Genomic DNA, 144,179 nt, shown 5'->3' with positions numbered 1-144,179 from the left:
CCTAGACACTGTCTTCTAGGACTGTTTTGCACATTTTTGAGGGATAGTGACTGTTTGCCATAAAATTGAGCAATGAAGTCCCTGATCCTACAGTCATTTCTAGTTGGAACTGTGTATTGTGCAATCCTAGTAGTCATCAATGAGAAGTCAGCCTGTATTGTGCAATCTTTGCCTATCATTCCCCAGGTATTTGTTAAGTCATTCCCCGAATTTTCTTTGGTTTCGCTGACAGATTTCTTGCCATGCATGTTTCTTTGTCTCCAGATCTTTCAGGTGTTCATCTACCTCTTAGTAGTACAGGATCAATGGCATCCAAGAGAGCAGGATCAAAGGACACTGACGAAAGTGCAACTGGAGTAGCAGTTGAGCAGGTGTTTGCATGTCTACCGATCTATGAAGATACCAAGTTGTTTCTAGACAAGGACATCAAGTTGAAATGGCAAGAGGTCAATGAAGCATTTGCAAGCACTTTTGTGGAAGACCTCGAAGACCATTAGGTGTATGTGAATATTCACAAGTTCAACTTGTACCAGATTGCATGCAGATACCCCGCGTTCCCATCCATGGACATGATACACTGGATCGTCTCACACACTGATCTCGAGATGATGACTTTGAGCAGTGTTAGTGGGATGAAGATTGCCACCTTCTGGGCACAGGATTATGATGAGATGTATTAGATGTCAAAGCTCGTGACTATCATGGAAACTCCTTTTTAGCTTACCTAGCAACAGTGCCAACTCCAGAGACATTCTGAAGAACTGGGTAAAGGAGCCTACTAGATTTAGGATGACACCCAACCAAATCTATAAAACGAAGATATTGCGGAAGGCGTATCAATACTTGGTCATATTTGCATGTCAACTATGTCGCCAGGAAAGCACGAAAACCTTCCCATAGAGTTGGGTGATCGCGCTGGACCAACTAGCCAAAGAGGGTAAACCATGTAACTGGTCCGGCATGTTGGCTCATCAGCTGAAGGAATAGGTAATGAAGGCTCGACAGTCACCAGGAGGTATGCAAGCAGAGATCTACATGTCTGCCTACATCTTAGATGCAATCTGTTCCTGACAAGAGTTCCTGGGCTTAGAATAGGTATGGTCACCGACGGAGACTGCTGTAAACACATATTGCAGGTTGTTGTCCAAATGTAGCTTTAGAGGAGTAATCACACAACTGTCTGATCATTTTTTCATCCCAGTCTACAAGATGATATTCAAATAGGATCCACCCTACATGTCAAAGGAAGCAATGGAAGCACTAATAGACATTGCTGATTGGTATGCCTCACCATCTGACACCTTCATCTGAATGTTCAACGCGAAGAAGCCTCCACATGTTCTACCAAATTTTTCCTTGGACATACTCGTCATGCGGGAAGTAGCATATCACATCTCAACAAACTTGACAACTAGACTACACTAGAAGAAGAAGGAACCTTGGCCCACTCTTCTGTTGCGGATTGGGTTATATGAGATCCGAAGTATCAAGAAAGTGGATGTTGAAGCAGAATTGATGAAGAAGTGTCCATTCGATCTCTGAATCTACAATCCGTATGACCCACATTGTATTGTGAAAGACCACTACACGAGAGTACAATTCAACTGGATCCATGGGGAATTTCATTGGGCCAAGGAGGACCCATGGAGATATTACTACAGCTTCTCCAGACTTAATGAATAGGTGAGCTTCGCTATGGAGTGATTAGTGGAGCAACGTGAAGCAGCGTCCCGAAGAGCACCAACACCAACAACACTAGCAGTAGAGGCAAGCATACCAGTGTGCAACAAGGACAAGAGGAAGATTGTTGATCGCATGAAGGAGGAGCAAAGTTGCAAGTTCTGAGCATATCAACTTGTGGAGAAAGCAGCTATGGATATAGAGTCGAGGAGGAAACAATGCGACAAGTGAATCACACAAAGGCAAAGGGATAAGAGAATAATGGAAGAAGTAGAGAAAGAGTTGCATGAGTTGAAGGAGCAACTATAGAAGGAACAAGAGTTGCGCAAGCAGGAGAGGGAAGCACAACAACAATAGGTATAGTAGGGGGCACAACATGTGCAAATATATGAAACAACACCCGTATAGGTAGTGGATTCATTAGAACATCTAGCATCAGGAAAACAGGGTGAACCATCATAGGAGCAAGAATTCACTCATGAGATAGAACAAGCACTTCAATAGTTGGATAAAGATATGGAGCAATGGGAATCAGAACAAGACATCGACCTTATACCTCACCACCAAAAGGTTAAATTACATGCTTCACTGCATCCAGATGATGAGCAAGTACAAAGTGACTGAGGAGGCACTGAAATCCTTGGATATCTGCCGGAAGAAGAGATGCACAACATCTCATTCGACGAGTCTCAACATAGAGTTGTGCAGTATCGTAGAGTGTTGACTCTGGATGATCATACATATCCTGCGCAAGTTGACGGACAAGTTATCGTGTTTGATGTGTGAAAACATCCAGTAGCCTTAGCCGGTGCAACTAGAGTGTATGCTGAAGCCACTAGCTCAAGTGTTTGCTTTCTGATAGCTGAGAATGAGCGAATGGCTAAGGAACTACAGACGGCCAAGCAAGGAGGAGAGTTGGTGACAACATCTGCTCGAGTTGAATTGAAGAAGGCAATGCTAGATGAAGTATTGTCTCTTGACACAATTATGCGAGCATTGTAGTCCAAGTTTGGCACCGTGCATAAGGAAATCGTCCATCTCAACTTATCGTAGCAGTGATGTGCTAGAAGAGCACGTATCTTGATGAACTTGCTTGATTCTATTGATTACTTGCAAGCATGGATGATGAGATACAAGGGAGCCCCACTTCACTTGCCTAAGATGATGAAGGCTAGTGTAGTTGAGCTGAAGGAATGTATCAGGAGTCAGATCTAGAACTATGAAGAGCTCTTGCAGCTCATCACTAGTATACAGGCTTCCCATGCATGTGTGTTCAAGAGCATGGATGTTGTGGTGCACACACATGTGATCCCATCTATTGGGACTCTCACCCAAGTAAAGACTTCCCCATCAGTGCAGACATCATGCAAAAGTATGTTTCTGGTCCAGCTGCATTGAAGAAAATGATGCACATGCTTGTAGACAATCTGGACAGAGGAGCCTGAGCAATGTACCTAGATGTTATGGAGGCAAGAGTCAGGTTCCAGAAAGATGTCACCTTGGAGCACACAAACACCATCAAGGACTACCAATCTTGGCATCAGCATGTTACTGTTGATCAGTGCGAGAATGTTGAGGAGTTGGAATTCCATGGTTGTCTAAGTTAGAGTGATGTCTAGCATGACTTTCTCAAGCCATTTCTCTCACATGGGTACATGTGCATTGTAATATAATGTCTTGTCAAGTGTAAATCAAGTTGTGGTAGTTGGATGTAATAGTCATAGAGTAGATGAAGAGTCATGAGGGTAGTTGAACTGTCACAAAGGGGAATGTCAAGGGTCACCCCACCCTTTGCTATAAATAGTCCCTCATAACTCATTGTATAGGTGTTGGCTTGTTGGGGCATAACCTAGGTTCATAAGTGTTTTAGCCAAAAAAATCCTGCGCTACAGGCCCTTTCAGCGATAGTCCGTGGAGTGCGGACTGAAGTCTCACCGGAGGTAGTAAGGGAGGTAGCTAGAACCAGGTTTCTGTACCCTTGGGATGTCTTGATGTGGTCTGGAGCGGTCGTGATCCGATTTGTGCACTCACGCCACTCTGCTCGACTGTTCGTCCTTCACGTAGATCTGCGGTGGGTGCTTCCTAGATTCCTACTATTATAGGTGTTTATTATAGCTTAGTTCTGGTTCTCAAGGTCTTTAAGCAACATTTAACAGTAATAACTAGTGTGTGCAATCAACATCAGAAACCATAATAGATGCATAAACCCAAATATAAACAGAGCCGCAATATTTCAGAACCAACTTAACTTTATTAATGTCTTCAATTTCAGCGCAATCCTTCGCGCACACAGCTGCGGAGCCTCTATCCCCTACTACGACCCAAGACTCAGACTTCCAGACCCAGAGCGATTATTACAATAAAAAACCCATAATAAGTTAGATCTCCTTTTTCCAAATCTACCTTCTACCTTTAAGGCCTTGCTTTATTTATACATTCCCATGGTTCGCGGATCATGTGCAGGCCAACTCACTTTCTATTATTTTACATTATTTTCGGGCGGACAACCATTTGAGTTGAACTGTTACATTTCGTTCTCCACACACTTCACGTAACTTTTACAATATCATTACCCTAAATTATGGGCTTTAAGCCCCAAAACTGTTACGCAGGGCCTCCGCTACCCAACAGGTCCCCAACACAATCATCGTGACTTGTCCCGAGTCACTCATCAATGCGGCGATACGCGCTGCCAAGGATTCGCGGTCCACGATCCCTGTGAGTACGCACTACGTTATGCTGCTCCCTCCTTATCTCCTGCAACTCTTCTTCAATATCCTGCTACATTTCCTCTATTAATTTGCGCAACCGATTATGGTCATTCTGATCTGCTCGGTTAACACAGAGCACCCCCTCAAAGGATTTTCGCTCAAGCTGGGGTGCTGCATGCAGGAACTCTTCATGTCAAAGCAGCGAGTCTCCAATTTTTGATCTACTATACACAATGTCTGCTACAGCTTGTGTTGCATTTTTTCAAGAAAGTTGTTGTTGTCCACGAGATCCAAATCTTCAAGGTGTATCAGAGACGAATAGTTAACTATAATTCCATCATTTGTCTTAATATTCACGGGTTTTCCCTTATCTTTCATGGATCGCCAGCCAGCCCATGGCTTAGGCAGCGACATCCGGACCAGTTCTGCGTCGTGTCTAAGAATTTCTAGTACATCCCCAACCGTCAGTGCTGAACTCGACGTAGTGTCTGGTGGGCTCCAGTATTGCAGCAATAATGCTGCAACTCATGGGACTTCCTTCTTTACTCTTATCAACTCGGTAGTTTGTAACAAACTTGGAAGCGACGGTGCTATATGCACAAGTACTAGCTCTTGCCGCAGCTGTCACTTGGTCAGCTGGCACAAGTCTACTATGAGCTTAAGACAACTTCTATGAGCTCTGAGAAGCTTTCTAACTGATGGATGGAAGCTAACTCAAAGGAGGCTAATCTACTTGCAGAAAGAAACTGAAAAGCTAAAAGGAAATGCAAACCCTAGCAAACCCTAATTTTACCAGCTAATCCTACTGGTGCGCGAAAGAGGACGAAAGCTACTAAAAGAGATGCCATTGACTTCTAATAAGGTGAAATTCATGTTTCTAAGCTACTTCTACAGTAAAATCTGAAAAAAACATCTTTTTGTATTTTTGAGTAAAATGTCAGAATTGTCATGCATGTGCTTTAACTAGTTTTTGACTGTGCAGAGGTGGATTGGCGAGAGGAAATGCTTGTAGGAGGTTGGAAAGGTTAGAAGAGGGCCTAAGGGGTCCCTAGCACCCTTCCAGAGAGTTTCACAGAGTTTGGCTATCAAGAAACTGCTTTCGTGAGCTTCTACTAGAAGTCTGTAGGGGTTCTACAGGATGTTCTATATTTTCTACAAGATGTTCAGAAATGGGATTTTGGAGGGTGGATGGAGAGAAAAAGATGGAGAAGTGAGTATGGGGTTAGGATAAGGGTGTGAGGAGGTCCAGGACTTGATGGATGGAGTTGAGGAGTGATGAGGATGGTTGGATTTGTCAAGGAGAAGTAGAGCAATGTTGCACAAAATTATGGACATTAGGTCAAAGTGAAGGAACGTAGCAAATGTGAGCCAAGAATCAGAGTTGGGGGATGGAGAAGATGGGATTGATGGAGTACAGGTAGATGGAGAGGTAGTACAGGCGCTCTGCAAGTGATTTCTCAAACTGAGCAAACAATGACTTGGAAAACCAATGGCCTAGCTACTTTACTCTAATCTGACCTAAGTAACAGCAAAGGAAATGAACAAAAGTTTATTTGCAATGAAATCTCATGAAATAGCTATACAACTAAGCAATCATGATCTTGAACGCGTAACCACAACAGGTATCAACTTCTGCAGATGAGAACCTACACTAATAATTGCGTGATGAAGCACTGACAGTGTTTTTGGTAGCTGCAAGGACACCTTGGTCTCAGGTCATGATCCCACTGAGGGAGAGGTGAGATCAGAGGTGCTTTATGGCCTTTTTCTGAAGATCTTCCCTGTGATTAACATATCAACTCAATCTGAACATAAAAAGCCTTTCTAATAATCAACAATGACCTAGGTAACCAGCAAGATTTTAATCTACTTAACAAAAATTATTTTGCAAAGACATGAAAACAAATAAATAACAGTACACAAAGGAAGCCTTGGCACTTGGATTGGGCCCAACCCTAAGAGCTGTAGGCTCCTAAGAAAAACTCAGAATTGATGCCAAATAAAGTTGCTTTTCATTACTAAAAAATAACCATGTCACAAGAAGGTTATACAACAATAGCTACGAAAATGACAGCACTATAGTGCTAAACCCAACAATTCAAAAAGTAACCTACGAAGGTTGAAAGCCTTCCTATTTATGCACTACGAGGGTCCTCAGTAGCCCTCCTTAACTCAAGGGGCTCGGCTGTTCAAACTTCCAGTAAACATTCACTTTTCACAAAGCTGCTCGGCTGCCTTTAGGATTCATTTTGGTGGCCTGCTGAGCTTCGAGTTGAGGGGGGAAATTTCAAGGAAGGGCCATTTAATGCAAGAGACACCCTTCCTACGAATCCTCACCCTTGTTCCTTCATGCTTGGCTATCATCTAGCTCATAATTTCTTGGCCTTGTTCCAAAATTTGTCCAAAAAACCTGAAATAACCACGTATTAGCCTTCTTGGTAAAGTGACCACCCTCATTCGTTCAAATAACATAAACATACTAAAAAAACATGCTTAAACTATGAAAAATGGTGGATTGATGAAGAACAGTAGGCAAAATGAGCCCAATAAGTTACCCATTTTTGGGGCTTATCATCAACCCCTGCTAAATGGGTTGGTCATCCTCTGAGCAGCTAATCTAGCTCATCATCCTTGATAGCTTTGACTGCCTCTCTCACATCCCAGGCCTCCATGGTGATGTCTTCTTCCCGGTCGTGAAATCCTGCTTTTCTTTCCACTTCCTCCCACTGTCTGTTTTCCTCCTCTTCCTTAACTCCTTCTAGTAATCCCAAAAGCAAGGGAGGACTGAATTTCTGGCCAATCGAATTGGCTTGCAGATTTTTCATTGACTGTTTGTAGAGGGGTACCCTTGCCAAGGCCTCCCTCATCCTATTTAGAGAGTGGTATTCTCTTATCTTCAAGCTGTGGGGCAGTGTGTTCCACCGTCTTCTGCAGCCATGAAGGCAGTTATCCCCCAACAGTGTCTCCATGTCCTCAAAATGGGCAATAGCTTGAGCATGTTGCTCAATGTTATCTGGTAAATCCTGAGGGCTATTGGCCAAGTGATGGTGGGCGCTAATCACTGCTGAGGGATCCTCCGACTCTGCTCTGATCATTAGTGGCTCACTGAGTTCCCTGCTCATAACATTTCAGACCTCTACTACTCTTTTTTCCTCATGATTCATCCAAGAGGCCATGGCCATAAGTTGGACGTCTCCTACCACAGTTTTGGAATCCCATGAATTCATATTTGGAAGGGCTAAGTTGTGAAAATAAAACTATGATAATTTAGCCTTGTCCTCTGATGAGCTACTGTCACATAAAGCCACAAATTGATGATAATTTTGAAATGGAGTGATGCCCCTTTGGGCCAAGGTGTTAATCTGAAACTGCAACCACTGATCCTTAAGGTATAGGGCGTATGATTTGGTAGGTTTCCTACACTATAGAGCTTCCATCGCCCAGCTGGCCATGCAGGCCAGTTGGGCCTCCTTTTCTTGCACCTGCTGTTTCAGAGACTGTATCTCCTGGGCTGCTTGCAAGTCCTTCTCCTGTAGCTATCTAGTTAGTGTCTCAATTTCAGCTTGCAACCCATCTCTTCTCTGCTATTCATCAGGGGTTTCTTTGTCTGTTGTGGGCTCCTCCTGCTGCTGTTGTTCTCCTAAGATGTGGGACTTGTCTTCCTTATGTTGTCCCTATAGCTGTAGCTGCTGTTTAAGCAGCTTGTTTTCTTCTTATAGCTTGGCCCGCTGGCTGCTTTCCACATGCCATACCATAGCCAATTCCTTTCTCGCCTCTTTGAGTTGTTCCTCCAGGGGACCTATATCTGCCACACCCTTGGACTTAGTGATTGTTGGGACTCACAATTGACCTATTTTTGACCTTATCTTTTGCCGTATAATTACCCTTTTGTAGTCATAAGTTGAAAGCTTTTATTATATAATGACATATTAACCCCAAGGTATGAAGTAACCTTCCGCATGTCTATGTTTAATTGTTTATTTCATATTCGTGAATATCTTTATACTTATCCTTGGAAACGCTGACTAAATTGTCAAATAATTGTCTTAAGCTTGCAGGAGTTATAATGTATAGTTGCTGTAACACCAAAAACAGCAACTACGCAGTTGCTGCAACACCAGAAACAACAACTACGCAGTTGCTGCAACACCAGAAGCAGCAACTCCGTAGTTGCTACAGTCAGCAACAACAATTACCTAAAGCAAGCTATTTTGTAACAGCCACGGACAACAGATGGCAGCTATCTAGAGAATCTTGACGTGGCATAATCAAGCGGAAGTCTAAAGAAAGAAGAACACAGTCAGCATGAACAGCATGGGGAAATGGCGAAGGAATATGAAGATCCCGAGAAGACAGTCAAAGTCAGTTACCCGCCGTGTAACGGCTAAAGCTCAAGAAAAGAATGTACTATCATACTGTTGTAACAGCACTCTGAATTGTTTATTTTTGACAAGATGGGTTAACTGAATAGGCTGTAATACTCTATTGCAATAGATGTCTCCTCTATAAAGAGGAGACATCTACATGAAAAGGGAGTTAGTCGGTGTCTATGGTCAGTCTGTAATCGAGATTCTGAGAACATCAGCAAGTCGAAACTCTATTGTATTTAATATTTTTGGTAGATGAATATAAAACTGTTTTGAGCACTTAATCCCGTCTTCGTTTTCCTGGGGAATCTTGTGAGAGGGACTGGGCCCACCTTCCTCACAAGATTCACCCATTTACTTTCCTGTCAAGTGTGTAAGTGTGCAGTAATTTTTTTCTGGTACTCTGTTTGGATTTGATAGCATTACCTCTGGTATTCTTTGCTTTGCTAGTACTCTGTTTCATTGATCTTTTGAGTTTGTTTCTCACCGGTGAATGAGAGTGCAGTGTGCATTAGTAATTCTGATTACAGGGGAAGGTGCTGAACGTCCCCATCTGGAGGATAGGGTCCTGATCCTCTGCCAACAGAGCATCCATTATTTTGCTTCCCAAACTCGTAGTTTTAATTAATTGTTTTCATCTTAACAAGTACTGTAATGACATAGCGTAAGAATTACGTATACTACAGCTTTCGATGCTTTTAGACTTTAAGTACATGCAGTACGCAGTGCCTTTGAAATAAAAAGACTTTCCCTGGTCGACAATTAATGTGGTACTTAAATGTTTAATTCATAAACAATTCAACTAGCCAACATTTTGGTGCCGTTGCCGGGGAAGGCAACTAAAGAATTCTAAAAGCATTAATGGTTTCTTTGTGAAAATAACAGGTGTATGAGAGGACGCAAGAAACCTAATTTTACAGGCGGCAAAGGAGGAAGGAAGACTTACATCGACGAAATCATCTCTAAGGCCGAAGCATCACAGAGGACGAGTTCCCGGAGACCCCAGATCCAATACTCCTCACAAACAGACCAGCAGACGGAGGAAGTGATAGGACCTGAGAGGAAGCTGGAAGCACCAGAGTACACCGAGGAACCGGAAGAGGAACCTGAAGAAACAGAAGACACAGAAGACAAAGCGAGTGATTCAGGGAAAATACCGATGGAGGATAACAGAACAGAAGGGAGAGGGGAAAACTCGCTCTCTACCCTAGAATTCCCTATTGGGGAACTTCCGAGAGGAACAACCCCCATGAAAAATATTCCACTCTCGGCATTACCCAATTTCCATGGGTTGTCCTCCAAAGATCCGGACGAATTCCTCTTCGAATTCGACATACTGTGTAGAAGCTATGATTACATAAGTCCTAATCAGAAGCTGAAATTGTTTCCAGCAACACTAAAAGGGAACGCATTGAGGTGGTTTATGAGCTTGGGAGCTCAGGCAATCACCACCTGGGACCAAATGAAAGAGGGATTTCTGGCTAAGTATCAAGACTACTGTCGGACAAGAGAAAGAAAGGAAGAATTGTTTAAAATGGTCCAGAAAGAGGACGAGAATTTGGAAGACTTCGTGGAAAGATTACAGTATAATCTGCAGCGGTCTGATCATCCTAATATGAGCAAAGATGTTTTGAAGACCATACTGCTGAAAGGGGTAAGAGATGATTGCCTGGACATGCTTAACATGCTTGGAAAAGGGGACATTTCTAAAGAACCCTTTGATGAAATTATTAAGCTCTGTATGCAGTGTTCAAGGGGAGCGGCAGGCAGATCGAAAGGCAGAGATAATGTGTATTCAAGGGTTCAGAAGTCAGCCAGTGGAGGAGCAACAAGAGCTGAGATAGGTAACTTATTAGAAGAATTTAAAACTGAAATGCTAAGTTCTTTTGCTTCACAGATTGATGCTCTGCAGGTCAAGAAGAAACAGGCAGAAGTAGAAGCTTCCCTGGCAATTTTCTGTTCAAAATGCAGAGAGAAACATCCACTTAGAGAATGCCCACTGGATAGGATGCCTATATGCACAATCTGCGAGAAGGATCATGAAACACAGCAATGCCCCTCTCTGCCTAGAATTAAAGCAGCACTGCAAACAACTGAAGAAGAAGCTGAAGCGGTGTACCTAATGACTCAGAGGAGGCAATGGCCGCAAAGACAAGGTACGAGCTCTAATACAACATTCAATCGTTGGAATAATAGTTCTCCTTTTTACCCACCCATGAATCAAATGCAATACCCACCCATCAACACAATGAACTTTCCACTTATGCAGCAACCAAATATCCCTTTTCCTGACCCTACTATGTGGAATCCTTGGGCCCCCCAGCAACCATACTTTAATCAATGGAACCCAAACTGGGCAGCCCAACAGATACCTTTTCCTCAACAACAACAATCTCTTTCCTTACCATCTAATAATCCTCCGAATAATCAGGCAATGAGACCGCAGCTGCCTATACAACCTAACCCTAATCCGAATAATAATAAGGCCTTGCAAGTTATTGACATTCAGAGTCAGTCTATTCCTCCCCTGCAATGCAATGATATCCATCTTCGCTCAGGGAGAATAGTTGAACCTATTATAGATGATATCACGGACTCTGAAAAAGAAGAGACTAGAAAACAGAAACCAGCTAACCATAGTACTGAAACTGTAGAAACAACACCTAACAATAATGACCAAACGGTAGACCCACCATTCCCTGAAAGACTAACTCTCACTAAAGTACCTGAACAACCTACCTTCAATCTTTTAGGAGAGTTACAGAACTTGTATGTCAAAATCCCATTATTGCAAGCACTAAGGGATGTTCCTATATACGCCAGAACTATTAGATACATCTGTGTAAAGAAACCTGGAAGGAAGGCTAAAGACCCCCTCACAGTTCATGTGATGGGGGAATTAACTGCCTTAATGACTGAAAAAGATTATCCTGTCAAGTATGGTGACCCTGGTCACCCTACAGTAACAGTCCAGGTCGGAAAAACCTTTATCTCTAAAGTCTTAGTAGACTTAGGAGCTGAAATAAACATCATGACTCTCGAAACAGCTCAATTTCTCCAGCTGAAAAACTTTATCAGGGAAACTCCTACTATCTTAGAATTAGCTGACCGTTCTACGATCAAACCTGAAGGGGTCATTGAAGACCTTATAATCTCTGTAGAATCCTGGAACTACCCGGTTGACTTTGTGGTCTTACAAACCAAAACAAAGTTGGGGGGTCATCCGTTGATTCTAGGGAGACCTTGGTTGGCTACAACAGATGCTTTCCTCAGCTGTAGATTTGGATCAATGACCATCTCCAATGGACAAGAAACTAAACAGCTGACCCTCTATCCCCATGCCACTCCCATGATTAACAATGATAATTCTATATGGGTAGACTATGAGGATGAGGAAACCCAACCAATATTAACTATTGGACAAGCTTTGACCTTTAAAGATTCCACCGAAGATGAGCTAATTAGCAGTTTTATTTCTGAACCCTCTTCGGTTAACCCAGAAACATCTAATCACTTCGCTGCAATTCTAGAACCGGAATCCCAGCAGAATATGAATGATGAAAACTTATGCCAAACAACACTAGGTAACTCTTCCAAGAGCACAACAGTTGAAATTGAGCCTGGTAAAACGCTGAATATAAATCCTGATTTGACTGAGGATGAAAAACAGAAAGTAATAAAGTTACTCCAAGCAAACAAAGAGGCATTCGCATGGGACTACATAGACATGAAAGGAATCTCCCCTGAATTATGTACTCATCGTATATACATTAAGGAGGGATCCCGACCAGTCTGTCAACCCCAACGAAGAATGAACCCTAACCTCAGAGAAATTGTGAAGGAGGAACTCCAAAAACTTCTAAATGCAGGATTCATATACCCAATATCTGACAACGAGTGGGTTTCTCCACTCGTAATTGTACCAAAGAAGAATGGGAAATGGCGAGTATGTGTAGACTATAGATCATTAAATAAAGCAACACAAAAAGATCATTTCCCTTTACCTTTTATTGATCAAGTATTGGATAATTTAGCAGGTAAGAAATTCTTCTCGTTCTTGGATGGGTTTAGTGGATACAACCAAATCAGGATTGCACCCCAGGATCAGGACAAAACCACATTTACCAGCCCATGGGGAACCTTTGCCTATAGAGTACTGCCATTTGGGTTGTGTAATGCTCCAGCGACATTTCAGAGAGCGGTGATAGGAATCTTTTCTGATATGTTAAACGATTCATTAGAAATATTCATGGACGACTTTACTCCTTATGGAGTGACCTTTGAAGATGCCCTCCAAAACCTTGAAAAAGTACTCAAGAGGTGTATTGAAGCACACCTCTCTTTGAGCACTGAAAAGTGCCACATGATGATGAACCAGGGCATTGTATTAGGTCATTTCATTTCATTTTTAGGAATCCAAGTCGACCCAGCTAAGATTCAAGTGATTCAGAACCTTCCTATCCCCAAAACACAAATAGAGGTGAGAAGTTTTTTAGGACATGCCGGTTATTACAGAAGATTTATTAAAGATTTTTCTAAAATAGCCTCTCCTTTGTTTGTGTTATTAATGAAAAATGCTGAATTCAAGTGGACTGATGACTGTGAGACTGCATTCAATAAAATTAAGCATCAGTTGTCCACAACTCCTATTTTGAGAGGACCCGATTGAGCATTACCCTTTCACATTTCCTCTGACGCCTCAGACACGACAATTGGAGCTGTCCTGGGTCAGGAAGAAAACAATCTCCCCTATGCTATCTATTTCATTAGCAAAAACATGACACCAGCTGAGTTAAATTATACAGTAACTGAGAAAGAATTTTTAGCAGTTATTTATGCTATTAATAAATTTCGGCATTATATTACTGGCTATACTACCTTTGTGCATACAGACCACTCGGCCATCAAGTATTTAATGAATAAATCAATTACTAATGCTCGAGTCACCAGGTGGTTATTACTATTACATGAATTTGATATCACAATCGTAGATAGTCCAGGAAAAGAAAATGTAGTTGCTGATTTTCTTTCTCGTTTAAAAACCAATGAAAATGTTCCAGTAGATGATTCTTTTCCTGATGAGTATCTATTTGCAGTATCTGCTCACTCACCTTGGTATGCAGACATTGCCAATTATTTAGTTGCAGGAAAATTACCATCACACCTATCACACAGAGAAAGAAGAAAGATCATCCAGCAAAGTGCTAGGTACAGCTGGATAAGCGGGTGTCTGTTCCATACAGGGATAGATCAAGAAATCAGGAGATGCATTGGGGAAGATGAGATTTATGACATATTGAAAGCTTGTCACGATGGTCCTTGTGGAGGACATTTTGCAGATAAAAGAACAACTCACAAGGTACTTAGAATGGGATATTACTGGCCATCACTTTTTAAAGATGCAAAAAAATATGTGAAGGCTTGTGACAGCTGCCAAAGAATGGGCCAGCCCAACCATAGGGATGAAATGCCAGTCAACCCTCAGGTAACTCTCGAACCCTTTGAGAAATTGGCATTATATTTTGTAGGTCCCATTAATCCTCCATCCAATCAAAGAGTTTACATTTTAGTATGCACAGACTACATGACTAAATGGGTAGAGGCCAAAGCACTCATCAAAGCTAATGAAGAAGCAATGTTAACATTCCTATTTGAAGAAATCTTTGTTAGATTTGGACTACCCAGAGAATTAGTCACTGATGGAGGACCTCCTTTTAATTCTCACGGTTTCAAAGATACGCTTCAGAAATATCATATCAAGCATAAGATGACCACACCTTACCACCCCCAAGCAAATGGGCAGGTGGAAAGCATAAACAAGGTCATAGAAGCTATCTTAATAAAAACAATAAAGGAGAATAGAAGGGACTGGTTTCAGCGGTTGCCCGAGGCTCTTTAGGCCTACAAAACCACCTGGAGAAACACAACAGGATTTTCACCCTATGAATTGGTTTTTGGAAAGAATGCTATTTTTCCTGTAGAATTTGAAATTAAAACCTTAAGAACTGCCTTAGTTGTTAACCTTGATTTAACTGATGCACAGACAGCCAGGTTGCAGCAGTTGCAGGAACTGGACGAGAAAAGACTGGATGCCGTTCACCAAACAACTATGATACAGCAACAAAGGAGCAGATGGCATGACAGAACCATTAAGCAAAAGCAGTTCCAGAAAGGTAACTGGGCTCTTCTTTACGACTCACGTTTCGAGAACTTTCAAGGGAAGTTGAGAACAAGATGGCTGGGACCGTATGAAGTGGATACTGTTTTCCCAAATGGAACAGTTAGACTATTAACAATCGATGGAAGCAGAACACCACTGTTAGTGAATGGCTACCGACTTCGGTTGTATCAGCGGCCGGTTTCCAAAGAGGACTTTAAAGCCACTTGCATGGCAATAAAACAGTATTCTTTTCCAGGGGAACTTGCCGTCCCTCAGAACACTTGAATTTCTATTATTTATGTAATTATTAGGATTAGATATTTTTTTTAGGAACTAATAATTCCTGCCAAGGATTGCAATATTATATTTCCAGATTTTGCAGATGTAGCATGGAAAGTAGCTGAGAGCAAAGGCTTCAAAAGGAATTACTGGGCGGACTCCGAATTCCTGTTGCTGCAACACCATTTCCTGTTGCTGCAACACCATTTCCTGTTGCTGCAACACCATTTCCTGTTGCTGCAACACCATTTCCTGTTGCTGCAACACCAATTCCTGTTGCTGCAACACCATTTCCTGTTGCTGCAACACCGTTTTCTTGTTGCTGCAACACCATTTTCTGTTGCTGCAACACCACTCCCCGTTGCTACAACACCACTTCCCGTTGTCCCAACATTATTCCTGTTGCTGTAACACTAGTTCCATTATTCCAGCACATTCCCCGTCTTACAAACGTTTCCCCCTAATCCCGGTTGCCCAACGGTAATTCTCTGTGGCTGCAACACCAATCTCGGTGCCACGACAGTGCTTCCTGATCCGAAACATCCTTTCCACACGAAACATATCACCTTTCGTGATGATTACAGTACCTCACCGTCACTTCCCGTTGTTATCATATTCCCGTGCTTTCAGATCCGCGGTAATGATTATAATTTGACAGCAGACGAGAAAAGACTTTTTGACGCAGCGATCCAAAAAGGTAAAGGACGAAGGTACGCACGTTTATGAATAAGCATTAAATAATAGATAAGAGGAAAAAGGGTGATAGGTCCATCAAAGGATTGCATTTCCCAATCATATCATTCACACGTAGGAAGGGGGGGGTTACCAAAGCAATTTCCATAATGGTTAACCACGCCAACCACTGCCACCCTTAATTCTCCCGGTTGTATGTAAAAATTACATCATGTTACCATTTGTGATGTATACTCTGAGTTGAAATCGGTAGCTCGGCCCCGAATTCTGAAGATTTACCGAGACAACAGCCATGGGAGGAACCCTTATCACTCATGAACCAGGAACGACAGCAGTTCTGGAGCTCTTTCCAGAAATTTACCAAATTTTCCTGCAAGCTGGATGGATAGAATATTTCAGGAGACTTCCGGACTTTAATGAGCAGCAAGTCCTGGAATTCACATGCAATTTGACAGAAGGATTCTCTGTCGTCCAAGGAATTCAAGTTCCGGTTATGGAAGAATTCATAGCCGAAGTCACCGGACTCCCAACCACTGGTACAAGATGGTTCAGCAGGAAGCACTTGATTCTGAACGCGCAGCAAGACTTTCTCCGTCCGGGCGAGGAAGTAGAAACCAAGGGCAGAGGTGTAGCATTGCGGTCGTTACCTCAACCATGGCCAAGAGTCGCCGAATTCGTCAAGCAGTATCTAACATGCGAAGGTCGTTACCAGGTAATCTACCAGCACGACTTCGTTCTGTTAAATCACTTAAGAAATGGTCAATTATTGAACATGCCATATTATTTGCTGGGTTGTCTTAAAAATATGGCACGATATGCTATGAAAGCGAAGAATCCAGCCCTCTCCCTAAAACACCATCGCCTAGTCCAACTGTTGATTAACAGAGCTCTTACTCTGAACATCCCTCCACCCCCCATTAATCCCCATCCGGAGGAAAGAAGTCCATAGCCTGTGCAGGGTAGTCCTCATCAAGAAGAGGAAACTCCTCGTCAAGCTGAGGACACACCTCAGCAAGACCAGGAGCCTCCTCAACAAACAGACGACACCCCTGAGCAAACCCCTTCGGAAAACCCTCAGCAGACAGAGCATATCCCCGAACAACCCCATCAAATACCTCTGCATGTTACAGAAAATGAACAAGAAGCAGTGGAATTAACTGTGTCGCCCAAAAGAACCAATTCTCCCGCCCCCATACTCAGTATCTCTACTGATGATTCTGACGATAATATCCCAATTACGCAGCTTAAACGAAAAATGCAGCAGGCAAGGAAATCCCCAGTAAAAAGAAGAAGAACGGGGGTTTCAACCAAAGCACCCACCACCCCGACTACTGTTCCGGCCACAAGAGCCAGCAGGAAGAGAAAAACACCTCAATTCCCTGCCTTTTTACCCAAACGAAAATCAGCAGTAGTTGGATCCCCTGATTCCTCCAGCCCACCATCCATTATTTTAAAACCCCGCACTCCAGCCACTTCTCGAAACCCTTCTCCCTCACCCACAGAGGCTGAGATGCAGAGCCTTCATAGCTTCGTGGCATCATATCTTAAGACAGCTGATACACAAGAACCAGCTGCCGACACCCAGAATGATAGTGAGCAAGTGGCTGCAACACAAGAACCAGCCACTACCCCAGGTGACACACAAGAACCACCTGTGGGAAATATTGACCAAATTGACGTAGCAGAACCTCTACCTCCACTGGAACCTACTGTCTCACAGGATCAGCCTACTATATGTTATAGACAATTTTGTGCCTTACAGCAACAAGCATGAATTGTCAATAATCCAAGGGATCCAAAGTTCCCTAAACATGATGTTCCTACTCCTAGAGGAACAAGGTCAGCAAACCAACAGCTCTCAGATCAGTTCTCCACCTAAAAACACTCAAAAACAAGCAATCCTGAAATCAAAGCAGGTGCTCCACTAGGTTTCTGCGCTAAAACTCAGTTGCTCCATGGTGTACCTGCGTTGCAAAGCAAGTGGGACAAAGGCCACCTACGCTGAGCGAGAAGGGACAAGTGGCACAGTGAGTCATTGCTTTGGAATCTTCCAAAAATGACACTTGGATAAGGTATTTCGCCTTGTGATGAGTCAGAGGCTCTGTTTCTCCAAGTGGAAGCAAAGTTCTCCAAGTGGACTCAAGAACTCAAGATCAACTAAAGATTAACTGAAGAGAGAGAGGACACAAGGCAACTACACATCAGTTGCAAGCTGACTCATCCTTTCTCAATTCATCTATATATTGAGCTCTCTCCTATGAGCTCAAGGGGCTGGAATTTTGTGCAAAGTAATGATATGCTGTTGGTTTCACTATTGAGTTATTGGGTGATTGTTTGAGAGAGGTGAAGAAGAGCAATTCTTTCTGCTGGGAGGTGTTGCTGGGTTGGAGCCTTCAATGGTTGTAATACTCTCAGAACCTTTATTTCTTCATTAATAAAAGCTATTGAGGTTCTTCTATGTGCTCTTGTTTCAATAATATATTGTGATGATTGCATGTTTGGTTTACACTAATCCATGAACCAGTTATGATTGCATGCCTCTTGTAGTTTCCTTCTTTGTTATTTTGCAGGATCTCATTGTAGCTGGGCGAGCAGAAGAACAAAGAGCTAGGAGCAAGCGACCAAAGAGAAGAGTTTGGATTCGACATTAAGCGCAAGGCAACAGTTAGTGCATTTCTCCATTCTCTTTTGCTTTCATAAAGAAGTAAACCTTAAGTAGTTTGTTTTACAGTTGTTGCTAAGGAACTGTCACCCTTAGAGTGGGATAGGGTCATCCGAGTCGGATACTTTTCCCTACAACAAACTGGCGACTCCACTAGGGATCGTATCCGTTTGATTGTGTTTGTAGTATTTTGCTATTCATTTCCTGAACAAAAGAGTACCAAATCGAAAAGCTTTTGACTATATCAAAAGCGAAGTAGAGGGCAGCTACTCTTGCTCATTTTCTGAGCAAATTCATGATTTGAAGAGCTGGTCTACAAGGATCCTTGTAAGCTCTTAGTGATAGCTTTGCACCTTCTTAATCATCCCTTTGAGTGTGCTTGACTGATTGCTTCTGATTTGAGCAAAAACCGTGCATTTTTGAGAAAATTATGACCCGGAAACTGTGAAAACGCAATTCTCGTTTTCCAAAGCAGGTAGTACATAGGCTACCTGCGCTGAGAGCCAGTTTGGCTGTGCAGAGCCTGCGTTGGCCCAAATTTGCCTAGTGCATTTGGGGTTTCCTCCTTTCTCTTTCCTGTTTTCACTTAGTTTTGCTGCTAGGTGTCAGTCTTGTGCCTGTTTTGAAACCAATATTACTTGCCATCATTCTGCCTCTGTTATATAACGAAATTGTACTTGTTCTTTGTATTTCTTACTCATTTACAATTTCCCATAACGAAAAGTAAACTAGTCATGCTTTTGGCCTCTTAGATCTGAACCTGTGTTAGGCATTTTGCTGGTCTAAAGAGTTAGCTTGTTTGCTGTCCATAGCTGATTAGTCATTTTACTTTCGTTAGTATGGTTTGATTTCATGTATTTCCAGTGATTAAGCAAGTGAATCTTAAGGTGTCTTTTGATTTTGGACAAACTTGTTTACTTTCGCTTTAAATCGAAATCAAAGTTATATAACCACTTTCTTTTTGTAATTCATCCACATTAAGAAAGGGAAAAGAAAATACATGCATTGTGCATTTTGGATTTGAAAAAGTTTGCATGATGATTTAGGAGAAAGTGCATTAGTTTGTGCTGTATGAACTGTGTGAAAAGAATTTGCCTTCCTTCTCTCTCAGTAGTTAAGATTTTCATCAGTCAAAAAGATTTGAAAAGCTTGCTTCTCATCTTAGGCTGCATTTAGGAATTTGTCGTATACATCTCGTGGTGAACCTTGAAAGGCAAACTTTAAAAAGATCAACTTAAAATATACTGAATGAACCTAACAACGCATTTGAAACATAACGCAAACATCTAGAGGTCTAGGTAGAGACGTGTTCCGGCGTCGTTAAACATAGTGACTGTCGATCTCTACGAAGGTGGGTGATTCCTCCTGAGAGTCGGTGGCACTAATACGGACTTGTGCTCCCACGTACCGTCGCGTATATATTGGGAGACCCCTATAGGCAATTATCCTTTATCCATAGGAAGCCGTGTCGGCCGCCCTACTGATCGCGATGCAGTGAACACAGCATTCACGAAGATCGACCACCCGTACCGTAAAACGTATTCTGTGGTTTCGCGAAAGGTTTGGCACACCCTCTGCCTAGATCTCCAGAGTAGTTTCTTTTGGCCCTTTTCAAACTCTATAACTAAAAAGGTCCAACCGAGCATTTGTCACTTCGGGCTCGTTAATACATCGAAGGAGACTAGAGTCATCTTTAGCTTTTTCTCGACTCTTAAAACATGAAAAAGCAAAGTTATGTTTAAAAGCGTCTAATAAAATTCATTCAAATTGGAAACACAAATTTTCCCCCTTTATATTTTAGTTGATCGAGTAATCCGCAATCGTGGAAGAAAGTCAATTGAATATCCGTCGTTCTCGGAGGCTTGCGAGTCAACCGTCTTTGTCTTCGGAATCGAAAACAATCCGAACAAAGCGAGCTCGTCGAACCAGTTCAAAATCTCCTTTAAAAGTTAGAACAAGTGTTCCAACAACATCTGAGATTCTGGTCACTCCAAACATTTCCGGAAACCCTGCCTCCATAGAAGAAGTTCAATCGCCACGGAGGGACAGTAATACTGATCCTAGTCTGGGGGCAAATACTTGTATGACTGAACCAGTTCCATCTGTAACCGGTCCAGAGAGTTTTGTTCCTCAAACATCCGTCACGGTCGATACAACCCCTTCTTCGGTACCGGAAATCTTTTACGGACCTGACGGTCTTCCTCTTCCACCTGGTCTAATTGTGATAGAGGAAATTATAGAGGAACCACAAGTATCCACTCCAATTCAGTTTGGAGTAGGGGTCACTCTATTTCCTACTACAACAAAAGTTTGTCCATCACCAGTGGAAGTTCCTGTAGAATCACTAGGCGATCAATTGGATAGACTAAAAATGTCTGAACAACCGTCAACATCTAGGACTGTGTCAAATGACACGGCGACGACAGAATTACCCGCTGCAAATCCAACAATGTTCGCCGGCATACCATCTGTCCCAACTAGCTTTCAATCGCTAGAAGGAGTCCACCAAGAGACTATCTCGACAGTATGGTCTGTTCCTGTTTGTTCCGGGGTAATGTCTGGTAACTCTCATGGTGAGACTCATCAAATTGACCCTTTTGGGAATCTAATTAGGCCATCCAGTCCTCCAGGACAATCAATTGCCTTGAGTTCTGGGTTGCTACCGTATGGGGGGCAGTATGCCCTTTCATTACCCCCTCCGGGAGGGTACCCATACGGGAGTTCTCAACCTTATTCAAGTTATGGCGGAATTGCAACGAGTAGTTGGGTACCTATGCTATCCCAGCCACCGAGAGTTGTATATTCTATGCAACAGTGTGTACCTGTGACAAACATCCCAGCTACACCGGCTATTGTGACCGTGTCGCAAGTTCAAACAATGCCTGTTGTATGTCAACCTCAGATTTCTCAGGTTCTCATGCAATAGCCCCTTGACCCTGCGACCCAACCACAATCACCTACTGGTGGGGCAACATAAGTACAGTTGGGTACAACTACCCCACATCTTGGTCCAATGGTTAGTGTAGCGCAACAACCCATGGTGTCGCAACCGTGGATAATGCAATACCAACAGCCGCAATTCCAACAAGTGTACCAAGGTTCTGAACAACAAATATTTGCGAATACTGGACAACCATATATTCAAAATGGTCAAAATCAACCACTTTATAGTGGTCAAGTCCATCAACCGTATTCATCATACCAACATCAACTCCATTATGCTGGTATGCAGAGACCGACTATTCAGGCGATTCCATCGTATCCTGGTTACGCTTCGCCTAACTTGAACCAGCAGTTACCATTCGTGGCGACTTTAGAGTTGCCTGATTTACATCGGTTAACCAATGATCCAATTGCTTACGCCCCTTGGTGGCCAGTGATTCCACACAAACTCCCATCTGACATCCCTAAATTCAATGGAAAGCCAGGTGAAGACCCGTCGAATCATGTGATGACATTTCATCTATGGTGTTCGTCGAACACTTTAAATGACGATTCGATAAGGCTTCGCCTCTTTCAGAGGACATTGACAGGTCCAGTGGCAAAATGGTATATAGAATTGCCTAGAGCTTTGTTCGACAATTTTGGCTCCCTTGCCACGACATTCTTGACCCACTTTCAATTACCGATAAGGTATGAAACGGGAACAGAGATATTGACTAACTTCAAACAGACGACCGCAACTCATATATCAGATCATATACATGAGTGGCAACGTCGACGAAGAATGGTTAAGACGTACGTTCCTGATCAGATTTTAGCTGAGTGGTTTATAAAGTCATTACTTCCGGCCATAACGGAAGATGTAGCAAAGGGAGGAGTCGTAACAGAAGAGCAGGTTATCGCTCGTGCACAATACTTGGATTTAGTATACACTAAGTCTGGCACGCTCTATGACAAAATACCAGACGCCCCTAGACCAGAGTTTTCAATCCCTCCTCCTCCTAAATCAAACAGTGACTCTCATGCCGGTGATGGCGTGATTGGCACGGCAAACATGAATCCGAAAAAGACGCAACAAAAGAAGGCCCGTAAGGATTCGAATCAAAATGCGCATGAAGAAGTTCTTGCTTCGGAAGTAAATGCCGTATTGACAGATAAGGGCAAAGAAACCAATCGACCAGGAAGCAAGAAAAATCAAAACGGAGGGAAGAAAGATCAAAGAAAGTCATCTCCTCGAAAAAATCCTCGTAGAAAGGAGAAAACACCTAGGAGATGTCACATATGTGACGATGATCATTGGACGTCAGATTGCCCATACAAAGCTGAGTTTAAGAGATTCGTAAAGAATCCGCACACTCCAGCCGTATTGACTGATCCATTTCCCGACCCAAGTCAGAATCTGGTTGACAGTGGAAATGCTTCCCCATCACAAGTTATGATGTTGTCAAGTTTTAAGCGCCAAGATGATGCTTTAATTTCAACATTAAACAAAAACCATGGGAATCCACAGCCGTTGAATAGCGAAAGAAAAAGTCGACCAGGCAGTTCGACAACAACTTCGACAGAAGTTGAGCCGCCATCCAACACGAGAAGCATTCCATCGATCCATGGAGGCAATCATCCTCTCTAATATATCGGAGTAATTTTCCCAAAAGGCCCTTCTTTAATGGGCACTTTTGCCCCACCACCGCCGAGTAATCTTGCGGAGATGAGTGCAACAGGATATGAAGCCTTCTATTTTTAATGGATCTAAAAGTTTCGAGGATAGTTCCTTTCTCAAGTCAACCTCGTTTAAAAAATGAAATAAAGAGTAAAGAGGATAGTTCTTCACGATGTCAACCTCATTAAAATATGAAATGTCCCCTTAAGAATTAGAGGACATATGCCTCGCCCACATTTTTTATGCTGGGGGCATCATAATCGAGCAGTTTTAGCAATGTTCATGCTCGTTAAAAAATAAACGCAAGAATTGAGCAGTTTTAGCAATGTTCATGCTCGTTAAAAAATAAACGCAGGAATCGAGCAGTTTTGTACAGAGTTCATGCTCGTTAAAAAATAAACACAAGTTGTGAGCAATCTTTCCCTACAGTTCAAGCTCATCCAGAAAAAATGAACCGGTAAACAACCTCGAGAAATGTAACCTTTGAAAGCCATATTAAAAGGCCCTTGGTCGTGTTTATATGCCATCACCTCCATCCGTTCATTTGGCCAATCGTTCACCTCCATATGTTTGTTTACCCATTTTGAGGAACAGCTGCGAAGAGTGATTTCACTTAGCCATCCTTGTGACACTGCCGTGATTGGAGAATTCCAACCTGTACCTGGAATCTGCTGCTATCCCTGTTCATCACTCGTTCCTCAAAAGACGAGTCTTCTTTGAGCTCTTTTCACTGACTCGTAAAATATGAAAAGTTTGCCAAGTTTTGGCCTTCCAGCTCGTTAAAGGACAAGAAGAGCTATCCCTCCTCTAGATTTTAATCTTTTTGGACCTGAGGGATTATTACACAAAAAGATCGAGCGCTTGTTTTGTTCGGCTCGTTAAAGAAATCAAAAATTCATCCCTTCTGTATTGTTTTATACTTTTTCGGACTTAAGGGATTAGAAGACGAAAAAGGAATTTTGGAGTTAACTTTTCGTACCTTTTCAGACTCTCTAAAAATGAAAAGGACCGAGTTTTCTTTGTCGTTAGACTCGTTAAAATGATTAAATAGCGACAAACTTGTCTTTAGACGAGAACGAGTTTCCCTATCGCTAGGCTCGTTAAAACATAGCGATGGGCTTGCCCGAAGGGCAGGTTATAGAACAAGCATATGTTATCCTCCTCAAGCTTGACAAAAATAAAGAGGTACTGGTCAGCAATGACTGGGGAAAAATTGGGAGAACCTCACAGCAGTAATGGTAGCAAGTCGCTCTTGAACATGACACTTTGTCCTCCGTATCACATCGGGTTGGGTTGTTTCATTCACCGGTCTCATAACCATGGTCCTCGCCACACCATCCACAATTGGGGTAATGCTACCAATCCATCACATCAGTGTCGTTATATGTTCAAGAGATGTGGTTCTGTAAAGAGTTAACCGTGTTCCACCCACTGCCATACATTATCCTTCATCCACTTCATGACCGCCACCCTGAATCATACATCACAGTTTGTTTTCACCTCATCACAATCACTAGCTCCGTTCCGTGTCACTAATGTGGGATTCATTAAGGCCCTCCTTTGACGGATCGCTCCTTGTCGACATCAGCTCATTATCCAAGGAGTTGATCTAGGAACACCCCCCTCAGTACTTTGAAGCTTGCATGCCTCAATGGCAAGTTTCTCACTTCCGGCGACAGGTATACATCAATGACCTTCGACCAGAAGATTTTGCATGGTGGTCGACGCCAAGTCCTTTATTCCCACCATGTGGATTGTACTGCCGTACCTTGAGGGTCATCATCCTTATCGGTGACTCCTCTCACACTTGTTAACGGTTTACATCATTGACCGGTAATCAAGCGATGTCTTTCCATGTTCGACTTCAAGAAATTCTCACATGGATCGACTTGTACATCGAGTGAAGATCGGAAGAGATTGAAGACCCCGGATCTAGTTTCATCCATCCGGGCTGCGATACATATTCAGGACATAAAGACATTTGATATGTACATCATTACAGCAGATGATCATCCTTCACAAAGGATGATAATTTCAGCAGAGAATTATCAGTCTACAATCAGACGATCGTCTGTTCTATGTACCAAAATGTATTTATAAAGCTGAGCATGGGAATGCCCACCTCAGCTAGATCATGAAAAATGTATGAAAAATAATGTATTGTATTGTATCTTATTACAGGACACTTCTCAGCAGATTGAATGAACTTCGGATCCTCTCAATAAAGCATTTCACCCGATAAACGACCTCATACTTTAGGGGGCATCTGTTATAGACAATTTTGTGCCTTACAGCAACAAGCATGAATTTTCAATAATCCAAGGGATCCAAAGTTCCCTAAACATGATGTTCCTACCCCTAGAGGAACAAGGTCAGCAAACCAACAGCTCTCAGATCAGTTCTCCACCTGAAAACACTCAAAAACAAGCAATCCTGAAATCAAAGCAGGTGCTCCACTAGGTTTCTGCGCTGAAACTCAGTTGCTCCATGGTGTACCTGCGTTGCAAAGCAAGTGGGACAAAGGCCACATGCACTGAGTGCGAAGGGACAAGTGGCACAGTGAGTCATTGCTTTGGAATCTTCCAAAAATGACACTTGGATCAGGTATTTCGCCTTGTGATGAGTCAGAGGCTCTGTTTCTCCTAGTGGAAGCAAAGTTCTCCAAGTGGACTCAAGAACTGAAGATCAACTAAAGATTAACTGAAGAGAGAGAGGACACAAGGCAGCTACACATCAGTTGCAAGCTGACTCATCCTTTCTCAATTCATCTATATATTGAGCTCTCTCCTATGAGCTCAAGGGGCTGGAATTTTGTGCAAAGTAATGATATGCTGTTGGTTTCACTATTGAGTTATTGGGTGATTGTTTGAGAGAGGTGAAGAAGAGCAATTCTTTCTGCTGGGAGGTGTTGCTGGGTTGGAGCCTTCAATGGTTGTAATACTCTCAGAACCTTTATTTCTTCATTAATAAAAGCTATTGAGGTTCTTCTATGTGCTCTTGTTTAATATATTGTGATGATTGCATGTTTGGTTTACACTAATCCATGAACCAGTTATGATTGCATGCCTCTTGTAGTTTCCTTCTTTGTTATTTTGCAGGATCTCATTGTAGCTGGGCGAGCAGAAGAACAAAGAGCTAGGAGCAAGCGGCCAAAGAGAAGAGTTTGGATTCGACATTAAGCGCAAGGCAACGGTTAGTGCATTTCTCCATTCTCTTTTGCTTTCATAAAGAAGCAAACCTTAAGTAGTTTGTTTTACAGTTGTTGCTAAGGAACTGTCACCCTTAGAGTGGGATAGGGTCATCCGAGTCGGATACTTTTCCCTACAACACTATACCCGCCCTGCAAGAAGAAATTGAGTTTCTGAAAGCTCAGATTCAGGATTACCAGGAAGAGATAATAAGAATCAGGGAAGCATATCAAGAAGAATTCAATTTGCATGTTTTAGCAAGAGCAGCCTCGGCAGCAGAGAAAAGCAAAGATATCGAGTATCTGTGTACAAGTTGTGGTGAGATATATGCTCAGGCAGGGTATAGGTTAGTGCAAGAACCAATAGAGGAAGCTCCTGAGGCTGAAAATGAAACAAAAGAGTCTGTTGATGCTGAAGTAAAAATTTCACAAATTTCTGCTGAGACAGAAAGACCTGTTGCTACACAAGAACCAACAGGGTCTGTAGAGAAAGCGCAGTCAGCAAGCCCTGTTGACACACAAGAACCAACAGGAGCTTCAGAAAAAGTACAGTCAGAAAGCCCTGCTGATACATAAGAACCAACAGGAGCTTCAGAGGACGTGCAGATAGAAGAACCATTTTCAGAGGAAGTGCAGAAAGAGAAGCCTGTTGTTACACAAGAACTAACAGGTCATCCAGAGAACATGCAAGACCAAGAACAGGAACTTACTGACACACAAGAACCAGTAAGTTCTTCAGAGGCTGCACAAGAACAAACAAAGGAGCTTCCCGATGCTATGCAGGAGAAAAAGGAAGAAGAAGATACAGATTCACCCCGGCCTACCCAGATTATTATGGAAGAAGAAGAAGATACAGATTCACCCCGGCCTACCCAAACTACTATGGAAGAAGAGCAAACAGTCTCAGAAGGAAATAAGGAAGAATTGAATTCACCTAGCAAGAAGCAAGGAGTAGAAGAAGAAAAAGAGACAGATTCACCCTGGACCACCAAAATCAATCTGGAGAACAATGAATTAGCCCAGCAGGAGGAAGAAGTTCTGGTGGAAGATGAAGAAAAAGATGCTGGATCATCCCACTCCACTTCAACAAAACAGATGATTCTGGTTGATGCCTGTATGCAAACAGAGCTTCCCACTGTTAGTGATGCATGTGTAGAAACATAATTTTTTCTGGAATTGAAACGCATATGCTGGAGAGAATATCATCAATCTCAAGGTAAAGCATTTGAACAACAGAAAGGGACCTGGTTTGATCATGCCTATAGGAACTGGGAAGCACTGGAACAGTGCAGGGCCCAGTATAAAGAAATTAAGGAACTGAAACACAGGATGTCCCTGATGTTTGAGTTATGCCAAAGGATGCTCGCCACAAGGAAACCCTCCTTCAACTATGCCACATTCTTAAGGGAAAGGCTTGCATTTATTCAGCTGAAGGCCATCAAGGAGGGGAGGCCTTATCAAGTGGTCACAGCAGATCAGTTTATGAAAACTTTTGCAGAAGCACCCAAAAGTGACCAAAACCTGCTATGTGAATTGTACCTCCATAATGAGGCTGTGTCTGAAGAAAGAAACATGAACATGACACCTGTAGTAGGTGACATACAATTGAGAGCTTTCATTTCCTTTTTGGCGAATCAACTTACCTGGCAAAATGCCTATGTCTCAAGCGTCCAAAACGAACAGAATTGCCTTTTGTGGATTCGGGCTGAACCACAGAACGCTGCCACTTTCATTTTGCAACATTTTAAAATGATAGATGATGATGATATGAAGGATCATGTTATGAGACTGTGAGCACAGGTCCTAACAGACTGTCAGCAGTATGTAAAAACCAAAGCATCATTGGCTGTGAAAGCAAATAAACTATTTTGGGATAACTGCCCCGCAGAAAGGAAAGAATATCACCCGTATAACCCATCAAATCTGCAAGCAGCATTATCAAGGGTACCTTGGTATGTTGAAAGCATGCTACATTGTGCTGAGAACTGGATAGGTTATAAATTTAAGTTCCCACTTTTATGGTTGCCGGGTGATCAGTATAAGGGTCAGTTTGGACTTTCTAACAGAGAAGAGGCAGCAGTATGGAAACATATACGAACTGTTTGTGGTTTCAGAGACAAGTTTGATGTTACTCCCTACAGCTATTGTCTTAGTAATCTCCATTGTTCGTCCCAGTTCTCCGACTCAGACTCAGAGTAGACATTGCATGGGGACATGCAATCTTTTCAGTTGGGGGGGATGTTGGGACTCACAATTGACCTATTTTTGACATTATCTTTCGCCGTATAATTACCCTTTTGCAGTCATAAGTTGAAAGCTTTTATTTTATAATGACATATTAACCCCAAGGTATGAAGTAACCTTCTGCATGTCTATGTTTAATTGTTTATTTCATATTCGTGAATATCTTTATACTTATCCTTGGAAACGCTGACTAAATTGTCAAATAATTGTCTTAAGCTTGCAGGAGTTATAATGTATAGTTGCTGTAACACCAAAAACAGCAACTACGCAGTTGCTGCAACACCAGAAACAGCAACTACGCAGTTGCTGCAACACCAGAAGCAGCAACTCCGTAGTTGCTACGGTCAGCAACAACAATTACCTAAAGCAAGCTATTTTGTAACAGCCACGGACAACAGCTGGCAGCTATCTAGAGAATCTTGACGTGGCATAATCAAGCGGAAGTCTAAAGAAAGAAGAACACAGTCAACATGAACAGCATGGGGAAATGGCGAAGGAATATGAAGATCCCGAGAAGACAGTCAAAGTCAGTTACCCGCCGTGTAACAGCTAAAGCTCAAGAAAAGAATGTACTATCATACTGTTGTAACAACACTCTGAATTGTTTATTTTTGACAAGATGGGTTAACTGAATAGGCTGTAATACTCTATTGTAATAGATGTCTCCTCTATAAAGAGGAGACATCTACATGAAAAGGGAGTTAGCCGGTGTCTATGGTCAGTTTGTAATCGAGATTCTGAGAACATCAGCAAGTCGAAACTCTATTGTATTTAATCTTTTTGGCAGATGAATATAAAACTGTTTTGAGCACTTAATCTCGTCTTCGTTTTCCTGGGGAATCTTGTGAGAGGGACTGGGCCCACTTTCCTCACAAGATTCACCCATTTACTTTCCTGTCAAGTGTGTAAGTGTGCAGTAATTTCTTTTTAGTACTCTGTTTGGATTTGATAGCATTACCTCTGGTATTCTTTGCTTTGCTAGTACTCTGTTTCATCGATCTTTTGAGTTTGTTTCTCACCGGTGAATGAGAGTGCAGTGTGCATTAGTAATTCTGATTACAGGGGCAGGTGCTGAACGTCCCCATCTGGAGGATAGGGTCTTGATCCTCTGCCAACAGAGCGTCCATTATTTTGCTTCCCAGACTCGTAGTTTTAATTAATTGTTTTCATCTTAACAAGTACTGTAATGACATAGCGTAAGAATTACGTATACTACAGCTTTCGATGCTTTTAGACTTTAAGTACATACAGTACGCAGTGCCTTTGAAATAAAAAGACTTTCCTTGGTCGAAAATTAATGTGGTACTTGAATGTTTAATTCATAAACAATTCAACTAGCCAACAGCGATCTTCATCCAAGTGTGGGTCCTCACTCTCTCTTCTTCTAGTGCAAGGAAAAGTGGCACTGCGAATTTTTGGGGAATGATCTTTCCGTCTTCTAACAAGTTATAGTAGGAGCCCAGGCTAGGCTGGGGGCTTGGTTCCATAATGTTCTCTGCCTTTTCTTCCTCCTATGATGATTTAGCTACCTTTCCTTCCAATTCTTCAGTCTCCTTTAGCTTAGCCAGCGTTTCCTGTAGAACAGTCTCAACATCCTGTTGAGAGGTCTTTTTGTCCAACATTTTGATCCTTTCTCTCCAGGTGGATGTTTTTGGGCTTCCCCGTTCATAGGTGATGGATTCCTTTGAAGGAGACCTTTCATTTTGTTTAGTTGGGGTGTCCACAATCGTAATTGGCTCCTTTGACTGTGGCTGGGGTTTGCCAGTTTTTATCCGCATGCTCCTTCTTGCCTTAAAATACATGGAAGGCTCCCTTTTTATCTTCCCTTTTTGCTTTGGAGATGTTCTTAAGGCAGCCAGCACAACTGTCGCCTCCCTGGCCAAAATCTCAGGTGATTTCTCCTTTTGCTGCTCTGTATCCATGCTTCCTGTAGGAAGTGTGATGTCGACTATTTTCATGCTTCCTGTAGAAACTGTTTTCATGCTTCTTGTAGAAACTATTCCAACTGTTTCGGTCTGCTTGGCTAGATGTGTCTTTCCTTTTAATTTCTGTGTGGGTGCCTTGGTGGTGCCCTCCTTTGTTTGGACTTTTCAGTCCTCTCTGCTCTCCCCTGCAATCATTTCTCCCTGGGTGTTTGTGCCATTGTTCCTCCCACAGTTTTCGGTTCAGTGACTTGGCCTTTCCCTTGTTTCTCTTCTTGTTCTTTCTATGGTGGTCTGTCTTGTGTTTCTCTAACACTGGCTTTCTCTCCTACCTGAGTGTGTTCCTTTTCTTCACTGCTGGATGAGGTGAGTTCCTCGGCCTGAATTCGAATATCGTCATCTCTGGTCATGTTGCGGAAAATCTCCTAGGAGAGAGGGACAGTGTAGGTGTGGAGGGCATCTTCCACTAAAAGCTTGATGAGCCCATGATGGGCTAGCTGATCTGGTGTCCTTTCCTTCAATTTTGTGCCACAATCAATTAATTATTGCAGAAGAAAATAGGGGATGCTTAACTTCTGTTTTGGAGGTAAATCCATCCCATGTCTGAGTTCACTCAACAACCGAAAATGATAGCCGTAGACAATACTGAACCGTCCCTCACAAATAATGTATTTCATGATCTGGAAATTGACTTCCAAAAAGGATGTAGGCTGGCTCTCCAGACCCCGTTCTTGTCTTCTGCAAACTATTCCTCTGGTAGGAAGAATTCTTTCTTGGCTTTTTGGCCCAATGCCCTCTTCTCTTTGCTCCAGGGTATCCTCAATGGCAGATCAACAACTCGACTAATGAGTTGTGGGGTAAGCTTTAGGTAAACCCTCTGAAATTCACAATGGCCAGTGTCTTTGATTTAGGTTGCAGGGACATTAAGAACTCCTCCGTTATCTCATCATCATGACCTTGAATTGTCACAAAAGGTCATCCAATTGGCATGGCTAAAGAGGTTCACCACCTCGGGATGTTCACGCAATTTTCTGGAATCTGAGGGTTCCTTCCTGATAAACCCCCCTGGCATAGTGAGAGTGCTCTGTTTTATGCCTTGAGCAGAGAGGGACTGTTTTTTTATGGTTTCCTCCTTTGAACTTCAAGACAATATCTCTCAAGTGTTTATATTTTACTTTGCACCAATTCCCTGGTTCTAATGCTTTTGCTGCCCAAAGCTTGACTGTTCGTGTATAAAAGGAAGAAGTAGGTTTCCTCAGATAGAGTGCAAAGCTCAATTTTGATCCCCAACATACATACAACCATGTAAAATTCACATCCTTCATACAAAGATTAGCCCTGACAGTGCTTTATCTTTTCTACAGGAGTAATTTTCTTAACAAGAACTGTGGAGGAGAATTTGGATGCAGAACCAATGAAGAAATTATGTGCAACACACAAGTAAACTACTATTTTCGACTCACAGGCAGACTTGTCTCTAACCCTCCAATTCAAGAGAGCTCAATTCACCATTTTTTCGAAATATACCATGCACAGAAGAGTGTTTTTGAGACTACATCTCTCGGAACTCCAAATTTGACGAAGAAAAGTCCAGGCTTCTCTGCTCCGGAAGGCTATGCTGTATTTCCTGTAGAACTCTTGCTGGCTTCTATAGGATGTCACTGCACTTCTGAATGAGCCTGGTACCTGGGAGAATTTTGAAACAGGCCGAAAAGCTCAGTGGAGGATGACAGGTTAATAGATTGTGGAAGCAAAGGACGCTTACTTCGGTCGAGAATGGTTGCAAGTGAAAATGAACAATGCTTAATGCGAGTCTTCAGCTGAGAATTTTTGAACTACAACGTAATTCGTGGCGAGGGGGTGAGGTGACCGGGCTAAACCGTTAGCCAACGTCACAACCATCATTCCTCTGCGTGTCTCTGACCGCCATTACCTCTCCTCTGTCATTAACCATCGCCACCATGGCTAGTCCCGTTGATTTTCCCCAACTTGACTCTCCACACGTGTCGGCTGCACGTCTCGCTGGAAAATTCGAACGTAACCGAGCTTGTTCGGATCCCACAAAGCTATGTGACTAGCTATGGGTGGCCAGTTGACTGGCCACCAAATTCGTTCAATCCGAACCATTTTCACAGACATGCAGTTTTTGAAATATAGTTTATGCAATTTGACGAATGAGGTTAGACATTTACCTACATGGCCGTGGACGTGTTATGCAGGCTTCGGGACTTGGAACGACTGCTTCGCTTGCTACTGCCTCGTGCACAGGTGATAGAACCCATTCTTTCATTTGTTGATGATGTATGCATGGCTTTGGAACCCGATCCTTCAGTTGGCAATGCTGCATGCACAGGTTCTGTTTGGTTTCAGCTATCGAGGATGTCTTCACGTCCAGGAGGAGACTTTTTACATGCTTCCTTTTGTTGGTTTCAGCTGCCCCTGCCTCTAGAGTATGTCTTCCAGAGGGATCAGCTGCTACAAGATTCCTGTAGGATGTCCCGTAGCTGCTTCTCCTCCTAGGATGTAGGCTAAATGAGTAGGGCTATATTCACTGATGAAGAGTCTAGATGGAGCTTGAACAGGTAGAGTGTGTGGGCCTTTGCTGCTTGATTTGTCACTTGAATTTTTTTTTGTCCATCTGAAGAAAACAAGGTTTCTTGTATGACTGTGCAGGAACACATAACCAGGTGGGTGCAACAAGGGTGACATATGGTGATGGATGGAATAGAGGGGTGGCTGCAGGCCTAACCAACAGATTCCAAGTTCTAGATCCCTTTCCAAAATCGAATTTGGCCCGCCCGAAGGTTCTACAGGATGTTTCCTGTAGAAATACAGAACTTCCTGTAGAAAGCCCAAAACTTCCTGTAGAAAGCCCAGAACTTCCTGTAGGAGGTGGAATCTCGACCCGAATGTGATCAAATCCTAGGAAAGGCAAGTGGCCATGGAGGGAGTGTCTGTAAGGATGTCCTATAGCCTAGTACAGACCCCTGTCCTCGTTGTGCGCGACCTTATTTACCTGCAATGTATTCCCTGCAACTTGCAATAATTTTATAGAGATTAGGCCTGTTTCTTTTTTCTTTTCTCTTTTTTTCTTTCCTTCTTCTTTTTTTTTTTCTTGAGAGACAGCTGGGGCACCTCCATAAGGTTTTCACCCCCACTATCTACCATGGGCGCCTCGAAGAGATTTTCACCCAAGGATATTTTTTTATTCCATTTCTTTATTTTTTGAGAGACAGCTGGGGCGCCTCCAAGAGGTTTTCACCCTCACTCTCTTCCCTGGGCGCCTCAGAGAGGTTTTCACCCAAGGATATTTTTATTCCTATTTTTTTTTTCATTTTTTTTTATGATCAAGGTGTGGGTGGAATAGAGGCAGAGCCCTGCTTTACTACCAACACTGATTTTTCCAAAGTTTCAATGAACTCCTGCCTCGAAAGGGGTTTCTTGTAGATTTTCAATCGATGCCCATTGACAAGCTGTTGTGGGGAAAAGTATCCGACTCGGATGACCCTATCCCTACTCTAAGGGTGACAGTCCTTAGCAACAACTGAAAGTAAAGCTTTGATTATTTTCCTTTATGAAAGTACAGAGAAGGAAGAAAAGATTGACCAACCGTTGTCTTTCGCTTTTGTTGATCATATCCTCTCTCTTTGTCTCTTGTTCCCAGCTCCCTGCTTCCTTTGCCGGTCCAGCTACACACAGATCCTGCACAAACACGAGAAGGAAACTACAAGAAACATGTACTCATAACTGATGCATGGATTAGAGTGAATCAAATATACAAGTAAATACAATACATCAATGCAATACAAGTATATAGGAGAACATTCAAAGCTTTATTGATAGAAGTAAAAGGGTTCTGAGAAGGTTACAACCATCAATGGCTCCAATCCAGCAGCACCTCCCCAGCAGCAAGAAATCTCCTCTTCACCTCTATAAAAGCAATCACCCAATAGCTCTAACTATAAACCAACAACACTTCCTTGCTTTACACAAAATTCCAGCCTCCTTAGACCTCATAGAAGAGCTCTATATATAGGATAGAAGAAGAGAGGATGAGTCAGCTTGAGACTGACATAAAGTTGCCTTGTGTCCTCTCCCTCTTCAGTTAATCTTCAGTTCTTGAGTCCACTTGGAGATCCTTGCTTACACATGGAGATCAAGTACCTCTTACTCATCACAGGGCGAATCTCTTGAACCAAGTGTCAGTTTGGAAGCTTCCTGGGCAATTGACACCTTGCAGAATGACTGTGCCACTTGGCCAATCTCGCCCAGCGCAGGTAGCCTTCATTAGATTTGACTTCCAGCGCAGGTACAAGGAGGAGCAGTTGCATTACAGCGCAGATGCTCAGTGGAGCAGCTGACATGATCCAAAAATAGCCTGTTTCTGAGTGTTTTCAGGTGGAGAACTGATGGGAAGTGCTGTGGTTTGCTGACCTTGTTCTTCTAGGGGTAAGAACAACATGTTTAGGGACTGAGGATCCCTGTAATTATCGACATTTCGTGCTCCATGCTGCGAGGCACAAAAATGTCTATAACAGTTGCCCCCTAAAGTATGAGGCCGTTTATCGGGTGAAATGCTTTATCTAGAGGGTCCGAAGTTCATTCCAGTGCTGAGGAGGTGCCCTGTAATACAATACAATACAATACATTATTTTTCATTTTTTTTTCATGATCTAGCTGAGGCGGGCATTCCCATGCTCAGCTTTATAAATACATTTTGGTACATAGAACAGACGATCGTCTGATAGTAGACTGACAATTTTCTGCTGAAATTATCATCCTTTGAATAGGATGATCATCTGCTGCAATGATGTACATGACAAATGCTTTTATATTTCCTGAATATATATCGCAGCCCGGATGGATGAAACTATATCCGGGGTCTTCAAACTCGTTCGATCTTCACTCTAAGTACAAGTCGATCCATGTGAGAATTGCGCTGAAGTCGAACATGGAAAGACATCGCTTGATTACCGGCCAATGATGAAAACCGTTAACAAGCGCGAGAGGGATCACCGATAATGATAATGACCCTCAAGGTATTGCAGTACAATTCACGTGGCGTGAATAAAGGACTTGGCGTCGAACGCCACGCAAAATCTTCTGGTCAAAGGTCATTGATGTATACCTGTCGCCGGAAGTGAGAAACTTGCCATTGAGGCATGCAAGCTTCAAAGTACTGATGGGGTTGTTCCTAGATCAACTTCTTGGATAATGAGCTGAAGTCGACAAGAAGCGATCCGTCAAAGGAGGGCCTTAATGAATCCCACATCAATGACACGGAACGGAGCTAATGATTTTAGTGGAGGTGAAAACAAACTGTGACATATGATTCAGGGTGGCGATCATGAATGGATGAAGGATAATGTATGGCAGTGGATGGGACACGGTTGACACTTTCAGAATGACCCCTCTTGAACATATAACGACACTGATGCGATGGATCGGTAGCATTACCCCAAATGTGGATGGTTTGGCGAGGACCATGGCGATGAGACCGGTGAATGAAACAACCCAACCCGATGTGGTACGGAGGAAAAGTGTCATGTTCAAGAGTGACTTGCTACCATTAAACTTTGATGTTCTCCCAATTTTTCCCCAGTCATTTCTGACCAGTACCTCTTTATTTTTGTCAAGCTTGAGGAGGATAACATATGCTTGTTCTATAACCTGCCCTTCGGGCAAGCCCATTGCTATGTTTTAACGAGCTTAGCGATAGGGAAACTCGTTCTCGTCTAAAGACAAGTTTGTCGCTATTTAATCATTTTAACGAGTCTAACGACAAAGAAAACTCGGTCCTTTTCATTTTTAGAGAGTCTGAAAAGGTACAGAAAGTTAACTCCATAATTCCTTTTTCGTCATCTAATCCCTTAAGTCCGAAAAAGAATAAAACAATACAGAAGGGATGAGTTTTTCGATTGCTTTAACGAGCCGAACAAAACAAGCGCTCGATCTTTTTGTTCAATAATCCCTCAGGTCCAAAAAGATTAAAATCTAGAGGAGGGATAGCGTTCCTGTCGTTTAACGAGCTGGAAGGCCAAAACTCGGCAAACTTTTCATATTTTACGAGTCAGCGAAAAGAGCTCAAAGAAGACTCATCTTTTGAGGAACGAGTGATAAACAGGGATAGCAACTGATTCCAGGTACAAATTGGAATTTTCCAATCACGGTAGTGTCACAAGGATGGCTAGGTGAAATCACTCTTCGCAGATGTTCCTCAAAATGGGTAAACACACATATGGGGGTGAACGACCGGCCAAATGACAGTGGAGGTGATGGATGAAAACACGACCAAGGCTTTTAAGGCTGATAAATTTACGATCGCAATGGTTATTTACCGGGATAAGTTCATTTTTAATGAGCTTGAACTCTGGTGGAAACTTTTGCTCACACTTTTCTATTTTTTAACGAGCATAAATTCCGTGGTAAAACTGCTCGATTCATGGTCAAATTTGATTTTTTACTTTTACTAGCTTTTCTCTTTTCAAATGTAGTACTTCACATTCAATTCCTGCAACAAACTTTGTTAGAAATGGACAATATTTGCATGAAAAGGAGATTATAACCCTAATATTTAACTTTAAACTGTGTAAAAAGTCATAAAAAGGTGTTTTTACCTCTCATTTACCATTTCATTTGCATTTTGCTTATTGGAGCTCTGGAGGTGCCTCTACTTCCTTGATTTTCACCAGCTGATTCCGGGAGATTCTGTGGACGATTTTCGGCGCCGTTTGGACCAGGTAGGAGCTAAACCTTAGCCCTTCACTTTCACGGTTTCCTTTTTCAGTTTCATGCACATTTTTCAGGGTTTCTGAGCCCCAAGGGTTTCACCAGGGCGCCCTGGCATCAGCGCAGGTTCTCCTTTCGAAACTTGCGCTGTATTTCAGGTAGTCTTAAGGCAGACTGTGCCTCAGCGCAAGGGGGAGACTCTCTGCCTGCGCTGAGCCTAGAAAAACTGATCCTGCATGTGTTTTTGATGATTTTTCGCCAGTTTTTCATCAAAATTAGGAACTTACTCCTTCTCTTGTTTGCTTGCAGGGAACTTTGAACAAAATGTCCCTTACATGGCGAGAACGAGAACATGAAGCAGAGGACATGGTTGCACTCCATGACCCGGTTACGGTGAGCGCGCTTCGGAACTGTGGCCTACTGAAGTTCTTCCGTATCTCTAGCATGAGAGCACAGATTTCTTTACTGCAGTATATGCTTGATGCTTGAGATCCTGTTAACCAAGTATTCCAGATTAGGGGGAAAACCATCCCCTTGACCATAGAGGACATGTACTTCTTGACTGGGTTGTCAAGGCGGGGCGCCCCCATTTCTTTGTCAGGTACGGCTCGAGGGACTACTTCCACCAGAGACTATATCCGTCAGTATTGCCAGGAAGGTTCACAGCCGAGCAAAGACGGCAAGATCAATATCCGTGACATCACTGACAGGTCTCTTAGATCCATTCTGTTTACTATTGGTAGGATGGCCGGTAGCGCAGCTTTACATGTTGCCAACAGATCTTACATGCAGCACGCTTTGGAGTGTCTCCAACCGAAAGTGTTTAACTGGTGTGATGCAGTACTTGTTCAGATGAAAAGTCAATTGACCAAGGTAAAGGACGGGAGGCTCAAGAACTTTGGTTTTGGTTCTATTCTGACTGCCTTTGCCTTGGAGAAAATCCCATTGATGCAGCCTCAGTACATCATACTTGACTTGCCTTCTCCGACCGAGCCACGCATGCAGAGGTGGGTTGACCACATGTCCCGACATGCTGGTCAACCTCAGATTACTTTCACTGAGGCCTTCTTTAGGTGGTTCGAGCGTCAGGAGATGGCGTTTTCTGAGTATCCATATGTGGGTATGGACTACCGAGGTGATCCGGACTTGGTGCTACCGGATGGCGAGCAATGGGGCGCTATTGGTAAAATCTCTGACCATGTCACTGTTTATTGTTTTTACTCATGATGTTACTGTGAAAAACTGATCAAACTCTTGGGTGCATGCAGATGTTGGTCCTGTTCGTCCAGTAGCTCGTCCACGATCGCCAGTTGCTGCCCCAGCAGCAGAGCCTGCTAGGCGAGTTGTTATTCGTGACCTTGGTGATACTGAGATACTTGCAGCTGTGTAGGAGCAGGTTGAGAGCCTTACTCGTGGTCTTCCGGATGTACAGATTGACGAGTTACCTTTACAGTTGCAGCGACACACTATTGGCATGCCTAGACGATGGACTCGTCTCTTGCGCATGATTGCACAGACCGTGACGTACTTTCATGAGCACCACTAGGCTAGGGTGCCCCCTAGCATCTTTTTGAGTTCTAGGTCATACGACCAATTTTGTTTTGATTACAGCACATTATGTACAAACTATAAACAGCTTTATATATTTTTATTTTCGGGGTTTATTTTGGTTTATTTGTGATCCACTTGCATAGCACCGATGCATCTCTTTTTATATATGTCGTAAATGTCTATCTAACACATAGTTTGCTAACGAATCTGTTAATGTGTTCAAGTTTCTGGAAATATGTTGGTATTGAATTGAATCAAACTCTCTTTCCAAAATCTTAACCCTTAGAAACATTCGATAGATAGCTGGATTGCGGACTGAATATATACCAGTGAGTTGTAGTATCACAAGCTGTGAGTCTAGCCTAACAATTAGTCGGCGTATACCATGAGCGATGGTATCAGAGAGGAGTTCAATCAATGCGCTATACTCAGCGATGTTGTTCGTTGACTGTCCAATACACACACCTCTGAAACTCACTAACTCGCCGCTTGGATCAAAAATGGCCCAGGCTGCGGAGGACAAATTCCGTGTACTACGACTCGCTCCGTCGGCATATCCCACATATGTCTCAGAATAATTCGACATCTGCAACAAACGAGAAGAGTGGATTACTAAACCGAAACAAACACTTTAGCGAAAACAAAATACAACAAAAGCACTCAGGTTACTATTCAGGCATAGTAACGCTTTAGGTACAACACGTTGCGGGGTTGCGCCAGTGGTATCCCGTCATAATCCATTAACTCGTAGGCTCCTTTTGCTAACACCCTTTTAACAATATAGGGACCCATTCATAAGGACTTAAATTTTCCTGCTCCTAATTTGTCGGATTCTTGGTTGTAAAGCAAAACCAAGTCACCCTCAGAGAAGATACGAGGTTTGACATTCTTGTCGAACTGCGCTTTGACTCGTTTCTTATGGGCTTCGTTCACCAAAGCGGCGTCACGACGGTTTTCATCCAACTGGATCAATTCCAAGAAACGAGCCTCTTCTTCTGAGGTTCCGGGGAGGAGGTCAATTGCGAGTTTAAGAGACGAGATTTCGCACTGGATCGGTAAGACTGCCTCGAGGCCATACACCAATTGGAATGGTGTGAACCCAGTGGCGTTCTTTACCGAGGTTCGGTAAGCCCACAATGCTGAGTACAGGAGTAGGTGCCATCTTCTTTTGTGAACCCCGATCATCCTTTGCAACATACGCTTCAGGACCTTGTTGATTGCCTCAACTTGTCCATTGGCTTGTGGATAATATGGGGTAGAGCTATCGTGCGATAGCCCTAGTTTGGCAGCTAACTCAACCATCATGTGATTGCGAAAATGTGATCCATGATCTGTCACTATAGCCTGCGGCACGCCGAACCTGGCGACTACATGATTAAAAAAGAAAAGGGCAGCTGTTTCACCAGTGTTATCCAATGTAGGCATCGCCTCAGCCCATTTGGTAAAATAGTCAACAACGACTATAATATACCCATGCCCCCCGGTCGAGGTGGGGTTACATTGCATGAAATCGATGCCCCACTTGGCGAAAGGCCCAACAGCAACTATAGGCTGCAAAGGTGCGGGCGGTCTCCTGGTTTTGCTATCAAAGATCTGACGTGCATGGCAACTTCTGACAGCTATTATGCAATCTTTAAACATAGTTGGCCAGAAATATCCTGCTCGTAAGATTCTTTGTGCTGTTGCATATCCAGATTGATGCCCCCCGCACGCGCCTGAATGACAACCATTCAGGGCTTTCTCGGCCTCCTCATGGGTAAGGCACCTCCTCAGAACCGTATCGACACCACGACGGTAAAGCGTATCACCGACGATCATGTAGTCTTTAGATTGGTATCGTATACGCTTCCGTTCCGAGTGTGAGGTATTAGGCCTAAATTTTTGGGTTTGGAGATAAACAATGATGTCTCCATACCACTCATCGCTTACCGATATCAGAAACAAATTTTCATCCACGATTGACTCTTCTGATGTTTCATCGTTGGACGACGATGGGAGATCGCACAATAATTCCGCGAAAACTAGAGCTTTCTTCGATTTGGATTTTACAAAATCCAGATCAAACTCTTGAAGGATCGCTATCCATTTCGAATATTTGCCCCCAAGCAACTGTCGCGACAGTATATACGTCATGGGGTTGCAATTTGACAGAATGGTAGTTTTCCTAAAGAGGACATAATGTCGAAACCTTTGAATCGCTTGAACAGCAGCAAGCGCTAGTTTTTCAACATAGGAATATTTACTTTCTGTGTCATTTAAGTTTTTACTTAAATAATAAATAGGATGTTCAATTCCATCGACTTCTTGCACTAAGACCATCGCAATGGTCGTATCTACTGCAGCTAGATACAGGTTAAAATCTCTTTGATAGTCCGGGGTGTACATTAATGATGCTCTTACTAGAGAATCTTTCAGAGCATCAAAGGAAGCTTGCGCATCCTGGTCCCAAACAAAAGGTACATCCTTTTTCAAAAGACGAGTATAACCTTTGGCAAGTTCTGCGTAATTTGGAATGAACCTCCTCAGAAAGTTCGCTTTCCCTTGGAGTTTCTGAATCTGAAGCAAATTTGAAGGTGGAGGCAAATTAATGATTGCCTGAACCTTACAGGGGTTGAGGCGAATCCCATCCTTAGAGACTACAAAGCCAAGTAAACGACCAGAACCGACGCAAAACACACATTTGTGCGGATTGAGTCTTATCTTGTAGTGTCGGCAACGTAGAAATATTGCTCTCAAATGCCGCGGATGATCAGTCCGCTTCCGCGAATGAGCCGGAAGATCGTCGAGGTAAGGTTGAACGATGTTCTTGATGTCATGGAAAGCATAATTCATTGCCCTCTGAAACGTCGCCCCTGCGTTCTTTAAACCAAAGGGTAATTTTCGATAAGCGAATGTGCCCCACGGACAAATAAATGCAGTCTTAGACTGGTCCTGTGGGCGGATATTTATTTGATTATACCCGGAAAATCCATCCATAAAGGAAAAGATTTCACATCCGGCGCATTCATCAATTATCTGGTCGATGAAGGGTGTAGGGTAGTTGTCCTTTGGACAAGCTTGGTTTACATCCCTATAGTCGACGCACACTCTTATCGTCCCTTGTTTTTTCATAACAGGGACAATATTCGATACCCAATCGGTTAGAGGAACCGGGTAGATGAATCCAGCATGGAGAAGTTTTTCAACTTCTGCCTTAATGGCAGCGGCTTTCTTGGGGTGTACCTGTCGAAGCCGTTGTCTTACTGGTTTGACATCAGGATACATTTTAATCTCATGTTCAACTATGCTCGAGTCAATGCCTGGCATTTCATCATATGACCATGCAAAGACATCTCTAAATTCGCGAAAGAGAGCACCATATATTTCCAGTTCTGAAGGGGAACAACTTTTGCCGACATGAATATTCTCTACAACATCAGATTTTGTCGAGATGTTTACGGCTATGGTCTCTTCAATATTGGACAGGTTTCGCTCTGAATCCACCGTATTTACAGTATTTGTTAGGAATTCAAACACTGAAGGGTGATATAGGTCGTGTTGAGTTTCTTCTTCACATTCTGGAAGAAGGGAACGATGGTGGTGATCATTCCATGGTGTCCCCTCAATCATCATTGATTGTAAGATTCCTTCGTCAGTCCCATGAACTTTTGACCATGGATCTAATGGGGTACCATATTCTCTAGACCTATCTACCCAAACGCTTGACGAGCGTTGATTTGGGCTCGCCTCCCATGCCTGAAACATTGATTGCTACAATATTTCTGTAGGGCTAGGTGGCAAAACCACTTGATAATCCATGACGACTTTGTCTCTTGCGACCTTCGAAGAAGATACCATGTTGCTACAAACGGGATATCCCCTACATGGAAAGGAGGTGGCAACGCGAAAGTTCCCATCATTGTGGGGTCTTTTAGCAAGCCTACTCCGATATCTTGCATTGAATGGTCGCTCCCATGGATCAGGGGAATGCTTCCAGTAACTTGTGAACCATTAGGGAGGAAATTCTGCTGGTCGACGACCGTAATCCCTCCTTCAAACGAGAATGCGATCTTCCTAAAATATGTCGACACTACAGCTACCATGGCATATATCCATGGTCTTCCCAGTAGGATGTTATAGTCAAGATTGCCATCAATGACTTCAACATCAATTTCCACTGTTTTTCCTCCTAGTTCAACCTTAAAGTTATTTAGGATACCGTACGGAGTGTACGTCCTACCGTCAAATGCTTTCAATGTCGTCGAAGATCGCGACAAGGTTGGAGATCCAAGAGTTTTCCAGCAACTCATCGACATGATACATGTCGACGCCCCCTCATCAATAATCATTCTATGAACAGTTTTGTTGAGTGCTTTCACTTGAATAAGGAAAGCTAGTTGCGCTGGTAACTGAGGATCATATCCTTTGTAATCAAAGGATACAAGATTGGAATCTTTAGGATCCACTCCACCAATTGCTGATAACAATGCCTGCCTTTGGGATGGACAATTTTGCAGTACCTCAAGAGTCGACATAGCAGATGGCGATTGGGCCAAATCTTCCACTATGTTATAATGCTGCGCCACTCTGGCTCGATGATTAAATGTCGACTTGTGTACTACTCCCTTAGGTGGCTTTATTGTTAATTCATGCGTGAGGGGGGGTACAACTTCTGCCGAAGTTGTTGTCGAACTACTGGGTTGATCTTTCCCTTTGTCGTTCGACACCGGCGGATTCCCATAATCTTTATTCCTGGTTGAGATCAGAGCATCATTTTGCTTAGAAACCGATAACATAAGCACTTGAGACGGGGAAGCATTTCCACTATCAACCATATTTTGACCTGGGGTGGGAAATGGATCAGTCAACACAGCTGAAGTTTGGGAACTTTTAAAGAACCTCTTTAACTCAGCTTTGAACGGACAGTTCTTTGTCGAATGATTTTCATCGCATATCTGACATGGATAAAATTGTTTCCCTTGCCCAGGAGGGTTTGAAGAAGTTTTTTGAGGGGATGATTCACCCTGTTTCTTCTTCTTCCCTTTGTTTTGTTTCTTCTTGCTTCCTGGTTGATTGGAGTTTTTTCCTTTATCCGTAGATACAGCATTTACCTCCGAAGCAAGAATGTCTTGATTTGCTTTTTGATTTGAAGTCTTACGGGCTTTCTTATTTGAATCCCTTGTCGACTTAGCGTTTGCAGTTCCAATCACGCCATCACCGGCGTGAGAGTCACTATTCGATCCGGGAGGAGGAGGGATTGAAAATTCCGGTCTGGGGGCGTTAGGTATCTTATCATAGAGCGTGCCCGACTGAGTATATACTAAGTCCAAATATTGAGCACGAGCAATAACCTGCTCCTCTGTTACGACGCCTCCCTTGGCCACATCTTCTGTTATAGCAGGAAGAAGCGACTTTATAAACCACTCAGCTAATAGCTGATTTGGAACGTAGGTCTTTACCATTCTGTGACGACGACGCCACTCATGTATATGATCTGATATATGTGTGGCCGTTGTCTGCTTGAAATTGGTCAAGATCTCTGTTCCAGTTTCGTACCTTATAGGTAACTGAAAGTGTGTTAAGAAAGTTGTGGCTAGGGAACTAAAATTGTCGAAGGAGGCTCTAGGTAATTCAATATACCATTTAGCCGCCGGACCAGTCAATGTCCTATGGAAAAGGCGAAGCCTTATCGAATCATCATTCAAGGTATTCGACGAACACCACAGATGGAATGTCATCACATGATTCGACGGGTCTTCGCCAGGATTTCCATTGAATTTAGGAATGTCCGAAGGAAGTTTGTGAGGAATCGCTGGCCACCAATGGGCATAGGTGATTGGATCGTTCGTTAATCGATGTAAATCTGGTAATTCTAGGGTCGCCACGAATGGCAACTGCTGATTCAGGTTTGGCGAGGCATACCCAGGATACGATGGAATCGCCTGAGCAGTAGGCCTTTGCATACCAGCATAATGCAACTGATGTTGATATGACTGATACGACTGGTGGGCTTGGCCACTGTAAAGTGGTTGATTTAACCCGTTCTGAATATAGGGTTGCCCACTATTCGCAAAGATCTGTTGCTCAGATCCCTGGTACACCTGTTGAAACTGAGGTTGTTGGTATTGCACCATCCATGGTTGTGAAGAAAATGTTTTGCTGTGCGACACTAACCGACGGACCAAGTTGCGGGGTTATGGTTCCCGTTTGTATCTGTGTCGTCCCGGAAGTTGGCGATTGTGGTTATGTTGCAGGGTCAATGGGCTGTTGCATTACAACTTGGGGTTGACATACAACAGGCATCGATTGAACTTGCGACACGGTTACAATTGCTGGCGTCGTCGGGATACTAGACATAGGTACACACTGTTGCATGGAATATACAACTCTTGGTTGTTGGGGTAACATAGGTACCCAACCACTCGTCGTTACTTCAGTCAAACCTGAATGTTGTTGAAAACTGCCGTATGGGTATCCCCCCGGAAGGGGAAGTGAAAGGGCATATTGCCCCCCATACGGTAACAATCCGGAGCTCAAGGGTATAGATTGCCTTTGAGGACTGGATGGCCCAAACTGATTTCCAAAGGGATCAATTTGTCTAGTTTCAACATAAGAATTACCGGGTATTATACCGGAAGAACAGACTGGAACAGACCAAGTTGTCGTAATAGTCCCTGGGTGGACTCCTTCTAGCTGATGAGAGCTAGTTGGGACAGCTGGTATGCCGGCAAACATCGTTAGATTGACGACAGGAACTTCTGCTGTCGCTGTGTCATTTGGCACAGTCCTAGATGTCGACGGTTGTTCAGACATTTTAAGTCTATCCAATAAACTGCCTAACGATTCTACAGGAACTTCCTGTGGCGATGGATAAACTTCTGATGCAGAAGGAAAAAGAGTGGCACCTATTCCAAAATGAGTTGGAGTATTTGCTTGCTGGTTCTCTACGATTTCCTCTATTGCAATCAGACCAGGAGGAAGAGGAAGACCGTCAGGTCCGTAAAAGATTTCTGGTGCCGAAGAAGGGGTTGCTTCGACAGCGACAGTTGTTTGAACAACAAGACTCTGTGGACCGGTTTCAAATGGAACTGGTTCAGTTATGCAAGCACTTGTCTTCAGACTAGGATCAGTACAACTGTCCCTCTGTTGCTGTTGAACTTCTTCAATAGAGGCAGGGATTCCAGAAATATCAGGAGTGACCAGAATCTCAGATGTCGTCGGAACTGTTGTTCTAACTTTAATGGGAGATTTTGACCCGGTCAAGCGAGTTCGCTTTGTCCGTACTACTCTCGATTCCAGAGACAAAGACGGTTGACTCGCGAGTCTCCTCGAACGACGGAGTTTTAATTGACTTTCCTCCATGGTTGCGGATTACTTGATCAACTAAAATACAAAAAGGGGAATTATGTTTCCGTATTGAATGAATTTTATTAGACGCTTTTAGACACAACTTTGCTTTTTCATGTTTTAAGAGTCGAGAAAAAGCTAAAGATGACTCTAGTCGCCTTCGATGTATTAACGAGCCCGAAGTGAGAAATGCTCGGTTGGACCTTTTCAGTTATAGAGTTTGAAAAGGGCCAAAAGAAACTGCTCTGGAGATCTAGGCAGAGGGTGTGCCAAACCTTTCGCAAAACCACATAATACGTTTTACGGTACGGGTGGTCGATCTTCGTGAATGCTGTGTTCACTGCATCGCGATCAGTAGGGCGGCCGACACGGCTTCCTAAGGATAAAGGATAAATGCCTATAGGGGTCTCCCAATATACACGACGGTACGCGGGAGCACAAGTCCGTATTAGTGCTATCGTCTCTCAGGAGGAATCACCCACCTTCGTAGAGATCGACAGTCACTACGTTTAACGACGCCGGAACACGTCTCTACCTAGACCTCTATTGTGAGCGTTATGTTACAATGCGTTTTTAGATTCATTCAATATATTTTAAGTTGATCTTGTTTAGCAGTTTGTCTTTCAGGATCACCACGAGATGTATTGGTACAAATTCCTAAATGCAGCTAAAATGATAAGCAAGCTTTACAATCTTTTTAGCTTTGAAAATCCTAACTACTGAGGGGAGAGAAAAACACTATCTTTCCACACAGAGCACAAAGCACAAACTAATGCACTTTCTCCTAGATCAATCACGCAAACTTATCAAAATGCAAATGCAAGATGCATGTATTTCTTTTCTTTTCCCTTAATGTTGATGTAGACAAAAAGGAAACTGTCGTATAATTTTTGAATTCAATTTGAAGCGTAAACAAACAAGTTTTGTCTAAAATGAAAAGACGCCTTACAAGCACTTGTTTCGACACTAAAAATATATGAATTCAAACCATAAGATGAAAAACAAACAAACTCAAACAGCCATGAACAATAATAAAACTAGCTCTTAAGATCACAAAGACACTTTTACAGTTCAGGATCTAAGAGGCCACAGCTATACTGGTTCACTTTTCACAATGGGAAACTGTAACCGAAGTAAGAAATACTGAAAGAACACTCATAGTTGCATCACACAACTGAGGCGGAATAATGTCAAGGAAAGTTGGTTTACAGCAAGTACAATGACAAGCAATCAGCAGCAAAACAACAGTGAAAACAGGGCTCAGACACAGTGGGAAACCTCAGGAAGACATAGCCTAACTGGATCAGCGCAGGCTCTGGTCTGTCAGATTGACTCTCAGCGCAGTTCCCGAAGGGAGTACCTGCGCTGGAATGTAGACTGCCTGTGGACAGCCTGCACTGAGACACGAGAGTTGCGTTTACAAGGATTTCCGGGTCATAAAAAGCTCAAAAATGCACTGTTTTTGCTGAAATAAAAAGCTATAGGTCAAGTACAAGCTAAGGGATGATCAAGAGGATGAAAAGCTATCACAAAGAGTACAAGAGTCTTTTGTAGATCAGCTCTTCAAATCATGAATCTGCTCAGTAAATGAGCAAGAGTAGCAGCCCCTCTACTTCGCTTTTGATATAGTCAAAAGCTTTTCGATTTGGTACTCTTTGGTTCAGGGAATGAATAGCAAAGATACTACAAACACCAACAAGATACTAGGCTCCCCAGTGGAGTCGCCAGTTTGTTGTGGGGAAAAGTATCCGACTCGGATGACCCTATCCCTACTCTAAGGGTGACAGTCCTTAGCAACAACTGAAAGTAAAGCTTTGATTATTTTCCTTTATGAAAGTACAGAGAAGGAAGAAAAGATTGACCAACCGTTGTCTTTCGCTTTTGTCGATCCTATCCTCTCTCTTTGTCTCTTGTTCCCAGCTCCCTGCTTCCTTTGCCGGTCCAGCTACACACAGATCCTGCACAAACACGAGAAGGAAACTACAAGAAACATGTACTCATAACTGATGCATGGATTAGAGTGAATCAAATATACAAGTAAATACAATACATCAATGCAATACAAGTATATAGGAGAACATTCAAAGCTTTATTGATAGAAGTAAAAGGGTTCTGAGAAGGTTACAACCATCAATGGCTCCAATCCAGCAGCACCTCCCCAGCAGCAAGAAATCTCCTCTTCACCTCTATAAAAGCAATCACCCAATAGCTCTAACTATAAACCAACAGCACTTCCTTGCTTTACACAAAATTCCAGCCTCCTTAGACCTCATAGAAGAGCTCTATATATAGGATAGAAGAAGAGAGGATGAGTCAGCTTGAGACTGACATAAAGCTGCCTTGTGTCCTCTCCCTCTTCAGTTAATCTTCAGTTCTTGAGTCCACTTGGAGATCCTTGCTTACACATGGAGATCAAGTACCTCTTACTCATCACAGGGCGAATCTCTTGAACCAAGTGTCAGTTTGGAAGCTTCCTGGGCAATTGACACCTTGTAGAATGACTGTGCCACTTGGCCAATCTCGCCCAGCGCAGGTAGCCTTCATTAGATTTGACTTCCAGCGCAGGTACAAGGAGGAGCAGTTGCATTACAGCGCAGATGCTCAGTGGAGCAGCTGACATGATCCAAAAATAGCCTGTTTCTGAGTGTTTTCAGGTGGAGAACTGATGGGAAGTGCTGTGGTTTGCTGACCTTGTTCTTCTAGGGGTAAGAACAACATGTTTAGGGACTGAGGATCCCTGTAATTATCGACATTTCATGCTCCATGCCGCGAGGCACAAAAATGTCTATAACACAAGCATGGGGATGGCTTCTTCATCAATGGTCCTGATAAGGACTGAACCATTGTCATTGCATTTTTCCACTGTATATGGTCCTAACCATCTGGTCCTGAGATTCCCTTTGAAATCCTTGTATCTTGAGTTAGACAATAGCACCCAATCTCCTGACTGGAATTGCTTTTCATTAAGGTGCCGGTCATGCCATATCTTCCTCTGGAATTGAACCACTTCTGAGTGGATGAGGTCTTGTATTCTGTGTTCATCTAATCCATTCGGCTGCAGTAATCTTTCACGTTGAGCATGCCTGAGATCTAATTCCAGCTGAGCTGCCACCCTCAATGTGTTGTACTCGAACTCTATGGACAACAAAGCTTTCTTCCCGTAGAACAGCTCATAAGGTGTGAAACCTGTTGTAGTCTTCCAAGTGGTGTTGTAGGCCTAGGTGGCCTCAACCAGGTGATCTGCCCAGTCCTTTCTGTTGCTGCTCACCACCTTAGTCAAAATCCCTTCCAATGCTCTATTAGTGACTTCCACCTGCCCATTTGCTTGTGGATGATACGGGGTGGAAGTTCTGTGCTTGATCTTGTGATGAGCGAGTAGGTCTTCAATCAAGTTAGAGGTACACTGGCTTCCTTAATCGGTGACTAACTCTCTTGGGTAGCCAAACTTGTAGAAGATATTTTCCCTTAAAAACTCAGCCACCTTTTCTTCTGTCACTGCTTTGATTGCCTTTGTTTCTGCCCACTTTGTCAGGTAGTCAGTGCACATAATGATGTAAGACATTTGCTTTGAAGGAGGGTTGATAGGACCCACAAAATCTATGCCCCACTTCTCAAATGGCTCAAAGGTCACTTGAGGTTGGAGAGGCATTTCATCCCTTGGAGTCAGTTTCCCCATCCTTTGACATCGGTCACACTAGCTGATGTATCTTCTGACATCTTGATGAAGAGTAGGCCAATAGTAGCCTGTCTGTAGAATTTTGAAAGCAGTCCTTTTTGTTGCAAAGTGGCCTCCACAAGGCCCATCGTGACAGGCTAGGAGGATGTCAACAACTTCCTCCTCCCTAACACAATGCCTCAAAATATGATCTGGGCCAAGTTTGAACAGGTTGCCCCTAATCCAAGTGAACGGGGCACTCTTCCTCACAATATTCTCTTCTCCTTTGAGGATAGATGCGGAGGGAACTGTGCTGAGACCAAGTAATTTGCTATATCAGCAAACCATGGAGAGAGTATTGAGATAGCAAACAGGTTTTCATCTGGCATCTGGTCATCTACTGTCCCTTCTTCACCTGCAGGCAAATCCAATCTAGACAAGAAGTCAACAACAACATTTTCCTTACCTGGCTTGTCGACAATGGTCAAATAAAATTGATGCAACAAAAGTAACCATCTAATGATACGAGCATTTACATCAGGTTTATTCATTAAATATCTAATCGCAACATGATCAGTGTGTACAAATGTTTGATAACCAGTGATGTAGTGTCTGAACTTGTTTAGGGAATGGACTACAGCGAGGAACTCTTTCTCGGTTACAGTATAGTTCATCTCTCCCTTGGATAGGTTTTTGCTGATGAAGTATATGGCATATGGTAGTTTCTCCTCCACTTGTCCCAAGGCTACCCCTATGGCTTTGTTCGAGGCATCTGTGTAGATGTGAAAAGGTAGGGCCCAGTTTGGACCTCTCAAGATCGAGGCAGACACCAGCTTATCTTTCAACTCATCCAGAGCCCCTTGATAGTCGTCGGTCCATTTAAACTCAACATCTTTCTCTAAGAGGCAAAATAATGGTGAGGCTAGCTTACTGAAATCTTTAATGAATCTTCTATAATATCCTGCTAAGCCTAGGAAACTCCGAACATCTATTACCTTTTGAAGAGGTGGGACCTTCTAGATGATAGCAATCTTGTTAGGATCCACCTGTAATCCTTGCTGAGAAATTGTATGACCTAGCACAGTCCCTTCAGTCATCAAGAATTCACATTTTTCGGAATTGAGGGATAGGTTCATCTCAATACACTTGATTAAAACTTTTCCCAGGTTAGTCAATGCTTCTAGGAAGTTGGACCCATAAGGAGTAAAGTCATTCATATAGATTTCTACCGAATCGTGGACCAACTCAGAAAATATGCTCAATACTGCTCTCTGGAAAGTAGCAGGAGCGTTGCATAGCCCAAAGGGAAGGACTCAGTAGGAAAAGGTACCCCATGGACAAGTGAAGGTGGTCTTATCTTGGTCCTCTAGGTTGATTTGGATCTGATTATACCCACTGAACCCATCTAGGAAAGAGAAGAACTTCTTCCCTGCCAGCCCATCCAACACTTGATCTATGAAAGGCAAAGGGAAATGGTCTTTCTTGGTGGCTTTGTTAAGTTCTTGGTAATCTACACAGATTCTCCACTTCCCATTTTTCTTGGGCACAAGCACTAGAGGTGAGACCCACTCATTGTCAGAGATGGGGTAGATGAATCCTGCATCCAACAATTTTTGCAATTCTTCTTTGACGATGTCTTTCAGGGCTAGATTCATTCTCCTCTGCGGCTGCCTGATTGGTTTACAATCTTCTTTAATGTAAATGTGATGGGTATAGACCGAAGGGTGGACTCCTTTCATCTCCTTATAGCTCCAAGTGAAAGCATCCAGATGATTGTTCAGTAAGCTACACAGCTCCTTCTCCTGGGAGGGAGATAGGGATGAGATGATCTTTAAGGTTCTTTTAGGGCCAAATTCCACATTCTTAACCCTGGGAGTGGTCGGATCAGTCACACAGAGGTCCACTAAAGTGCTGGCTTGGGTACCTTCCACCAACTCCTCTAAGGACAGTGCACTGGGAGGTGGATTTGGAATCAGATTCTCAATCAAGTCATCCTCGGTTTGAGGGCCTCCCCTGGTGGTTTCTACTGTGCACAATAGTGCAGAGTAGACCTCATCCTCATCTCCCTCTTCCAACCAGAGTGGTAAGTCATGTTCTAGCAGAGGCTGGGTAGGAGGGTATAGGACTAGCTGTTTGGACATAGGCCCATTCTTTATGGTCATGCTTCTAGCTCGACAACTGATGTAAGCATCCACAGTAGCTAAACAAGGCCTTCCCAAAATTAGGGGGTATCCAGTGAGCTTTTCCTTTAGCTAAAGGACCAAGAAGTCCATAGGGTACTCCTAAGAGTCAACGGAGACCAGGACATCTTCCACAATCCCTTTGAGAGTCACGGTGGAGTGGTCTGCTAGCTGCATTACTGTCGAGGTCTTCCTTAAGGAACTTTGAAGGTTGAGTTTAAGCATAGTGTCCCTGGTCATCACATTAATGGCAGCCCCTAGATCGATCAAGGTATGGGAGATTATGGTGCCATTGATGTGGACATCAACTACAGGAGTCCCAGGGTCCAAATACTTTGGACAGATTACTTGCCCCAACATTAGATCGGACAATTGTCCTATGACATTGATAGTCGAGGAATCTCTCTTTTTCCTGCCTGGGTGCCTGAAACACTTCTCCTTGATCAATCTTTTGGATATTGGTACATCTTTTATGGCTTGGAGAAGTGGTATTTTCACACACAACTGTTTAAGTTCTCCTAGAAGTTTAGTCTCCTCTGGGTTTGGTTGCGTGGTTACTATTAGTCGCTCAGGAAAGGGTGGAATGGATTTGGGTTCAATTTCCTAATTCTCTTCCTCGTCCTCTGGGGGAGGAGGTTGGCGATCTGGAAGGACCTTCCCAGATCGCCGGTTGATCTCCTGGATCTCCACAGCATAGGTAGGGCATGTTGTCTCCCCAGTGTATACCTGTTGGGTTTGTCTGTTGTTGGGGTTCAGGTTCAGTTGAGCAGGCATCTGGGGTTGTCTTGGAGGAGCAGGAGGTAATGGTTGTGGTTGAGCTGGTGGTGGAGGTAGAATGGCGGGAGGAGAGTTGTATTGGGGCCTCCACACCGGTTGAGCTACATTCCACTGAGGTTGTGGCTGGACATGTGAGTGAAACAAATGAGCAGTGGGTTGAGTATGGTATTGAGATGGATAAGACCATGGAGGAGGTGTAGACCAGGAAGGATGAGCAAGGGGGCCCCAAGAAGGTATGTGAGCAGATTGGTTGGGGCTATAATAAGCTTGGGATGTCCCTTGCATCCCTTGCTAGTAAGGCCTGGGCCCATGCGACCTCCTTTGGTTGAGGAAGTAGAGAGCTTCAGTGGTTGCCTCAGTCCCTTGGTACATGGCTTTAAATCTGGGTAAGGTTGGGCATTGGTTTGTGGGGTGGTCTTCCTCACAAATGAAACATACCTCTACTGAGTGCAATGGACACTCGTTCTTAGGGTGCTTCCTTGTACATCTGGGACAGAAAATGGCCAAAGCCCTCTCAGCTTCCTCTTTCTTTTGTTGGATTTAGAAAGTATCAAGTTGCATGGAAATGGCTTGTCTCATCTCACTTTTGAGGTCTTCCATCTGATTAGCAAACTCATGCTTGGAGAAGGTGGCACTACCTGAAAGCGGATTCCCCCTACCTCTTTTCCGGGCTGCCCTAGAATGGTTTTTAAACATAGTCTCTATGTCCTCATAAGGTAGTTGGTAGATGTCCCCTCTAGCTAGCAAACGAAGGGTATCTAGAAGGTCTTCAAGGACTCCTCGGAGTAGAACCAGCTTCAGAGATTCAGGGTCAAGTGTGCACCTGGCCCATTTATAACTAAGTTGGAACCTCTCCTCGTAGTCTTCTAAAGACTCATCATTTCCCATGGTCATCCAAAAGATTTCTCCCTTTGTTTCCTTGGACCTAAAGTAGTCCCGGTATTTGTTGCTAAAGGCTTGCTGCATCTGAGCCCAAGTGGTGCTACTGTTTCTAGGTAACCCCATGAACTAGCGTAGTGCTGCGTTCTTGAGGGTAGAAGGAAAGAGTTTCAACTTTTGCTCGTTCTTAGCATAGTCATAAGTTCGACAAAGAATGACAAACTCAAACAGGAAGGTATTAGGGTCTTCAGTAGTCAATCCATGAAAGTGAGGTAAGGTTGAGGGACTTATGTTTTTCATTTTCATGTCCCCATTAGTCTCTTGGATGGGGAAGGCACCTTATATTCTCTCATCATCCTCTCTACCGTTTCTGTTTTCAGCCATGGTATCAAAAGGAATGTTTTCTTGCTCTTCTTATGTTATAGGATCTTCGTATATCTCAGGAGGTTCACCTATAGTTTCTTCTGGATCACTACCACCAAAGAGGAGAGAAGGGTGACTCAGTGATGTGTTGGGGGTGTTGGGTAGGAATTTTCTGGTATTATCTCTGGTCCTATGAGGCATGAAAATATTTTTGGTTTCTTTTGATTTTTTCTGCTTGTACCTACAAAACTGAAACAGATGGAATTGCAACTAACTAAAATTTATCTTGCGGAAATGAAAATGCGGAATTGAAATGAAAGCAGGAAAGGACTAATCTATTTTGTTGAAATGAAACTGCGAAATTGAAATGCTAATCTACGCTTGCAGAATTGAAATGCTATTCTACGCTTGTAGAAATGAAATTGCAGAATGGAAATGAAATAAACTACTTAGCAGAAGGTTGGAGTAGAAAAATAGAAGAAAAGAAGCAATCACAAATACTCTAATGCTTCCCCAGCAACGACGCCAAAAAGATGGCGAGCTCCAGTATTTCAGCAATAACGCCGCAACTCCTAGGACTCCCTTCTTTACTCTTATCAACCCGGTAGTTCGTAACAAACTTGGAAGCGACGGTGCTGTATGCACAAGTACTAGCCCTTGTCGCAGCTGTCACTTGGTAAGCTGGCACAAGTTCGCTAGGAGCTTAAGCCAACTTCTATGAGCTCTGAGAAGAAGCTTTCTAACTGATAGATGGGGAAGCTAACTCAAAGGAGGCTAATCTACTTGCAGAAATAAATGAAAAGCTAAAAGGAAATGCAAACCCTAATTTTACCAGCTAATCCTACTGATGTGGGAAAGAGGATGAAAGCTACTGAAAGAGATGCCATTGAATTCTAAGAAGGTGAAATGCATGATCCTAGGCTACTTATACAGTAAAATCTGAAAAAAACCATCTTTTTGTATTTTTGAGTAAAGTGTTAGAATTGTCACGCATGTGCTTTCACTGGTTTTTTACTGTGCAGAGGTGGATTGGCGAGAGGAAATACTTTCAGGAAGTTGGAAAGGTTGGAAGAGGGCCTAAGGGGTCCCTAGCACCCTTCTAGAGAGTTTCACAGAGTTTGGCTATCAAGAAACCGCTTTCGTGAGCTTCTACAGGAAGTCTGCAGGGGTTCTATAGGATGTTCTGTATTTTCTATAGGATGTTCAGAAATGGGATTTTGGAGGGTGGATGGAGAGAGAAAGGTCGAGAAGTGAGTATGGGGGTAGGATACGGGTGTGAGGAGGTCCAAGACTTGGTGGATGGAGTTGAGGAGTGATGAGGATGGTTGGATTTGTCAAGGAGAAGTAGAGCAATGTTGCATAAAAATATGGAGATTAGGTCAAAGTGAGGGAACGTAGAAAATGTGAGGCAAGAATCAGAGTTGGGGGATGGAGAGGATGGGATTGATGGAGTATGGGTAGATGGAGAGGTAGTACAGGCGCTTTGCAAGTGATTTCTCAAACTGAACAAACAATGACTTGGAAAACCAATGGCCTAGCTACTTTACTCTAATCTGACCTAAGTAACAGCAAAGGAAATGAACAGAAGTTTATTTGCAATGAAATCACATGAAATAGCTATACAACTAAGCAATCATGATCCTGAACGGGTAACCACAACTGGTATCAACTTTTGCAATTGAGAACCTACACTAATAATTGCATGACGAAGCAAAGATAGTGCTTTTGGTAGCTGCAAGGACACCTTGGTCTCAGCTCATGATCCCACTGAGGGAGAGGTGAGATCAGAGGTGCTTGATGGCCTTTTTTTGAAGATCTTCCCTATGATTAACCTATCAACTCAATCTGAACATAAAAAAGCCTTTCTAATCATCAACAATGACCTAGGTAACCAGCAAGATTTTAATCTACTTAACAGAAATTATTTTTCAAAGACATTAAAACAAATAAATAACAGTACACAAAGGAAGCCTTGGCACTTGGGTTGGGCCCAACCTAAAGATCTGTAGGCTCCTAATAAAAACACAGAATTGATGCCAAATAACGCTGCTTTTCATTACTCAAAAATAACCATGTCACAAGAAAGTTATACAACAGTAGCTACGAAAATGATAGCACTATAGTGCGAAACCCAACAGTTCAAAAAGTAACCTACGAAGGCTGAAAGCCTTCCTATTTATGCACTACGAGGGTCCTCAGCAACCCTCCTTAACTCAAAGGGCTCGACTGTTCAAACTGCCAGTAAACAATCACTTTTCACAAAGCTGCTTGGCTGCCTTTAGGATTCGTTTTCGTGGCCTACTGAGCTCTGAGTTGAGGGTGGAGATTTCGAGGAAGGACCATTTAATGGAAGAGACACCCTTCCTACGAATCCTCACCCTTGTTCCTTCATGCTTGGCTGTCATTTGGCTTGGCCTTGTTCCAAAATTTGTCCAAAAAACCTGAAATAACCACGTATTAGCCTTCTTGGTAAAGTGACCACCGTCATTCATTCAAATAACATAAACATACTAAAAAAACATTCATAAACTATGAAAAATGGTGGATTGATGAAGAACAGTAGGCAAAATGAGCCCAATAAGTTACCCATTTTTGGGGCTCATCAGTGTCCACGGCCATCGACACCACACTATCCAGAAGGTCCTGTCTCTCTATTGGCCATATTACAACCCTTGGGCTTATGCCTTTAGCATCACTGATCAATAGTTCCATACTGGTAGGAAGGAAAAATAGATTAATTCTCTCGATACCATAGATCATTCAGTGGATGCCCTCTGATTTATAGACCTGTGGAAATTCAAATTCAGTGGTTCCCTCCTTTTTTGGTGCATTAATGTTATATCTACAATAGCTTATTCTGGATCTAGCTCATACGTTGTATCTTAATTGCCCACCGCCCACTCCATTTTGCCATGACTCGGACATCTTGTCATGAACAGTGACAACAACAGTCACCTTTGTGTTTATCCATGCAGCAGCGGAACCCCTTCTATGCAACCGTGATCCTTGTGACATACGTAGCTCCTTAACAAACTGTTTTACCATCCCGCGCTCTCTTTCAACTATTTGGAGTAGTGAGACTATGCTTCGATCAGTCAGTCAGGTAGCCAGCCCACCCATGTAGAGCTTCAGGCGACTGCCATTTACTCTGCCTGGGAAGAGCTCTCCATTGAGCTTGCCGAGCTGGACCGCGCCTCCATCTGTGACTTCTTTGACTACATATGGTCCCAACCAATGCATTCGGAGCTTTCCACGGAATTGCTCGAACTTGCTGTCATATAATAGGACTAGATCGTTTTCTTTGAACGTGCACAACTTGATATGGCAATCATGCTAAGCTTTTTCCCGCTGCTTCTATACCTGCTGATGGAATCTTGCTAGAAATTATTCCTCCTCAAATTCTGATAGTTGTGCGAGCCTCTCTTCCAAAGCCCCGTGGTCTTCCATGCCTATCATCACTACTATTTGCAAACTGGGTACAATATATTCCATTGGCATAATGGCTTCCATGCCATAGACTAACCGGAAAGGTGTATGAATCGTCAACTTCTTGCATGTGGTTCGGTATGCCCATAGCACTGCAGGTATGCACAAATCCCAATCATTGCACTGTGCATTACATACCTTGGTCAACACAGTCTCCAAAATCTTGTTGAAAGCTTCGATGGTCCCATTCGCTTGTGGATGGTATGACGTACTCTGCTGATGATATATCTGGAATTCCTCAGTGAGTGCATTGATAGTTTCATTTAGAAAGTGCGTTCCGGGGTAGCTCATTAGTATTTTTGAGCATTCAAACAGTTTCAACACATTCTCGAACAAAAATTTCTTAGTTGTAGCGGCTGTGTAGTCCTTAACCCGCTGTGATTCCACCCATCGAGTCAAGTATTCTATCGCGGTGATGATATAGTGCGCACCCATATTTTTTTGAGGTGTGATAGGCCCCACAAAGTCGATCACCCATTTTTCGAATGGTTGCAACATAATCTGTGGATTGAGCAGCATTTCGTCCCTCTGCGATGGTTTCCTAGTTCGTTGACATACATCACAAGCCCGTCAATATGCTTTTGAGTCTTGATGGAGAGTTGGCCACCATAGTCCAGCGCGAAGAATCTTCTGTGCTGTTGTGCGTCCCGCATAGTGCCGTCCTGCAGCCCCCCCATGTGCTTCTGCGAGGATCTGTCCTCTCTCAAATTTAGGTACATATCTTCATAATATTTCATCATTTCCCATTTTGTAGAGGTGCCCCACGATAACAGTAAAATCTACTGCGCGTATCACCAATTCTTTCCTCTGCTAGACTGAATATCCCTACAGCGCGATCCCTGTGGTTAAGAAGTAGATTATGTCTTTAAAGTGGTCGTCCGCGACACGCACTGCATAGAGATGTGCATTGGGTAATCCTTCTTCCAAAATTTTTGGCTCCCCACCGTTCTCAATTCGCGAGAGGTGATTTGGACCTACGTTTAGGTGTTTTGGGTTCACAATGACTTTGAAGTCATATTCTTAAAATAGTAACAACCATCTGCAAATATGCCCCCCCAACACAGGCTTATTTACTAAGTATTTCAACGCGAAATGATCAGTATACATTTTAAAGTGCCTACCCAGCAGATAGTGGTAGTATTTATGGAGTGCATATACCATCGCCAATCCTTCGCTCTCAGTAGTAGAATAGTTCTTTTCAGCTTTTGAAAACTGCTAGCTCGCAAACGCGATCGGGTGATTGACACCTTCCACACCTTCCTGTGTAAGTAGAACACCCAACGCAATACACAATGCATCGACATCTACATGAAATTCGATGTCCCACTTTGGAAAGACCAGAATGGGCGTGGAAGCCAATTTTTCCTTGAGAACCTCCAAAATCCGTGTACATTCCTCATTCCAACAATATGTAGTGTCCTTTTTCAAAAAATGTTCCATAGGTGCCGGGATTTGTGCATAGCTCTTAATGAACTTTCGGTAGTAACTAGTGTGTCCCAACGTGGCATGCAGTTGTTTAACACTTCGCGTCGCCTCCAGATTGAGTATGACAACAACCTTCGCGGGATCCACCATCAAGCCTTGTCGGCAAACCACATGACGGAGCAAGTTTCCGAAGGGGACGAGGAAAGTGCATTTCTTAAGGTTTAGCGCAATCTGGTGTCGTCAACATGTATCCAGCATCAACTGTAAGCTCGCGATATGTTTCTTGACTAGCCCAAATACATTCCAATCATCAAAATAAACTTCTAGAAATCTATGGATGAATTCCTTGAACGTGGCCACTACTACTCATGAAAATATCACTGGGGCATTCTTTAACCTAAAGGGCATAACCGTGTACTGAAAACAACCCCATTCGGTCGTGAATGTGGTATTTCTTCTATCTTCCAGTGTGATCTTGATTTGATGGTACCCTAAGAACCCATCCGTAAATGAGTAGGCTTCTTGTCCACCAACATTCTCCAGAACTTCATTTGTAAACAACATCGGGAACATGTCATGAACACAGATGTCATTCAGTTTTCGGAGGTCCACGTAGATTTGAATTTTCCCTTCTGTTTTTTCTCTTGCACTATCATAAGACTCACCTAGTCAGATTCTTCCACAGGTTCAATAATTCATGCTGCAAGAATTTTGTCCAATTCTTCGCAGACCTTTTCCTTGTACTTTGGATTCAAATGGTAAGGTCACTACTTAACTGGTTTCGTGTCTAGTTTCAGAGTTATCTTCATCATCCCTAGATCGCCAAGGATCCCTTTTAACTCAGTTATTTTGGTTGGGAATAAGTCTTGTTATTCTTGAAGTAACTCAATGATCTTATCCACCGTGGCATCATCCCAATAGTCTCCCAGCGCCACGTACTTCAGCTCCTCATCTATACCAATATTTAACTGCTTCGTTTTCAGTGGCGCGGTGATGTCAGGGTCCTTGATCGTTGGTCCGCGAACCTCGCGACTCCCCTCTGTTTCCAAAATATTGATGTTTCTGGGGTCATCATCGTCATCTTCTACCTGCATGTTGTAACATTCTAGGGCCTGGCTCAACTGATGCGACCACTCTGGCTGCACTATTTCTTCTGGTTCCAGTGGTATTTTGAAAATGGCAGCCTTCACAACTTGCAATGCATCGTCAATAGTATCCATCCATTGGTCCTCAAATAAGAACATTAATAAAAATCCTTCACGCAAGATATCCCATTCGCCTGTACCATGTTGGAGTTCTGTTTCAGTATACCAGTTCCTTGGGATGACATCCAAGGTATGATAAAATAAGTGTACCCACTCTGGCTGGGGTTCTTCTCCATAGGCCTTGGTCCATTTTGTGAGGTGCATGCATGGGTCATCACGTCCATCATATTTCTTGGTTATTCATAGTTCCGGCTTCCCAAACCTTATCTGCATCATATGCCTGCAGCCACGCCAGTCTTCAAAGGTTCCTTCATGTGTTCCACACCAACGTGCAGGCGTTGTGCGCAACGACCATTTTAATGCATCAAACCTTTGGTGCTCTAGTACTGCACTCTCAAACTTGGTCAGGAATTCATCCACCACTGTCAACCCATCATACGTCAGTCGCTCTCGATCTTGAGCTGTTACACAACACAACGACCTAGTCATCATGTTGCAGTTTAACGTTGTTACTCCGTTGAACCGATTATGCCATTGTTCATCTTCTTCATCTAAATTTGAAGTGTAGGCCTCTGCGTGCTCCCATGATATTCTTCCTTCTGCAGTCGTATTTACCCAATCCTAATCTTGCATAGTTATTTTCAGATATGATCCAAGTTATCATCATCTTCATCGTCGTGTACGGGTTCAATGTAGCACTGTTGGGTCCCTATAATACTATTGATTACCCCATTACTATTGTAGTTTCATCCCTTATTAATATTGTTGTGCCCCTATTATCCCCATATTGTTATTACTGTGCCCCATAGAATCCCTCTATTGTTATTTTTGTGGCTTTATATTATTATTGTTAGGTCGGCTGGGTTATATTGTGACTCCTTAGACTCCTATATATAGAGAGGAGGTTTTGTCATTTGAATCATCCTAGAATTGTTCATTTATGTAATGTAAAGGAGGTTTCCCCCTCGAAGAGGCTAAATTCTAAGGCGTTGATCTATCTTTTCTATCTTTTCTTGAGCTGGTTTCATAACATTTGGTATCGGAGCCTTGGATTCTAGGGTTTCGCTGCTCCAAATAGGTCATCGTGGCATTTTTACTATAACGTTTTTTCTACAATGTTTCAAAAGCTTAAAGAAAACCCCATTTGAGAAGACATCATGCTGAACCTTAGGTCTCCATTTTAGAGCTTTTAGCAATATATTTACGGAGATATGATCTGAGGAAGTTGGTCTTTTTGCAAACCCCTGAATTACATTCCAAACAGGTGACCTGGGGAAAATCGTCATAACTTTCTCTCTGAGCATCGGATTAAAATTTCGTAAGAAGTTACAGAAAGAGGATGGACTGTAGTTTCTTGTAGATATTTGTTTAGAGCCAAAGATAAAAATAGTGACTCCTGGCACATCGTACAAGTTTGCTCTACTGAACTAGTCTATAATCAAGTCACTATGGGAGATTTCGCATAACGTTTCCTTGGAGAATCCAATTTGGGTTAGACTGGTGGCATTGGAAAGAGGACACAGAGGGCTACTACAAATCATAATTTCAGAATTGGATAATCAAAAAGTACCGATATACATCAGAGGCAATATCGAGCTCCTACAAAGTGAAAAAAGGTGTGTAGATTTTTTTAAATTTTTACCTAAGCTTGGTTTGAAAATTTATTGTGAAGGAATTCAAAGGGCATAGTAGAGCATTATTATCAGTAACTGATGCCCCGAGGAAATAAAATGCAAACACCTAGTAAGCAACCTGAAAGCTCTAGCATAACTCATGAAGAAGAAATGCTACATGATATATCAAAATTACAAGAACAAGTGCAACAAATGTCACTCTCACAAAAGCTAACAGAAGCTAAGATAAATGGCGTGGAAGCTAAGATGAATGGCATGGAAGCTAAGATGGACAGCTTGAAGATAGATTTGAACACAAATTTGAAGACATGCATGGCAGATTTGAAGACAGATTTGACAAATTTTCTACAAGAAATACTTACTAATGGTGAAAAGGTAGTAAAGGAAACTCATGATGCGAACAAAAGAAAAGTTAATCATGATTTCTTAGACTCTAATGTGGGATCAAAGACCCACCATATTCCAAAAATCGATATGAGGATGTTTGATGGCAAGGATCCCGCAACATGGATATTACAAATGGAGCAATTTTTCAATATCAATAATGTGAAAAACACACAAAAGGTACGTATCGCGACTTTATATTTGGAACCAAATTAGTTTGTATAGTATCAATGGCTTTGCTCTCGTAAACAAATTATCACTTGGGCAATTTTTACGGAAGAATTGATAACACATTATGAGGATACAAAAAGCAACACTTTTTTTTAGCCAATTGATAAGTCTCAAACAAAAGGGTTCAATAATGGAGCACATTGAGGAGTTCCAAAAATTGAACATAAGGGTCAAAAATATTCCAGAGGAGCATAGGATTGATGTGTTCATAGAGACTTTAAAGGATAATATCCAACATGATGTTCACCTTTGGGATCCTGATTCATTAGAGAAAGCATTCAGGTTAGCAAGAAAAATGGAAAGCAAAATTATGGCAACCAGCAAGCATACCACTCACAACTACAAAGATGGAAATGTGGTTGCCCCTAGTATTCCACAACCTATAAGGTTGACACCACAACAATTGGAAGAAAAAATAGCAAAAGGCCTTTGTTACAGTTGTGATAGCAAATACACTAAAGGTCATAAGTGTGCTAAGAAGAAATTATTCTACATAGACTGCGAAGAGGAAGAAGAAAAGGAGCAAGAAAGGTCAAAAAAAGAGGATATACTCCAGGAACAAAGCCTAGATAAAGAAGAAATGAATTCGACCATATCTTGTAATGCATTGTCGGGAATTACCACTCCTTAAACCATCAAGATAGAAGGACAAATCAAGAAGAAATAGGTAATAGTGTTGATTGATTTAGGAACTACCAACAATTTTATTCATTGTAAGGTAGCAAAAGAATTGAATTGCTTCTTATATCCACCACCAGAGTGTCAAGTGATGGTTGCAAATGGAGGAACAATAAATTGCTCTAGAAAGTGCCATAATATCAAGCTATCGATGCGAGAATATGTATTGACTAGCCCAATGCTTTCCATTCCAATGGGAGGTGCTGATGTTGTACTAGGAGTCCAATGGCTACAATCCTTGGGTACAATAGCTTTTAATTTTCAGGAACTTTTCATGAAATTTTCCATGGAAGGAAAGGAATTTGAATTAAGGGGTATTGTAGGGAAATTGGGAAAGATAATTAGCTCTAATGGTATGAAAAAGCTTCTAAAAAAGGAACAAAGGGGTGTAATTGCACAATTATGTTCGCTAGATGTTTCCACATTGCAATCATCTATTTCTGCAGATCTCCAAAAAGTCTTGGAAAATCATTCCAAGTTATTTGAGACTCCCAAAGGTCTCCCACCTATTCGTGATCATGATCATGCTATTCATTTGATTCCAGGAAGTGTTCCTCCAAACATCAGGCGGTACAGATATCCCTATGCCCAAAAGAGTGAAATTGAACGTATGGTTGCAGAAATGCTAAAGGCTAGTATAATTCAACCGAGTCAAAGTTCTTTCTCTGCTCCATTAGTATTAGTGCACAAGAAGGATGGATCATGGCGCATGTGTCTGAATTATAGGGAGCTCAACAAGCTCACTATTAAAGATAAGTTTCCCATTCCTGTCATTGATGAATTACTAGATTAATTGCATGGATCAATTTACTTCACCAAGTTGGATCTTCGTTCAGGATATCATCAAATCAGAATGAATACTGAAGACATTCCAAAAATAGCATTTAGAACTCATGAGGGTCATTATGAATTTTTGGTCATGCCTTTTGGCCTTACCAATGCACCTTCAACATTTCAAGGTTTGATGAATTACATTTTCAAACCATTCCTTAGAAAATTTGTGTTAGTATTTTTTGATGATATACTAATCTATAGCAAGTCTTGGAAGGATCATGTTGAACATGTTGACAGGGTGCTACAACTATTGGAGGAGAAACAATTATATGCAAAAAGATCCAAATGTTTCTTTGGAGTACAAGAGGTGGAATATCTAGGTCATATTGTATCTCATGAAGGAGTTAAGGTAGACCCTAACAAAATTAAAGCCATTAAGGAATGGAAAATCCCCACATCCATAAAGCATCTGCGAGGATTTCTCAGGTTGACAGGGTATTATCGCAAGTTTGTTAAGAATTATGGGAGAATAGCAATACCTCTAACAACATTATTGAAGAAAGATGCATTTTCATGGACTCTAGAAGCAACAAAGGCCTTCGAACATCTTAAAGAGGCAATGTGCCAAGCATTGGTCTTAGCTACACCGGACTTCACAAAAACATTTATTATGGAATATGATGCTTCAGGAAATGGAATTGGTGCTGTTTTAATGCAAGATGAAAGACCCATTGCTTTTGAAAGTCGTCCAATCAAGGGAAAGTTTTTACACAAAGCTATTTATGAGAAGGAAATGTTGGCAATACTCCATGCACTTAAGAAATGTCGAACCTACCTAATGGGAAGACACTTCAAGGTAAAAACAGATCATGATAGCCTTAAATACTTTTTAGAACAAATATTATCCTCTGAAGAGCAACAAAAGTGGGTCACAAAGATGTTGGGTTATGACTTTGAAATCATCTACAAAAAAGGGAAGAAAAATGTGGTGGCAGATGCACTCTCAAGAAAGGATGAGGATGTGGAAGCATTGTTGTGCGCCATTTCTATTATCCAACCAGATTGGATAAACGAAGCAAGGGAGGAATGGAAGAGTGATGAAGAAGTGTGGGCACTTATTTGAAAGTTACAACAAGATTCCAGTATGTCAGATACATTTAGTTGGCAAAATGATTCTTTATGGTACAAAGATCGCTTATACCTCTGTAAGAATTCCCAACTAAAACAAAATATTCTTATGGGATTGCACAATTCTCCCTTAGGAGGGCACTCAGGATTTTTAAAAACTTACCACAAGGTTAAGAAGGATTTTTTTTGGGATGGCCTTAAATTGGGTATTCAAAAATTTGTGGCGGAATTTTTGTTTTTCCAACAAAATAAAGTTGAAACAATTAAGACACCGGGTCTATTACAACCTTTATCCATTCCAAACCAACGTTGGGAGGAGGTTTCAATGGATTTTGTCACAGGTTTACCCAAGTCTGAGGGAAAGAGTGTCATCATGGTGGTAGTTGACAGACTTACCAAGTATGTGCACATTTGTGCATTATCACATCCATTTAAAGCCAGTACAATTTCTACTGCATTTATGGAAACAATTCAAAAGATACATCGAAACCCGAAGATTGTTGTAAGTGATAGAGATCCCATTTTCATTGGAAATTTTTGGACAAAATTATTTTCTTGTCTTGGTACTTAGTTAGCTCATAGCTCATCTTATCATCCTCAATGTGATGGGCAAACTGAGATAGTAAACAAATGTTTGGAAGGATATCTTCATTGCTTTGTATCTAATAGACAGACATAATGGGTCAAATGGTTTCCTCTGGCTGAATGGTGGTATAACACTTCCTTCCAGACAGCAACAAAAATGACCCCATTTATGGCACTTTATGGATATTAGCCACCATCCATCACATCATATTTAAGAGAAAATTCTAAGGTTCAAGCAGTGTAACATCACATCGAACATCAACAACAAGTCCTCCAACTCTTAAAGGATAACCTCGTGTTGGCACAGAATAGAATGAAACAATAGGCAGATCAACATCGCAGCGAAAGAAGTTATGATGTAGGTTATTGGGTATTCCTATGGCTACAACCATATAATCAAATGTCCCTTGAGCAAGCTAAGAAGGATAATAAATTATCACCAAAGTATTATGTTCCGTACAAGGTGTTGCAAAATATTGGTACTATGGCATACAAATTGGAGCTTCCTGTAGCTTATCGATTGCACCCAGTTTTCCATGTTTCATGTTTAAAGAAGTTTATAGGCGACAAGCTCCCAGTTCAAACAATATTGTTAGAACTTGACGAGGAAGGAAAAATTATATTGGAACCGGAAGCAGTCACAGAAACAAAAACTCAACAACTACGAAATTGATCAATTTCGGAGTATCTTATCAAGTGGAAGAACTTATCTGCTGAAGATTCCACATGGGAGGATGAGAATTTTATACAGAAGCATCCAAAACTACTCAAGAATTGAGGACAACACTTTTTTGAAGGAGAGGGGCATGTTGGGTCCCTATAATACTAGTGATTACCCATTACTATTATAGTTGCATCCCTTATTAATATTGTTCCCCTATTATCCCCATATTGTTATTACTGTGCCCCATAGAATCCCTCTATTGTTATTTTTGTGGCTTTATATTATTATTGTTAGGTCGGCTGGGTTATATTGTGACTCCTTAGACTCCTATATATAGAGAGGCGGTTTTTTCATTTGAATCATCCAAGAATTGTTCATTTATGTAATGTAAAGGAGGTTTCCCCCTCGAAGAGGCTAAATTCTAAGGCGTTGATCTATCTTTTATATCTTTTCTTGAGCTGGTTTCATAACAAGTGCGCTCCTTCAGCCAGGTCTAGCGGAATGACTACGCGTAGGGACTTTTTCTCAAATATCATCTTCCATTTCTTTAAATTAATGACTCCATTCATATCTGTGGCCCAGTCTATCCCTAATAATGCGGGGTAAGGGTTACTGTCATCCACAATTTCTATTACCTCAAAGTCCGTTTGTGTGCTCGCACCTTCTATATCCATTGTGACTCCTTGCAATCTCCCCATGGGCAAGATCTTTTGTTGGTTCACCATCTGTAATTGAATAGGAGACCACTATAATGTGGGCCTACCCATGCATTCCCATGTCTGTTTAGGTAGCACGTTTTCATCCAAGCCTAAGTCTAGAATGATCTGATCCATCTCATAGTCACTAATCTGCACTGTTAATCGCATTTCCCGTCCAGTGCGCAAAGCATGTTTTCCTAGTTTCTGGACCATGTGAGGTTCACTTGACCCTGCACACCTAGTTATCAGCTCTTGTAACCCTTTAACTGCCTTATTGTCATGTAGCAACTTCATACATGTCTCTAAAAAGGTAGTTAGCATCGAGGGATCCATTTCCAGCTCAAGTGGATCCTTACTACCTGGAGTAGAGACCTCTGTGAAGCTCTTCTTAGCTTCCATAAATGTCTTCTTCGCATTCCAAGTTGAACTCAGGCTGCTTTGTAGGGGTCTTGCGAACCCCTGGGTCTTCCTTGGTTAATTTCCCCTTATCTTCCCCTGTGGCCGCGCCACTTCTGAGCATCATGTTCACATTGGGGTCTTCCTCATGTGGTTTAGATCTCATCATTTGGACATTCTGTGTCGGCGTAGGTTGTGCTTCCCTTTTCTCACATATCTGCACTATCAATGTGGGGAAATCTATCATTTCATGATCAAATTGCTTGCATTAGGGGCATGATATTCTGGTCGGGTTGGTACAATCACGTGCATAGTGCCCTGCTCCTCCATAGTTATAGCAAATTAACTACCCATAGCCTCTTCCTTGCCCCATTCCTCCCTGTCCTCATCCTCGCCCTTGGAACCCATCGTGTGCTATCACTGCGGCTGGATCTTGACCTCATTCCTTAGTCTGCATCCTATAGGCAGGTGTTCGATCCATCACCAATTCATAACTACAACAGTCTCGTTCATCGTGGTCCACCGATCTACAAAAATTGCAAAATAGTTGCTGGGGGGTCTGTGTAAACTTCTATAATAGATGACAGTTGTCCATTATGTACTTTCCTCCTACCTGACAGATCTCACACTAGAGCGTAGGCGCTGCACTTAGTCCCACCTACGCCTTTGGTCTTAATGGCATTGGCCCTCCCCCTGCCAAATAGTTCATGAATACCGGACAATGATCCTTATCATGGCCCTAGCTTCTACATTTTATGCACCACACTTCTTCTCGTGCTTTTGGCTAGGGCACCTTCTCTTGTTTCAATCTCTGCATCTCCAAGCATAGGATTTATAGTTGCGCATGGATCTGTTGAACTCCCAACCCAATATCCTATATCGGAGTCTCATGAAACCTCATTGCTATCTCTAATGCTTCAGCCTCGGTTGAGATCTTCTGTTGTGACAACGTCGTTTTCATATGCATTGTCAAAGACGCCACAAACCACGCGCAGTGCTGCACACCTGTTAGCGTCATGTTAGCCTCATGGATCGTACTCTTTAGTCTTTGATCCAGATCCCAAGGGGTTTCACCTGGTAGCATCACGATCTCCTTGAACCCGATGATCGACCGCGTCTTAGATTTCGGTTGGCTAAATTCTTTGTTCAATGCATCCTAGATCTCCGCTATTCCGCATGTGGATGATCGCTAGAGTGCCTTATATACCACGTCAATGCGCGATCCTGTAGTGCGCTTACCAATGTAGCCCTTTTAATGTTATCATCTGTAACTCCATGCACTTCCCACACTGCCTTTACTACGAACTAAAACTATTCTGGATCTTCGCTCCCTACTCCTCTGAATACATGCAACTTGATTGTGCTCGCCTTGTTAAACTCCTAGTGTGGCAGAGGTGGTCAACCACAAACTCGTACAGCTTCTGATCCACTCAATTTTCAATCTCTTTCCTCTTAGGTTTCCAATGTTCTTATATCAGACATTCTTTAGATAGATCTCGGTACCGGCAAAGAAACCATTTGTTGGCTTGTTGGGGCCTGACCCAGGTTCAGAAGTGTTTTAGCCAAACAAATCTCGCACTACCGGCCCTTTCGGAAACAGTCCACGAAGCGCGGAATGAAGTCTCATCCAAGGTAGTAAGGGAGGGTGCTGGAATTAGGTTTCCACACCATTGGGATGTCTTGATGTGGTCTGGAGGGGTCGCGATCAGATCTATGCACTCGCGTCGCTCTGCACAACTATCCATCCTTCGCGTAGATCTGCGATGGGTGCTTCCTAGATTCCTATTATTATAGGTGTTTATTATAGCTCAGATCTAGTTCTCAAGGTATTTAAGCAACATTTAACAGTAATAACTAGTGTGTGCAAACAATATAAAAAGCCATAATAGATGCATAAACCAGAATATAACAGAGCGACAATATTTTAGAACCAACTTAACTTTATTAATGTCTTCAATTTCAACACAATCCTTTTTCTACCCTACACACACAGCTATGGAGCTCCTATCCCCTACGACGACCCAAGGCTCAAACTTCCAGACCCAGAGTGAGTATTATAATAAAAAACCCATAATAAGTTAGATATCCTTTTTCCAAATCTACCTTCTACCTTTAAAGCCTTGCTCTATTTATACATTCCCAAGGTCCGCAGACCATGGTTAGGCTGACTCACTTTCTATTATTTTACATTATTTTCGGGCAGAAAACCCTTTGACTTGACCTATTACATTTCGTGCTCCGCGTACTTCGCAGAACTTTTACAATATCATTACCCTAAATTATGGGCTTTAAACCCCAAAACCGTTATGCAGGGTCTCCGCTACCCAACAATAGGCTTTTGGTAAGCCAAGATTCTGATAAGACTACCTTGGAGAGGGATTGGATAGTATTGTAACGAGCCTTGGCTTCTCCACTACACAGAGCTAGTATATCTCTTTAGAGGAGCAGGTGGTTGTGGCTGTAACGTTCCTCTATCAGAACTAATGGTTGGACATGGATGTATTGTATGACTGGAACTTACACTTCTCAATATAACAAGAGACATCACGTTTCATGCATATGTTGTATTATATTCTATGCTATCTAGTTTACTCTAAATGATATATGTATTGGTTTTCTTACGCATGCATGTATAACTATCTGTGTATGTATGTATGAGTCTTTCTGAAATGTGTTGTTGGTTTAATTATCACTTTAGATTTCTTTCTAACTTTCCTTCCATGTTGTGATGTATCTTTGCTTGTTTATTCCCCTATTAACTACATGCTATCATAGGTTTCCAAGAGGCGCACTCATCTCAACCCCTGTGTGTTAGAACCTCTCATGCACCTTCCTTGGCTCGCCGTAGCTGTCACACCCTTGCCACCGATAGAGTTATCTCACTTTCCTCTGTGCAAAATCGCGGTCAAGGCATTACTATACGACCCACTACTGGGACTCCTACACCAAACGATCTAAGGTATAATTGGGAATTTTTACCGGGGAGATCCCCTAACATGTTTGTGGGTCCAACACTGTCAACATTTATGGTGCTATAAGGAGGGCCAGATGACAAGCTGTGTCCTCTCATCCGGTTTTGAACCTTTGCATATTTTTCATTGATTCTTGGACTCTTCTCCCTCCATGTTTTTTTAGAATCATGAATATGTCACCATCATGAGGGAGTTCTTTGATCTCTTTTCCACTTACATGTATGATGGTGAAGGCGAAGTGGCCTGGCCTGAGTTCTTACATGAATTTCTTTCCATGCTTCATGAGGAAGATGGGTGTCCTGACAAACATGCCAACTTGCTGCTTGCATACACACTTTTCGAATCTCCACTTCGACGGTTTTGCAACCTACTGACTGACACCATGCACTCACTTGAGCACTTCTATGATCTTATTGAAGACACTTTCTATCATTTTGATCCAGACCATCTTGACAAAAAACTGTTGCAACAATGGAAGGTTTCGCATAAATTGTTCCTGGATTTTTGGCAGCGCTTCCATGACTTGCAATTTCAAGCTTCGAAGATCCAGATGAATTTTTTCTATCTTTGGGACCGGTTTGAGTACTGTCTTAAGAAATATGCTCATACCAAGAAGAAGTTTGAAATAAATCCTTGCTCAATTCAGTGATGGAGTTGCGTAATCTCAGATGGAGATGGTGACTGTCACAAGTGGCTGTCTGCCATCCCCTCATCAAACAGTTCCACCATTGCAGAGTGATTTTTAGGATCGTGCTCACACATCTGTTCAGCTATCACATCCTCCCAACATCACTTCGCTTAATTTTCGCACAGATTTGGTTGTGAGTCCATCGAGTTGTCATATGCCTTTTGTTCCACAATCTCCGTCTTTGCACTCAGCTATTCCTCTGGATGATACTTTCTTGTGTTCTTCCATTCTGGACTCTACACTTGTTGTGAACGAGGAACAAGCCACTAATGGAGTTGGTGTTGCACAACCAGCATGAACTGTCATTCATGAAGAATATGAGTGGGAGCTTGAGCATCAACACTCGACGAAGGATGACCCTCTTCTGTCCGAGTCTCCTTTGTTCTTTACTGTTATCTTTGGTGAACCTGTCATCCATGATTTCACATGTGTGTCTTCATCCACAGATGCACCCCTTGTTGATCACTCACAGGACACAACAGATGTTGGTCCATCATTCAACAATAGAGAGGATAAGTTATTCATTAAAAATCCACTTGATCTTTCATCTGTCTTTCCCAGAAACATAGAGGATGAATTTGTTCGCTTCTCATCTACCCCTCTATTTGATTCATTAGATCATGAGGATGCCGATGTAATCACTGATTTTCCTGATCATGGCTATATTGATCCATTTACCCCCATATTCGATCACGATCATGTTTCTATCACTGTTGATTTTTTGAAGCCATCGGTCTATGATGATATATCTGATGATGAAGTCAAAACACCCAAGACTGTCGAGGAACTTTAGCACGAGCTGATGGTTATGTCAGGCCCTCACTCTCTTGGGGTTAGTCTCACTTTCGATCAGGAAACTGTTCAATCACCTAAGGCTCCTCATCACTCATCTGTATGCATTGAAGATCAATCTCACACACAAATCATGCTTCCTCCACTCAAACTGCATGATCCTATCACTCATGCATTGGAGGAATCTTACATTACAAGCACACGTGAACGATGAAATTTTCCTTTGTTTCTTTTGTTTGCTTGCATGTCACAGTCAAGAGTGTGGTTATGCTTCAAAGATGAAGGCAGTGTCACACTGTTTCTGGGAAAACTAGTATCTTTTCGATCGACTAGCCCTCTAGGTTTGGCAGCTATCCTAAAAACAACATTTTAAAGCAATTCATGATTTCTTCTATGTATAATAGATAAGAGAAAGACAAAGGAACCAACTTGGATCTTTCGCTTAACTTCTTTCTTGATCTCTCTCCCCCTTGACAAAACTTACAACTCCTCTCCATACTTATCCCGCTTGGAAAGTACCTGTAGAAACACAGTAACAAAGAACCATCAAAGCATCTTGATCTATTATATCATAATCATTACGGAATTAGAAATATAATGAACATACATGGCATTCACAAATAATAACATTCACAATTGCACAGTTATATGGAAGAAAACTTGAAGAACTTTATTCTATAGAAGAGAGAATTACAACCCAGTTGTCTGATCCAGCATCATCCTCCCAGCATCAAGCCCTCTTCACCTCATGAAATAGCAAGATCACACGAACAATACAATGCTCTTTCTTCAAACTATTAGCACTTACTTGTAATTCACAATATTCCAGCCCCCAGATCTCTTAGATGAGGGATCCATTTATAGATGTGTGCAAGGTTGTGAGTTATCTCTGGGTTTTTGATTAGTGTCATTCCACTTGTTGCATTTGGTTCCACTTGGAGATTTCTTAGATCTCTCACTCATTCCTGGGAGAATTCAGAGAGGCAAGTGTCATAGGAGAAGTTTCTAGAAGATTGCATGAGCATCCACTTAGCAAACTGTCTCGGACATTTGTCCATCCTCGCTCATCGCACCCTATAGGAGGCCTCATCAGTATGCATCGCACCTGGCTAGTGTAGAAGTCAGTATGCATCGCACCCTGATAGTGGAGTAGTCAATATGGTCCAGTTTAGGCCAATTAGGGTATGAAATAACACTTTTAGGGGTTGAAGAGCCCTAGTTTATTGACATATAATATTGGGGTTGAAGTGCCCAAATATGTCTATAACAATTTCCCCCTAAAGCATGAAGTCGTAAATCTTTGATGTCAGGTGAAATGCTTTAACATGAGGATCCGAGGTTTTGAAACTAGAAGGTGACCTGTATAGGATAAAATAAAATACATCATCATAATATAATTTTCATGATCTAGCTGAGGTGGGCATTCCCATACTCAACTTTATAAATTCATTCATTGTACATAGAAAAAATAATTGTTTGTAGTTGCAGACTAGTGATTCTTCATATGTAGAGTCATCATCCTTGGTTTGGATGACCATCTATGCAGCTTCTGTGTACATTTGATGTCTTTATATCCCTGAATATATCGCAGCCCAGATGGATGAAACTAGATCCGAGGTCTTCAAACTTGTTCAATCTTCGCCTGATGTACAAGTCGATCCATGTGAAAAGATGTTCTGAAGTTGAACATGGAAAGACATCAACTGATTACCAGCCAATAATGTGAGCTGTTAACAGGCGCGATAGGAATCACCGATAACGATGATGACCCTCAAGGTACTACAATACAATTCACATGGTTTGAATATATGATCTGATGTTGAACACCACGCAAAATATTTTGGTTGAAGGCCATTGATGTCAACCTGTCACCGAAAGTGAGAAGCTTGCCATTGAGGCATGCAAATTTCAAAGCACTGAAAGGGTTGCTTCTAAGTCAAATTCTTGGATAATGAGCTGATGTCGACAAGAAGTGACTCATCGTAGGAGGGCCTTGATGTATCCCACATCTACAACACGAAATGAAGCAAATGATTTTCTAGAGGTGAAAACGATCTGATGACACAAGGTTCAGGAATGGCGGTCATGAAAAATGGAGGTTGAAGGTATTGCAGTGGATGAGGCATTAACTGGATGGTGAATTCTCAACTGAATGAATTCTCTTGAACATATCAGTGACACTGAGATGGATTGGTAGCGTTAACCCCAAAAATGGATGGTGTGAAAGACCAATGGTGAAGTGACCGGTGAACGAAATAACCCAACCCGACTCAATCATGGTGATGGAGTGAAAGTGTCATGTTCAAGAGCGACCTGCTACCATAAAGTTTTCAAGTTTTCTTCCCTTTTTCCCCAGTCATTGCTGACCAATACCTCTTTATTTTTGTCAAGCTTGAGGAGGATAACATATGCTTGTTCTATAATTTGCCCTTCAGGCAAACCTGTCGCTATGTTTTAGCGAGTCTAGCGACAATGAAACTCGTTCTTGTCTAGGTGGACAAGTTTGTCGCTATTGTTTTAACGAGTTTAACGACAAGGATAACTCAATATTTTTCATGTTTAAAGAGTTTGAAAAAGGACGAAATGGAAACTCTGTCTCGTCTAGTAATGGACGAATTTGTCGCTATTGTTTTAATGAGTTTAATGACAAGGATAACTCGGTACTTTTCATGTTTAGAGAGTTTGAAAAGGGACGAAAAAGGAAACTCCAGAAGTTTTTTTTTGTAGCATAATCCATTAGGTACAAAAAAGATTAAAATAATACAAAAGGGATGACTTTTCGATCAATTTAACGAGCCGAAAAAAGACAAGCACTCAAACTTTTTTGTGAGATAATCCCTCAGGCCCGAAAAAGATTAAAATATACAGGAGGGATGGCATTTCCCATCACTTTAATGAGTTGGAAAGGCCAATTGCTCGAAAATATTTTCATGTTTAATGAGTTTGAAAAGCGTTTAAAGAGTTCTTTTTTAGGAACGAGTGGTGTCTAGAGTAGCAACTGGTTCCAGGTAGGCTTGGAACTTCTCAAAACATGGTGATGTGAAGCGGTTGGATAACAAGACCACTTGTCGCGACTGTTCCTCAAAAGGGTAAACAACCAAGAGGAGGCGTATGATCAGCCAAAAGGATGGGGGTGATGGGCGGTACACAACCAAGGCTCAAAAGGCTGATAGCATGGCAATCACAGAAGTTATTTACTAAAGGTGGGTTCATGTTTTAACGAGCTTGAACCGTGGGGGGGAACTATGCTCGGTGTGGGTTTCATTGTTCTTACAAGCTGGAAATGAACAAACATATGCTTGGTTAAGTTGGTCAAAGATGTTCAATTCACTGTTCAGCACATGATTTTCTTTCGATGGTTTTTTAACCCGCTCAATCACTCCATCAAATTGATTAGAAATACAAATATATGTGGGAAAAATGAATTAAAACTAACATTTTACTCAAAGTACGTGAATAGTAGATACAAAAAGTAGTTTCACCTTTCATTTTCATCATTTCATTTCAAAATTGGGATTTTGGAGTTCTAGAGTGGTTTTCCCCCTCAAATTTCACCAGTTGATTTCGGGAGATCCGGTGGACTATTCTCCGTGCCATCAGGACCAGGTAGGAGCTAACCCTGAGCTCTTCATTTTCATTCCATGTTTTCTTGATTCTGAGCTAGTTTTTCCACATTTCTGGGCCCCTGGGGTTTGAAGATATTGTTCCCCAATCATCGCACCTAGCCTGTATCAAAGGTGAGATTCAATCTGAGTTGCCAAAAGGCCAGTCAGTATGCATCCCACCTTGCTCAAAGGCAGGGTGCGATGGGCGCAGAAAGGCAACTTTACATTGTGATTTTTCATCAAAATGTTTCCTGTTTTTGCTCAAATTTGGATCCTAACTCATCTTTTGTCTTCATTTTAGACATTTTTTGGATCAAGATGGTTGTCACATGGCGTGAATGAGAACATGAAGAGAAGGACATGATTGTTTTACACGACTAGGGCACAATTGTTGCATTACGAAACTATGGCTTGCTGAAGTTCTTCCGCATATCTAGCACGAGGCAACAGATCAGTTTGTTGCAGTATTTTCTCGTTTCTTGGGATCCGATTGACCAGGTATTGCCCAATAGAGATGGAAAGATCAATATCCAGGATGTCACTGATCGACCCTTGAGGACCATTCTATTTACCTTTGCTAGATTGGATGGTAGCGCAACTTTACACTTGGAAAATAGATCTTACATGCAGTATGCCCTGGAATGCCTGGAACTGAAGGTGTTCAACTGGTGTGAGGCGATAATTTCTGTCATAAAAGAATAACTTCCAAAGTAAAGAATGGAAGAACCAAGAATTTTGGCTACGGTTCCATATTGACTTCTTTTGCTTTGGAGAGGATTCCACTGATGCAGCCTTAGAACATTTCACTGGGATTACCAGCATCGAGGGAACCACAGATCCAGAGATGGGTTGATCTTATGGCCAGACATGCCGGTCAGTCACAGATTTCATTCTCTGATGCCTTTTTTCAGTGGTTCAACCGTCAAGAGATGGTATTTGCGGAGTATCCATACGTCGGGATGGATTTCTGAGGCGACCCGGATTTGGCATTACTAGCTGGCGAGTAGTGGAGTGCTATAGGTAAAATGATTCAACCATATATTTGTTTATTAGTTTTATAATGTTTTTTTGTTTTTTAATGTTATCAAGACTAATCAACCTCATATGTGTGTGCAGATATTGGACCAATGTGACCAGTGGCACTCCCACAGGTAGCAGAAGACGCTCCAGCAGGAGACGCTATAGGGAGGGTTGTTCTTCGAGATCTAGACATATTGGAGACCCTGGTAGTGTTGCAGGATCATATTGAGGGCCTCACACTCGGTATTCAAGATGTGAGGACCGATGAGTTACCTTTGAGGCTACAACGCTATACTACTGGTGTGCCAAGTCGATGGACCGGTCTCGTACGCATGATCGCACAGGCGGTGACATGTTATCACCAACGTCATTAGTCTAGGATGATTTTTTGCATTCATTTTGAGTTTCTTGGTCAGGTGACGGATTTTTTCTTGGACACAAAATTTTTTGTAAAAACTATAAACAACTATATATTTTTTATTTTCAGAGTTTTATTTTGGTTAAGTTATGCAATCCTGATGTAAATGTTGATATAAAATGCTCTCTTTACAAATGCTGCAAATGTCTATCTAATACATAGTTTGCTAATGAACCAATCAATGTGTTTAAGTTTCTGGAAATGTTTTGATATTGAATGGAATCAAACTGTCTTTCCAAAAACCTAACTCTTAGGAACATGCGATAAATAGCTCGGTTCCGAACAGAATAAGTGCCAGTAAGCTGTAGAATGACAAGTTGTGAATCTATCCTGACAACGAGTCGGCATACGCCATGTGAAATGGAATCAAAGAGAAGTTCAATCAACGCACTATACTCAACGATGTTGTTCATCGATCGGCCAATACATATCCCCCTGAAACTCACCAACTCACCGCTTGGAGTGAAAATGGCCCAGGCTGCAGAAGATATGTTCTGCGTACTACAACTAGCTCCGTCGGCATACCCAAAAAATGTTTCCAAAATGTTTGACATCTGCAATAGAATGCGAAGTGGATTACCTAACCAAAATGACAACTCTAAAAGAAAACACAAAAAATGAAATACAAGCATATGTATAATGAGTTTACTACACTTAATTAAGCATAGTAATGTTTAAGATACAACTTGTTTCAGGGTTGTGATAGTGGGATCCCATCATAATCGACCAACACGTAGGATCCTTTTGTCAATACCTGTTTAACAATGTAGGGGCCCATCCATAATGGTTCGAATTTACCCGCTCCTAATTTGTTGGAGTCTTGATCGTAAATCAACACCAGGTCACCTTCTGAGAAGACATGAGGCTTGACATTTTTTTCAAATTGCGCCTTGACACGTTTCTTATGTGCTTCGTTAGCCAACGTGGCATCACGACAGGTTTCATCCAGGTGGATTAGTTCCAAGAAATGAGCCTCTTCTTCAGAAGTTTCGGGAAGCAGATCAATTGCTAGCTTGAGGGATAAGATTTTGCAGTGAATTGGCAAGATAGCTTCCAGACCATACACCAACTGAAAAGGCATAAATCTGGCTGCATTTATCACTGAAGTCCTATATGCCCATAGGGTTGAGTATAGGATTAAATGCCAATTCCATTTGTGGACTCCAATCATTCTTTGCAATATGCGCTTAAGCACTTTGTTGATTGCCTCAACTTGTCCGTTAGCCTACAGATAATATGGAGTAGAACTGTCGTGGGACAATCCTTATTTGGCAGTAAATTCAATCATCATGTGATTGCGAAAATGCGACCCATGATCTGTGACTATAGCCTATGGAACACCAAATCTAGAAACTACATGATTAAAAAATAAAAGAGCAGCTGTTTCGCCACTGTTGTTTAATGTAGGCATCGCTTTGGCCCATTTTGTAAAACAGTCGACAGTAACTATATAATATACCCATGCCCCTCGACCGAGGTGGGGTTACATGTCATGAAATCAATGCCCCATTTAGCAAATGACCCAACAACAATTACTGGATGCAGTGGTGCAGGTGGTAATCTGGTTTTGTGATCAAAAATCTGATAAGCATGGCAACTTCTGACTACAGTTATGCAATCTCTGAATATGGTGGGCCAGAAGTAACCTTCTCGTAAGATCTTTTGTGTAGTAGCATAACTAGATAGATGCCCCCCACAAGCACCTGAATGACAATAATTCAAAACTTTTTCGGCCTCCTCATGTGTGAGGCACCTTCGTAGAACTGTATCAACACCACGATGGTAAAGCGTATCGCCAATGATCAGGTAGTCTTTGGCTTGGTATCGAGTACGTCGCTGTTCAGAGTGAGAGGTGTGAGGCCTAAAAGTTTGGATTTGGAGATGCACAAGTATATCCCCATACCACGGATGTAGAAACAGAGTATCATCCACAATTGTTGCTTTGGATGTTAAATCGTTGGATGACGAGGGAAGGTTACAAAGTAACTCCGATAAGATGAGAGATTTCTTTGATTTGGATTTGGTGAATACCATATCAAACTCTTGCAAAATGACTATCCATTTGGAATATTTTCCCCCCAGCAATTGACGCGACAGAATGTAGGTCATAGGGTTGCAATCTAACACAACGGTAGTTTTGTGAAAGAGAATGTAGTGTCGAAATCTCTGTACTGCTTGAACAACTGATAAAGCCAAATTTTCAACATAAGAGTACTTTCTTTTTGTATCATTATGGTTGCGACTTAAATGATATATTGGATGTTCAATTCCAATATCTTCTTGCAATAAAACCATGGCGATGGTAGTATCTTTAGTGGCGAGATACATGTTAAAGTCTTTTTGATAGTCAGGAGTGTACATTAATGATGCTTTTATAAAGGAATGTTTTAAAGCATCAAAGGAAGCTTGTGCAACCTGATCCCAGTGGAAGGGTACTCCTTTTTTCAAAAGACCTGTATAACCTTTAGCGAGTTCAGCATTATGTGGAATGAACCTCCTCAGAAAGTTAGCTTGCCTTGGAGTCTCTGAATCTGAAGTAAATTTGAATGTGGAAGCATGTCAAGGATTGCCTAAACCTTAAATGGGTTGAGTCGAATTTCCTCCTTAGAAACTACGAAACCAAGAAGTTGACCGGAACCAACACAAAACACACACTTGTGCGGATTGAGTCATATTTTTTAGTGTCAGCAACATAGAAATATGGCTCTCAAATGCTGTGGATGATCAATCCACGTTTGCGAATGAGCCAGTAGAACATTGAGCTATGGTTGAACGATGTGTTTGATGTCATGGAAGGTCTAATTCATTGCCCTTTGAAAAGTTTACCATACGTTCTTCAAACCAAAAGGTAATTTAAGATACGCTAATGTGCCCCATGGACATATAAATGCAGTCTTCGACTGGTCCTGTGGGCAGATATTTGATTGTATAAGGTGTTATGCCCCTATACCAATAGGTGTCATATATAATGATTGACTTGATGAGATATGAATATGTTCATACCTTTACTTGTTGCAAAGGTTTTCCATATTGTCAAAAAATAAAAAATTTAAAAAATGTAAAGAGGGTATACCCTAAAAGAAAAATCAAAGGGTGAAAAGAATAAAAAAGAGGTCAAAAAAGGAAAGAAAATGAACCCCATCAAAAGAAAATACCATGAAAGTGTGCAAGTCTAAATGCCACTACTTTTTACTCTTGTGCAATAAACAATTGTGTGCAGCTTGTCACTTATGCCACAATTGATGAACAGTCAAACAACTTAAACTTGGCTAGTTCATATTTGAATTTCATGCTTTAGAAGCAGAGAATAAAAACTGACCAAACTATTTAATCTTGGCAGATAAGTAGATAGGTAGAGTGAATAAAAGGAGCTCAACAGTTTAATCTAAGCCCTTGGATGTAATAAGGCTAGATTTAGATAGATATTTCCATGTAAAAGAAAAGAAAAGTTTGATAAGTGTTTGTTATAGCTCCAAATCTCACTCTTATGGTTTGTGATGCTGCACTCATGGCCTAGGGCAACCCCTCCTTCCAGACCTGGTCCTAACATTTAAAAAATAGTGTTTTATCCCCTATACGCGACATTGCCCTGAGTTAAACGCGTGTACACGCGGGTCTGTGTATACCCAACCCACGTGTATGTATTAAAACACTTAAAAAAATAAACAATTCCTTATTTTCGGGCGGAGATCGCGGGTTTTACCTGCTGATCACCTGTTAGTGCCCATGGCCCAACTGTTCCCAACCAAATCCTAACTAAAAAACTACTTTGGAGATGGTATAAAAAGACATCAAAGGGAAGGCCTAAAGGAGAGAGAAAATAAGAGCAAGATTATTATGCTGAGATTTTCCCCTTAGACCAGGTCTGAAGTCCTTGGTGCCTTCTGCACTTCCCCCATTTTGCATAGGAAACCCTTGTTTCCATGTGTATTGGTGATCATTCATACTTTATATCACCATTGAGTAAGGCTTGGAAGGAGCTCTTGTTGGAGGCCTGAGGCTGGAACGAATCCGGGAGGAAGCTTTGCTTGGAGCCTGCTGAAGGTGTTTCAGGTGAAATCTTTCCGTTATATGTACTTTACTTGCCTTTATATAAAGAAACACGTCTTGGTTCCCGAAACAATATTTCTTTGTGCTTATGAGATTCTTGTCTTGAATTCTTATGCAAGTAGTTACTTAAAGATTTTTATAACTAACTTTATAGCATGAAGATGGTTTTCATATAAGTATTTGTCCATGTACTGTTGTGTTCTTTGATTTGTTTGTTTTACAGGTCAAAGGAGAAGAAGGGAACTCCAAGAAGGGTTTGGACCCTAAAGGCCTTCTCGAACATAGGACCTTAGGTACATACCCTAAACATTAGAATTTGCTTACAGTAAAGATAATGGTTGTGTGTGTGTTTCTTTGAATAAGCAATTTTCAGTCTGGTAGAGTCTTAACCCAAAGGACCCTAGGGGTACTTTCCCCTCAACCAGAATTGGCAACTCCGCTGGGGAACAACACTCTTGTTGTTCCTAGTTTGGGTAGTCTTCAAGCCAATCAAGGCTCAGCTTCTCTGTTTGCTGGCTCTGACTGTCTGATCTATTTTCGAACTCCAAGCTTTTCCAGTTTTTTCAGTCTGTGTTTTTTATTTTTCTTGAAAATCTTTAGATACGCTGTTTTTCTGGATTACAGAAGCGTATATACGCAAGTTGTACTAAGTTAACCCGCGTATACACAGGTTTCCTCAGTTACAGTCGCGTGTACACGCACTCTGCACATCACGGCAGGCGCGTATATTATCTCATTTTCAAGATTTATGAATTTTCTTTTTGCTGAATGTCTGTTTGGTGGTTTGGGTCAGTTTGAAGCAGTCATTTTCCAGTAACAGTCCTCTTCTTAACAGGGGGCATCTTGTTCTGAAATCTCTCTAGTTATAAGGAGTATCAGTTTTGTTTTCGTTGATTGCAAGCATCATTGTTTTTTGACACACAAGATTTCTGGTTAAGAATCTTGACTGCTCTGTTTTGGCAGAGTAGGAAGATTGGATTCAATCTTTGTGTTCATTTTGTTTTTGTGACCTTTTGTTTGCTTAACGAAACCATTTTTGTGACCATTTGCTCCTTCGTTTTGGGAAAGTTGTTTGCTACCATTTTCTTGAAACTTGTCTTTTGATCTTTTGGACTTTCATTGCTACTTTTGATTGTCATGAGCGATTTCAAACGCATTTATTTTTGTTGGGTTTTCATTATTTGAAAGGTGTCAATTCACAAAAGTGTTTGGTTGCCTATTCATCAATCATTGGTGTCAGTATTTTTGAGAGCATTCTGTGAAAAAGACTTATTGGCTTCATTGAAAGAAAATCTTTTGAACGTTTTGAGTTTCGCTTTCTTAAACTTGCTTTTCATTTGATTTCCTTTTTTGCGAAGTGAAAGTGCTTTGTGTTTATCTTAGAAATTGTTTTTATTGTTTGGACGAAATGATTGGTAACACATCATCTTCTATCTAAGCATTTTAGTGGCAAGACAAATTTGATAAGGCAACAACTTTCCTTCTTTGTTTTTAGAGTAGTCTTTAAATCTTGCATCCACATATAGTTCTTGCATTAGGATAGATTTGCATCTCTTTTTAGGCATATATAGTTTTGTTAGTTTTTGTGAATGTGGAGTCTGAAAAGAAAAGGAAAATTTGTTTATATTAGAAGTACCTCTGAACCTCATAGAAATTTCTCTTCATCAAAAACAAAAAGTGCATGTGCATGTAGCTAAGTTTTATTAATTTCTTTTGCATCCATAAAAAACACCACAAGTTTCATCTCCATTACCTTGTGACTTAAAGAACATCCTAATAAAATCAAGCGCTAATTAAAATCCACTAGAACTTTTTGTTTTAGTCAGTTACACCAACAAGTTTAGGATTTTAGGACCTTGGATTAGGCGAGTGGAGAGTTAACTCTCCAAGGCCACATAAAACGTCAAACATAAGAGTCTGAATAACGAGAGAAAATCCAATAGCGTTAGGAAGACCAGGAAGGCTCCAGATCTGGGAGTTAAGCACGAGGGTCTATGAAGACAGGGAAGAGAGATACCCCCTCCCCTACTTGTCCAAACTTACCTCACGACTGTTCCGCCTGGCTTCTGCGACGAGTTGGTACCCATAGTTGCCTCTCCTAGGGATCTACACAGGTGGCTGCAGAGGGGAATCCCGTGGCACCTGAGGTTGACGTTGTATCACTCTCGACAGTACTACTGGAGGGCACCCTTGCAAAGCTTGGGGGCTTGCACCGGCACAGGCTGTTGTTAGGAGGTCAGCGTAACTTCCTCTGATACCTTCGTTGATAGGACTGGGCCCTTATCATCCCAGACTATCTTCGGAAGGCCCCTTGATTCACTTTCTCGTATTTTGGTGTCCGGTCCTAATCACCCGGAGCGGAAATACTTGGAAGTTGTTTGACTGGATGTGTCTTTAGGGACTTTATAGTGTGTGCTCTGTGCTCCTAGTTGGCCTAGCTTTCAATTTTTTGAGTCTTTAGTTAGATCATAACAAAAATTCAAAGTGGCTGACTGATCTCCCAGACGGTCTCGAAGACTTCGTGGTCTTTTGCTGCCAAGTTTAGAGCCTTCTCCGAGAAGGCACAGAGGGAGTACCACCGGTGGGGTTCGTCCTACACCGGTTGACGCATCGGAGATTGATCCTCCTAGTGGAGGCATTATTGCCCAAGCAAGGCCTGGTACTTCTGAACAAGAGAGGGATAATCCAGTCCTTTCTCGAGTTCTTTTTCAAGCGGAGAATAACGTAGAGGTAGAAGAATTCTCAGAGTCGTTAGGGGCTCCGAATTCTCCCCTACCATTTAGTCATCCAGACGTATTGCAATACGTTGGGACTCCGTCACATAGACCATCAAGTCCAGGTTACGCTACGCGCTTACCATTCATGACCACTACTGGAAGCATGGCTTCTACAAGTGCTACGACTATGCAAACCCCAACATCAGTGCAAGGGGGAGGAACTATTTCCATCCCCTCCACTTCCTTGTTTGGATCTTTTGCGAGCACATCTCTACTTGGGTCTACCTCCATTCCGTCTACGAGTGGAAATGCCCAAACCAATGCTTTTGGTACTGGACTCTTCTCTTTTGGCACCCAATCACAGGGTATTCCATCGGTTCCGTTTAGTGCCGCTACGTCCATGATGGGCGGATCGACTTCATTCCAGGGTTTTCCTTTCGGAAGTGGTCATATACCACATTCCAACCCGACGGTAGGATCCATGCCTTTTTCTTCTATAGGACAAAGCAGCAATCCTTTCCAAGGTTGGAATAACCCTGGGGTTAGTAGCGCGGGAACTGGGAATCCGTTTATCGGCCAACAAGGAAATAGGCCGTACACCACGGTTAGTTCGTTTCAAAGTATTCCTCCCCTTGCTTCAGCATGGAATCCATATCAGGGGTTATCAACTCCTTACCATTCTTTAGGAGGAAACTTTGCGGGTTATGGAGGTTATACGGAAGGAGTTGGTCAAACTCTGAATTTTGCTGGACCACAAGGCTTTCCTTTTGGTTCAGCTGGTTCTACTGGTCACTTCGGGCAGCCTGGTGCCTCCCAAATTCCAGGACAATCTTTTGAGAGCTTTGGGAGTTCTTCCCAGTCTGGGTGGAATCCCCTAGGTCCTCCTAGGCTTCCATTTCTGGCAACGTTAAACTTGCTAGATCTCACAAAGTTAACAAATGACCCAATCAAGTATAATCCGGTCTGGCTTCCGGTCCCAACCAAACTCCCTTCGGACATTCCAAAATTCAAAGGGAAGAGTGGTGAGGACCCGGGCGACCACATAACCACATTCCATCTGTGGTGCTCATCCAACTCCCTCATCGAGGATTCGATTAGGTTGAGACTCTTTCAACACACCTTGACTGGTAATGCGGCCAAGTGGTATATAGAGTTGCCAGGGGGCAGCTTTACATCGTTCACCGACTTAGCCAATATTTTCTTAAATCACTTTCAGTTGCCTCTCCGCTATGACGCCGGAACTGAACTTCTGGCCACCTTTCGTCAGGATAAGGCTACTCACATTTCCGATCACATTCAGGAATGGAGACGGAGAAAGAGGCTCATTAAAGCCGAAATTCCTCCGGAGTACCGTCTCGAGTGGTTTTTGAAGTCTTTACAACCCGAGATATCCAAGGATGTCTCCATGTCTGGGGTCTATTCTGAGGAGCAAGCCATTTTTAGGGCCCAGCAATTAGAATTGATCTACTCTCAGTCTGGGATCCTACAAAAGTACTTTCCAGATGCTCCTGGATCTAAGGTTGATTTAGCTAAGCCGAAGCCAGGTCCGCACACGGATGGTATCATTAGGTCAGTAGACACATCTACAGTGAACTTGTTGAATCAATTGCAGCAGTTGTCTTTGCAAACTGCTTCTAACAACCAAGTCACATTGTCTAATCCTCCCACTTCCCAAACTTCTTCAATTAATGCCGTCCAATCCGATAACCCCAAAGGAAATCAAAATTCCAATGGGAAAAAGAAAGGATGTGGTAAGAAGAAGAACTCGGATGGGAAGCCCGATGCAAATAATCCGGTAACAATGCTGGTGGTGGTAAAGGTGAGTCGAGAAAGAAAGCTAAGTTTCCTTGCAAGTTATGCAAAGGAGACCATCTAACTCATCTTTACCCTAGGATTGAAGACGCTCAACGCTTGTTAGGACAGCAAGGGACTTCTAGTTCGCAAGCTGTGTTAACTAACCCATTTCCCCAAGGGCAGCAACTTCTTGCTGGCGCGAGTTCGAATCCTGGGACCTCCTCAGGGGGCAACCAGGAAGGGGAAAAAGCATCAAATGTTTTTATGATGGGTTCAAATGTCCATGTGACTACTCAGTCACGTGATTATGGTGAAGCCGAAACATCCAAGGATAAAACCGTTCCCGAAGGTACTGACCTTTATATTGAGCGACCCCCTGTTGAGACTATACCTCGGATACCGAAAGGTTCCGCCAAACGCGCGACGATTAACCCTAATGCTAGGGCCGCCCAGAATTACTCCATTGTGGAGGATCTGGCTCAAAGCCCGTGTGCTATGTCCGCTTTAGAGGTTCTCCAGTCGTGTCCGGCTCAGAGAAGTGCTTTACTCTCCGCAATTGGAGCAGTTGATCCGGCTAACTCTTTAGTGCTCACTTTTGACATGTTAAATGTCAAAAAGCGACTCCCTCATCATATGGCTTTTCAGATAAAGTCTACATACCGGAGAATCAATATTTTCCACACTGTGATAGATGAAGGAGCTTCCACATGTGTCATGTCGATGTCATGTTGGAAGGCTATTGGCTCACCTTCGGCTGTTTCTTCACCAACTGTCTTAACTGCATTTTATGGTCATTCTCACAAGCTGCATGGGATTATCCAGGCCTTTCCTATATGTGTTGGAGGGAAGGTCGTTAATATCGAAGTTGAAGTCGTAGATGCTAACCTAGACTATAATCTCCTATTAGGAAGGAACTGGGTATACGAAATGGAAGCCGTCATATCGACTCTGTTTTGTGTCATTTGCTTTCCTCATGAGGGGAAAATCGTTAAGGTTGATCAATTGGACTACTCCCCAATCGATCCTCAAGCAAGATCCGACTCTACTGTTCCTTTGGTGGATAACCCTCGCCCGCCGACTGAGAATTTAGGAGTAGGGATGTATTCCTCATTGATGGGTACGTTTGATCTTCCCTCTCCTTTTGCAAAAATCAATGCTATTTCATCATCCAAGGAGTCTCCTCGAGAAGAGTTCTTCCGAACTCATTATTTTTCCGACCCTTGGACCTTGCCTTCACCTACGACCACATTAGTTGAAGGACAAGTAAATGGAATGGCGTTTCCTATATCTGCAGCTGAGCTTAGATATCAGTCTATCGTAGACTCTGCAGATAACCATTCCACTCCTTTTTCTGAAGAAGAGTTGGATGGTCATGTGGCCCCAGCCTGGAGCCTAGACTCTATCTCTACCTTGGATTGCTTGGATTCAATTTTACCTTCTGAAGAAGAAATCATTGAAGCAATGATGGGTATAGATCAACCGTGGGAAGACTTACACCATCGTTCGTACTTTCTTCCTCCTTTGCAGGAAGTGGAATCTAGGTTTTCCGAGCTCTGTACTAATGATGTTGATATGGTGTCGAACCCTTTGGCTCCAGCACACATTCGCGCCGAAGGTAATATGTCGGTAATTTAAAAAACGATACCCATCAACATCTCTAGGGACCCTAACATCATTGAGAATATCTTCATCGGGATTGAGTGTTCCCCTGAAGAAATTCAAATCTACACCTACCTCTTTAAGGAATATCGTGACGTATTTGCTTGGTCTTATGAGGAAATGCCTGGCATTGATCCTTCTATAGTTCAACATGAGATCAAGACATATGAAAACGCGAAGCCTGTTCGTCAAAGACTTCGTCCGGTTAACCCTAGGAAAGCAGGAACTATCAAAGCTGAAGTCCAGAAGCTGCTAAAGGCGGGTTTTATATACCCTGTTCCTCTTACCGATTGGGTTTCTAATCTAGTCCCCATAGATAAAAAGCAAGGAACAATCCGTGTATGCATCGATTTTAGGGATCTAAACAAGGCTTGTCCTAAAGACAATTACCCCATGCCATTTATTGATCAAATTATTGATGAGTGTGCGGGTAACGATATTTTCTCCTTCATGGATGGTTTTTCAGGTTATAATCAAATCTCTATCCGTCCTGAGGATCAGCATAATACAGCCTTCATATGTCCCTGGGGTACCTTTGCATATCGAAAGATGCCTTTTTGTCTTAAAAATGCTGGAGCCACGTTTCAGCGGGCCATGTCATACGCTTTCCATGACATCAAACATGTCATCGAGGCATACTTAGATGATCTCGCTGCTCGTTCTCTAAAGAGAACAGATCACCCTAGTCATCTTCGATTAGTCTTTGAGCGATGTCGTTTTTATAAAATTCGGTTGAATCCCAACAAGTGCGTTTTCGCGGTTACATCCGGTCAGTTGCTAGGGTTTATTGTGTCCAATGAAGGGATTCGGGTCGATCCCTTCAAGGTTGAGGCAATAATTTAGTTGCCTCCCCCGTCTTCACTTCGGAAACTTCAAAGTCTTCAAGGGAAGGCTAACTTCTTAAGACGGTTTATAGCAAATTACGTCGAGATCACTAAAGGGTTCATGCGTCTACTACGGAAAGGAGTTCCATTTATATGGGATGACTTCGCGCAGCGGTCGTTTGATGCTTTGAAAAAAGCATTAGTCTCTGCCCCGCTTTTGAGTCCACCAGATTATGGTAGAGACTTCCTTTTATATCTCGCTGCGGCAGAATCAACCATTGGTATGGTTCTAGTTCAGGAGGACGATGCTCTCGCCGAGCACGTCATTTATTATTTGAGCCGAGGCTTAATAGGCCCTGAGCTTCGCTATTCTCCGGTTGAGAAGTTGGCCTTGGCAGCCGTCCATGCTGTCCAACGGCTCCGTCATTATATTTTGCTACGTAAAAATTTTGTCTTAGCGGCAGTCAATCCATTTCAATTTGTCCTCAGTAGGCGAGTGATTGGGGGCAAATATAATAGATGGATAGTCATTTTGCAAGAATTCGATCTCGAGTTCTTGTCTGCCAAATCTAAGAAATCCATGGTTTTTGCGGAACTTATCTCGGAGCTACCTTGTGGAGATGATATTGTTTATGAGGAAAGTTTACCCGACAAACATATATTCCTCATCTCTGCACAAGACCCTTGGTATGGAGATATCATTGTTTATCTCCAGACTTCGAAGTGCCCCTCTACTTTCTCCAAGGATGAACGTCGTAAATTACGTCACCTGGCAAAAAACTATGTTATTGTTGGTGACACATTATATCGTCGAGGGGTTGACTCAATCCTCTGGCATTGTTTAACCTTAGAGGAAGCAGAGTCCGTGCTCAATGATTGCCACAGTGGAGCTTGTGGTGGTCATCTATCAGGGCTTGCTACAGCCCAACGGATCTTACGTGTCGGCTATTTTTGGCCTTCACTTTTTAAGGACTGTGTGGAAGCAGTCAAACACTGCCACCCATGTCAAATTTTTACTCGCAAGATGCGTGCGCATCTAGCTCCTCTTTTCCCCGTTGTCACTGTCGGTCCCTTTACTAAGTGGGGCATTGACTTTACGACTTGTAATCCGCCTTCAGCGGCGAATCACAAGTACATTATCGTGGCTGTAGACTACTTCACGAAGTGGGCTGAGGCCATGCCTACTTATAAGAACGATAGTGACACGACAACTTTGTTTCTTTTCAATCAGATCATCTCAAGATTCGGTATCCCAAAGGAGATTGTCACTGACCATGGAAGTCATTTCCAGAACCAACTGATGCCCAAATTGGCTCGTAAATTAGGATTCCGTCAAGAGCATTCATCCCCTTATTATCCTCAGGCCAATGGGAAGGTCGAGGCAGTTAACAAAACTCTTAAGATGATACTCCAACGGGCAATCGATAAAAATCGATCCAATTGGCACATTATGTTGTATCCGGCCCTATGGGCATACCGAACCTCCATCAAAACGGCTACTGGTTTTACACCTTTTCAGTTGGTTTATGGGATGGAATCCATCTTCCCGGTTGAATGTGAAATTCCATCTCTTAAGTTGGCTGTCGAACTCCTTCCAGAGACTTTGAGTCTCGAAGAGCGCCTAGTTCACTTGGAACATCTCGATGAGCAGCGTCGAGACGCCGCCACGATGAATGAGGCTCATAAGAAAAGGGTTAAAACGGAGTATGATAAGTTTGTCCGTCCTCGAGTCTTTTCTGAAGGTGACCTTGTCTTGGTCTACGACCAAGATAAAGACACCTTGGGGGCAGGAAAATTTAGGCCTATGTGGTACGGTCCTTTCATTGTTAAACGAGTTTTAGAAAAAGGGTCGTATGAGTTAATCGACTTTGAAGGGAACAAGTTGGCGGAGCCCCGAAATGGGCTCTACCTAAAGAAGTACTTTGCTTAGTTCAGGCTGGGCAATGAATTCATTGTACTTTATGTATATATTTATACATATATCGTTGAGCGTTTTCTGATATCAGTGCTTTTTGGTCTGCTGTGGCAGGTGCTGATGGATGATTTGGTCTATTTTGGGTTCGCCGATGGTGCTAGTCGACACACCCAGAATCTTGCTTCCGCAGCTTGGGTACTTTATTATCCAACTGGTCAGTTGATGGTATCGAGAGGCATGTGTATCGGTCCTGCTTCAAACAATATTGCCGAGTATACAGCTGTTATCAATTTATTATCCGAGGCAATCTCTTATGGGATCAACTCGTTGGTAGTATATCTTGATTCTCAATTGATAGTGTCTCAATTAAATAACATTTATCGGGTTAGGGATCCTTTATTATATCGCCAATATTTAAGGGTGAGGTTGTTGCAAAGATCATTTATTTACATTAATTATTTGCACATTCCAAGATCTCAAAATTGGTTAGCTGATTCTATCGCTAATCAAGCATTAGACTGGCATATCAATCATTCATCATCATAAAATCATACATAAAAAAGTCAAACTGTATATATATATATATATATATATCATAAAACGCCTCGAGTGTACATATGTGTGTCCAAAAATATACAAAATTGGGACTCAAATGCCCATAATCATGTTAGGAATATCTAACGCCTCGACTCAGGATGAGCGTCTAAGTATGTCACTATAGCGTTGGCCATGCGCCGCAAGACGTGAACCCAGTCATGTGGCATGCCAACCACATGACGCTGCATATCCGGAGGAAGGTCCTCTATCTCGGCCATCGGTACTCGGCAGCTCAGTCTTGCCAAGTGTCGTTGGACGTTGTTCAGGGTCCGTTCCGTATCCGCAACCGCCTCTTCGGCTCCTCGGCCACGCTGTCCATGCCGCGGGAATCCATCTGGTCGTACAGGCCCAATGTTTGGAACATGATCATCATATTAGTCATTTAAATCTCATCAAAAAATATTTTTCAAAATTCATCATTATATTTGAAAAATCCAAAAAATCATAAAATAATAAAAAATTCTTACCAATCTCGCCCCATGCTGCATCCGGTGGTAACACTAGATCAGGATCTCCTTAGAAATCCAGTCCAGCATAGGGGTAGTCATCCACAGCGATGATCTGCTGCTCCCACCAGGCAAAGAAGTCATTGTCAAATGCATTCCTTGGGACTTCCCCACCCCCCAGACATTTCATCAAGTCAGCCCACTGGCCCATGCATGGATCACGTGGACTACTGATGGCAACTGCTACCCTGGGGTGGAGTGCGGGAACCTTCTCGAAGAAGAAAGTGCACAAGATGGTTCCGAACCCAAAGTTCTTGGTCTGTCCCCTCCTGATAGAAGTGAGTTGTTCCTTCATGTTGGCAAGAAGAGGAGTACACCAGTCAAACACAGTAGTGAGACAGTCCACTGCCACGCTCATGGTTACCCGTGACGCCTGATGTAGTGAGGATGATCCGTTCACTCGAGCTATGGTGAACAAGATTATCCTGAGTGACAAACTCGCCACATGTGGGATAGAGATCTGGCTCCCGACCTTCTGATGACCCGGGCAGTAAATCTATACATAGTCATCTACACTGAGGCTATTCCGTGTCCTGCCCCGAGAATGTACTACCTCTCCCCTTCGGGAAAGGCCCGTGATAAAATATATGTCTTCCACTTCTATCCTGAGTGGCATCTGATCAATCACAAATGCTTCCTCATCGACATCCCAATAATCAATGAGCCTCTCGAGCAGATGCGTGTTTGCTTTCATATTTGGCAATTTGAAGAATATAAGCAACCTGCATCCCCGTAGGGCATCTAATGCCTCATCATTGCCCATAAATTCATTATCCACGGCTGAGTGCTCTCTTTCACGCAATGTGATAGTCATCCTGGAAGAAAAAAATCATTTTCATCCGTTAGTTTTGTTTATAAAATTAGTTCGCTGCGCACACGCGGGTCCCTATATACACAGTCGCATGTAGGGTCGTCGTATACGCGAGTTCAATATTGCCAACCCACGTGTACGCCGCGAAAGAATTTTTTGCAAAAATCCAACGGTAAAACATCAACTAAAATTCCTAAAAACTATCACAATTAATTGCAAGATAAGTTTGAGGCTTACCTAGAAGTTTTCGGCAAGTTTGAACAGTTGAATTGATCACAGGGAAGTTTGCTCCTTTTGCTCCACAATTTTTGCTCTCCAAGTCAAATGGTGAAAATGGTGAGTCAAAAATTCCTTTTATAAGTTTTGAAAATGCAAAATTTTTTCAAAATTTTATTTTGTTTGGCCTCATGTGACTTTTAACTTGGAAGCTTGGAATGCCGAGTTTGGTTTGTTTTCAGGACATTTTGGACATTTTTCGACAGTTCGAGACGGTTCCATGACCGCTGACCCGTCATGGTAGGTATTGTGTTTTCACTGGAATATAGGTTAGGGACACCATTTTTCTGTTGCATTATGCATACTAGCCTCCATATGACCGATACATCTGCCGTAGGGTCCACCCCATCATGTTATGGTTAGTAAGCCATTTTCACTCGCCGATTCTTTAAATCATGACACGATGGTAGAGCCATCCCTTTACATGGGCATCATAGTTAGCACCTCACTAACATTTGTTGCCCATGCTGCTTCGTTTTGAGTAGGCTCGGGAGTCCTCTGTAGTCCCGCCATGACTTATGCGTTGAAGACTCATTCCTCTTTGCTTCTTCGCTTCATTCTGGCCTTATACCCTAGAGACCCCTATGTGTGTTGAGTTGTACTTCTACATTGCATGTTGACCATTTGCACCTTTTGGCCTAGAGCCGGCTTCACTTGGACTCGTGTTTAAGCCAAATTTTGACCATGACATCTGCAAAATCAACCTTGCATACCTTTGACTTCTGCAGCTTAACATACCCTGATCTGTAGTAAGAACATACCTCTGAGTGTCACTGACCAGTTTTCACCTCCCTGCATTGAGCATAGGAACGTTCCTTTCCCAGGAACTAGATCATCCGTTTCACCGACACTCGTTCTTTCCACTGTACCATGGCATTCTTTTATTCTTTTTCCGGCTTAACAGAAAAAGACAAAAAAATTAAATATTCCAAAAAAAAAAGAGTGGGAACAGGGACATTATTTCCATTTATTGTTGGCAGCTAGAGTCAGTCGTGTCGCCCTTGAACAAAGCACTCAAAACAAAGTCTCCTCCGCATGGGTGGGATTTAGTTTGACTTAGGTATGCCATAACCTTGTTACTGAGTCAGTTCTCCCCCGATTGGTTATCTCTTCCAATCATATGGAGGGTTCGTTCGTGCCTCCTACATGGCGAACTTATACAGAGTCATCATATGCTGCCACATAGTCACATTGAGTCGTGCTTTTGTTCAAGGGAAGTTAGCCTGAGTCGACCTTTCTGCGGTGTCTCTTGACTCATTTTTCAGTCGGCCATCCCTGGTTGTCAGTATCATGTCTATCATCACATCAGCTATATTGGTCCTTTACTCGTGCCGATTTGAGAAGGTCCCCATTGACTTCTTGCTGGCGGGTCTTGTCTTTATCGACGACGACACCTTGCTCTGAGGACAGGCCTAGAGCCGCACCCTGGCCCTATTTTCATTATTGATAGGTCACCTTGTGCTCAGCATCGATCAGTATCATGGGTCTTTGACTGAGTGGTTTCCCTTGTGTTCGACATCAGCATACCTTATCACACATTGGGATTCATGCAGTACCTTGGTTTCCATTTGACCCTATTGGTGGATACCTTGCCTCTATGTCAGCTTTCATTATTGGTTGGTTCAGAGGGTTTCTGCCGTGCGCTAGCCACATCTTGTGTACGTCGGAAACGTACTTCGGTTGGGTTACTACATCTTTTTCGTCTGATTCCTTCCACATTATTGGCCTACGGGTTACACTCGCGCTAGATTGATGGAAGATGCCTTAATGCCTTCCTTCTAGCGGATCTTTCCCTATCGACTCTTACTCATTGCTTTGGGGCAAAGATCTAGAGTCCATTTGGCAGTACCTTGGGGTTTGCAGTCATTAGTGGCAAATTCCTCGCTATCGACAGTGGGAAACCATCATTGTCTCCTGATCGATAGATTCTTACAGGTGTTCGACTTCAGCTCATCTATTCACACTTGTTAGATTGTACTGGGTACCTTGACACTCATTATCATTATCGGTGAGTAGTCTCGCGTTTGTTAACGGTATACGTCAATGACCGGTAATCAAACGATTTCTCACATGGTCGACTTCAGATCATTTATTCCCATGGTGTAGAAATGTACCACGGCGGTCGGTGAAGACCTCAGGTTGTATCAGCATTCATTGGTTCACTTGACAGTTGCTCCTGTTGCTGCTAGTTGATACCACTCCACCTTATATGTTGCAGTCAGTCATGGCGACATTCTATATGCTGGCACCTGAGTTTGCAGTGTAGTACCATCCTATTCCATCATGTTCAGTTGGTACCTTTTGGGATCAGTCTTTCATATCAGTGATCCGTTGCATCTTTCAGCATCATTGACAGTCTTATATGTGATATTCAGACATGTACTTGCTCCTTATGATCAGATGATCCATTATGTATCTTCCAGTCATTTATACTTGTATACTTAGTGGATCCGCTTGTACTTGATATGCAGACATGCTTTACTTTTTCTGAGCATGGGTATGCCCGCCTCAGACAGTGTTTCTTTCTGATCTCCTTTTGGTGGCTTGGCAGGCTGAATTCTGGTGAAGTCCTCCTCAGTTTCTCAACAAGACTTCCTTTCCATGTTCTTACATAATATAATTCGGCCATCATGTTCCCCTTCTGACCTCATATATTAGGGGGTATCTGTTATAGCTCCAAATCTCACTCTTATGGTTTGTGATGCTGCACTCATGGCCTAGGGCAACCCCTCCTTCCAGACCTGGTCCTAACATTTAAAAAACAGTTTTTTATCCCCTATACGCAACATTGCCCTGAGTTAAATGCGTGGACACGCGGGTCTGTGTATACCCAACCCGCGTGTATGTATTAAAACACTTAAAAAAATAAACAATTCCTTATTTTCGGGCGGAGATCGCGGGTTTTACCTGCTGATCACCTGTTAGTGCCCATGACCCAACTGTTCCCAACCAACTCCTAACTAAAAAACTACTTTGGAGATGGTATAAAAAGACATCAAAGGGAAGGCCTAAAGGAGAGAGAAAAGAAGAGCAAGATTATTATGATGAGATTTTCCCCTTAGACCAGGTCTGAAGTCCTTGGTGCCTTCTGCACTTCCCCCATTTTGCATAGGAAACCCTTGTTTCCATGTGTATTGGTGATCATTCATCCTTTATATCACCATTGAGTAAGACTTGGAAGGAGCTCTTGTTGGAGGCTTGAGGCTGGAACGAATCTAGGAGGAAGCTTTGCTTGGAGCCTGCTGAAGGTGTTTCAGTTGAAATATTTCCGTTATATGTACTTTACTTGCCTTTATATAAAGAAACACGTCTTGGTTCCCGAAACAATCTTTCTTTGTGCTTATGAGATTCTTGTCTTGAATTCTTATGCAAGTAGTTACTTAAAGATTTTTATAACTAACTTTATAGCATGAAGATGGTTTTCATATAAGTATTTGTCCATGTACTGTTGTGTTCTTTGATTTGTTTGTTTTACACGTCAAAGGAGAAGAAGGGAACTCCAAGAAGGGTTTGGACCCTAAAGGCCTTCTCGAACGTAGGACCTTAGGTACGTACCCTAAACATTAGAATTTGCTTACAGTAAAGATAATGGCTGTGTGTGTGTTTCTTTGAATAAGCAATTTTCAGTCTGGTAGAGTCTTAACCCAAAGGACCCTAGGGTACTTTCCCCTCAACCAGTGTTTGTCAGTCTAAGTGCACGCAAATAAAGAAGAAAAAATGTTAGGTTAAAGTAGGTAGGGTAGGTAGATGATGTTGCAGAATTACAAGTGATGAATAATGACTCTAAATGTGTTAATCTTTACTCTCATCACAAGTATAAGACAAACATTACACTGAAAGCATTTCAAGCAAAGCAAGGTCAATTACTTAATTTCCCCTCTCATTTTTCCCTAAATTCTCACTAATTTCCCCTAAGTACTAAGGCTTTTGCTAATTTAGAGGGGCTTAGAGCATTTCTCTGAATTCTGGAGCGACCAGACCCTCGGCCCAATAGTTTATAAAGCCTAAAGTACTTAAAATTATTCATAAAATCACTCTTTCACCTTCATAATTCTTTTCGTAAGTAAAATCCTATTTTACTTAGGGAAATTGCAAAATTTCTCATATAAACCCTTCTCTAAGCCTAAGTTTAACTACACATGTCAAACATTTTTACACTTAGCGCTTTCGTTTCATTGTCATATTAACTTATAACCTATATTATATAAATCCCTTATAATATTTTCCTTTTCCCGTATTATTAAATATATTAAATATTCCTAAATTCTACATATCCCGCTCCTATTTAAATATAATCATAAAGATTTCTTAATCGAGATTAATTAGTTAATCTGTAACTAATTAACAACCCATAAATCCCCCACCGCATAAATGGGATTAATTAACCCTTATGGTTAATAACCTTCCTTGACCTATCCCACCACTCCCGATATGATTTAATTAACCCTTAATCATATCGGACCTACCCTATTAAACTCCCTCATATCGCACCTTCCATCGACCGTCCGATCAGGTCCTCTAGATCTGACGGCCTTTATGAATTTTACGCAATCCTTTGTGACCGCGCGTTAGTGCGCGATCACAAAGTGGTTTTCTCCCAGCGCCTCTGCCACACGTCAAATGATCTATGGAATCGATGGCTCCCAGCTTATTACCGCCCGTCCACAAATGCGGTGCAATATGAAACCGCTTACCGCTTTCCCACATACGAAAAAGCTATCATACCACTCCCTGCTGACATCACCCATCCCGAAACCAAAAAAACCCCCACCAACCCTTGACTTTGTAATTAAAACAAACAATGTCATTTTCATTGTCTCGTACTGTAAACTTGTGCTCCCATGCAAAAGAATGTCAAAGTCAACAGTCCGAAGTTTTCAACTGCCAACCCACTCGAAACTTGCAACCGATGCAACCCAAAGCCTGTTAGCCACAACCAGTACCTGAATTTCACTATTTATCCCCCGAACACAGGTATTTATCCAAATTCTCAATAAAACCCTGCAAGTTCTCGTTTTCCACTGTAATTTAACATAAAGACCCAAATTCATTGCAATTCAGTCTTTGTTTTCATCATATAAGTTCCTAGACGCTCTATTTTGCCCATTTTTTATAGAAAATCCACATTTCCATCTAAATCCACATGAACCAGACATGGAAACCCCTTTGGCCTTGAATGTTACACCCCTAAATGCTCCCCACAAAGATTTAGACTATCTGCCTTTAGCTAATAGGGACTTCCAGATAAAAGACCTCATTACTGACAAAAATTACCTGAGAGTCTTTTTCCAAAGCAGAGATAACTACCTAAATGGCTCTGATATCCTAGGACTGTGGGAATCCAACCTTCCCATGTATTTTCTACCCACAGTTCATGTTTTCCCAGAAATAATTCATCATTGCCATGCTAATTATGACCCTAATCGCTGATCAGTCATGTCCCCGAGCCAAACAATTCTTTTTTCCAATAACTGCTGAGTCAATTAATGACATGTTACAGTTTCATCCCAGTCAAGCCCTGGCTCCCCTTTCCATGGGATATTTACTTGAGAAATCAACTAAATTGTCCCAAGAGGAACTCAATCACCTCTGTCAAACTTTCATGTCACCAAAGTATCAACCTGATGGCCTGCCTCCTTACCTGCATACTTTCTTCACAGATATGGGACAACTCATAATCGACATGATATCATCAATAATGGGTTTCAGTACTAGTGAATTTGTTGATGAGTTAACCCTAGTAATGTTGTCAATGTTTACTCCTGGACAACCCCCTACTGTCAAATATGACTTTGCCTCTTACATTGCTGACAAGATTCATGACCAGTTCATGAGACTGGAAAATGAGAGAGTTTTCAAGTATAACACCTTTATATACCATCGTATGCTCTATTATCAATCAGATAATTTCCCATTCCTTGTCCTGAAACTTGACACAGGAGGAAATCCAAGGTTTGTAATCTTCTGGTCTGCAGTCTTCCATGATTCCTTTGAAACCCCTTACTCCTATAATGAATTCATTGACCTATTCATTCATCCAGCAACTACTTTATTGATAGGGATTTCCCCTCCCAGGATCAGTGGTGATATTAGAAAGAACATTCAACTTTCTAAATAGTACAAAGTATGAGATTGGTATCTATACCAGAACTTCACAGAATTCAGGATATATGGTTGTGAGCTTGCCCCCTTCAAATTACCAATGTATGTTCCAATGTGATTGTTTGCATTGGAATACTATAGGAAAATGTGTAATGCAGAATTGATCCATTTTACAAAAGCCAAAAAGAAAGCACAACTCAGGATCAAACATCAAATAGGCCCTTTTGTCTGCAACAGTAGAGAAGCAGGGGAAGCAACAAAAAGGATTCTAGAAAACTACCTTAGATTACAAAAGAGCTTTGGTTGGGCCCCATATGACCCTCATCCCTTTATCTGTGATAGAAGAATGAAGCATAGGTTGTCCCCATATATGCATCATAGGATCCCAAAAATTGAACAGTTTGCGAACATCGATGAATGGAGAGAGGGACCTTAGTAGCTGCTGACAGTGAAAAAGTGAATATTGAAAATGTAATGAGAGATCTTGAAAAGACTCTTGACTTAGATTCTTCTGGGCAGGTACATTATGATAGTTCTCAGAGATTAGCATCAGGAATAAGTGCCTCAGCAGCTAGGACCTCTGAAAGGCTCACAACAGACCAACACACCAGCCGCAGAGACCTCCAAGGGCAAAGAAATAGAGATAGGTACACAGGTTACTGAACAATCTACACTGTCTAAGCAGCCTGAAGCACCTAAAGAGCAGGACAACATTCAGAATCCTCCAACTCAAGTCAATGTGGTAGAACCACCCATCTTGCAAAATCCTCTGAATGAGGAGAGTACTAAAAATAGAGACAGGGAATTAGCTACCCCTTCCAATGGACCCTCTGAACAACCCGGTGCTAAGAGGCACATGCTGAATCCTCTTTCAAAAGAAGAATTCTATGAAGAACATACTGATAGCCAAAGAAAATAAGGTGTTGATAGTCACTAGACTTTCCCAGTAGGAGAAACACCATCTGGCTCACAAAGACATGAGTTGGAAAGACAACAGAGTGCAGAGGTGTCATCCTTTAGGCCTCCAAGAAACGAAAATCTAGATATCAAAAAGAAGTTCAAAGAAATCAAAGCCAAAAATGAGCCATTAAGGATCCATGTTTACAATCAATATTTGAACATGGCTCCCACAAACCAGAACAGGTTGATGTCAGCATATGACATCAAATAAGGGAAAATGATTATGGGTTTTTTCAAGCCCAAGGTGCAACAACCTCAAACCGCTGTAGATTACTTCAAAACTAATTTTGAAGTTATGGCAAAAGACATCCATCCCCTGGACCAGATTGAATTACGCAAATAGACAGGAGAGATGGTCTACTCTACACTGACAAGTAAGGCCATGATGGCTCAAACGCTGGAAAACTCTCTAAACAATACAACTACCCAACTACAACTGGAGAAAGCCTCTTCAAAGGCTAAAGAAAACAATATTAAAACATTAGAAGAATTGATCATTGGGTTGGGTCATGATCCCAAAGATGTGAAGGCTGCAGAAGCATTAATTAAAAAGAAGGATGAAGAAATCGCTACCTTGAGAAAGAAACTGAAATTTCCACCTTCAAGGCACCCACAAACAACTGAGGTTATACAACAAAGAATTGAAGAAGAACTGATGGATTTAGTTCTGAAACTTAATGCGCAGTTAAAGGAAACTAAACAAGAATTGGAGAAATCATTGAGGGACAAGTAGGGAGAGTCGACCTCTCAGCCTCCCAATGTGATTCCAGTAGTTTCCACTGTAGTCCCTTCAACCCTTGGAACAGCTCAGGCACCTAATGTTGCAGTGGTCACAACAGAGGCAGTAACAACAACAACAACAGAAGGTACAACACAAGCAGGAATTTCAGATCTTAGCCCAAATGAATTAGTAAAATCAATGGAGGAATTAAAGCTCCAAGTTACAGAGCTGCAAAAGGTAAAAGAACAATTTGCTACCTTGGAGCAAAAGTATGATCTCTCAAAGATAAATGTTGTAGAAAAGACAAGAGAAATTAAAGGATTGGAAAACAAGGTAAAATCATTAGAAAAATACCTTACATTTGACAAGTCCTTGATAGATATTAAAAAGATTCTTTGGGCCAACATCACTCAATCAATAAATGATGTTTGACCATCAATCCAAATAATTTTTTAACAAATTGATTTAGTAAAGGCAACCCAAGAAGAGATTCAGAGGAAAAGAGCAGAGTTAGGAAAGATGCATGAGGAAGACACCAGGCTCATAAATTTTTTGAATACCAAGAATAAGTACCAGCTTGAAGAACTGGGCATTGAAGATAGAACATGGAAAATTTTGGAAGTCAAATGGGTTTTAACTAAAAGGACTCTGATGCAAAATTTAGAAAGAAGATGCCATGAAATGCAGGAAGAAATTAATGATTTTATGAAGAAATTTGATATTTTGCAGAGTAAAGGGTTGCCTAGTCCTTTAGTTATTAATGAAAAACTAATGAGGCATATAGATTATGTGGAAAAAATGAATCAATATGCAGGCAACTAGGCAAGTTCATCAACAAGTGCATCAACATCACAAGCATTGCCTATAGGCAGAGTTCTCTATGATAGTCTAGAGAAACTATTCTATGTCGAACATGAAGTAAAGCACTTGTTTCCAATTCAACCTACCTTTTTCAGGTACATCGAAACTGATGAGAGCTTGAGAAAACTTCAAAATGCCAGAATACCACAACCAAAATGGTGGGAAGAAATGTTAGAAATTTTGTAAAATGTCCTTGGTAAAATGTAAATTTTGGTTATTTACTACAGTCAGTAACGGTAAAGAAGATAAACAGAGATCAAACAGGTCAAAAAGTATCAGAGCAGGTAAGTATCAGTGAAAATAGGCAACCAGCACAGAATTAAAAAGAAGACAGCAGCATGCCAAATCATAGGGCCTGCCTCCAACACATTCACAAGAATAGGAACAACGCAACATCATTTTGCCTTTTCTTCTATCTACGAGACCATCTGTCTCTATTTTTCTTGTAACTTATTGATAGTCATCCTAGAATATATCTCACTTTGTTATGAGATATTTTTTGTAAGTTTTTTGTATAAATACTCCCTCAATTGGAGTATTGAGGGTGGATTCTTAGAAATTGCTATAAAACTAATTACTTTGGAATAAAGTGCTGCTGGACAAATTTTGTATGGCTAGATGGATGAAGAATTAATGCAAAGGACTTTTCACAGGATTCATGTGTTAGACACCGAATCAATAAGTATTCTATATCTCATGTTTTAAAGTTTTCTGGTTTATTATTATCAAATTTGTTCCATATCTGAATAGTAAACGAAAAATAATAATTCAGGAAGTGCTGAAGTGCAATCTGTTTTCAATCGTTTTTATTCTTAATGTTTTCCTCTAAACTAGCATAAGCAGTGAAGTCTTAATTGCTCCTGTTTCCTAGTTTATTCATTTATGATTTTTTAATAAAGAATTCTTAATTGCTCTTTATTGTTAATCATCCAAGTTCCTTCTCTTAAAATATGATGAAGGATTCTTAATTGCCCTTCATCCCTTTTGAGTCCATTCCATCCTTTTTTAAGTTTCTATTTGCTCCATATTTAGCTATCTTGCCCTATGAAACCATCCCTTGTTGAGAAACCAAATCCAGTTGAGCCATCCTTTTTGACTCCATTTGCCTAATGGACTAAACTATTCAGTTCTGCCCCTCAGCTATTGAATTTCACCACCAAACACAATCCAAACCCCTAAACTTTCATAACTAGCCTAATATCTTTCAAAACAAAGCTAAAACTTAAAGAGAGAGCCCTCTCTAGGTATAGATTGGCTAGATTCTGTACCTAAAAGTTGGTTTGTGGTTACCTCAGACCCCTCTCCTCTTCCCAACAACTTCAAGGAAAATCTGAGTGATAACATAGTGGTGACTCCAATGTGGAACGAATACTTTGTTTGTTACTATTGTTTACTTTATAAACTACAGACGGAGCCTGAAGTTAGCCAGGTAGCCTTTGAACTGCTCTTGCTTTGCAATTGCATATTAGATGAATGTTACTTCAGTCTATCTCTAGTCTAATTTATGGATTGAACATCTGGTTTCTAAACACTCAACCAGTTCCTCTTGTCCAATAAGTCTTTAAGAAAGTTTAAATCCCATATCTGAAACCTCTTGAAGAAACTACTGAAGTTGTGTTGTTAATCCCATTTAAAGAAAAAACCAAAAATACCCCTGGAAATCTAGCTTCAGAAAAGACTCATTACACCAGAGCTAATCCTGATCCAAATCCACCACCTGTGTTTGAGAATCCTAATCTGATCCCCAGAATTCTTAGGAGACAGGAAAGCCAAGAAAGTACTGCTAGTTCTCGGCCCCTCTACAGATCAAGATCCTGCCCTGTAAGGTGAATTTACCTTGAGGACGAACCATTTGATGAGAAATTTGAGACCTCTTTGTTTGTAACATTTTCTAACTCTGAGTTGGTCCACTTGGTTCAGGACCCAGTATTTATTGAAGATTTACAACTTGAAATTGTTAATTCACATCTTGACAGACATTTTCAAAGTTCAATACAATCTGAGCTTACTTTTGAAATAACACCTGATCTCTCTACAATCACTACTGCTTCTCTGAGTTCCTCACCATCTCCTCAAACATCTCAACCTCAAACCACCCCTTCTACCCCTCCATATACAACTCCAACACCCATAGTTATCCCAAATCCAGCTGTTGTTTCATCACTACCTGCTGCAATGGCAAACATATATGCTCCCTTGGTATTACCAGCCAATCCAGGGGCTATGCCACAAGACTACCAAAGTAAAATCACTCCATTCGATGGTTCTGGTACTTACACTGCACAAAAACATACCAACAAAATGATTGATTACTTTGAAATATATGAAATAGATGCTGATGATGTAAGAATGAGAATATTTGTTCGAAGTTTGACTGGAGAAGTTAGAACTTGGTTTAGAGCCCTATCTGCAAATAGTATAAATGACCTAGAAGCTCTTTATAGACAATTCTTAAACAGATGGGAAAAGAAGAAAGATCCTCTCCAAATCTTATCAGAATATGGAAACTCGAAGAGAGGAACACAAGAAACTGTGCAATATTACTTCACTAGGTTCAATAATGTTTACAATGCTATCCCTCAAAACCTTAGACCTCCTCCTGATTTAGAATTAATTAAATTCCCTGATGGATTTGATTCTGACATGGCCTACCATCTTAGGGAAAGAGCTCCTCGAACTTTAGAAGATATGCAAAGTATAGCTGTCAGTGTTGAAGCCAACCTGATATCTAAACGAGCCAAGGCCAGAAGTGAAAGGAGAATACCATTGAAAGAAGAACCCTCAGCCTTTGAACAGAAACTAGATGCTATTATTAAAGGGATGGATAGGCTAGGAGATAGAGTAGAAACAATAGAAAGGAAAGCCCCTTGGGATGGTCAGCCAACCAATACTGGAAGAAATCCAAATTTCAGGAAAAATCAAAACCAGAACACTGGAAAGACTAGTCCTAACCAAAACATTAGGCCCCCATTCTAGGAAAATTATGCTGAAGCCTCAAATTCTGATGAACCAATAGAAGATACTCAAATAAATTTAATGGGACTCAATAATGAACAAGAAGTTTTCTTGACCCAAGAGGATCAAGAAGCTCATATTCTTAAACAATTCCAAACTCAGTCAGGTGAATTATTTGACTTCAGGGAGGGATATGATACAACCATCTATGAAGTTCACAAGCAATATAATCTGAGGAGCAGAAGAATTGATGTCCATGAAACCAACAAATAGAAAGCTACAAAAAAACTCGTCAATGGTAAGACTAATACTACACCTGTACATATTCTTTCTAGATCAGATCCTAATCCTTCTAATCCAATAATCGAAGATGTATCTGATAATAAACCTAATAACAGACAACTCTCCACCTCTCCTCCTCCCAAAGGAAATGTGGAAGAACCTCCAAAAGTTGATTTGGAAGCAACTTCAGCTCATAACCCCACTCCTGAGAAGGAGAAAAGTAAAGAAAATACAGAAGATAGAGAGAATCCAACTATCCAAAATACAAGAGCTCATACTGAAAAACCTTTTAATCTGGAGACTGAAGTAGGCAAACTAAAAATAGTTGTTCCATTGTTTGAATTAGCTAAACATGATGCCTACCGAAGTCAAATCAATAGATCACTTAAAATCACTGGAAATGAAGACTGAGTAAACGTTTTTGATGACCAACCTGAATTGATCTTTGGCCCTGAAGTAAATGGAAAACCCTTAGATGGAGGAATTCCTCCTTTCTATGTGAGTTTAAACATACATGACAAAATACTTCATAATGCCATTTTTGATTCTAGAGCATCTCACAACTTAATGCCCAAGTTTGTAATGGAAAAATTAGATCTAGATATCACTAGGCCATACAAAGACCTCTTTTCTTTCAATTCGAGTCAGGTGAGGTGTTTAGGATTAATAAAAGACTTGTGTGTTTCACTGGTTCAATACCCCACGAAGACAATCTTAATGGACATAGTAGTAGCAGATATTCCACCAAAATATGGCATGTTATTGTCCAGATCATGGGGTGCAAAGCTTCAGGGATCTCTTCAATTGGACATGTCCTATGCTACTATCTCAGTTTTCAGTCAGCCTAAGAAACTATATAGAGAAACTTTAATGAAATATGTAGTAAGTATTTAGGAGAAACCCAAAATTTTCCCCATCTACTAAGTAGACTCTAATATGGATTCATTCATTCTTTACAATGTTGAAATTGATCCCTCCAATGAATTAGAAGTTTTAGCAGCAGAACCAAAATAAATTATAAAGGAAAAATCTAGTGTTCAAATCCAGGAAATATCCGAGAACAATGAAATATCAGATACCCAAGAAAAACCAGAAGAAAATGAAAAACCAGATCTCACTGTTAAACAAATTCCTGATACTCCTGATACTAATTACGAACATGAAATTCTTTGGCACTTAGAATTTGATGGTTCAGTCAACAAATTAGGAGCAAGGGCGGGAGTTTGGGTGTACAACTTTGAAAATGACCATGTTGAAGGCCATGCCTACAAGTTAGAATTTAAGTGCACCAATAATATGGAAGAATATGAAGCTCTCTTACTAGGTCTCAAACTTGTTAAAAGATTAGGAGCAATTAGAGTATCTGTCATAGGAGATTCTGATTTAATCATTCAATAGATCAAAGGGAAGTATCTAACTAATGATTCCAGATTGAGATATTACATAGGAACAGTTATAGAGATTCTTAATACTTTCCTAGAAACTCAGCTTGCTAAAATCCCAAGAAAACACAACTTGCAAGTCCACAGTCTGGCAATGTTTTCCAGCACCTACAAATTACCATTCAAACCTAATCATCAGTTTGCAGCTGAGATTAGACACAGACCAGCTATACATGACAATTTAAAGAACTGGAAAGTGTTTGATAGTGATGAGCAGATTAATAATTTTTTGACTTTAGATGAAGAATTTTCTAACAGTCACATAGATGTAGATACAGTTATTGAATTTGATCAAACAAATAAAATAGAAACAAACATTTTAGAAGAAAGTACAATTCAAATGCTTCATTCCACAAAGCTTACCAATAAACAAATGCAGGACCTTAAACAAATGGATATTGATGAAGTTATTGAAGGAGAATGAAAAGTCATTGGTTTAAAAGATAATCATTTGCCTAAAGGATCAACTCCTCTAGAAGACCTCTTTGATTCTAATGATATTCCAAAGAAACCTAAGATGGAACCATTAAAAGCAGACATTGAAGAATATAACCTAGGAACAGAAGAAAATCCAAAAATGATAAAGTTATCCAAACCTTTGCCTCCAGACCAAAAATTAAAATATGTTGAACTAATGAGAGAATTCCAGGATGTCTTTGCCTAGAGCTATGAGGACTTGAAATCATATGACACCTCTATAATTCAGCATACAACACCTATGAAAGAAAATTAGAAACCATTCAAACAAAAACTCAGAAGAATTAACCCTGTATTGCTACCATTGATTGAAAAAGAATTTAAACATATGTATGAAGCAGGGATAATTGCCCCTATTAGATTTTTAGAGTGGGTGTCTAATTTAGTATCCATTGGGAAGAAAAATGGGGAAATCAGATTATGTGTTGATTTAAGAAATGTGAATAAGGTTTCTTTGAAGGATAATTACTCTTTACCTAAGATGGATCATATTTTACAAAGGGTAGTAGGTGCTTCTAGGATTTCACTTTTAGATGGATTCTCAGGATATAACCAGATTCTGGTTCATCCTGACGGATAGGAAAAAACTACTTTTACAACACCATGGGGTACATTCATGTACATCAAAATGCCATTTGGGCTTAAAAATGCAGGAGAAACCTTCCAAAGAGCAATGGACATAGCATTTGCAAAAGAAATTCATGATTTTCTTGTTATATATCTGGATGACTTAACTATTTTTCTAAATCAGATCAGCAGCATTTGGACCATCTCGGATAAGTATTCCTAAAATGCAGAAAATATGGTATCTCTTTCAATCCAAAGAAGTCCTTGTTTGGTCTAGAGAAAGGTAAACTCTTGGGCCATATCATTTCCAAAGATGGCATTTGAATTGATTTTGCTAGAATAGAAGCTATTCTACAAATACATCATCCAAGAAATGTCAAAGAACTTCAAGCTTTCTTAGGAAAGATAATTTTTTTGAGAAGATTCATATCTAATTTACCTGAACTAATTAGATTGCTTAATGATATGTTAAAAAAGGATTCAAGTATTAAATGGACAGTAGAAGCCAAAAAATCATTTGAAGAAATTAAAATGGCTTTAACTAGAACACTGGTCTTAACCAGTCCACAATTTGATAGAGACTTCATAATATTTTCATTCACATCAGAACACACTATAGCAGTTGTTTTATTACAAAATGATGATAAAGGTTATGAGAAACCCATAGCCTTTTTTAGTAAAGCAGTCAGGGATGCATCATTAAAATAAAAAATCATAGAGAAACAAGCATTTGCACTTGTTAAAGCTATTGAAGACTTCAGAGTCTATATATTATACTCTCATGTGATAGCCTATGTACCAAATGTTGTTGTCAAAGACATCTTAATCCAGGATGGAATTGAGGGCAAAAGAGGTAAATGGATTGCTACCATATTGGAATATGATATTGAAATAAAACCTGCCAAGCTAATAAAAGGACAAGGATTGGCCAAACTTATGACAGAAACAAATTATCAAGCCCTAGACATTAATGAACTGGATAACGAATAGGAGATGGTGACTCCACAAATCAGCCAGGCCTTCTTAGATTCACCCTGGTACGTTGATGTGATTTATGTATTACTAAACATGTAGGCTCCTCTAAGGTTATCTAGAACAAAGAAAAGGTTTTTAAAGATGAAAGCTTCAAAGTTTTGTATTCTAGATAATGTTCTTTTTTGGAAAAATCATGAAGGAATTTTAATGAATTGTTTACTAAAAGAAAAAGCTGACAAGGCTCTCCAAGAATTTCATGCAGGAGACTATGGTGGGCACCTTTACTCGAAATCAACTGCAGACAAGATCCTAAGGGTTGGATTCTATTGGAAAACCTTGTTTGCTGATGTAAAGAAATTTGTTACTGCTTGCCATAAATGTCAAATTTTTGAAGGCAAGAGAAAATTGTTACCTTTACCCCTCAAACCAATTTCCACTGAAAAACCCTTCCAACAATGGGGCCTCGATTTCATTGGAGAAATCCATCCCCCCTCTTCTGGCCAACACAAATGGATTCTCACTACCACATACTATTTCACCAAATGGATAGAGGCCATCCCCTCCAGACAGGCCAATGACATAGTGATCATAGGATTCTTAGAAACCAACATATTGTCTAGATTTGGTTGTCCTGATAAAATCATAACTGACAATGCTGCTACCTTCAAATCCAAGAAGATGATAAGTTTCTGTAACAAGTACCACATCACCTTAGGCCATTCCACAGCCTATTACCCTCAAGGGAATGGACTGGCTGAGTCTTCCAACAAGAGCCTCATTAATATTATTAAAAAATTATTGGAGGAGAACAAGAAAAATTGGCACAAGAAACTGACAAATGCATTATGGGCATACATACTCACCACCAAAAAATATATTGGTACTAGTCCTTATGAGTTAGTCTATGGCATGGAGGTTGTTTTCCCTTCATCATTAGGAGTTCCTGTAATGAAATTACTTAAAGAAGCTCAGGTGGAACCTAATGATATCCAAAAAAGGATAAACCAAACCATCAATCTACAACAGGCCAGAGAGGAAGTGTATCAAAGATCCCAAGTGTTGCAGGAAAAGCTTAAGAAGATATTTGATAAAAGGACCATGGTATATGATTTCTACCTTGGAGACAAAGTGTAAGATGGGATTCCAAGAGAGAGGATAAGGGGAAACATGGGAAGTTTGACTTCCTATGGAAAGGACCTTATATTATCTATGCCTTACAACGAAACAATACATATTATCTGAAAAAATTGGATGGCACATAAACAAAAGAAGGGCCAGTTAGTGGTCAGATGTTGAAACATTACTTTTGTCAGGCGGAAAGAGTCGATTGTGCGGACACAACCAACCTCCCTATGAGCCTAAGACTCTCTAGTGACAAACAAGACAAACAAGAGCAATCCTTCTCTAAACATGCATTTACTATATGGGAAATCAAGTGTTTAGATCCTACCTGTAGTCCCACGCTGCTATAGCAGTCCAGCTCCGCTGATCCGGATGAGATCCTCCTTCACTTTGAAACCTGCATCCACTAACAATCAAACGATTAAATAGCACTTGATAATCTCATAGAATAAAACATATATAACACATAGACCAAGGAGTACATGAAACAACTCATAAATAACAAGTTATTGAGAAGAATGGACTCATTTGCATTAATAGGTAACAAAAGGAACAAATACAACCTGAGCCTCGGTGTTGTGCAAGTCCCTCCCAGGGTCCATCAAGAGTTCTCCTTTACTTTGACAAAGCTCACCCACTTCCAAATAGAACAAGCAAAGATGGCAATCTCTCCTCACAAGCTTCTAAATGGGAGTCCTAATTCCTGCAACATTTACTCTTAGAAATGTATAGCTTCCAACCTCCTCTCCTTCTGGCCCAATGCCTGTATTTATAGTGTTCAAGAGGAAGTTAATCAGGTCCACCATCAATGGGATAATCCCCTCTTTGGATGGGATAGCTCCCTTATTGATGGGATAAGTTCCTCTTTGGTAGGGGTGCATGAACCATCTGGAGGCTCTCAATACACGTCGAACAACCTTCTAGAATGCTCTAGAAATGACCACAAGTAACTTTTTAAAGATGAAACTTGCGCATTTTGACCTTTACAGGGGGACGCACCTGTCCTTTTACATACAGAGCGTCCAAAGACGCAGCTTCTGTGAACATTGGGTGCGTACCCGCAGGTAAGGTTGAGAGAACCTGTGTACCCAGAGATAAATACATTTATAAAGACTTTTCTCTCTTTTTGGAGTTTGACATGGAGAGCAGAGGCATAAGACTTGCCTAAGAGGATAGCATGACTGTTGATAGAGCCATACTAACTGTAAATAGTCATGGTGACATTTTTTAGTGTAACAGATTGCCCCCTAAAGTGCGAAGCCTGTAATAGATTAGGGTTTTGTATTATCTAGGAAGGGTGAAGCGCTTTATCATTTCAAGGATTATCTCGTGGAGAGCCTGGTCAGAACCTGCAATTTTCAACACAAAATACATGTATAAGATTATATCATCATTGAGGTAGGCATTCCCATACTCAGATCAAAACTTTAACTAACATACTAACTACTCTGATACAGGAATGATCTTGCAGTACATCATAATCATAGACTTTTGTAGACACAGTATGGGCGCAGCCATCTGTTTATGATTAGTCTACTTAGATAATGAATACAAAACTCCTCGCAGCCTGGATGGTGGAAACTAGATCCAGGGTCTTCATTTCTGCTTCCCGAATTGGTACGATTCTAGCCATGCGAATAAATGAGTTGATGTCGAACATGGTAGAAACCACTTGATTACCAGTCGATGATGAAAACTGTTAACAAGTGTGAGAGAGACCACCAGTAATGTCAATGGTTGTCAAAGTACCCAGTACAATCCATGAGATGTGAATGAATGAGTTGATGTCGAACATTTCACGGAATCCTTCGATCGAAAGTCAATGATGTAAACTGACGTCAAACGCGAGAAACCTGCCATTGATGCATGCAGACTTCAAGGTACTGACGATTTCTAAGTCATCTCTCTAGATAATGTGCTGATGTCGATAGAAAGCGACCCGTAGCAGGCAAGCCCGCAACACGAAATCATTGTTCAAGTTGAAGAAATGTTGCTGTAAGGACTGACTCAGGGATGGTCAAATGGATGACAAGTATTTTGCAGATGAAAGTTTTGCTTGCAGACCTCTTGAACACATAACAACACGACAGATGGCTTGGTGATGAATAACTCAAAGTTAATCCCTGGAACCCGGTTGAAGACTTTCAAAGTGGTTTGATCAACTGTGAGGTAAAAGATTTCCCAACCCAGGTGAATGAAAAAGTGTCGTGTTCAAGAGTGGTAATAAAGTTTCTTCTGAGACAAAAGATAACAAATAGGCTCATTCTTCTCTCTTTTCCCCCACCATTTCTGGCAAGTACCTCTTTATTTTTAACAAGCTTGAGGAGGATAACATATGCTTGATTATAAGCTCACCCTTCGGATGAGTCCAACCTAGTTTTGATTCGAACCCTAGGAAGGAGTGGTTCGTTCCTGTTTGTAATTGAACAGGTCCTTTACTGTGAAATGTTTAACGAGCCCAGTATAGGAGAAACTCGGCGTTTTTCAATTTTAGAGAGTCTGAAAAACTTAAGAAGACTCCAAGTTGAACTTTTTCGTAGATTTGTGTCCCTCAAGCCCGAAAAAGTATAAAATAATACCTGGGGGAACCGCTTGATCTTGCGACCAAGGAGTACTTTCATAATTAGTGCCACTGACCTAAAAAGTAAAAAGCAATCAAGGACACGTCGTTTTATTTCTGTATCGAGTTTGAAACAACAAAAACCCGGCAATCTTTTCCTGATTTTACGGTCAGAAAAGAGCTATAAGGGGACCGTCTTTTAATTCCATTTTAACGAGTGTAAAAGAAATGCTCGGCAATCTTTTCATATTTTAGGAGTCAGAAAAGGGCTTAAAAGATGACTCTGATATTTTGGTTCGTGAAAAATGACAATTTTCCCTCTAAATCCCTTTGTCCTGCACAAAAACGACACATTACTCATACCTGTTTAAGATAGGCAAAAATACATTGAAAAATATCCTTCCATGGTGAAAAATGAACAAACCTAGCATTCATTCATCCAAAAAACCTATAAAAAGACTTTTTACCATGCCATTTTTACCATTTTACTGTTGAGGTTGAAAAAAGGGCTTTTGGCAAGAAACTTCCCGTGGTCGCTGCGGAGAATCCGACTGTTAGAATCGAACGCCGTATCTTCCAGGTATTTCACAACATCCTCCTCTTCAATTTCATCCGATTAAAAGTTTGTTTTAGGTTTTAGTTTTGATTTTTGGGGGGTTTTGGGTTTCAAAAATCGCTCTGCGGGGTACGCAGGTGCCCTTAGGGTGACCTGCGTCCCCCGACTTTTTCCTATACAGGAAAAAGGTTGGGGGATGCAGCCCACCTTCAGGCCAGCTGCGTCTCGATGCTCTGTGTCCTAAACGCAGGGTGCGTCCCCCGCGAAAGGCGGAATTTGAAACCCCAAACTCCACAAACAACCATTTAAAATTTCCCAAATCAATTCTAATCTTTGTTTCTTGGTGTGTAGGGCACTCACCATGTTGGATTGGAGAGAAAGAGAGCACGAGGACGTTGATTTAGCCGCAATTAATCATCAACCTTCCATTGATGCCCTAAAAGCATGCAGACTATATAAATACTGGGCCATACCTGGCATGAGGGCTCAGGTAAGATTCTTGGAGTGGCTGGTTGAGAGATGGAACATTCATGAGCAATGCTTTTACATCGGAGGGCACCAGCTCGAGATAGAGCCCTCTGACATATACTTTCTCACTGGCTTGCCAAATAGGGGTGAGCAACTCAATCTAGCCGGGACTAGGCCAGGTGGCCAATCCCTTGCTAATCTCCGGGAAAATTGGTGCACACCCAATGCACACCATGCGAAAGGCGTGGAAATCAAACACATCTCTCTGCGTGAACTCAAGGTTATAGCTTTCACGGTTACCAAAATTTGCGGTGCAGCCGCTTTACATATTGCCACCGGGTCCCAAATGCGGATGGCGATTGACTGTTTCCAAGGCACCATTTTCAACTGGTGTGATGCTGTGTCGGCCAATATGAAGGGCCAACTGACTAAGGAAAAGAACGGACAACTGAAGACCTTTGGATATGGGCCTCTAGTTGTGAGCATTGCCTTAGAGAGAGTTCTGATGCTGATCCCTCAGCAACTCACTGTTGAAATATTGGGTCCTCGGGAGCCAAAGCTGATACGATGGGTTACGGTGATGGCCCGGCATCCTGACGAGGGCACAGCGGTTGTTCGATTCCTTGATAGTTATTTTCACTGGTTAGAGGACCAGGTTTTTTCGATTCAGGACTTTCCGTATGCCGGAGTAGATTTTCGAGGTGATCCGGACATGGTTCTTCCACAGGGAGAATAATGGGATGACAGAGGTACTTTATTTTTCACAAGTTTTCAAATTATATATTTTTTTTGTTTTTTATATATATCGTCTCAAAACTGACAGTAAAAATTTTCAAAATGCAGATGTTGGTCCACGACGCCCAGCCAACCTCCGGCCTTTTGAGAGGAGACATCCAGTTGCACCGGTACCGGCTCCACAGGACGCGGCTGTAGAGTCACTAGCTGAGTTGGAGCAGGATCTAGAGCGTCTGACGGTGGATATACCTGAGACTACCATAGATGATATTCCTATCAGACTTCAGCGCTATGTAGTCGCAGTCCCTGGGCCGTTTAGGAGATTTTTGTGTAAGGTAGCCCGTGCAGTGGTGTCGTATAGGGAGCACCACCAGTGATTGGCTAGCCACTTTTGTAGACACATATGACATTTTTGGCTTTTTGTACTTATCATTTTTGCCGATCATAAGGTGTTTTTCAACCTATGATCGAAGACGATGTATATTTTTGACACACTCCTATCTATATATATATATCATTATTACCGGCTTATCTTGTTTAACATATGTGATGAAATGTTTTTAAATTTACTTGCATGATTATCGTAAGTGTCTGTCCAAAATTCGAGAAGCAATTGCATCTGCTAATGTATTTAAAGACCTCGGAATATGCTGATATTCAATGTAATCAAATTCACGTTCCAAGAGACGCACTCTCAAAAACAACCTTAATAACACAGGATTTTTAATGGCATATACTCTATTAAGCTGTAATACAACAAGTTCAGAATCTAACCTCACTATCAAACGTCGAATTCCAAATGAAATAGATTCGGATAATAATTCAACCACTGCACTGTATTCTGCAATGTTGTTCGTTGTTTGACCGAGGCTTACCCCATGCATAGAAACTAACTCGTCAGAGGGCGAATAGATAAAAAAGAGGTCAAAAAAGGAAAGAAAATGAACCCCATCAAAAGAAAAGACCATGAAAGTGTGCAAGTCTAAATGCCACTACTTTTTGCTCTTGTGCAATAAACAATTGTGTGCAGCTTGTCACCTATGCCACAATTGATGAACAGTAAAATAGCTTAAACTTGGCTAGTTCATATTTTAATTTCATGCTTTAGAAGTAGAGAATAAAATCTGACCAAACTGTTTAATCTTGGCAGATAAGTAGATAGGTAGAGTGAATAAAAGGAGCTCAATAGTTTAATATGAGCCCTTGGATGTAATAAGGCTAGATTTAGATAGATATTTCCATGTAAAAGAAAATAAAAGTTTGATAAGGGTTTGCCAGTCTGAGTGCACCCAAATAAAGAAGAAAAATGTTAGGTTAAAGTAGGTAGGGTAGATAGATGATGTTGCATAATTACATGTGATGAATAATGACTCTAAATGTGTTAATATTTACTTTCATCACAAGTACAAGATAGAAATTACACTGAAAGCATTTCAAGCAAAGTAAGGTCAAATACTTAATTTCCCCCCTCATTTTTCCCTAGATTCTCACTAATTTCCCCTAAGTACTAAGGCATTTGCTAAATTAGAGGGGCTCAGAGCATTTCTCTGACTTCTGGAGGGATCGGACCCTCAACCCAATAGTTTATAAAGCCTAAAGTACTTTAAATTATTAATAAAATCACTCATTCACCTTCATAATTCTTTTCCTAAGTGTCATGCGGAAAGAGTCAATTTTGCGGACAAAACCGACCTACCTAGAAGCTAAGGATTTCTAGTGACAAACAAGACAATTAAACACTACCTTTCCCTAAATATGCATTTAGAATACAAGTTATCAGGTGTTTATAACATACCTTTAGTCCAACGCTTTGTAGTAGTCTAGCCTCGCCGATCCGGATGAGCTCCTCCTTCTCTTCGAAACCTGCATTCACTAAGAAGCAAAAGATTACATAGCACCTAAATAACTCATAAAATAAAACATATTCATCATACAGACCAAGGAGTATATGAAAAAAATCATGTATAACAATCTGTTGAGAAAAATGAGCTTAATTGTATTAAGTGGAAACAAAAGAAACCATTACAACCTGAGCCTTGGTGTTGTGCAGGTCCCTCCTAGGGTCCAGCAATAGTTCTCCTTTACTTTGATCAGCTCACCCACTTCCAAATGAAGCTAAGAAAGGATGGGAATCTCTCCTCTCAAGCTCAATAAGGGAGTCCTAATTCCAGCAGCATCTACCCTTAGGAATTTTCAGCTTTCAACCTCCTCTCCCTCTGGCCCAATGCCTGTATTTATAGTGCTTTAGAGGAAGTTAATTAGGTCCACCATCAATGGGATAAGCCCCTCTTTGAATATGATAGCTCCCCTCTTGATGGGATAAGTTCCTCTTTCATAGGGATACATGAACCATCTGGAGGCGCTCAATACACGTCAAACAAACTTCTAGAATGCTCTAGAATCGACCACAAGTAACTTTTTTGAAGTAAAACTCACGCCTTTTGACCTTTACAGGGGTACGCACCCACCCATTTACAGACAGAGTGTACAAGTACGCATGGAATGTGAACTTGAGGTGCATACACGCAGGTAAGGCTAAGAGAAACTGCGTACCCAGAGTTATATAGATTTTTAAAGACTTTCTCTCTTTCTTGGAGTTTGACATGAAGAGCAGAGGTATAATACTTGCCAAGGAGGATAGTATGACAGTTGATGGAGCCATACTAACTGCAAATGGTCATGGTGACAAATTTTAGTGTAACAGATTGCCCCCTAAAGTGCGAAGCCTGTAGTAGATTAGGGTTTCATATCATCTAGGAAGGGTGAAGTACTTTATCATTTCAAGGATTATCTTGTGGAGAGCCCAGTCGGAAGCTGCAAGTATTCAACACAAAATACATGTATGATATCATATCATCGCTGAGGTAGGCATTCCCATACTCAGGTCAAAAACTTTAACTAACAAACTAACTACTGCTCTGATACAGGAATGATTTCTGCAGTACATCATAATCATAGACTCTTGTAGACACAGTATGGACGCAGCCATCTGTTTATGATTAGTCTACTGTATAATGAATACAAAACTCCTTGCAGCCTGGATGGTAGAAACTAGATCCAGGGTATTCATTTCTACTTCCCGAAAAGGTACAATTCTATCCATGTGAATAAATGAGTTGATGTCGAACATGGTAGAAACCACTTGATTACCAGTCGATGATGTAAACTGTTAACAAGTGTGAGAGAGACCACCAGTGATGTCAATGGTTCTCAAAGTACCCAGTACAATCCATGAGATGTGAATGAATGAGTTGATGTCGAATATTTCACGGAGTCCTTCGATCGAAAGTCAATGATGTGAACCGTCATCAAAGGCGAGAAACCTGCCATTGATGCATGCAGATTTCAAGGTACTGACGATTTCTAGGTCATCTCTCAAGATAATGTGCTGATGTCAATAGAAAGTGACCCGTTGCAGGCAAGCCCACAACACGAAATCATAGATCAAGTTGAAGAAACGTAGCTGTAAGGACTGACTCAGGGATGGTCGAGATGGATGACAGGTATTTTGCAGATGAATGGTTTATTTGCAGTGACCTCTTGAACACATACCGACACAACAGATGGCTTGGTGACATTTGACCCAAAGTTAATACCCGGCTGAAGACTTTCAATGTGGTTTGATCAACTGTGAGGCAAAGGATTTCCCAACCCAGGTGAATGAAAAGTGTCATGTTCAAGAGTGGTGATAAGGCTTCTTCTGAGACAAAGGATAACAAATAGGCTCATTTTTCTCTCTTTTCCCCCACCATTTCTGGCAAGTACCTCTTTATTTTTTACAAGCTTGAGGAGGATAACATATTCTTGATTATAAGCTCATCCTTTGGATGAGTCCAACTTAGTTTTGATTCGAACCCTAAGAAGGAGTGGTCCATTCCTATTTGTAATCGAACAGGTCCTTTACTGTGAAATTTTAACGAGTCCAGTATAGGAGAAACTCGGCATTTTTCAATTTTAGAGAGTCTGAAAAAACTTAAGAAGACTCCAGGTGTTATAGACATTTTTGTGCCTTACAGCATTGAGCATGAAATGTCCATAATCCAAGGGATCCAAAGTCCCTAAATGAGTTGTTCCTACCCCTAGAGGAACAAGGTCAACCAATGACAGCTTCTCCCAGAAGTTCTCCACCAAAAACCACTCAGAAACAATCAATTCAGGATCAATTCAGAGGTTCCACTAGTTGTCTGCGCTGAAATGCAGAGATTACACTGGCTAGGTGCACTGCAACGCAGGTAGAAGAACTACCAGGGTGCGCTGAGCGGGAAATGACAAATGGAAAGTTCATTCAACGAGGTGGAAAGACCCTGGAAGCTTCCAGAATCTTCTCCAATGACACTTGCCTCAATGAATTCGACTAGTGATGAGTAAGAGGTTCTCAACCTCCAAGTGGAAGCAAGAACTGACAGAGAGAAGCCACAAGTCAAAACATGAGCTGACTCATCCTCTCTGCTCACATCTATATATGGATCTCTCACCTAGAGGTTCAGGAGGCTGGAATTTTGTACTTTGCAGAGAATTGTTGTTGGTTTAAGATTGATATTAGCACATTGGGTGGTTTATGCTTTGTTGGAGGAGAGGAAGGGATTCCTTTGCTGGGAGGTAGATGCTGGATCAGAACTCACTTGGTTGTATCTCCTCTTAGACTTTATTATCTTATCAATAAAGTATTTGAGTTTCTCCTACATGTTGTATACCAATGATGTTTTGTTATGCTTACATGTTTAGCTTAATCTGATCTTGAGCTTTTTATGAATGTATGTTTGTATCTTTGTGTAGTTTCTCTCTCTTGTGATCTTGCAGGAATTTGGTGAAGCTGGGCCAATGAAGGAGCAAGAAGCTGGGAGCTACTGAAGAGAGGAGTGATTTGGATCGACAAACTAGCGGAAGATACAGGTTAGTTAGATCCTTCTTCCTCACTTACATTTCATAAAGAAGAATACTCAAATAAGTTTACCTGTTTGTTGCTAAGGCACTATCACCTCTTAGAGTGGGATAGGGGCATTCCGTATTGGATACTTTTCCCAACAACAAATTGGCGACTCCACTGGGGAGAGTATCTTGTTAGTTTATTTGTGTTTCTATTGTTGTTCTTCTCATAAACTCAGGAGTGCCGAATCGAAATGCACTTGCCATTTTCAAGTGCAAAGTAGAGATCTGCCACTCTAGTCCAATCACTGGGCCTGTTTTTATGATCTGAACAAACTGATCCACAAGTGCTCTAACAGCCCTTTGTGATAGATCTTAGTCCTCCTTTAAATAATCCTCCTAATTGTACCTAATTGATAGCTTTGATCCGGCCAAAAACTGTTGATTTAACTGCAAACCGTAACCCAGAACCCAGAAACAACTCTCGTTTCTGCTTCAGCGCAGACTCTGTGAAGAGGTTCTGCATTTCAACGCAGGTCCCGTGAAGGCTACCTGCGCTGAATGTCAAAACCTCTGTGTTGGGAGTGCGTTGATCAGTCTTTGCCTTGTGCAGCTGTGGTTCCTTGATTCCTTTTGCTCAGTTTTATCTCTGTTTTTTGCAGCCTGTTATCAGTCAGTGTACCTATATGAAGCCCCTTTTCTTTGCCTCAATTCCGCCTCATTTGTATAAAGAAACTGTATTTGTTCTTTGTGTATTTGTTACATCATTTTTAGTTTCCCATTACAAAAGTAAACTAGTCATACTGTCACCCTTAGATCTAGACCTGTCGTAAGTGTCGTTTTGATCTTAGGAGTGAGTTTGTTTGTTGTTCACAGTTGATTTAGCTTTTACTTTTGTCATTTGGTTTGAATTTATGCATTTCTAGTGTCGAAACAAGTAAATCATAAGGTGTCATAATCGTATTTTTGATTTTGAAAAAAGAACTTGTTTATGTTTTCACTTGAAATCGAATTCAAATTTGTACAACAGCTTTCTTTTTAGGCATCAATATTAAGGAAGCGAAAACAAATACATGCATTTGTGCATTTGCATTTTGATAGTTTGCATGCTTTGATTTAGGGAAAAGTGCATTACAATTTGCTCTATGCTCTTTGAGAAAAGTTTGTATCTTCCTTTTCCCCTTGTAGCTAGGATTTTCATTGTTGAAAAGATATAAAAGCTTGCTTATCATCTTTAGACTGCATTTAGGAATTGTATCACACATCTCGTGGTGATCCAAAAAGGCAAACTTATAAGAAATATCAACCTAAAATAAATTGAATGAACTTAACAATGCTTTGTAACTTAACGCACAATATAGAGGTCTAGGCTAGAGACGTGTTCCGGCGTCGTAAAACCTGGTGACTCTCGATCTCGCTGATGGTTGGGTGATTCCTCCTGAGGGACGATAGCGCCAGTACGGATTGTGCTCCCACGTACCATCTAGTATATATTGGGAGACCCCTATAGGCATAAAACCTTTATCCTTAGGAAGCCGTGTCGGCCGCCCTACTGATCGCAATGCACTGAACACAGCATTCAGGAAGATTGACCGCCTGTACCTTAAAAAGTATTCTGCGGTTTTGCGAAAAGTTTGGCACACCCTCTACCTAGAACTTCAGAGCAGTTCCTTTTGGCCTTTTTCAGACTCTATAACAGAAAAAGTCCATTCGAGCATTTGTCACTTCGGGCTCGTTAAAACATCGAAGGAGACTAGAGTCATCTTTAGCTTTTTCTCGACTCTTTAAAATTGAAAAAGCAAGTTGTGTCTAAAGCATCGTTAAAATTTATTTTAAACGGAACAATCACCCCTTTTTCCTGCGTTGATCTTTAAGTTGAGAAAATGGAACCCACCAACCAAGGAATTCCCCTTGGTGGAAATCCTAGTCCCTTCTCCTCTTGGGGAGATGTTGGTGCGCCCCATATGGCCACATTGTCGCTTCCAGGACTGACAATTGGCTTGCCAGTCTGGCTCTTCTCAACCAATGTCGTTCAGAACACCACTATTCTTGAACAGTCGAATCAATAGTAAGACCAGTCCAGATTTGCCCACCAGCCTTCTACTTCCTCTAATTCTTCCTCTCCTCCTTCCTCTTCGCTTGACAGAACTGGTAAGACAAAAAACCAAGTTCCTAAGGAGAAGAAGGAAAAGAAGAAGAAAGAGAAGAAGAAGAAGGAGCCTAAAACGACTGGGGGCAAACAAGTGTCGTCTGACAGAAATCCACACACAGCACTGACTAGGCCTAAATCGCCATGTGTCATATGCAAGGGAGACCACTTCCACAGAGATTGTCCCTGCATCCCTCGGATACTAAGGGACTGGTCTCCCCGTTTGCACAATCCGGTGGCATCAACCTTTGGTAGTCATGTTGAATGCATACCGTCAACTAGCGAAAGTGAAGTCCTTGGACAAAAAGGGAGAGCTAGATCTCCCTGTAGACTGTGCGAATGCAACCACGCCATCCACCGTTGTCCCTTCTTAGACAAAGCGAAAAGAGTTTTGGATGATCGTCCGGTTTCACCGTTACGACTTCCTCCTGGATATAAAAAACTCTTGCCGAGTCCTTCGTTAGTTGAAAATCCAGCTGGCCCGCTCAAGTGGTCAGCTGAAGCGCCGGTCATTGAAGATGAACCAGCTGAATCCATACTTGACGAAAGTCAAAAGGTCGAGGCGGCAGTTGACCCGGTCTTGCCTTCAGAAGATTTGTCTTCGAATGATACAGTCACTGAAGAGGATAAAGATGACACCATCCAAATTCTCTTCATCAACACAGACTCCGACGAGCACGGGGGCACTCCCCCCATTCCTTTATCGCAGGAAGGAAGTTCGTGAGAGTGATACCCGACCGTTTACTCAGTCCCACCACAAAGCAACCTAGTTGTCTCCTTCGACTGGAACCAACTAGGCAGGCCCCATTTGCCAGCAAGCATACCATTCAGAATTATCGTCCAAATATACAGAATGGTAATGGCTGGCACCATCATTGATGAGGGGGAATCTGTGAGTATCCTTTCCTCTATTGCTTGGAAAGCGCTTGGTTCGCCAGCGCTTTTGCCTGAAATGAGAAATCTGACAGGCTTTGATAAAGGAACCAGTCGACCTTTAGGGATCCTCCCCAATATGCCCATAACATTGAAAGGGAAGACCGTTCAAATGAACGTGATGGTCGTTCAAGGACCCTTGGATTATAACCTACTCCTTCGACGAGACTATATATATTGCATGGGAGCCATCGTCTCCTCACTCTTTAGAGTAATGTGTTTTCCACACGAAGGAAGAGTGGTCAAGCTTGTGGACCAGCTTTCATTTCCGGGATCACACATCGCAAATAGTCATATACCGTCCCTAAATGGTCTCTTCACGCAAGAAATGTCTCAACCCACGGTCCGTCCTCCCGATGAGCGCGATTAATTCGGAGGGATATGACTGGAACCTAGGAGGCATGCGTCTTGGTCTGCTTCAGCAGGAAAACCTTGGGTATAGGGTAGGTTTCCGTGGGAGAATATGACTAGTCTGTACCCCGCCCATGCTGAAGAGGGTTATTCTAGAATAAGACTCTCTTGTCAAAGTTATGTGAGTTGACAAAATTGAGTCAATCACCTTTGTCTATCTCGGTAGACATTGCTGAAGAAGTGTTTTGTTTGAAAGATTAATAGAACAATCTTTGGGTGACCTGTAAGAGGTAGGCCTCTCTCGCTGAAACAAATGTTTTATCGGACTAAAGTAGGGGTAACCTTGAAACTCTTTTTTATACCAGGGGGCATGAAAACCTTTTTGAGTGCAAGCAAGGGGCGGCTATTTATTTTTTAAATTTTTAGGTCCTCCCTTTAAACCCGTAGGTCTAACCCTTTAAACTCGTAGGATTAGTCGTTTCCGAACTTGCATAAAGAAAGGATTCCAGGAGCAAAGCTTTGTAAGGCACAAGCTCCATAAAAAATGGGATCTTACATGAGACATTCTTATCATATGACTGGATAATCGAGCAGTTTTAGCGCATAGTTCATGCTCGTTAAAAAATAAACATAAGATCGAGCAGTTTTAGCACATAGTTCATGCTCGTTAAAAAATAAACATAAGACTGAGTAGTGTTTTTCCACGTTTAAGCTCGTTAAAAAATGAACTATCTTCCGGTAAATAACCACCGTGAATGTAACATTATCATCCATTAAAGCCTTGGTCGTGTTTGCACCGTCACCTCCACTTTTCCATTGGCCGATCGTTCACCTCCATATGATTGTTTACCCATTTTGAGGAACAGCTGCGAAGAGTGATCTCACTAGCCATCCTTGTGACACTGTCGTGCTTGGAAAATTCCAACCCTTACCTGGAATCAGCTGCTAACCCGTTTTATCACTCGTTCCTCAAAAAACGAGTCTTCTTTAAGCTCTTTTCATCTGACTCATAAAATATGAAAAGATTGCCGAGTTTTGGCCTTCCAGCTCATTAAAGCGACCGGAAGTGCTATCCCTCCTCTAGATTTTAATCTTTTTGGACCTGAGGGATTATTGCACAAAAAGATCGAGCGCTTGTTTTGTTCGGCTCGTTAAAACTATCGAAAATTCATACCTTCTGTATTGTTTTATACTTTTTCGGACTTAAGGGATTAGATGATGAAAAATGACTTTCGGATTTGACTTTACGTACCTTTTCAGACTCTCTAAAAATGAAAAGGACCGAGTTATCCTTGTCGTTAGACTCATTAAAAGCATTAAATAGCAACAAACTTGTCTTTAGACGAGAACGAGTTTCACTATCGCTAGGCTCGTTAAAACGTAGCGATGGGTTTGCCCAAAGGGAAAATTATAGAACAAGCACATGTTATCCTCCTCAAGCTTGAAAAAAATAAAGAGGTACTGGTCAGCAATGACTGGGGAAAAATTGGGAAGAAACTCAAAGAACTTTATTGGTAGCAAGTCGCTCTTGAACATGACACTTCCACTCCGTGCCTGAGTCGGGTTGGGTTGTTTCATTCACCGGTCACATCACAATGGTCGCGCCAATACCATCCATCTTTGGGGTAAATGCTACCAATCCATCACACAAGTGTCGCCGATATGTTCAAGAGAAGTCATCCAGAGAAGTCAACCATGTCCCATCCACTACCATACATTATCCTTCATCCTTTCATGACCGCCACCCTGAACCATATATCATCAGATCGTTTTCACCTCCATCAAAATCATTTGCTCCGTTCCGTGTCACTGATGTGGGATACATTAAGGCCCTCCTTTGACGGTGTTAGACTCCGTCTCATGTCAGAGATAGATTCTTCTTCAAAACAGTGTTTTGAAGAAGAAATCATTAATGTTGCTTTTCAGATTATGTAATTTGTTCTTCAGCTCTTCAACTGGCAGCGATTTCTTCATATGGTTTGAACTATCATGGCACAGAAGTTCTCTATCGTGGCTTACTTGTGAAATACTCAGCTGGAGGATGGATTTAAGTGAGAAGATCACAGTGTGTTTGCCTTTCATAGGACTTTCTATTATAGACTCCGTTCCACAGGAACTAGCCTTTGCATGTGCAAGAGGGATCAAGATCCAGATATTGCAAGGCTTACCTCAACAGAAGCTTATTCTTTAAGCAGCATCAGTTCAATTTGACAACCATCTACCCCATCCCATATATCCAGTCATGGTCTGTAATGAAAATGCTTCTAGTGGGCCATTGAGTATGATCAAGCGACAGCAGAAGCATTCAAGCTCAATCACCCAGAAGGCCGAGGTTTTCTGTCAGAATTGCAACGTTATAATAAGGTCAACTATGGAAAAGGGAGGAGATATTGATGACTGCATCTCAATGCAAGAGGCGGTTGAGCTATCTTTAGAACTTACCGATGAGCAAAAGTCTAAGCTTCCCTTACCAGGACAAGTAGATTTCATTAATGGTGGACCACCTTGTCAGGTTTTTTCTGGAATGAATAGATTTAACCAAAGAGCTTGGAGCAAAGTAAGATGTGAGATGATATTGACATTTCTCTCATATGCTGATTATTTTCGGCCAACATTCCTTTTATTGGAGAATGTCAGAAATTTTTTATCCTTCAACAAAGGTTAGACATTTCGTCTCATGCTGGCATCACTCTTGGAAATGGGGTACCAGGTGCGATTTGGGGTTCTTCAAGCTGGAAACTATGGGGTTTCACAATCACGTAAAAGGGTATTTATTTGGGCAGCTTCGCCTGAGGAATTTCTTCCAGAATGGCGAGAACCTATGCATGTTTTTGCTAGTTCACAGCTAAAAATATCCTTGCCTGGAGGTTTACAGTATGCTACTGTGAGAGATGCTGCACTGGGTGTGCCTTTTCATCCTATAACAGTGAGAGATACAATTGGTGACTTGCCACCTGTTGGTAATGGTGCAGTTCAGTTGGAAACAACATATGGGAATGGTTCAGTCTCTTGGTTTCAGAAACAAGTTCGTGATGCAGAAGTTGTCCTTTATGACCATATATCTAAGGAATTGAATGAATTGAATTTCAAACGTTGCCAACGAATCCCTAAGCGCCCAGGTGCTGATTGGCGAGATCTTCCAGAGGAAAAGGTTAAATTGTCTACTGGGCAAATAGTTGATCTCGTTCCTTGGTGCTTGCCCTACACTGCCGATTGGCATAATCAGTGGAGAGGTCTGTTTGGAAGACTAGACTGGGAAGGGAACTTCCCTACGTCTATTATAGATCCACAACCTATGGGCAAAGTAGGCATGTGCTTTCATCCTGAGCAAGACCGTATTGTCACTGTTCGAGAATGTGCATGCTTCCAAGGTTTTCCAGACACAGACAAGTTTTGCGGTAATATACAAAGCATGTATCGTCAAATTGGGAATGCAGTGCCTCCACCTTTGGCATTGGCTCTAGGTAGAAAAATAAAGGAAGCAGTGGATTAAAGTTGAGTGCGGAAATGCAAAACGATCCTCCAATTTTTTTGATCTAAACTGCAATGGTCAGGACAGACATTGATGTGCGAAATTGTAGCTGTGTCATTCGTTTTGAAAGGAGCTTTATTCAATCTCGTGGGTGAGTCAAAACAAATCAAATTTTATCCTTCTTCTTGAGAGAGGTTCAGTGGGCCAAAGGGGAGATATCTTCAAACAGTCTCAGAATGTCTCTACTTAGCAGATTCTTCCACAGGAGGTGTCCCGATGGCCTTCTTAAATTTGTTGATAGAGTTTATGTATTCGACTCATGTTTCTCAACTGAGGTTCTACCAGATGAGATATATCACATTTATTTGCGAGAAATTGTCACCAAGTTGCATGAACAATATCCCGATTCTGCCTTTCTCGCATTTAATTTCAGAGAGGGAGAGAAGAGGAGTGAATTTGCGGAAATTGTGTGTGAATGTGATGTTACAGTTATGGATTACCCCAGACAGTATGAGAATTGCCCTCTTCTTCCGTTGTCTCTGATCCATCATTTTCTTCGTGCAAGTGATAAGTGGCTGTCAATGAGAAACCATCAGAACATTATACTTATGCATTGTGAAAAAGGAGGCTGGCCCTTACTAGCTTTTCTTTTTTCGTGCTTTCTCATTTACAGAAAGCTTCAAACTGGTGAGCAAAGGATTCTCGACAGTGTTTACAGAGAGGCGCCAAAAGGTTATCTGCAGTTCTTGTCACCTCTAAATCCATTTCCTTCACAGTTGCGTTATCTTCAATATGCAAATTCAATATCGCCAAAGGGAAGATCAACCGTTTGCATATGAATTACAGATACATGAACGTGGCAGTGGTTGCAATATTTAAGGCAAAAAATCTGGACCGAGACCATTAATAGCATTGCAGTGACATGGTAGCGCTCATCATCCGGATTCTTTTGAGGAAGAAGACGCTGAAGAGGCATTCAACATCATGATTTGGCTAAATAAATACTTAACTCAAAACAGAATTTTCCCATTTATTTTTAGATGGTATTTTTAATACGTGGATTGTTTTTGCCCCCAAGCTCAACTGTAAAGACATCTGTCACAGCAGAAGATGGGTCAATGCGCTTACTTCTATCCTCAGTCCCGATTCAAAGGGGCCAACGCTCTATATGTCAGCCAGCAGAGGATTTCAAAAGAAACGAATTTCCTATTTCAAGATCACCTAAATCAAAGAGATATGCTCCAGTTTAGCCTCATAATTAGCCAAATCATCAACAGAATGTTAATTTAAAAGTTTGTTTTATTAAAATCGCCAATGTATTTCCAGAAATTCGGGAGCAGTTGTAATTTCTAGCATATGCAAAGTGGCAGAGAACGAGGAGCGATTGCCTAGTTGGGATCGACACCTGTGAACGCACTTGTTTCCATCTTCAGCAGCGCTTAGTGGTTATTGTTTTTGTTTTTTTTTAGTTTTATTTATTAAATAATCATAAAACAAATCCCTCATCTTGGGGTCGATTGGTTTTCCCCCAGCTGGTTTTTTGTTTCATTTTTGGTAATGTGAGTAAAACTGTGCCCCTGTTTTGGGCAGCAGTTTTATTTATTGTATTAAAAATGTCATTTGTAAAGTGAGAGAGAAGAAGAGTAGGGAGTTTTTCTGAGCGCTGGGAGCTGCCGGAGAAGCAGAGAGCTTTGTAATGTACAGTTTTCTACAGAGAATTTAATGGAATTTCACAGCTCTGTTTGCTGAGATTCATGTGGTATGTTGATTTAGCATGAGTTTTTCCCTTTGTCTCATATGTAATCAGTTATATTCCATTTCATTTCATGACCCTTTCAAGCTGAACAAATGAAGTGATTAGGTAGGAATTCATAGTATTATATGCTCCTCCTATAAGTTTGTTCGCATTCGATGTTTTCTACTGTTTAAGGAGGATTCAGAGTTATTGTCTGCCCTCCTTAGCTCCTCACCAGTCTTTCCATCCCATTTGAAACCAGATTTGGTGTTAAATTGCATGCCTACCTTGCCTCAGTTGACAACCTGCGTAGTCATTATATTTTTCTGTTTGAAGCTGTGATTTTGCCCATGTAGCCCAGAAAAGCCCCGTCATTCCATTAAAAAACCCCAAAAATCATTAAATCCAAACCCCCTATCAATTTACTAGCCTAATATCTTTGATCCTAATTGGTCAGCTTATTATATTATAAGATCTATCGAATCTGACCCGAGAGAGCCTTCTCATACCTCGTAGGGCTAGCTACGAGGTGAAATGGTTTGATGTAGCCTTGAAGATTTACCTTCCTCAACCTAGGGTGAAATCTCAAGCGCTAACATATTGGCGACCATACTGGGGAAGAACAAACTTGTTTGTGTGTTGATGTGTGAGTTTCGCAAGTCTTAGACGGAGCCTGAAGTTATGCCAGAAGCCTTCGAAAACGCTCTTGTTTTACATCAGCGTTAGTAGATAAACGCTGCTTCAGTCAATCTCCGTGAGCTTGTGAATACGACCACTTCGATTGTATTTTACCCCAGTACATGTATCAAGTTCAGATCTGATGCTGATGGTGGACAGCAGTCAGACACTTATGCAGGCTGAACCATTCACCTGGCGACTCCAACTTGATCCAGAAATTCCAGTGCCTGTTGATATGTTCATGCAATGGTAGGGTATGTGGAAAACCCTGCACTGTGTGAAGCTCTAAATGAATTTAGAGAAAGCTTAGTGGATATTGAAATTAATGAAGAAGTTTTAAGTTTTTTCCTTCAATGTTTGAAATCTCCGGATTATCATCCTAGCGTCTGTGAGTTACTTGTGGAAAGAATTGAAGATGAGATTCAACGGTTAGATGAGCAGATTCAATCTTATGATTTCCAAGACCCTAAAAAGTTTTTGGAAATCCTTCCTCCATCGAAACAAGAAATAACAGATTTGCCTATAGAGGTATACATTGACAATGTGCAGCTGGAAGTATGTATTGCAGAGTTGGGGCAGCCAACAGAGGCCGGTGTCCGTGATCCTATTGCAGCATACATGGACACATTTTTCACTTTGATTGACAGATCGGGCTGTCTTGTACCTGACCAGGATCAACATGTGCATGAAGGGCTGCCAGCAACTGCATCTGTGACTTCGTGGCAGCATTCTCAAGCGGCTTCATTGTCAGGTTTAATTGAATGGTTAATATGGCATTTTAGCATTACCTGATCTATTGTTTGTACAGCAGATTAGAATAGGTTATGTACATAAATAAGCAGCCATAAGGGCAGCATCTTGTTTCAGTTGGCTTTTAGTTTGATTGAGTTAAGTTTCAGTGTGAAAATAAGTCTTCAGCAATGTTGATTTGTTGGAAAGATGACTCCATTGCCCAATGGTGGAGGCACGGTCTGCTCTACCAAAGTTCTGCGGTTCTTGGCACCTCCAGGAAGCTGCAGCTGCCATCCCAAATGGAGCCAATGTTAGACTCCGTCTCATGTCAGAGATCGATTCTTCTTCAAAACAGTGTTTTGAAGAAGAAATCATTAATGTTGCTTTTCAGATTATGTAATTTGTTCTTCAGCTCTTCAACTGGCAGCGATTTCTTCATATGGTTTCAACTATCATGGCACAGAAGTTCTCTACCGTGGCTTACTTGTGAAATACTCAGCTGGAGGATGGATTTAAGTGAGAAGATCACAGTGTGTTTGCCTTTCATAGGACTTTCTATTATAGACTCCGTTCCACAGGAACTAGCCTTTGCATGTGCAAGAGGGATCAAGATCCAGATATTGCAAGGCTTACATCAACAGAAGCTTATTCTTTAAGTAGCATCAGTTCAATTTGACAACCAGCTACCCCATCCCATATATCCAGTCATGGTCTGTAATGAAAATGCTTCTAGTGGGCCATTGAGTATGATCAAGCGGCAGCAGAAGCATTCAAGCTCAATCACCCAGAGGCCGAGGTTTTCTGTCAGAATTGCAACGTTATAATAAGGTCAATTATGGAAAAGGGAGGAGATATTGATGACTGCATCTCAATGCAAGAGGCGGTTGAGCTATCTTTAGAACTTACCGATGAGCAAAAGTCTAAGCTTCCCTTACCAGGACAAGTAGATTTCATTAATGGTGGACCACCTTGTCAGGTTTTTTCTGGAATGAATAGATTTAACCAAAGAGCTTGGAGCAAAGTAAGATGTGAGATGATATTGACATTTCTCTCATATGCTGATTATTTTCGGCCAAGATTCCTTTTATTGGAGAATGTCAGAAATTTTTTATCCTTCAACAAAGGTCAGACATTTCGTCTCATGCTGGCATCACTCTTGGAAATGGGGTACCAGGTGCGATTTGGGGTTCTTCAAGCTGGAAACTATGGGGTTTCACAATCACGTAAAAGGGTATTTATTTGGGCAGCTTCGCCTGAGGAATTTCTTCCAGAATGGCCAGAACCTATGCATGTTTTTGCTAGTTCACAGCTAAAAATATCCTTGCCTGGAGGTTTACAGTATGCTACTGTGAGAGATGCTGCACTGGGTGCGCCTTTTCGTCCTATAACAGTGAGAGATACAATTGGTGACTTGCCACCTGTTGGTAATGGTGCAGTTCAGTTGGAAACAACATATGGGAATGGTTCAGTCTCTTGGTTTCAGAAACAAGTTCGTGATGCGGAAGTTGTCCTTTATGACCATATATCCAAGGAATTGAATGAATTGAATTTCAAACGTTGCCAACGAATCCCTAAGCGCCCAGGTGCTGATTGGCGAGATCTTCCAAAGGAAAAGGTTAAATTGTCTACTGGGCAAATAGTTGATCTCGTTCCTTGGTGCTTGCCCTACACTGCCGATTGGCATAATCAGTGGAGAGGTCTGTTTGGAAGACTAGACTGGGAAGGGAACTTCCCTACGTCTATTATAGATCCACAACCTATGGGAAAAGTAGGCATGTGCTTTCATCCTGAGCAAGACCGTATTGTCACTGTTCGAGAATGTGCATGCTTCCAAGGTTTTCCAGACACATACAAGTTTTGCGGTAATATACAAAGCATGTATCGTCAAATTGGGAATGCAGTGCCTCCACCTTTGGCATTGGCTCTAGGCAGAAAACTAAAGGAAGCAGTGGATTAAAGTTGAGTGCGGAAATGCAAAACGATCCTCCAATTTTTTTGATCTAAACTGTAATGGTCAGGACAGACATTGATGTGCGAAATTGTAGCTGTGTCATTCGTTTTGAAAGGAGCTTTATTCAATCTCATGGGTGAGTCAAAACAAATCAAATTTTATCCTTCTTCTTGAGAGAGGTTCAGTGGGCCAAAGGGGAGATATCTTCAAACAGTCTCAGAATGTCTCTACTTAGCAGATTCTTCCACAGGAGGTGTCCCGATGGCCTTCTTAAATTTGTTGATAGAGTTTATGTATTCGACTCATGTTTCTCAACTGAGGTTCTACCAGATGAGATATATCACATTTATTTGCGAGAAATTGTCACCGAGTTGCATGAACAATATCCCGATTCTGCCTTTCTCGCATTTAATTTCAGAGAGGGAGAGAAGAGAAGTGAATTTGCGGAAATTGTGTGTGAATGTGATGTTACAGTTATGGATTACCCCAGACAGTATGAGAATTGCCCTCTTCTTCCGTTGTCTCTGATCCATCATTTTCTTCGTGCAAGTGATAAGTGGCTGTCAATGAGAAACCATCAGAACATTATACTTATGCATTGTGAAAAAGGAGGCTGGCCCTTACTAGCTTTTCTTCTTTCGTGCTTTCTCATTTACAGAAAGCTTCAAACTGGTGAGCAAAGGATTCTCGACAGTGTTTACAGAGAGGCGCCAAAAGGTTATCTGCAGTTCTTGTCACCTCTAAATCCATTTCCTTCACAGTTGCGTTATCTTCAATATGCAAATTCAATATCGCCAAAGGGAAGATCAACCGTTTGCATATGAATTACAGATACATGAACGTGGCAGTGGTTGCAATATTTAAGGCAGAAAATCTGGACCGAGACCATTAATAGCATTGCAGTGACATGGTAGCGCTCATCATCTGGATTCTTTTGAGGAAGAAGACGCTGAAGAGGCATTCAACATCATGATTTGGCTAAATAAATACTTAACTCAAAACAGAATTTTCCCATTTATTTTTAGATGGTATTTTTAATACGTGGATTGTTTTTGCCCCCAAGCTCAACTGTAAAGACATCTGTCACAGCAGAAGATGGGTCAATGCGCTTACTTCTATCCTCAGTCCCGATTCAAAGGGGCCAACGCTCTATATGTCAGCCAGCAGAGGATTTCAAAAGAAACGAATTTCCTATTTCAAGATCACCTAAATCAAAGAGATATGCTCTAGTTTAGCCTCATAATTAGCCAAATCATCAACAGAATGTTAATTTAAAAGTTTGTTTTATTAAAATCGCCAATGTATTTCCAGAAATTCGGGAGCAGTTGTAATTTCCAGCATATGCAAAGTGGCAGAGAACGAGGAGCGATTGCCTAGTTGGGATCGACACCTGTGAACGCACTTGTTTCCATCTTCAGCAGCGCTTAGTGGTTATTGTTTTTGGTTTTTTTTAGTTTTATTTATTAAATAATCATAAAACAAATCCCTCATCTTGGGGTCAATTGGTTTTCCCCCAGCTGGTTTTTTGTTTCATTTTTGGTAATGTGAGTAAAACTGCGCCCCTGTTTTGGGCAGCAGTTTTATTTATTGTATTAAAAATGTCATTTGTAAAGTGAGAGAGAAGAAGAGTAGGGAGTTTTTCTGAGCGCTGGGAGCTGCCGGAGAAGCAGAGAGCTTTGTAATGTACAGTTTTCTGCAGAGAATTTAATGGAATTTCACAGCTCTGTTTGCTGAGATTCATGTGGTATGTTGATTTAGCATTAGTTTTTCCCTTTGTCTCATATGTAATCAGTTATATTCCATTTCATTTCATGACCCTTTCAAGCTGAACAAATGAAGTGATTAGGTAGGAATTCATAGTATTATATGCTCCTCCTATAAGTTTGTTCGCATTCGATGTTTTCTACTGTTTAAGGAGGATTCAGAGTTATTTTCTGCCCTCCTTAGCTCCTCACCAGTCTTGCCATCCCATTTGAAACCAGATTTGGTGTTAAATTGCATGCCTACCTTGCCTCAGTTGACAACCTGTGTAGTCATTATATTTTTCTGTTTGAAGCTGTGATTTTGCCCATGTAGCCCAGAAAAGCCCCGTCATTCCATTAAAAAACCCCAAAAATCATTAAATCCAAACCCCCTATCAATTTACTAGCCTAATATCTTTGATCCTAATTGGTCAGCTTATTATATTATAAGATCTATCGAATCTGACCCGAGAGAGCCTTCTCATACCTCGTAGGGCTAGCTACGAGGTGAAATGGTTTGATGTAGCCTTGAAGATTTACCTTCCTCAGCCTAGGGTGAAATCTCAAGCGCTAACAGACGGATCGCTTCTTGTCGACATTAGCTCATTATCCAAGAAGTTGATCTAGGAACAACCCCTTCAGTACTTTGAAGCTTGCATGCCTCAATGGAAAGTTTCTCACATCCGGCGACAGGTATACATCAATGACCTTCGACTGAAAGATTTTGCGTGGTGTTCGACGCCAAGTCCTTTATTCACACCACGTGAATTGTACTGCAGTACCTTGAGGGTCATTATCATTATTGGTGATTCCTCTCGCGCTTGTTAACGGTTTACCTCATTGACCGGTAATCAAGCGATGTATTTCCATGTTGGGCTTCAGAACATCTCTCACATGGATCGACTTGTACTTAGAGTGAAGATCGAACGAGTTTGAAGACCTCGGATCTAGTTTCATCCATCCGGGCTGCGATATATATTCAGGAAAGATAAAGACATTGACATGTACATCATTGCAGCAGATAATCATCCTACCAAAAGGATGATGATTTCATCAAAATTATCAGTCTACCATCAGACGATTGTCTGTTCTATGTACAGAAAAATGAATTTATAAAGCTGAGCATGGGAATGCCCACCTCAGCTAGATCATGAAAGCAGTATGGAAAATAATGTATTGTATTGTATCTTATTACAGGTCTCCTCCCAGCATTGAAAGAACTTCAGATCCTCCTAATAAAGCATTTCACTCGATAAACGACCTCCTACTTTAGGGGCAACTGTTATAGACATTTTTGTGCCTTACAAAATTGAGCATGAAATGTCCATAATCCAAGGGATCCAAAGTCCCTAAATGAGTTGTTCCTACACCTAGAGGAACAAGGTCAACCAATGACAGCTTCTCCCAGAAGTTCTCCACCAAAAACCACTCAGAAACAGTCAATTCAGGATCAATTCAGAGGCTCCACTAGCTGTCTGCGCTGAAATGCAGAGATTACACTGGCTAGGTGCACTTCAACGTAGGTAGAAGCACTACCAGGGTGCGCTAAGCGGGAAATGACAAATTGAAAGTTCATTCAACGAGGTGGAAAGACCCTGGAAGCTTCCAGAATCTTCTCCAATGACACTTGCCTCAATGAATTCGACTAGTGATGAGTAAGAGGTTCTCAACCTCCAAGTGGAAGCAAGAACTGACAGAGAGAAGCCACAAGTCAAAACATGAGCTGACTCATCCTCTCTGCTCACATCTATATATGGATCTCTCACCCAGAGGTTCAGGAGGCTGGAATTTTGTACTTTGCAGAGAATTATTGTTGGTTTGAGATTGATATTAGCACATTGGGTGATTTATGCTTTTTTGGAGGAGAGGAAGGGATTCCTTTGCTGGGAGGTAGATGCTGGATCGGAACTCACTTGGTTGTATCTCCTCTCAGACTTTATTATCTTATCAATAAACTATTTGAGTTTCTCCTACATGTTGTATACCAATGATGTTTTGTTATGCTTACATGTTTAGCTTAATATGATCTTGAGCTTTTTATGAATGTATGTCTGTATCTTTGTGTATTTTCTCTCTCTTGTGATCTTGTAGGAATTCGGTGAAGCTGGGCTGGTGAAGGAGCAAGAAGTTGGGAGCTACTGAAGAGAGGAATGATTTGGATCGACAAACTAGCGGAAGATACAGGTTAGTTAGATCCTTCTTCCTCACCTACATTTCATAAAGAAGAATACTCAAATAAGTTTACCTGTGTGTTGCTAAGGCACTATCACCTCTTAGAGTGGGATAGGGGCATTCTGTATTGGATACTTTTCCCAACAACACCAGGGTTGAACTTTTTCGTAAATTTGTGTCTCCAAAGCCCGAAAATGTATAAAATAATACTTGAGAGAACCGCTTGATCTTGCGACCAAGGAGTACTTTCATGATTAGTGTCTCTGATCTGAAAAGTAAAAAGCGATCAAGGACACGTCGTTTTATTTCCAGTATCAAATTTGAAACGACAAAAATCTGGCAATCTTTTCATGTTTTTACGGTCAGAAAAGGGCTATAAGAGGATCGTATTTTAATTCCGTTTTAACGAGTGTAAAAGAAACGCTCGGTAATCTTTTCATATTTTAAGAGTCTGAAAAGGGCTTAAAAGAGAACTCCAAGGTTTCACTTTTTCGTAAGTTTTAACGAGTTCGAAAAAATGATAAAAATGTACTCATATGGCCGAATTTCAATTTAATTTACGAGCAGGGAAAGATGGAAAGAACTCGGCATTTTCATTTGTTTTATGAGAATGAAAGATAGCAAAATAATCTCGGGATTTTCATGAGTTTAACGAGTCTTGAAAATAACTGAAATTGACTCGAGATAGGTTTCATTTTTACAAAAGCTTGAAACAGAGAAAAACTATGCTTCAAAGTAGTTTCATTTTTACACAAGCTTGAAACAGAGAGAAAACTGTGCTTGATGCCCCCTAAGCATAACTGCTAGAGTGCATGCTCCCCCAGCTTCATTTAATTCAACTAAGTACAAGCTGGATGGAATGAAGGTTCATGTACGAGATCGTTTGAAAGACTCGACGTAAAACTGTAAGAAAATTATGCAAAAGACTCAAATAACTAACCTAAATATCAAACTTAACATTTATGAGATCTAGTCAAATTCTCGACTCAATTAGAGGAGGATTTGTTTCATTTTTTAACGAGCTTGACATAGCAAAAGAATTATGCTCAGATTCGGTTTCATGTTTACGCAAGCTTGAAACGAAAAACTATGCTTGTTATAAGTTCACATGCCCCCAACATAATGACGCAAAATGAGGTACATGCCCCCCAAGCTTCATTGCATTCAATGAGGTGGATGGAATGAAGCTTTACTTTCAAGATCTTGGAAAGAGTTGTGGGAGTTGTTTCATTTTTTAGTGAGGTTGACACAAGAAAAGAACTATCCTCAAAAACCCTTGTTTCATTTGTTAAACGAGCTTGACACAAGATAAGGAACTATTCTCAAAACTACTCTCTACAATCTACCTAACAAAAAACTTTACTCTAAAAACCTTGATTCATTTTTTAACGAGCTTGACACAAGACAAGGAAGTCTGCTCTAAAATCCTTGATTCATTTTTTAACGAACTTGACACAAGACAAGGAACTATGCTCATGACTACTCTCTACAATCTACCTACTTAACCTACCCTTGTTTCATTTTTTAACGAGCTTGACACAAGAAAAGGAACTATGCTCAAAACTCCTTGTTTCATATTTTAACGAGCTTGACACAAGACAAGGAATTATGCTCAAGAAGTTCGCATGCCCCCAGGATAATGATGCAAAGCTAGGTACATAATGACGCCAAGGAGGTACGAGTCTAGTATAGGAGAAACTCGGCGTTTTTCAATTTTAGAGAGTCTGAAAAAACTTAAGAAGACTCCAGGGTTGAACTTTTTCGTAAATTTGTGTCTCCCAAGCCCGAAAAAGTATAAAATAATACTTGAGAGAACTGCTTGATCTTGCGACTAAGGAGTACTTTCATGATTAGTGTCTCTGATCTGAAAAGTAAAAATTGATCACGGACAAGTCGTTTTATTTCCAGTATCGAATTTGAAATGACAAAAATCCGGCAATCTTTTCATGTTTTTACGGTCAGAAAAGGGCTATAAGTGGACCGTCTTTTAATTCCATTTTAACGAGTGTAAAAGAAACCAGTGATAGTCAGGTTCCTAGGAAAGAGGGTAAAGTTAGGTTTCCTTGTAAGTTATGCAAAGGGAGTCATCAAACTCACATTTGCCCTCACATGGATGAAGCCTCAACATTGTTGGAAAAACTTACTGTTCCACAGCAAGAATTTCCAACTGGTTACCGTAAACTTTCTCCCAACCTACCGTCAACTGACGGAGTGATTGATCTAAATTCAAGTACAGTCGATCACACTCTCCCATTGGAGAGTGAAACTCATGTCACTCAGGTTGATGATCCTTTAGTTGATCAAGTGGTCAATTCAATTTCACAAAGAGTCGATCCCACTTTCCCATTAGAAAGTGAACTTCATACCGCTCAGGTTCTTCTTGTTACATCAGATTCTTCTATGCCGGGGGACATTTCACCTGTTTTTATAGAACCCCCTCCAAGTACTGAGGTCTTTTCCTTTGATTGGAATAGACTGACAGAACCTCATCTTCCTTCCTCCATACCTTTCCAAATCATTGTCAAGGCTGGTGGTAGGGACATACATCGTACTCAGGTAGATGAAGGTGCTTCTGTTACTATTTTATCCTCAACTGTTTGGAAAGCTTTGGGTTCCCCTCACATTGCGCCTATTACGCAGAATCTGAAAGCTTTTAACAGAACCATTAGTGAACCTTTAGGGATCCTTCCTAAGTTTTCTATTACCTTGGAAGGTAAAACTGTCTGTATTGATCTTATGGTAGCTCGAGGTCCCTTGGATTTCAATTTACTCCTTGGGTGAGACTATGTTTATGCAATGAAAGCTGTCGTATCGACACTCTTTCACGTGATGTATTTCCCTCACAATGGCAGTATTGTGACTGTATACCAGCTTTCGTTCCCTAGTCTTGTTTCAACTACCAATAATATAACAGCCCTAAATGTTTCCGATTCTAAAGTGGTATCTACCCTGCCACGGGTTAATTATGTGGCAACTGGTCCCATGTTTTCAGTTACCCATGTAAGTGAGCCTCTCACTGTTTGCTCATCTTCCTTTGATTTAGATCTGGTAATTGACATGGAAAACTCTATGGGATTACTTGAACACGGTGTTCTTATCCCTTTTGAGTCCCTTGACATGTGTTCCTTCCAAAGAACTATTCTTCCTTCTGATGAAGACCTTTTGGAAGCCATGATCAAGGTGTGTCCATTGACATGTCTTTCTTCCAGTTGGAAGCCATGATCAAGAAGTGTGAGGAAAGTTCCTTTTACTGTGTCAACCTCGTTAAAAAATGAATCAGTGTGTACAAGGAAAGTTCCTTTTACTGTGTCGACGTCGTTAAAAAATGAATCAGTTGGTCAGAGGATAGTTCTTTTTACTGAGTCAACCTCGTTAAAAAATGAATCAGGGGTGAGGATAGTTTTTTCCTGTATCAACCTCGTTAAAAAATGAAACAGGCTAGCATGAGGATAGTTCTTTTACTGAGTCAACCTCCTTAAAAAATGAATCAGGTAGATTTTAGGATATGTAGGTCGATTGTAGAAAGTAGAATTTTGAGGATAGTTCCTGTTACTGAGTCAACCTCATTAAAAAATGAATAAGGTATGAGGATAGTTCCTGTTACTGTGTCAACCTCGTTAAAAAATGAATTAGGTATGAGGATAGTTATTTTCTTGTGTCAACCTCTTTAAAAAATGAAATAACTCCCTTTTCAAGATAAATATTGAAAGTAAACCTTCATTCCATCCATCTGGTTGAATGCAATGAAGCTTGGGGGGCATGTACCTCGCTTTGCATCATTATCCTGGGGGCATGCGAACTTCTTGAGCATAATTCCTTGTCTTGTGTCAAGCTCGTTAAAAAATGAAACAAGGAGTTATGAGCATAGTTCCTTGTCTTGTGTCAAGCTCGTTAAAAAATGAATCAAGGATTTTATGAGCATAGTTCCTTGTTTTGTGTCAGGCTCGTTAAAAAATGAAACAAGGAGTCATGAGCATAGTTCCTTGTCTTGCGTCAAGCTCGTTAAAAAATGAATCAAGGATTTTATGAGCATAGTTCCTTGTCTTGTGTCAGGCTCGTTAAAAAATGAAACTAGGAGTCTTGAGCATAGTTCCTTGTCCTGTGTCAAGCTCGTTAAAAAATGAAACAAGGATAGGTTATTTAGGTAGATTGTAGAGAGTAGTCATGACAATAGTTCCTTGTCTTGTGTCAAGCTCGTTAAAAAATGAATCAAGGTTTTTAGAGTAGAGTTTTTGTTAGGTAGATTGTAGAAAGTAGTTACGAGCATAGTTCCTTATCTTGTGTCAAGCTCGTTTTAAAAAATGAAACAAGGGTTTTGAGGATAGTTCTTTTCCTGTGTCAACCTCACTAAAAAATGAAACAACTCCCACAAGTCTTTCCAAGATCTTGAAAGTAAAGCTTCATTCCATCCACCTTATTGAATGCAATGAAGCTTGGGGGGCATGTACCTCGTTTTGCGTCATTATGCTGGGGGCATGTGAACTTATAACAAGCATAGTTTTTCATTTCAAGCTTGCATAAACATGAAACCGAATCCGAGCATAGTTCTTTTCCTGTGTCAAGCTCGTTAAAAAATGAAACAAATCCTCCTCTACTTGAATCAAGAGTTTGACTAGATCTCATAAATGTTAAGTATTTAGGTTAGTTATTTCAGTTTTTGCATAATTTTCTTACAGTTTTAGGTCAAGTCTTTCAAATGATCTCGTAACTCAACCTTCATTTCATCCAACTGGTTGAATGAAATGAAGCTGGGGGGGCATGCGCTCTAACAGTTATTCTTAGGGGGCATCAAGCACAATTTTCTCTCTGTTTCAAGCTTGTGTAAAAATGAAACTACTTTGAAGCATAGTTTTTCTCTGTTTCAAGATTTTGTAAAAATGAAACATATCTCGAGTCAATTTCGGTTATTTTCAGGACTCGTTAAACTCATGAAAATCCCGAGATTATTTTGCTACCTTTCATTCTCGTAAAACAAATGAAAATGCTGAGTTCTTTCCGTCTTTTCCTGCTCGTAAATTAAATTGAAAGTTGGCCATATGAGTACATTTTTATCATTTTTTCAAACTCATTAAAACTTACGAAAAAGTGAAAACCATGAGTACATTTTTATCATTTTTTCGAACTCATTAAAACTTACGGAAAAGTGAAAACCATGAGTACATTTTTATCATATTTTCGAACTCGTTAAAACTTACGAAAAAGTGAAACCTTGGAGTTCTCTTTTAAGCCCTTTTCAGACTCCTAAAATATGAAAAGATTGTCGAGCGTTTCTTTTACACTCGTTAAAACAGAATTAAAAGACGATCCCCTTATAGCCCTTTTCTGACTGTAAAAATAGGAAAAGTTTGCCGGATTTTTGTCATTTCAAATTCGATACTGGAAATAAAACGACGTGTCCTTGATCGCTTTTTACTTTTCAGGTCAAAGACACTAATCATGAAAGTACTCCCTGGTCGCAAGATCAAGCGGTTCTCTCAAGTATTCTTTTATACTTTTTCGGGCTTGGGAGACACAAATTTACGAAAAAGTTCAACCTTGGAGTCTTCTTAAGTTTTTTCAGACTCTCTAAAATTGAAAAACGCCGAGTTTCTCCTATACTGGACTCGTTAAAATTTCACAGTAAAGGACCTGTTTGATTACAAACAGGAACAGACCACTCCTTCTTAGGGTTCAAATCAAAACTAAGTTGGACTCATCCGAAGGATGAGCTTAAAATCAAGCATATGTTATCCTCCTCAAGCTTGTAAAAAATAAAGAGGTACTTGCCAGAAATGGTGGGGGAAAAGAGAGAAAAAAGAGCCTATTTGTTATCCTTTGTCTCAGAAGAAGCCTTATCACCACTCTTGAACACGACACTTCTCATTCACCTGGGTTGGGAAATCCTTTGCCTCACAGTTGATCAAAACACATTGAAAGTCTTCAGCCGAGTATTAACTTTGGGTCAAATGTCACCAAGCCATCTGTTGTGTCGTTATGTGTTCAAGAGGTCACTGCAAATAAACCATTCATCTGCAAAATACCTGTCATCCATCTTGACCATCCCTGAGTCAGTCCTTACAACTACGTTTCTTCAACTTGATCTATGATTTCGTGTTGTGGGCTTGCCTGCAACGGGTCGCTTTCTATCGACATCAGCACATTATCTAGAGAGATGACCTAGAAATCGTCAGTACCTTGAAATCTGCATGCATCAATGGCAGGTTTCTCGCCTTTGACGACGGTTTACATCATTGACTTTCGATCGAAGGACTTCGTGAAATGTTCGACATCAACTCATTCATTCACATCTCATGGATTGTACTGGGTACTTTGAGAACCATTGACATCACTCGTGGTCTCTCTCACACTTGTTAACAGTTTACATCATCGACTGGTAATCAAGTGGTTTCTACCATGTTCGACATGAACTCATTTATTCGCATGGATAGAATCGTACCTTTTCGGGAAGTAGAAATGAAGACCCTGGATTTAGTTTCTACCATCCAGGCTGCGAGGAGTTTTGTATTCATTATACAGTAGACAAATCATAAACAGATGGTTGCATCCATACTGTGTCTACAAGAGTCTATGATTATGATGTACTGCAGAAATCATTCCTGTATCAGAGCAGTAGTTAGTTTGTTAGTTAAAGTTTTTAATCTAAGTATGGGAATGCCTACCTCAGCAATGATATGATCTTATATATGTATTTTGTGTTGAATATTTGCAGGTTCCGACTGGGCTCTCCACAAGATAATCCTTGAAATGATAAAGTACTTCACCCTTCCTAGATGATATGAAACCCTAATCTACTACAGGCTTCACACTTTAGGGGGCAATTTGTTACACTAAAATTTGTCACCATGACTATTTGCAGTTAGTATGGCTCCATCAACTGTCATACTATCCTCCTTGGAAAGTCTTATACCTCTGCTCTTCATGTCAAACTCCAAGAAAGAGAGAAAGTCCTTAAAAAGTCAAATAACTCTGGGTACGCAGTTTCTCTTAGCCTTACCTGCGTGTACGCACCTCAAGTTCACATTCCATGCATACGTGTATGCTCTGTCTGTAAAGGGGTGGGTGCGTACCCCTGTAAAGGTCAAAAGGCGCGAGTTTTACTTCAAAAAAGTTACTTGTGGTCGATTCTAGAGCATTCTAAAAGTTTGTTTGACGTGTATTGAGCGCCTCCAGATGGTTCATGTATCCCTATGAAAGAGGAACTTATCCCATCAAGAGGGGAGCTATCCCATTCAAAGAGGGGCTTATCCCATTGATGGTGGACCTGATTAACTTCCTCTAAAGCACTATAAATACAGGCATTGGGCCAGAGGGAGGAGAGGTTGAAAGCTGAACATTCCTAAGGGTAGATGCTGCTGGAATTAGGACTCCCTTATAGAGCTTGAGAGGAGAGATTCCCATCCTTTCCTAGCCTTATTTGGAAGTGGGTGAGCTGATCAAAGTAAAGGAAAACTCTTGCTAGTCCCTAGGAGGAACCTGCACAACACCAAGGCTCAGGTTGTAATGGTTTCTTTTGTTTCAACTTAATACAATTAAGCTCACTTTTCTCAACAGATTGTTATACATGATTTGTTTCATATACTCCTTGGTCTGTATAATGAATATGTTTTATTTTATAAGTTATTCAGGTGCTATGTAATCTTTTGGCTTGTTAGTGAATGCAGGTTTCGAAGAGAAGGAGGAGCTCATCCGGATCAGCAAGGCTGGACTACTACAAAGCGTTGGACTAAAGGTATGTTATAATCACCTGATTACTTGTATTCTAAATGCATATTTAGAGAAAGGTAGTGTTTAGTTGTCTTGTTTGTCACTAGAAAGCCTTAGCTTCTAGGGAGGTCGGTTTTGTCCGCAAAATTAACTCTTTCCGAATGATAAAGTTGTCATTTCCTGATTACCCTTTTTCTCTTAGCCTTACCTGCGTGTACGCACCTCAAGTTCACATTCCATGCGTACGTGTACGCTCTGTCTGTAAAGAGGTGGGTGCGTACCCCTGTAAAGGTCAAAAGGCGCAATTTTTACTTCAAAAAAGTTACTTGTGGTCGATTCTAGAGAATTCTAGAAGTTTGTTTAACGTGTACTGAGCGCCTCCAAATGGTTCATGTATCCCTACGAAAGAGGAACTTATCCCATCAAGAGGGGAGCTATCCCATTCAAAGAGGGGCTTATCCCATTGATGGTGGGCCTGATTAACTTCCTCTAAAGCACTATAAATACAGGCATTGGGCCAGAGGGAGGAGAGGTTGAAAGTTGTCATGCGGAAAGAGTCAATTTTGCGGACAGAACCGACCTCCCTAGAAGCTAAGGCTTTCTAGTGACAAACAAGACAATTAAACACTATCTTTCACTAAATATACATTTAGAATACAAGTAATCAGGTGTTTATAACATACCTTTAGTCCAACGCTTTGTAGTAGTCCAGCCTCGCTGATCCGGATGAGCTCCTCCTTCTCTTCGAAACCTGCATTCACTAACAAGCAAACGATTACATAGCACCAGAATAACTCATAAAATAAAACATATTCATCATACAGACCAAGGAGTATATGAAACAAATCATGTATAACAATCTGTTGAGAAAAATGAGCTTAATTGTATTAAGTGGAAACAAAAGAAACCATTACAACCTGAGCCTTGGTGTTGTGCAGGTCCCTCCCAGGGTCCAACAAGATTTCTCCTTTACTTTGATCAGCTCACCCACTTCCAAATGAAGCTAAGAAAGGATGGGAATCTCTCCTCTGAAGCTCTATAAGGGAGTCCTAATTCCAGCAGCATCTACCCTTAGGAATGTTCAGCTTTCAACCTCCTCTCCCTCTGGCCCAATGCCTGTATTTATAGTGCTTTAGAGGAAGTTAATCAGGTCCACCATCAATGGGATAAGCCCCTCTTTGAATGGGATAGCTCCCCTCTTGATGGGATAAGTTCCTCTTTCATAGGGATACATGAACCATCTGGAGGCGCTCAATACACGTCAAACAAGCTTCTAGAATGCTCTAGAAATGACCACAAGTAACTTTTTTGAAGTGAAACTTGCGCCTTTTGACCTTTACAGAAGTACACACCCACCCCTTTACAGACAGAGCGTACAAGTACGCAGGTATTGTGAACTTGGGGTGCGTACACGCAGGTAAGGCTAAGAGAAACTGCGTAACCAGAGTTATTTGACTTTTTTAGGACTTTCTCTCTTTCTTGGAGTTTGACATGAGGAGCAGAGGTATGAGACTTGCCAAGGAGGATAGTATGACAGTTGATAGAGCCATACTGACTGTAGATAGTCATGGTGACAAATTTTAGTGTAACAAATTGCCCCCTAAAGTGCGAAGCCTATAGTAGATTAGGGTTTCATATAATCTAGGAAGGGTGAAGTACTTTATCATTTCGAGGATCATCTTGTGGAGAGCCCAATCGAAAACTGCAAATATTCAACACAAAATACATATATAAGATCATATCATCTCTGAGGTAGGCATTCCCATACTCAGATTAAAAACTTTAACTAACAAACTAACTACTGCTCTGATACAGGAATGATTTCTGCAGTACATCATAATCATAGACTCTTGTAGACACAGTATGGACGCAGCCATCTGTTTATGATTAGTCTACTGTATAATGAATACAAAAATCCTCGCAGCCTGGATGGTAGAAACTAGATCCAGGGTCTTCATTTCTACTTGCCGAAAAGGTACGATTCTATCCATGCGAATAAATGAGTTGATGTCAAACATGGTAGAAACCACTTGATTACCAGTCAATGATGTAAACTGTTAACAAGTGTGAGAGAGACCACCAGTGATGTCAATGGTTCTCAAAGTACCCAGTACAATCCATGAGATGTGAATGAATGAGTTGATGTCGAACATTTCACGGAGTCCTTCGATCGAAAGTCAATGATGTAAACCGTCGTCAAAGGCGAGAAACCTGCCATTGATGCATGCATATTTCAAGGTACTGACGATTTCTAGGTCATCTCTCTAGATAATGTGCTGATGTCGATAGAAAGTGACCCGTTGCAGGCAAGCCCACAACACGAAATCATAGATCAAGTTGAAGAAACGTAGCTGTAAGGACTGACTCAGGGATGGTCAAGATGGATGACAGGGATTTTGCAGATGAATGGTTTATTTGCAGTGACCTCTTGAACACATAACGAGACAACAGATGGCTTGGTGAAATTTGACCCAAAGTTAATACTCGGCTGAAGACTTTCAATGTGGTTTGATCAACTGTTAGGCAAAGGATTTCCCAACCCAGGTGAATGAAAAGTGTCGTGTTCAAGAGTGGTGATAAGGCTTCTTCAGAGACAAAGGATAACAAATAGGCTCATTTTTCTCTCTTTTCTGTTGGGTGTGGAGCCTGATTATCTTCTATAGTACTGGCATATTGGACCCTAGTTCAAAATGGGGCGGCAACGCCGCCCGTAAAATAATCGCTGCCGTGGGGGGTCCAGGGGGGTGCGGCAGCGACTTTTGGGAGCCCCCCCCCTGGCGGGGGGTTTCGGGGGCAGCGCCCCCAAAGCTAAAAACAGCTGTAAAATTGCCTTGTAAAAGTATAGTAATTTCTAGTCAATCTGGGCCGTTCATTAGGCGGATGATCTGACGGTAGAACTTATGTTTAGTTTAGGGTTTTCTGCCCTAGAAGGCAACCCCTCTCTTTATATGAGGGCATTGTATTTGAGGCTGTGAGATAGATGTGTATTCTATGAGCGAGAAATAGAGAAG

General features: G+C 41.4%; 1 protein-coding gene and 1 pseudogene across 1 annotated transcript; both read left to right on the top strand.

The window, feature by feature from the left end:
* Positions 1–27,224: 27,224 nt before the first annotated feature.
* LOC149233932 (DNA (cytosine-5)-methyltransferase 1A pseudogene) lies at positions 27,225–124,475 on the top strand (annotated as a pseudogene).
* Positions 124,476–128,336: 3,861 nt separating this feature from the next.
* Positions 128,337–129,556, top strand: LOC149233931 (DNA (cytosine-5)-methyltransferase 1A-like). Its single transcript, XM_089368099.1, has one exon. It carries the CDS (start codon positions 128,435–128,437, stop codon positions 129,554–129,556), a length of 1,122 nt encoding a protein of 373 aa, XP_089224225.1. The 5' UTR covers positions 128,337–128,434.
* Positions 129,557–144,179: the final 14,623 nt, after the last annotated feature.

The sequence above is a fragment of the Pinus tabuliformis genome, chromosome 8 (assembly GCF_031772625.1).
Source record: "Pinus tabuliformis cultivar Carrire ecotype Pingquan chromosome 8, CPIR1, whole genome shotgun sequence".
Lineage (NCBI taxonomy): Eukaryota > Viridiplantae > Streptophyta > Pinopsida > Pinales > Pinaceae > Pinus > Pinus tabuliformis.
Note: the sequence above shows the minus strand (reverse complement) of the source record. Positions and strands in the feature narration are given on the sequence as shown.

Bases quoted from the DNA above. Each gene is read 5' to 3' on its own strand.
- LOC149233931 (XM_089368099.1), top strand. From the start codon at position 128,435: ATGGAAAAGGGAGGAGATATTGATGACTGCATCTCAATGCAAGAGGCG.